At 36.5% G+C, this 139,465-nt stretch overlaps 16 protein-coding genes, 1 long non-coding RNA gene, 1 other non-coding gene and 3 pseudogenes across 25 annotated transcripts in view; 11 read left to right on the top strand and 10 right to left on the bottom strand.

Moving 5' to 3' along the window:
* Positions 1-699, top strand: part of LOC104711105 (U-box domain-containing protein 13) — a 3,223-nt gene extending 2,524 nt beyond the window's left edge. Inside the window, exon 4 of the mRNA XM_010427781.3 lies at positions 1-699. This exon is cut by the window's left edge and continues 775 nt beyond it. Within this exon, the coding sequence (XP_010426083.2) occupies positions 1-362 (362 nt within the window). The 3' untranslated portion in view covers positions 363-699.
* A 2,849-nt stretch (positions 700-3,548) lies between these two features.
* Positions 3,549-5,280, bottom strand: LOC104711103 (kihadalactone A synthase LFS). Of its 2 annotated transcripts, none has more exons than XM_010427777.3 (8): positions 5,079-5,280; positions 4,792-4,981; positions 4,582-4,680; positions 4,465-4,516; positions 4,146-4,267; positions 3,955-4,052; positions 3,815-3,873; positions 3,549-3,703 (listed from the first exon to the last, which is right to left on the bottom strand). In XM_010427777.3, exons 1-8 carry the CDS (start codon positions 5,193-5,195, stop codon positions 3,643-3,645), a joined length of 798 nt encoding a protein of 265 aa, XP_010426079.1. In that variant the 5' UTR covers positions 5,196-5,280; the 3' UTR covers positions 3,549-3,642. The 2 variants fall into 2 exon arrangements, with proteins under 2 accessions (XP_010426079.1, XP_010426080.1); XM_010427778.3 differs by having other exon boundaries at positions 4,465-4,504.
* A 967-nt stretch (positions 5,281-6,247) lies between these two features.
* On the bottom strand, positions 6,248-9,057 carry LOC104711104 (kihadalactone A synthase LFS). Of its 2 annotated transcripts, XM_010427779.2 has the most exons (11): positions 8,844-9,057; positions 8,541-8,736; positions 8,355-8,453; positions 8,227-8,278; positions 7,527-7,648; positions 7,332-7,429; positions 7,185-7,243; positions 6,972-7,028; positions 6,839-6,884; positions 6,608-6,687; positions 6,248-6,522 (listed from the first exon to the last, which is right to left on the bottom strand). In XM_010427779.2, the coding sequence occupies exons 1-11, from the start codon at positions 8,949-8,951 to the stop codon at positions 6,447-6,449; spliced, it is 993 nt and encodes a 330-aa protein (XP_010426081.1). In that variant the 5' UTR covers positions 8,952-9,057; the 3' UTR covers positions 6,248-6,446. The 2 variants fall into 2 exon arrangements, with proteins under 2 accessions (XP_010426081.1, XP_087323465.1); XM_087467339.1 differs by lacking the exon at positions 6,248-6,522 and having other exon boundaries at positions 6,604-6,687; positions 8,844-9,014.
* An 11,712-nt stretch (positions 9,058-20,769) lies between these two features.
* Positions 20,770-23,161, bottom strand: LOC104711102 (kihadalactone A synthase LFS). Of its 2 annotated transcripts, XM_010427776.3 has the most exons (11): positions 22,846-23,161; positions 22,546-22,741; positions 22,360-22,458; positions 22,232-22,283; positions 21,890-22,011; positions 21,702-21,799; positions 21,563-21,621; positions 21,405-21,461; positions 21,273-21,318; positions 21,094-21,173; positions 20,770-21,002 (listed from the first exon to the last, which is right to left on the bottom strand). In XM_010427776.3, exons 1-11 carry the CDS (start codon positions 22,951-22,953, stop codon positions 20,918-20,920), a joined length of 1,002 nt encoding a protein of 333 aa, XP_010426078.1. In that variant the 5' UTR covers positions 22,954-23,161; the 3' UTR covers positions 20,770-20,917. The 2 variants fall into 2 exon arrangements, with proteins under 2 accessions (XP_010426078.1, XP_087322136.1); XM_087466010.1 differs by lacking the exon at positions 20,770-21,002 and having other exon boundaries at positions 21,090-21,173.
* Positions 23,162-26,560: 3,399 nt separating this feature from the next.
* Positions 26,561-44,455, top strand: LOC104715331 (E3 ubiquitin-protein ligase RSL1-like; annotated as a pseudogene).
* Positions 44,456-50,669: 6,214 nt separating this feature from the next.
* Positions 50,670-50,741, bottom strand: TRNAD-GUC (transfer RNA aspartic acid (anticodon GUC)). The gene has a single exon. It is a non-coding gene; the product is annotated as a tRNA-Asp (tRNA).
* A 5,390-nt stretch (positions 50,742-56,131) lies between these two features.
* On the top strand, positions 56,132-57,678 carry LOC104711101 (ubiquitin-conjugating enzyme E2 13). Its single transcript, XM_010427775.3, has 6 exons — positions 56,132-56,374; positions 56,473-56,575; positions 56,742-56,839; positions 56,924-57,024; positions 57,150-57,227; positions 57,358-57,678. Exons 1-6 carry the CDS (start codon positions 56,332-56,334, stop codon positions 57,433-57,435), a joined length of 501 nt encoding a protein of 166 aa, XP_010426077.1. The 5' UTR covers positions 56,132-56,331; the 3' UTR covers positions 57,436-57,678.
* Positions 57,679-57,779: 101 nt separating this feature from the next.
* On the top strand, positions 57,780-61,004 carry LOC104715329 (uncharacterized). Its single transcript, XM_010432744.3, has 7 exons — positions 57,780-58,117; positions 58,229-58,674; positions 59,251-59,402; positions 59,540-59,635; positions 59,740-59,996; positions 60,084-60,304; positions 60,426-61,004. The coding sequence occupies exons 2-7, from the start codon at positions 58,327-58,329 to the stop codon at positions 60,804-60,806; spliced, it is 1,455 nt and encodes a 484-aa protein (XP_010431046.3). The 5' UTR covers positions 57,780-58,117; positions 58,229-58,326; the 3' UTR covers positions 60,807-61,004.
* A 2,240-nt stretch (positions 61,005-63,244) lies between these two features.
* On the top strand, positions 63,245-65,891 carry LOC104711100 (UDP-glucuronic acid decarboxylase 5). The gene is made up of 11 exons (XM_010427774.3): positions 63,245-63,477; positions 63,574-63,676; positions 64,050-64,136; positions 64,221-64,308; positions 64,406-64,562; positions 64,634-64,722; positions 64,807-64,884; positions 64,976-65,069; positions 65,172-65,302; positions 65,385-65,425; positions 65,510-65,891. Exons 2-11 carry the CDS (start codon positions 63,599-63,601, stop codon positions 65,690-65,692), a joined length of 1,026 nt encoding a protein of 341 aa, XP_010426076.1. The 5' UTR covers positions 63,245-63,477; positions 63,574-63,598; the 3' UTR covers positions 65,693-65,891.
* A 319-nt stretch (positions 65,892-66,210) lies between these two features.
* On the bottom strand, positions 66,211-67,231 carry LOC104711099 (ATP synthase small subunit 6-A, mitochondrial). Of its 2 annotated transcripts, XR_755204.3 has the most exons (3): positions 67,013-67,109; positions 66,797-66,839; positions 66,211-66,493 (listed from the first exon to the last, which is right to left on the bottom strand). It is a non-coding gene; the product is annotated as an ATP synthase small subunit 6-A, mitochondrial (long non-coding RNA). The 2 variants fall into 2 exon arrangements; XR_002033432.2 differs by lacking the exon at positions 66,211-66,493 and having other exon boundaries at positions 66,793-66,839; positions 67,013-67,231.
* Positions 67,232-68,299: 1,068 nt separating this feature from the next.
* LOC104711096 (putative receptor-like protein kinase At3g46340) lies at positions 68,300-71,549 on the bottom strand. The gene is made up of 7 exons (XM_087464199.1): positions 70,597-71,549; positions 70,237-70,374; positions 69,915-70,150; positions 69,673-69,799; positions 69,511-69,576; positions 69,057-69,246; positions 68,300-68,885 (listed from the first exon to the last, which is right to left on the bottom strand). Exons 1-7 carry the CDS (start codon positions 70,679-70,681, stop codon positions 68,474-68,476), a joined length of 1,254 nt encoding a protein of 417 aa, XP_087320325.1. The 5' UTR covers positions 70,682-71,549; the 3' UTR covers positions 68,300-68,473.
* A 918-nt stretch (positions 71,550-72,467) lies between these two features.
* LOC104711098 (putative receptor-like protein kinase At3g46340) lies at positions 72,468-76,533 on the bottom strand (annotated as a pseudogene). The gene is made up of 13 exons (XR_015565549.1): positions 76,393-76,533; positions 75,750-76,293; positions 75,178-75,656; positions 74,915-75,059; positions 74,738-74,809; positions 74,580-74,651; positions 74,421-74,498; positions 74,153-74,313; positions 73,814-74,045; positions 73,577-73,703; positions 73,425-73,490; positions 72,945-73,134; positions 72,468-72,837 (listed from the first exon to the last, which is right to left on the bottom strand). The product of XR_015565549.1 is annotated as a putative receptor-like protein kinase At3g46340 (transcript).
* Positions 76,534-76,960: 427 nt separating this feature from the next.
* LOC104715328 (putative receptor-like protein kinase At3g46340) lies at positions 76,961-86,696 on the bottom strand. The gene is made up of 14 exons (XM_087464887.1): positions 86,351-86,696; positions 84,811-85,029; positions 80,294-80,606; positions 79,719-80,194; positions 79,481-79,625; positions 79,280-79,351; positions 79,119-79,190; positions 78,924-79,001; positions 78,662-78,828; positions 78,331-78,581; positions 78,108-78,234; positions 77,949-78,014; positions 77,638-77,827; positions 76,961-77,547 (listed from the first exon to the last, which is right to left on the bottom strand). Exons 1-14 carry the CDS (start codon positions 86,427-86,429, stop codon positions 77,139-77,141), a joined length of 2,664 nt encoding a protein of 887 aa, XP_087321013.1. The 5' UTR covers positions 86,430-86,696; the 3' UTR covers positions 76,961-77,138.
* Positions 80,617-81,769, top strand: LOC147938400 (uncharacterized). Its single transcript, XM_087464888.1, has 3 exons — positions 80,617-80,719; positions 80,938-81,187; positions 81,478-81,769. Exons 1-3 carry the CDS (start codon positions 80,669-80,671, stop codon positions 81,513-81,515), a joined length of 339 nt encoding a protein of 112 aa, XP_087321014.1. The 5' UTR covers positions 80,617-80,668; the 3' UTR covers positions 81,516-81,769.
* A 2,063-nt stretch (positions 86,697-88,759) lies between the features above and the next one.
* Positions 88,760-93,202, top strand: LOC104711095 (putative LRR receptor-like serine/threonine-protein kinase MEE39). 2 transcript variants are annotated; one of them, XM_019230356.2, is made up of 12 exons: positions 88,760-89,011; positions 89,407-89,944; positions 90,065-90,543; positions 90,677-90,824; positions 90,921-90,992; positions 91,082-91,153; positions 91,247-91,324; positions 91,417-91,571; positions 91,673-91,878; positions 92,007-92,133; positions 92,501-92,575; positions 92,674-93,202. In XM_019230356.2, the coding sequence occupies exons 1-12, from the start codon at positions 88,927-88,929 to the stop codon at positions 92,682-92,684; spliced, it is 2,046 nt and encodes a 681-aa protein (XP_019085901.1). In that variant the 5' UTR covers positions 88,760-88,926; the 3' UTR covers positions 92,685-93,202. The 2 variants fall into 2 exon arrangements, with proteins under 2 accessions (XP_019085901.1, XP_010426071.1); XM_010427769.2 differs by having other exon boundaries at positions 92,317-92,575.
* A 365-nt stretch (positions 93,203-93,567) lies between these two features.
* Positions 93,568-94,108, top strand: LOC104711094 (histone H4). The gene has a single exon (XM_010427768.3). It carries the CDS (start codon positions 93,668-93,670, stop codon positions 93,977-93,979), a length of 312 nt encoding a protein of 103 aa, XP_010426070.1. The 5' UTR covers positions 93,568-93,667; the 3' UTR covers positions 93,980-94,108.
* A 9,965-nt stretch (positions 94,109-104,073) lies between these two features.
* Positions 104,074-104,494, top strand: LOC104715327 (uncharacterized). The gene has a single exon (XM_010432742.2). It carries the CDS (start codon positions 104,114-104,116, stop codon positions 104,492-104,494), a length of 381 nt encoding a protein of 126 aa, XP_010431044.1. The 5' UTR covers positions 104,074-104,113.
* A 6,592-nt stretch (positions 104,495-111,086) lies between these two features.
* On the bottom strand, positions 111,087-117,431 carry LOC104711092 (putative receptor-like protein kinase At3g46340; annotated as a pseudogene). The gene is made up of 13 exons (XR_015567120.1): positions 117,356-117,431; positions 116,637-117,180; positions 116,072-116,550; positions 115,840-115,981; positions 115,683-115,754; positions 115,520-115,591; positions 115,364-115,441; positions 115,040-115,260; positions 114,773-114,978; positions 113,060-113,186; positions 112,904-112,972; positions 112,508-112,693; positions 111,087-112,400 (listed from the first exon to the last, which is right to left on the bottom strand). The product of XR_015567120.1 is annotated as a putative receptor-like protein kinase At3g46340 (transcript).
* Positions 117,432-125,154: 7,723 nt separating this feature from the next.
* LOC104711091 (uncharacterized) lies at positions 125,155-125,713 on the top strand. The gene has a single exon (XM_010427767.2). The coding sequence runs from the start codon at positions 125,187-125,189 to the stop codon at positions 125,610-125,612; it is 426 nt and encodes a 141-aa protein (XP_010426069.1). The 5' UTR covers positions 125,155-125,186; the 3' UTR covers positions 125,613-125,713.
* Positions 125,714-126,135: 422 nt separating this feature from the next.
* LOC104711090 (receptor-like protein kinase HERK 1) lies at positions 126,136-129,719 on the bottom strand. The gene is made up of 2 exons (XM_087466585.1): positions 129,138-129,719; positions 126,136-128,983 (listed from the first exon to the last, which is right to left on the bottom strand). Exon 2 carries the CDS (start codon positions 128,957-128,959, stop codon positions 126,476-126,478), a length of 2,484 nt encoding a protein of 827 aa, XP_087322711.1. The 5' UTR covers positions 128,960-128,983; positions 129,138-129,719; the 3' UTR covers positions 126,136-126,475.
* A 5,382-nt stretch (positions 129,720-135,101) lies between these two features.
* Positions 135,102-138,549, top strand: LOC104711089 (uncharacterized protein At1g24485-like). The gene is made up of 6 exons (XM_010427763.2): positions 135,102-135,192; positions 135,331-135,841; positions 136,819-137,348; positions 137,569-137,616; positions 137,853-138,020; positions 138,111-138,549. Exons 1-6 carry the CDS (start codon positions 135,129-135,131, stop codon positions 138,278-138,280), a joined length of 1,491 nt encoding a protein of 496 aa, XP_010426065.1. The 5' UTR covers positions 135,102-135,128; the 3' UTR covers positions 138,281-138,549.
* The last annotated feature ends 916 nt before the right edge of the window (positions 138,550-139,465 follow it).

Raw genomic sequence — 139,465 nt, 5'->3', positions numbered from 1 at the left:
TTGCAATTTTGGCGATTCTCTCTAGCCATCCCGAAGGGAAAGCAATCATAGGATCCTCTGATGCAGTCCCGAGTCTAGTTCAGTTTATTAGAACTGGCTCGCCTAGAAACAAAGAGAACGCAGCTGCGGTTCTAGTCCACCTCTGTTCTGGAGACCCACAACATCTAGTCGAAGCACAGAAACTTGGCCTTATGGGTCCATTGATAGATTTAGCTGAAAATGGGACTGATAGAGGGAAACGAAAAGCAGCACAATTACTTGAACGCATCAGCCGTCTCGCTGAACAGCAGAAGGAAATGGCTCAGTCACAAACCGAAGAAGCTGCTGAACCAGCATCCACTACAGAAGCTACTGATACTTAAAAAAAGATTGTTCTTTGTTTTGGTCCTCTGGTCATCCCTTCTACGTACGTATGTTTATTATTCTCACTTTTCTTTTTTCCGCTACTCGATCCTCCCTCGAGGTATGCTTCACTGTAGATGCAGAAGAGGAAAGATGGCCTCCTCCTCCGATCTATTTTTTTTTTTTAACTTTGTGGTGATACCTTTGTGTGGACGGAGCAATCCGGTCCACAGGAGAGGAAGCAAATATGCATACATACACGTCAACTTGTATCATTGTAACATTTTATGTCTGTAATCATTTCCACGAGCTTTTTCGTTTTCAATACAAAATCTCTGTTGGAGTTTGTCGCCGAAAGGTGGATAAGGTTTATGGTTATTGTTCAAAATGTCCTCATTATGTCGTTCATTCAAGATGTGCAACGAGAGATGGTGTGGGACAAAATAGAGCTTGAAGGAATACCTGAAGCCAACGAAGGAATTGAGCCCTTTGAGGTAATTGATGATAACACAATTAAATATTTCAGCAATTCTCATAACATGATGCTATCAAGGATCGTATGGGTCGTGACGAAAGCATATGTTGTGAAGCATGTACGTATCCGGTGTATTATGATCCATTCTACAGCTGTGAGCCATGTGAGTTTTTTCTTCATAAATCATGTGCTAACTCTCTCCGAAAGAAGTGACATGCAGGCCCGGCCCGCCGCACATTCCTATGATACAAACGTATTAGGTCTCTAATTTTTCTGAAATTTTTAATAAAAAAGTTCGGCCCAACTAAATATTTATATTGCAAATATAGGCTTCATTTTTCAAAACATTTAAGATTTGGTCTCAAATTTTAATCTTGATCTATCTATTATTCTAAAAATAGGCCTCTATTTTATGAGCTCTTAAGATTTTGTTTTAACTTTTAAAATTTATCTTATAAAATCCATTAAAAAAAATGTTTACGTATTGTGCCTCATTTTTTGCTGGGCCGGCACTGGCGACATGTATGCCACAACCAATTGTTTAGTCTTCACACAACCAATGCTGATACGACGACGGGACGGCAAAGAAACGATATGGAAACGTCTCCGGGACGTCTCGCACGTGGCGGGGACGGCAACAGTTTATGGGGACGGCAACGATTCTAATCAAAAACGTTTCTGTTGTAAAATAGGGAATTTAACTTTTTTTTCTTCCATTGTCTATAAAAGAAAAGGAAAATTAACCTTTTAAATATTGTCTAATTAGGGTTTACAGATATCAGTGCTCTATATAGCTCATCTTTTTGCATTCTTACTTCACGTCGACATCGTTCATCGCAAACTCTGTTTAGCTCTGCAAAAGGTATGTCTCAACTCTCAAGCTTCTTAATAACTTAATATAATTCAATTCTTTGTTTAATCAGTGTTTATAGATCGAGACAACGAAACTTATAAACATAGTAACTGATAAACATAGTAGTTGATACGTTTACGTAACTTACGTTTATATATTTTACATTGTTTGCTTATATATTTATAAGCGTAGGTTGATTATACTTGTTTATAAACTTGTTTATCAACTTACGTAACTTGTTTATCAACTCGTCTACGTAACTTTTTTATCAACTCGTTTATACGTTACGTAACTTACGTTTATCAACTTGGTTTTCACAATATTTATATGTAGGTTGATTATTGATATATGCCTACTCAAGAAACAGTGATAATGTCGATATTGGTAGTGGATCTAATCGAACGGTGAAGCTCCATTATGGGGTGACTAAAATTCAGAACCAAGGAACAACTGGAGAAACTTGGAAGTGTAAGTCTAAGATATGTAATGAAATCAAGATGGGATCTTATTCGAGAGTGAGAGCACATCTGCTTGGATTAAAAAACGCTGGTATAACTTCTTGTCAGACAGTAGCTAAGAGTGATAGACAAAAGATGCAAGGGTTGGAAGGTGATTTTGAGAAGAAGAAAAGCGAGTGGAGCTAGAGAGATTCCTTTACCTTGTGAAACAAGTTTTAGCTCTAAAAGAAGAAAGTCTATCATCTTCCCTGTGGAGAAAGCATTTGGTATTGAAATCAAAGACCAGTTGGATCAGGAAATTGCAAGGATGTTTTGCACAGGAGGATTGCCATTTAATCTTGCAAGAAATCCGCATTATCACAGGTCCTACCAGTTTGCTGCTGCCAACAACATTGATGGTTATGTACTTCCTGGTTATAATAAGTTGAGGACAACTTTGCTACAGAAAGAGAGAACTCATGTTGAGAAGTTATTAGAATCACTAAAGCTAACATGGAAAGAAAAAAGGTTGACGATTGTGTCAGATGGTTGGAGTGATCCTACAAGAACATATCCCTGCTGGAGTGACGATTGTGTCAGATGTTTGGAGTGATCTATGGATATTTTTATATTTTATATACTATAAAACTAATATACCCCTGCAGTACCCGTATCCCTAATAATTTTTCAACATGAGTTCTCTCTTTCTGTAGCAAAGTTGTCCTCAACTTATTATAACCAGGAGGTACATAACCATCAATGTTGTTGGCAGCAGCAAACTGGTAGGACCTGTGATAATGCGGATTTCTTGCAAGATTAAATGGCAATCCTCATGTATAAAACATCCTTGCAATTTCCTAATCCAACTGGTCTCTGATTCAACTGATTTTATTCTACGTTATGGTGGAAACACTCAATCAAACTGATTTTGGACCAACTAACACAAACCACAACAAATTCTAACGCTTTAACCCTCTGTTCATGTGGTTCTTTTCCTCATAGGTATTCCATGCTGTACATTATCATATGATTAGCAGTACGAAATTGACTATGCTAATTCTTTAATTTGGTGAACCCGATGATTCTGAAGACCATTTGGTTTTGTCACCCTGTATACTACGTTGACTATCTAAAATATACATTTTATTTTTCTAAAGTTAGATATGATTATGTCACATCATATGCCAAGGGGCTAATCGATATACTTCTTATATAATATGAGAAGGTTTTTTTCTAACTTTTGCTAAGGAAATAATATTTGGTTTACTATTTATCTGACACCTGTATTTTATTGTTTGCATCTAATTAACTATAGTTTGAATCTAATTAACTGCAAGCCCATAAAACCAAAAAAAAAAACATCAACATTTCCTTCCTCTATTCTTTAATCAAAACATATGCAGCTTCCAAGAATCTAGATAAAGTTTTAACTGCAAGTCCATAAAACCAAACATATTATATCATTTAATACTACTAAATAAATGTCAGCTAGGGAACATATTAAGGATCAGAAAGTTAGCCCAAACAACAAGTATTTACTTAAAAATGCCGTTGCTCCAACGCTCCAGCAAGTCACCAATATTCACGATATATGCGCTGTAGAGGAAAACAAACCATATAAAATCAAAATTTGTTATGGGAGTTAGTATAGGAAACAAAAAAAAAGACAGAGCATGGATCCAAAAATACAAAATTCTTTGATATTACTCTTTAATCGGTGGTACATATTCCCACTTTCTAGGCTGCATTTCTTTATCCTTGCATATCTGCCATGAGAAATTAGCAATTTCTATAACCAAAACCTGGTCATATCAAAAGTTATATAACTAGTGAAACTCGTGTAATACCTGGAGGCCCATTACATTATCGGTTGCTAAGAGAGTCATCATTCCGAAATCAGAATGTGGCCCGCATCCATATATTCCTTTAGAGGGATCAGACACCCCTAAAAGGTAATAGAAGAAGGAAGAGAATTACTTGCGATGAGTATACATATAGAATTGGCATAAAGCTTAATGTAATGAACACAATACATCACCTTCATAGTGAATCAAACGCATAAATGCAAGCGGATTTCCCAACATTTCCGGTTTATCAAAGTAATCTTCTTCGACGTTGAGAGCCAATGCCAATACTCTAGCAATAACCTTACAAACCCTCCTGAAAATGCATAAGGTTTCATCATAGGTATACGGTTTGAAAAACTTAATTGTCCATTAATTTTCAAAAAAGTATCCATATATTTATTACGGACGGCTGTATTGCAGTCAAACTGAATCTACCCTCAAAGTTATTTGTTATTTATGTAAGGAAGCAAACATGAAACAATAATTTAGAAGACGAAAACAAAAACTTACAATGCTTCTTGATGATACTTCTCCATGGTAGCCCGCCATCCTGGCAAAACATCTGCAAGACACATCAAAGTTTATTCAAAGAAAAAAACATTAAATTTACAAAAAGTGTTCACTAACCAGAGTTAGGCCAAATATTGGGGCGACAAAATGGTATATGCGAATGCAGACCATCTATGGAGCCTTTGATTCCAATGAAAAAACTTTCTTTGTAATCCCCTAAAATCCATGAGGTTACCACAAGATTGATAAATATTAACAAACATATTTTTGATCAACCAATTAAGTGACAGGTTTTTGATCAAGAAAGTGAAAGCTGGTCACACGAACCGTGGATTTGGTTCTCGGCGATTTGACTAAGGACGGGTGAATAGCCTTGATGTTTTTCATTTCTCAAGACTTTCACCTTCTCCTCCAAAGGAAGAGCAAAGAACTTCTTGCTTTGCGCGAAAGCATTCTCCCTCAACTCCTCACTTATACCATGATTTGTGACATAGAAAAATCCACAATCTAGACATGCCTGGAACAAGAATAACTCACAACGAGCCACACATAAGTAATTATAAAGGTCACACCGTAGTTATCATGAGGGAAAACGAAAAGAAGAAGAGACAAGCCTGCTTAAGCGAAGCAGCTGATTGATGAAAGTTAGGGTTGGCGAGATCTATGCAAGTAAGGGATGAAACGTTGATGATGGAAGCTTCTTCGTGAGTTTTGTTCACCATCTTTCTCATTTCTCATGTGTTGACTCTTTCAGGATCGGATAAGAAGGAGAAATGGCCTTTTCCAAGATTCTACTACCATAAATTCATATAATATGTTTGCTCCATAATTTAAAATATCAAGAGGACAAATTATCAAAATTCATATATATATACTATTGAGTGCTCATCAATAATACTACCAATATAATAAGTGTTTTAATAATAGCTTTTGGTGTGAACAAGTGTTGAGTCTTTTTCTATTAATTTGGTAGAAGATCTTGAGTCGATCAAGTCTTTTTCTAATGCTATATTCAATGTCTTCCATCTAACTTTTTTTTAATCTATTGGTAAGTACAACAGTTTAATTAATTTTCATAAGTTGACTTTCATTTCTAGAGCTTTTTTTTTCTCTTAGATAGATATTATTTGTTTATTAATCGTGTATTTCTTACTGAGTGTTCATGACAATACTCATGCATCTCAATTTGTGTTTGTTGTGCAGGTAAATGCAAAGTGTGATCGTGAAATCAAGCCAATGAAGAAAAGGATGTTCTAGAGGCTCAATTGATTGTTGTTTGACTTCTGTAGGTTGCTAGAGTTGAGTCTTTATCACGTTGTCTAGGATTGTTAGTTCTTTGGTTTATGTTGGAATGTTCTATTGGTTTAGTTGTTATGGAATTAATACTTGTTAATTGATTATTTGTTAATTCTTGGTTATTTAATTCATATGTTTGCTGATGTTTGATTTGAATGTGGTTAGGGGGTTAGTGAGTATGAGATAACTTATTTGATTTGAAACGGGTCGGATCCTTTCAATTTGGTATCATAGCGAACTGAAGTGACAGTTTTGGGAGTGGGTGTCAATCAACATCAAAGAGGGTGTTGGTCGACAGCACCATTTTGTGGTTCGATCGGGTTGATTTAAATTGTCGATTTGGTTTAGGTGAAACCTTAAAACCGGGCTATTTTGTGGGTTTTAGTAGTAATAATTTACTCATTATTGTTACGTCGGGGTCACAGACTCTGAAATAAAACAGTAGGCCGAGTAAAACATGAACCAAATTAGCTAGAAAGCAAGAATATAAGCGTGAGTGTGATTTTTTATTCATGGTAACAAAGTGATTTATAAATTCAATAGGTCCCCAATAAATAGATATAAACCTTGGTGAAAAAAACAAACACAAAAGACTTTCGACAACGAACCCAACTCGAAAAACCAAAGCATTTACATATAAAGTGGGACTTCCGGGGCTGGTAGTCCGCATGGACCAAAAACTTCACCTAGGCTTTTTTTAGGTGCGCATGTGCTGCTTTGTAACGTTGGGAGATGTACGTTGAACATTTGATCGCTGGAAATCTGTTCATTAAATAAAACCATAAATATTTTTAAGAAAATGGTCGGAGGTCTTAATGGAACGAGGTGGAAGATGTTCAAGACTTACTTGGGATTGTTGTATTCGGACTGGCAGGTAGGAAGACACTCTATTATACAGTCGTGGCTCGGTTTCAAGAAGAATGGAATCTGTCAAAAGAAAACTTTAGCTAAATAAATATGTTATGTAATTTTCCGAATTCACTTGCGACCATGTTCTATGAAACTAGATTTATGAGAAATGATATCAATGGCATTTCGCATGTGCTTGACAAAATTTCCACTTTACTAAGAGACTTACAGAGTATCGATCTTGCCCATTTCCAAGTACCCGATGCAATGTAGATCTATATGGTATAAAAAAACATGCCTAAGAAAATAGCGGACGCCTTAGGAATTAAATTAAGCTCAAAGAAACAAAAACTCATATATACTTGAAATAGCCGTTACTCCAACGCTCAAGCAGATCACCAAGATTCACAATATAGGCTCTGTAGACGATCAAAACAAACCATATAACTCTATCAGATTATCAGAACAGAAAAATATAACGTACTAAACAGAAAATATGTTATGGGAGTAATTAGTGTATGTAGTACTTAAAAAGTTTCATCAACACAAAAACACCAAATATCTCATCATTATACCCTTTAATCGACGGTATATATTCCCACTTTTGCGACTTCGCGTCTTTATCTTTGCATATCTACATGTAGATATTACCAAGTTCCATAACTAATTAACCCGGTAGTATCAAAACGTTATATGGGACAATAACAAAAACAGTGAAATACCTGAAGTCCCATTACACCATCAGTTGCTAAGAGAGACATCATTCCGAAATCAGAATGTGCTCCACATGCATATATTCCTTTCGAGGGATCAGACATGCCTAAAAAAAGTAACAAAAGATTTAAGAAAATTATTGAGGATGATCAGTATATCATAATTGACATTCAAAAGCTAATGCCATTAAGTAAACACATCACCTTCATAATGAAACAAGACCATATCAGCAATTGGATTGCCCAGCATCTCAGGTGTATCAAAGTAATCCGCATCCAAGTCGAGCGCCAAAGCCATTATTTTCGCTATAGACTTACAAACCCTCCTGATCATTCAGAATCTTATTTAAAAAATTGGCTTAATGTTATATATTTTTTAATTATTTTCATGACTATGGTTTTAACCTTGCACACACAACGTGTATAGCCCCCCTAATACGCATATTTACAAGGAGGAATTATGCAGTTATTACTGAATTCACATGTTTACTTGATTAAAGACAACTAGACAAGGCGACCCAAAAACAACATTAGACTTAAAAGAGATCAGTGACAACTTAAGGTGGTAAACTAACGATATCGCCCACATGACAAGTTTCTTATAATCTAGTTAAGATTTGACCAAGAGTAACTGAAGTCACTTATAAAATTATATATACATGCATGGATTATTCTTTGTTTATACGTGGACGAGATCGAGATGTCACATTCGTTGGAAAAAGAAAAGAAAAAGAGTCTAGTTGTGTTTAGGTCTCTTGTTTTAAAATCAAACTTTCCACCTGGTTTCCAGCTCATCTAAATTTCTTAAAATTATTCAATTAACCCCATTGGGTATTAACAAATTTTCCCACCTAATTTCTCTATTTAAAAAATCTATAGAAAACAAACAGAACATGATACTTACAATGCTTCTTGATAATATTTCTCCATGGTCTCTCGCCATCCGGGCAAAACATCTACCAAAAAGTATCAGAAAGTTTTTCCAAAGAAGAAAGCATTAAATTAACAAACTCTGGTTATTCAAAAACTAACCAAGGTTAGGCCAATTGTTGGGGCCATAGAATGGCTTATCCCAATGCAGACCATCTTTGGGACCTTCCATTCCAATGGTAAAACCCTCTTTGTCATCACCTAAAACCGATAAAAGTTACACCAAGAGTTGAGATATATCAACAAGTCTAGACTAATAATATGCATGAGAAAGCTGATAAGACAAACCTCGAACTTGATTTTTAGGGTCTAAGAGAGAATCATGGAATGGTGCATAGCCTCGATACTTTTCATTTCTCAATACTTTCATTTTCTCTTCGAAAGGAAGTGCGAAGAACTTTTTGCTCTGCTCGAAAGCCTCTTCCTTTAACTCCTCACTTATACCGTGATTTACAACGTAGAAAAATCCACAATCTAGACATGCCTGGAACAAGAATAACTCGTGACCGAATCAGTGTTTTCCTTCATAGAAGCTACATTAATGTTTTCATACCTAATTATTTTTTAAGAACGATATAAATAGAAACATACCTTCTTGAGCAAAGCAGCTGATTGATGAAGGTCAGAGTTGTCGAGATCTATGCAACAAAGAGAAGAAACTTTGATGATCGAGAGCTCTTCCTCATTTTTATTCTCCATCTCTCTATTACTCTCTGTCTTACTTTGGATAGGAAAGACCGATCGAAAGAGAAATGCTTTTTTTTTTTTTCCCTACTACCATATATGTATTACTATCCTATTCCCTGATGATGTCTACTTGCATAATTAAATGTATGATCCACAGCCGCTTGTCACACTTCACGTTTTAAATTTCCTATTATACATTTTTAAAATGTTTTTAATTTTTATACATAAAATCTAAAGGGAGATGTTATTAACGTACGAACTACCTCATGTTGTTACCGCTCTATCCCATTTGTTAATTGTTATATACACCATAATGGGATCCTTGGACTAGTTTTCTATTTTTTTTCTTTCTGGACAAGGATCTGTAGAATGTATATATGTAAAAAATATAAGTGTAAATGATAGATTCCTAATCTCTATTGTATTCCTCTTATATAATGTAATATCTCCATCTAATAATATTCATTCAGCCTCCTATCTTATATGGTAGTAGAGCCTCGATCTCTCTTAACCTAAAAACTCTAAAAAAAAATTTATTTTTCACGCTGCTCACCATGTCAACCTCCTCCTGTGAGACCATTGCTGTGTCCGCGTCCAAAAATATCCTTTCCGTCAACATGATGAACATGACTAAGCTCACCAGCACTAACTTCTTGATGTGGAGTCGTCAAGTACGTGCGCTGCTCGATGGCTACGATCTCATCGGCTACGTTGATAGTATCGTTGTTGTCCCTCCTCTTACTGTCACTGCTGATGGTGTTACCTCTGAAAATCCGGACTATAAGATTTGGAAGCGACAAGATCGCCTGATTTACAGTGCTCTTTTTTGAGTTCTATCTCCTTGTCTGTCTAACCCTTGCTATCCACCACGACTACCTCTGCTGAAATCTGGAGTAAGCTAACTTCGATCTATGCCGCTCCAAGTCGTGCCCATGTTCAACAAGTACGACAACAGATCAAGATCTGGACTAAAGGTGACAAGTCTATTGAAACATATTTTCAAGGCCTTAACACTCGGTTCGATCAGCTGGCTCATCTTGGTAATCCCATGGAGCACGAGGATCAGATTGAGAAAATCCTTGGTGGTCTTCCTGATGAGTACAGTCGTGTTGTCGATAAGCTTGAAGGACGTGATCGGTCTCCCACTCTGGCTGAAGTTTACGAAAAGTTACTTCACCATGAAGTTAAGCTCAAGAGCATCACAATGTCTTCACCATCTCTACCGATCACCGTGAATGCAGTGAATGTCCATGGTCCGCAGTCTCGTGGACAATCTCGCTACAACCATCGTCAACAAAAAACTTCACAACAATTTCAACTCCGCCAACACAACTCAGGTCTGCGTGGCTATCAAGGCCGATGTCAGATTTGTGGCGTCTATGGCCATAGTGCACGCCGTTGTTCTCACTTCCAGGTCGCCGGTGGTCAAATCACCAACACCACACCGTTCTCTGTTCCATGGCATCCTCGCGCGAACATGGCTACTGCTACTCCTTGGATTCTCGACTCGGGAGCCACCCACCATCTCACCACCGACTTGAGCAATCTTTCTCTTCAACAACCATACAATGGTGGTGAAGAGGTCACCATTGCCGAAGGCACTGGTCTCCCTATCTCCCATATGGGTTCAACCCTTCTCCCTACACCCTCTAAACCTCTTACTATGAACGATGTTCTATATGTTCCGAATATTGCCAAGAATCTTATTTCAGTATACCGTTTGTGCAATGCTAATTGGGTTTCTATGGAATTTTTTCTGGCTTATTTTCAGGTGAAGGATCTCAAAACGGGGGTCCGGTTGCTTCAAGGGAGAACTAAGAATGAGCTCTACGAGTGGCCAGCCCAATGACCAACAATCCCATCTCCCTTTTCACAACCACCACCTCAAAAGCATCACTTTCATCTTGGCATTCCAGACTTAGCCACCCCTCACCTCCGATTTTACACAATATTATTTCAAAGTTTTTTTTACCATGTTCGGAATCTCCCATAAACATTATCCATGTTCTCATTGTCTTATCAATAAAAGCCATAAGCTTCCTTTCAATACAAACACCATTTCCTCCACAAAACTATTACAAATTCTTTATTCTGATGTCTGGATGTCTCCTTTACTCTCTAATGAAAACTTTAAATATTATTTGGTCGTTGTGGATCACTATACTAGATACACATGGTTGTATCCGTTGAAGCAAAAATCACAAGTGAAGGACACCTTTATTGCTTTCAAGGCTCTTGTCGAGACACGCTTCAAGGAGAAGATTGAAACACTATATTCGGATAATGGGGGAGAATTCCTTGCTTTGAGGCCATTCTTGGCAACCAATGGCATCTCGCATCTCACAACACCACCACATACACCAGAACACAATGGCATCTCTGAACGCAAGCATCATCATATCGTTGAGACAGGTCTCACCCTGTTACACCAAGCCTTGGTTCCTAAACACTACTGGCCATATGCATTTGCGACTGCCGTTTATCTCATTAATAGGATGCCAACTTCGGTGTTAAACAATGTCTCTCCCTATGTCAAGTTGTTTCAACAAGAATCCAATTATTTGAAGCTTCGTGTCTTTGGGAGTCTATGTTTCCCATGGCTCCGACCGTATACGGCACACAAGCTACAAGATAGTTTGGTACTATGTGTGTTCATGGGTTATTCCTTGACTCAAAGTGCCTATTTGTGTCTCGATGTTGCGACGGGTCATGTTTACGCATCGCGCCATGTTCAGTTTGTGGAATCCAGCTTCCCATTTGCTTCACCACCTAATACCACTACCAAGTCTTCACCGGAGGATGTACAACCTTCTCTCCCTTCTGTCATAAACATTCCAACGCCACCACTCGCTACAGCTCAGCTTCCTTCTCTTACGGCACCAGTTCCTCCTTCTCCTTCACCACAACCCTCCGCTGCATCTCCGTCAATTTCACCATCACGGACCAATCATACCGAGGATAATTCGTTGCTGGACCGAGAATTGTCACCAGGCCCATCAACAAATTATGTATCTTAGCCCAGTCCAACGACAAAAACAACTTTCCACTCCTCTCCGCAATTGTCTCCATTGTCGGTCTCTCCTTCTCCTTCGCCGGTCCCGTCTATCGTACCAGCTCCAGCGGCTCCACCGCCTGCTATGAATCTACCGGTGAACACACATCCAATGCAAACTCGGCGTAAGAACAACATTACAAAACCAAAGATGAATTTTAGTCTTTCTGCCATCACCACCAAGATAACCATTCCAACAACGGTGACCCAAGCAGTGCGTGATAAGAAATGGCGGAATGCAATGGGTGATGAAATGGGTGCTCAAACACAGATGCACACATTCGATTTGGTTCCTTTACATCCTGGTCAGAATGTTATACCTACTAAATGGATTTATACACTAAAGTATTTGCCAAATGGTTGATAGGTATAAGGCTCGTTTGGTCGCACGCGGTTTAATCAAGAGAATGGTCTGGACTATGATGAAACCTACAGTCCAGTGGTTAAGTCCAACACTATCCGCTTGGTACTCCAACTTGCCGTTAATCATGCTTGGCCGATAAAGCAACTCGATGTAAATAATGCTTTCTTACATGGGACTCTCACCGATGAAATCTATGTCTCTCAACCTCCGGGTTTTGTCGACAAAGATCGTCCTAATCATGTTTTCCGGCTAAACAAGGCCTTGTATGGTCTCAAGCAAGCTCCTCGTGCTTGGTATCGGGAATTGAAGACATACTTACTCCAAATGGGGTTCAGAAACTCTCTCGCTGATACTTCAGTCTTTGCCTACCTTAATGGTGACGACGTTGTTTACACTCTTGTTTACGTCGATGACATCAACGTGACGGGAAGCTCCAGTTCTCTTATCACCGGCTTCATTGATGATCTCTTCTCTAGGTTCTCGCTTAAGGAACCGACTGAACTTCGCTACTTCTTGGGTGTTGAGGCTACTAGGACACCACAAGGGTTACATCTTATGCAAAATCGGTATATTCTTGATCTTCTCATGAAGACTAACATGCTAGACGCAAAACCAGTCTCCACTCCAATGGCACCTAAACCAAAGCTATCTCTCTGTTCCGGTACTCTGCTCGATGATCCCAGCAAGTATCGAATGGTGTTAGGAAGTCTTCAATATCTGTCTTTTACTCGTCCGGATATAGCATATGCGGTTAACAAATAGTCTCAATTCATGCATCAGCCGACTGATATGCATTGGCAGGCTGCAAAGCGGATTCTCTGTTATCTTGCTGGAACCATCTCTCATGGTATCTATCTTTGGCCAAATGCTCCTCTTGCTCTTCATGCATATTCCTATGCGGACTGGGCGGGTGACACTGACGATATGGTGTCAACCAACGCCTATCTTATTTATCTTGGTTCTGCTCCTGTTGCTTGGTCTTCTAAGAATCAGAAGGGTGTCACTCGCTCCTCCATCGAAGCTGAATACAGAGCGGTGACGAATACATCAGCTGAAATCCGTTGGCTTACCTCGCTCCTTTCCGAACTTGGTGTCCAGCTTCCTACTTCTCCGGTAGTCTATTGCGATAATGTAGGCGCCACTTACCTGTGTGCTAACCCTGTCTTCCATTCCCGAATGAAACATATCGCCTTGGACTACCATTTCATTCGTGAGCAGGTTCAATCGGGTGACTTGCGTGTTGCACATGTCTCCACCAAAGATCAGCTAGCGGATGCACTCACAAAGCCTCTACCGAAGAACAGATTCACTGAGTTGTTTGACAAGATTGGAGTGACTTCAGCCCCTTCATCTTGAGGGGGCGTGTAGAATGTATATATGTAAAGGATATAAGTGTAAATGATAGATCCCTAATCTCTATTGTATTCCTCCTATATAATGTAATCTCTCCATCTAATAATATTCATTCAGCCTCCTATCTTATAGGATCCTCGTTAATTATCTGCATCGATGATCAGAGAGGTCAAATAACATTCTAACGAGTGGCTTTCTTCTTTTGACTTTTTTTTTTGATAAATCAGGAGTGATCCTAAAGGTTTCTAGGCCGGAAGAAACCATGTTAAATTTTGACGGAACTTTTCTCCCTTTACCACTGGACCAAGGTGACTTAGTTCTTTTGACTCTCTTTTGCCAAACATGATACTGAGTCTTTAATTGTCTTCACTAATGTCCAGAACCTCAACATCCACTTCCATCCTGTAAATATACTGACTCCATTCTAATCCACTGATATATAACATTGTTTGTGCTATTAACATGTTTTATTCTATTAACAAACGTAGTAGAATGCTATATGAGTAAATATTTTGATACAACTTGCATTATGTAAGTGTATTTAATATACTAACACGTTATCGGTATATATAGCGATTCTACGTCATTACAATAGTTGTCTTTAATATACTATCATGATAGTTGTCTTTTAAATGAACATAAATTACTCAAAAAATGGATATGCCTTTTTTTTTTTTTTTTGTCAAAAGGATATGCCTCTTTAAAATCCACTATTTTGCTATTTAATTTTCCATTAAGAGAATATTTATTTAATATACAACTTTATTAGTAAAATTACTGACATTATATTTTATAATTAGTTACGAGATGATGTGTATCCCTTCATATTTCATATTTATGAGTAAAAATGACTTATAATAGGAACAAACGACAATAAGTCTCAACAATTTATAATGGTTTAATAATCAAAAAGACAAAAACTAATATTTAGAAGTGAAATAGACTATTTGAATTTCGAAAAAGCTTTTACCAAAACCTGAAATCATTAAAAATATGTAAGTACAAGCAAATAGAATTTAATAACAACCATGATATTTAAGATTAAATAGATCCAACGATAGAAATTGTTTTTAAGAGGTTTACTAAATTAAGTTTTGGTCATTCATTAATGTTGAATTAGACACACCAACAGTTACAAAACAAATTAATTTTTTTTTTTTTCAACAAAAGATTAGTTCAGAGGAGCCAATGCGAAGGAAAATTGTTTACATACAAAACATTGTGCAGAAATGTGCGTGCATAGCGTGCCAAAAGATCCGCTTTTGCATTTGCATTTATGGGAATAAAAGATAAGGAAAAGGAAGAGAACTCCTCCCTATCCATCTTAATATCATCAAGGTACGTCGAGAACGCCGGCCAGTCGTGTGGCGAAGACACCATCTTCACCGAATCAGCGCAGTCTCATGTCCGATCATGCAACGCATCGCCCAAATGAAAGCTTCCACTTCAGCGTGTAAGGGGGAAAGACTTCGTCGAAAGTTAGTTGCTCCCCTGCTTGGCCTCGGGTCCTGAGACTGAGTACAAAACCACCCGGCTCCTGCAAAACGATCTTCCGACTTCCAAGAGCCATCAATGAAACAACGGTAACCTGAGAAGAACATGGGAAGGGAAACGTTTGGCCCCCGTAAACAAGAGTCCGCAACCGTTGTCTGGACAGTTGAAACCACATCTTCACCCTCCTCCTGAGCCTGGATCCAGGATAAAGCCTCACCTTCAGCTATCCGAACAACCTCCTCCGGCCACTCCGTAATATTTTCAAAAACCTTTGCATTACGCGCCTTCCATAAATACCACAAAATCCACGGGAAAGCTGACACATGGGATCCCGGGCTTTTGGGATCCAAGAAGTGATCCATATTAGCATAAACAGACTCCACCGGAAAACAATGTGATCCTACCGGTACCTGAGATAAAGCCCACACCTGACGCGCTGGTGGACAAAGGAACATAACATTATTACTGTTTCCTCCTCCGCACCACATCGTGAACAGCCCAAATCACATGCGATACCACGCCACCGCAAATTTCGTGAAACCGGAATACACCCAGACAAAGCTTGCCACATAAAGTGGTGGAGTTTTGGTGGGCAGCCAACCTTCCAAACACTAGCTAGGAGGGAGGTTATCTCTGGTCCATCCCCAAGCGCCTTAAAAGGCCCGGAAGTCGTCATACGTGCCACATGATAACCAGATTTAACCGTATACCTCCCAATTTTCGTAAAATGCCAACCAAGGGAATCATCCTTTTGGCAGCTACCTAAAGGTAAAGCTCCTATCAACGCAACATCAACTGGATCAAAGTGCTCCGAAAGCACATCCATCCGCCACGAATTTGTCTGACAATCCATTAACTGTGAAATTTTAAGAGAAGGGTCCTTAAACGAGCCCTTACTGAGAGCTGGTCTCGAGGATTAAGCTGGTATCCAAGGGTCAGTCCATATTGAAATGGACTCTCCCGAACCAACCCGTTTAATAAGTCCTTTTTGTACCAGAGATCGAGCTGAAACTATACTCCTCCACCCGTAAGAAGGAGAGTAAGAACGAATCGGTTCCATGGGATCCAAATTCCTATAATACCTACCTTTAAAAACCTTGGCAAACAACGAATTAGGATATTCAATTAGCCTCCTTAGTTGTTTAGCCAACAACGCTGAATTAAAATCATCGACATTCCGAAATCCTAAGCCGCCCAGTTGTTTACTACAGCATAGTTTCTCCCAAGCTAACCAATGCATACCACCCGTCCTACCATCCGTACTCGACCAAAAATTTGCCACAGTACTGGTGAGTTTGGATGTAATTGTCTTCGGTAGCCGAAAATAAGACATCACAAACGTCGGGACCGCAGTAGCGATAGATTTGATCATGACCTCCTTTCCTCCTTTAGAAAGCAATTTTGCCGACCAACCAGTCGTACGTCCCTGCAGTCTTTCCCGAACAAACGAAAAGACCTTTGTTTTAGACCCTCCTAAACTCTCAGGCAACCCCAGGTACGATCCCATGCCTCCCCGATTTGTTATGCCAAGAATCCCTTGGATCTCCAGTTTTGTATCTTCCGCAACCTTATGACCAAACTGAATAGAAGATTTCGCAAAATTTATTTGCTGACCCGAGGCAGCCTCATATTTTCGTAAAATACTCAAAATGACCTCACATTGTTCTTTGGCGACCTTACAAAAGAAAAAACTATCATCCGCAAATAAAAGATGTGTGATTGGCGGGCATTGATTTGCCACCTTAATCCCTGTAATTAATTTATCCTCCTCCGCTTTCCGAATATTTGCAATTAAAACTTCCGTGCATAATATAAACAAATAAGGAGATAGTGGATCCCCCTGTCGTAAACCCCTTTCCGGAATAATCAAACCATTTGGTTGACCATTCAAAAGAACTTTGTACTCAACCGAGCTAACACAAAACATAATCCATCCAATCCATCTTTCATCAAAACCCATTTTGTAAATTAAATTTTCAATAAACTCCCACTCCACCCGGTCATATGCCTTACTCATATCTGTTTTTATTGCCATAAACTTCCCTTTGCAAGACGGATTAGTCCGTAAACCGTGGAACATTTTCTGAGCAATCAGAATGTTATCCGAAATGAGACGGCCAGTAACGAAAGCCGATTGTGTTTTCGAAATAAGCCCTAGCAAAAACTGCTTAAGCTGTTGACACATGATCTTAGAAATAATTTTATACCCCACATTACACAAACTAATTGGACGCAGCTCCGTCATCCGGGTTGGCTTTGCCACCCTCTGTCAAACACTCCCTCCTCGAAAAAACCATTAACCAGCGAGACTAGGTCTCCTTTAACAACCTGCCACGCTTTTTGGTAAAACAAAGCGGTCATCCCGTCCGGGCCCGAAGCCTTATCCGGATGCATCATAAATAGAGCCGCGCGAACCTCTGACTCTGTACCCGGGGCCGTTAACTGGGCATTGGCCTCATCTGTAATGACTGGGCGTACCTCACATAAGACCTCATCAAAATTTGTTGGATGCAACGTTGTAAACAAATCAGCAAAGTACGACACTGCAATATTGCAGATATCAACATCCTCCGTAGACCAAACCTCGTTCTTATCAAAAAGACCTGTAATCCGATTGCGGGCTCGTCTCTGCTTAGTCAGGGCATGAAAATACTTAGAATTCTGATCCCCCATCTGCATCCATCTATTACGACTCTTCAAATACCAATATACCTCTTCATCCTTATAGGCTTCCCACAATCGGGCATTTAAATTGGAGATTACCAAAAGTGGAGTTGCATCATCGGCCTGAGCAACAGTCAGCTGGCTCTTTAAAGCCTCACTTGTGTCCCTACCAAAAGGAACTTGCTCCTTACGCCACCGAGAAATAGCCCGTCGACAATTAATAATTTTGTCTAAAAAAGTGGGTAAGCTCTGAGGATGTCCCCCATCCCAACCCGCCGGAATAATCAAACCATTTGGTTGACCATTCAGAAGAACTTTGTACTCAACCGAGCTAACACAAAACATAATCCATCCAATCCATCTTTCATCAAAACCTATTTTGTAAAGTAATTTTTCAATAAACTCCCACTCCACCCGGTCATATGCCTTACTCATATCTGTTTTTATTGCCATAAACTTCCCTTTGCAAGACGGATTAGTCCGTAAACCGTGGAACATTTTCTGAGCAATCAGAATGTTATCCAAAATGAGACGGCCAGTAACGAAAGCCGATTGTGTTTCCGAAATAAGCCCTGGCAAAAACTGCTTAAGCTGTTGACACATGATCTTAGAAATAATTTTATACCCTACATTACACAAACTAATTGGACGCAGCTCCGTCATCCGGGTTAGCTTTGCCACCTTCGGAATGAGACAAATGTCCATAGTATTTAAACCTCTGTCAAACACTTCCTCCTCGAAAAAACCATTAACCAGCGAGACTAGGTCTCCTTTAACAACCTGCCACGCTTTTTGGTAAAACAAAGCGGTCATCCCGTCCGGGCCCGGAACCTTATCCGGATGCATCATAAATAGAGCCGCACGAACCTCTGACTCTGTAACCGGGGCCGTTAACTGTGCATTGGCCTCATTTGTAATGACTGGGCGTACCTCACATAAGACCTCATCAAAATTTGTTGGATGCAACGTTGTAAACAAATCAGCAAAGTACGACACTGCAATATTGCAGATATCAACATCCTCCGTAGACCAAACCTCGTTCTTATCAAAAAGACCTGTAATCCGATTGCGGGCTCGTCTCTGCTTAGTCAGGGCATGAAAAATACTTAGAATTCTGATCCCCCATCTGCATCCATTTATTACGACTCTTCAAATACCAATATACCTATTCATCCTTATAGGCTTCCCACAATCGGGCATTTAAATTGGAGATTACCGAAAGTGGAGTTGCATCATCGGCCTGAGCAACAGTCAGCTGGCTCTTTAAAGCCTCAATTGTGTCCCTACCAAAAGGAACTTGCTCCTTACGCCACCGAGAAATAGCCCGTCGACAATTAACAATTTTGTCTAAAAAAGTGGGTGAGCTCTGAGGATGTCCCCCATCCCAACCCGCCGCGATCGCCTCCATCAATCCATCCTTCCCAATCCACCGGCGATCAAACATAAAACGTCGCTTTCCCCGCGGCCTTTTTTCCCCTATATTAATCACAATGGGCTTGTGATCAGAGGCAATCATAGGTAAATATTCTAGAACCGTATCTGCGTACAATTCATGCCAATCTTCATTACTAAGGGCTCTATCCAACCAACACTGAATAGGTTTTTTGTCCCGCCAATCTCGCCAAGATAAACAATCTCCTAGATAGGAAAATTCCAAAAAACCACAATCTTGAATCATCCCATTAAAAGGAAGAACGAATAGGCATGACGAAGCTTGCCTCCTCTTTTCTCATGATTACCCGTTAGCTCATTGAAATCACCTACAGCAAACCATGGTGATGACCGAGACACACCAATACGCAATAACCGCTCCCATACCATGTCACGGTTCTTGGGTACTGGGTCACCATAAACGAACGTTAAATAGATGACCCGTCCTTTATAAACCGCTTCAATATCAATTAACCGATTAGACTCAAATAAAATAGAGATATTAAAATCCTCTTGATTGTTAAAAAGTGCCAAACTTCCACTAGAACCAATAGGGTCAACTGTAGTTAAATTTTTGTAGCCAAAATGCCCTACATATTTTTCCAAAACAATACGAGGTTATTTTGTTTCCATCAAAAATAAAAAAATCAGGTCAATGTTTATGCCATAAATCCCACAGATTACCAATGGTTGCCTTATTACCTAGGTCTTGACATGTCCAACTAATAATATTCATTAATTAAAAATCAAAATTGTGTGGTTAAGACACATAAGGCTACCCGCCCAAACCACGGACGAGTAATCAGAGTAAAGGACTCAGAACAAAACCGAGAGTAACCAATAGAAACCGATGGGTGGAAAAAAGCCCAAAGCCCACAACACCAACTTGGTCCAAATGTAAATCCCCAATACCGAGCAGCAATCGATTGCCTAAAGACCTGCTGTATATATTTGCAAGAACATAGACACCACACATGGTGGATATACTCATCTAGTTTGGTTATAAATCTTGATTCCTGACTCATATGGAGCTATTTTTTAATACTATGATTGATGTTTAACATTTTTTATTTATCAGTACGTACTGACATATAGTTTAATTAGTTTTTGCAACATGCGTGTGTATATCTCGTTGACTTAATTATCCATAGCTGTATTTCTCTGGTACTACATATATGCAATTTGCACGTACGTACAAACGTAAACATAACTACACCAAACCTTAATGATATAGGAAGTGGGTGCAACTAGGACTTTTCTATCAGGTCATTACATATTGTTTTGTGGTTATGTACTGAAGACACTAGTTTTATTAATTCTCTTAGCATACGTGTTTGGTTTCATTATACTTTAGATGGTATATCTCAAATCATGAATTGAACCAGTTGTGTTCTCAATTAAAAGACGTTTTTTTTTGTCAACAAAGACGTTGTTTTTCTAATGAGGGTTGTAATTGTAATGAAAAGAAAAAATTGTAAATCAAATAGGTCCCATTTATAAAAAGGGTATAAACCTAGGTGAACAAGCCTTTAATTAAAATTTTAACAAAAAAAAGAGAAGCAAAGCGTTTATAATGGGAGGGGCGTTAAACCAAAATAGAAGAAACCCAAAGACTTTCACTTAAATCTGTTTGTAGATGCTCAAATCCACATGTGATTGCTGGTAACGTTGGGTGAGGTATGCTTTACATGTGATAGCTGGATATCTGTTCATTAAACACAATCGTTAACGTCTTTAAGAGACATTGATACATGTCCAAGGTCCCAATGTAACAAAATAAAGATATAAAGCCTTACTTAGGAGGCTTGTTTTCGGATTGGCAGGTAGGAAGGCACTCTACTAGACAGTCGTGACTCGGTTCTACAAAGAATGGAATCTATAACAAGATCACATTGAAAAGATGTCCAGTGTTATATAGTATCTCGAACTCATTTGTGAACATGTTCAACAATATGGGTATTAGTAAGAGACTTACGGAATATCTTTCCTGACCATTCCCAAGTACCCGATGCAATGTTGATCTGTATATATGTATGTGAGAAAAATGTCAGCTATATAGAAAACTTGCCAAAATCACAACGCAGAGGGTTAAACAAATCGATATTACTTAAAAATGCCGTTGCTCCAACGCTCAAGCAAGTCACCAAGATTCACAATATATGCTCTGAAGAGGTAAACATATATAAAAACAGAATTTTATCATAAGAGTTGATGTTTAATATTTTTTCATGGATCCAAAAACGTTAAATTATATTCTCACTATACCCTTTAATAGATGGTACATATTCCCACTTCCTAGGCTTCGCTTCCTTATCCTTGCATATCTGCGGTCATACATTAGTAATTTCTCATTACCAAACCTGGTCACATCTTAAGTTATAGGACTAGCGAAATTGTGTAATACCTGGAGCCCCATGACACTATCAGTTCCTAAGAGAGTCATCATTCCGAAATCAGAATGTGCCCCGCATCCAAATATTCCTTTGGAGGGATCCGACACCCCTAAAAGATAGCAGAAAGAAGGAATACAATTATACTACTTGGGATCAGCAGATCATGGACATGCAAAGCATAATCAAGAAAATACATCACCTTCGTAGTGCACTAATCGCATAACTGCGATGGGATTTCCCAGTATTTCCGGTTTATCAAAATAATCCGCTTCCAAGTCTAGCGCCAATGCCAATAATTTAGCAATAGTCTTACATACCCTCCTGACCATGTGGAAGGCTCATCATAAGTATACAATTTGGAAATTTTTCTCTGAATCTTTTCACAGAAAAAAAATGTACGGTCTTATATAGTAAAAAACATACTCACTAATGTTGTCTAGTAGAGTCAAGAATTTAATCTTGCCTAAAAAGTTATTTTGTGTCAAACTGGAATATTTTCACTAATTATTTTAAGAAATGAAACATGAGACTTCAGACTTACAATGCTTCTTGATGATATTTTTCCATGGTCGATCGCCATCCTGGCAAAACATCTGCCAAAAAAATAAAAGTGTATTAAAAAAAATTAAAAAAAGCTAACTAGAATATATGGAGAAAAAAATAACTAACCAGAGTCAGGCCATAGGTTGGGGCTATAGAATGGTGTATCCCCATGTGGATCATCTTTGAAATCCTCGATTCCAATGAAAAAACTTTCTTTGTAATCCCCTGAATACCATCATTAGGTACGTCAAGATTGAGATAACCATCAACAACAAATTTTTGATCAAGCAAGTAAAAGATGGCCATACAAACCATCGACTTGATTCTCAGGATCTAAGATTTGATCAAGGACAGGTGAATAGCCTCGATGTTTTTCGTTCCTCAAGACTTTCATCTTCTCCTCCAAAGGAAGAGCAAAGAACTTCTTGCTCTGCTCGAAAGCCTCGTCCCTTAACTCCTCACTTATACCATGATTTGTGACATAGAAAAATCCACAGTCTAGACATGCCTTCAATAAGTATAACCCACGGGTCAAAGTTTTTGACATATGTAAGGGTCATTGTAATCATCTTTAACTTTGAGCCTAAAAAAAAAAAAAAAATCTAGACAGACCTGTTTAAGCGAAGCCGCTGATTGATGAAGATTAGTGTTGGCGAGATCTATGCAAGTAAGGGATGAAACTTTGATGGTCGAAGCTTCCTCCTGAGTTTTATTCTCCATCTCTCTCACTCTCTATGTTAATTCTTTGAGGATAAGAAGAAGAATGGCCTTTTTCAAGATCCACTTCCATGTACTGAGAAATGTGGCCAAATATTACGCAAAGAGCCAAAAACGCTTGTCACCTCCACATTTAAAATTTCAACTTGACAATATATAAAATCTTGGGATAATCGCCACACCAACCACATCTTTTGAAAATAATAGTTATAGTTTGTTTTTTTTAAGGTTATCTATTATTACTCAAGAACTAAAGAGAAATAATAGAGAGGACTCCTTTTTTATCTCCACCTTCTCTCTAAAAACTTAAACCTAGTTTTGAGCCGTCACTTCTCCGGTTGCCCTCCCGGCACCGGAGAGGGCTTTTGTTCCCCTCTTTTCTTAGCTGCTTCTACTGTCATCGTCACCCTCTGTGAGGTGGTCCTTCGTCTCTGATTTGGTTCTCTTGTTGGTGGTTTCCGGCGATGTCTAGGCGCGTGAAGCGGAGTCTTCTTTGGGAGGTGTCTGCTAGTGAAGCCTCGACGGACTTGCTTGAGGACGGCAGCGTTTGTTCGTGGCTGGATTTGGCAGATCTGGGTGGAAGACTTTGTGTGTTGGGACTCGCCGAAGGGTTTGTTGGCTTTGGTGAGAAGTGAGAGCCGCGGCTTCTCTTCGGTGAACTCCGGTGGTCAGATCTGGTGTTTCTCTCACTGGATCTTGACTTCTCTCCGTCCAGTCGAGGCGTTACTTCTCAGTTGGGGTTGGCTTCTTTGACAGGTAAGTTTGGGCGGTTCTTCATTGTGGGTCTTGGATCTACAAGGGGAAGGCAGTGGTGGGTGGTTTGCATCTCCGGCAACAGAGGCGTGGTTTGTCTTCCTCTGATGCAACTGGGTTTGGATGGTCGGGAAGCTTCTAGATCAAGCCGCGTTTGGTCGCGGTGGAGCTTTTCCCTTGGTTCACCCATCCGCCAGAAGCTGCGGTTGCGGCGGAAGTCGGAGGAGGGCAGGAGGGTATTGTTGCATTGTTGCGGTGGTTAACCTAGATGTTTGACATCCTTAGGGGCTATCATGGGATCCGGTTTATGGAAGATGGATTGAGCCATCATCCTCTATAAATCGCCATGACTTTGTGTCCACCAGACCGGATTGAAGCAAACCTACCTGGAGGTTGCGGTGGTTGCCGGAGCTGGAAGAGGCGTGTTAGATCTGAGTGAGCGGGTTGCTAGGCACGGGACCTGTCTTCGCGGAGCCTGTCATTGGTGGTTTGAACTTGTTGGAGGATCTGTAGCGGGTCAAGCAGTACACCGGAGAAGAACCTGAGACAGAGTTTGGTTGCGGATGTCAAGGGTTTCGATTTGGTGTATCCGCCGCAAAGCCGTGGATCCTGCAACCACCGGCGTTCCTGTTCAAGCTTCTGTTTCAGGTCATTCAGCAGGATCCGATCGTTTTTCCGGCGAAGGCATCGACCGCCGTTTTCTCCTTTTTGTAACTGCTGGACCTTTGTAATTAGTTCCAAGGCCGAGCCCATTAGTGGTAGGCCCATTATCATTACTAATATTAATAGAAAAGTTTTTCCAAAAAAAAAAAAAAAAAAAGAGAAATAATACTTGAATACATCTATATACTTATCTAAGCAACCCTTTAAACAAATAACCTTACTCCAAGTAAATATTACACAAAATGCCACTGTATTTTTATACAAAATATAATAACAGAATCTTAATATTAATATTAATTTGTTGTAACCTGAAAATGATTATCCAAAAAATAGTAATTATTAATTTATTAGATTACAAAAAACCATTAATAAAATAATTTCAAAAATTATTAAATAAAATAATAATAAAATTATTTCGAAATTATGTAATAAAATAATTGAACAGATTCTATTTATTGTTTCAGAAATCTTACAAAACAATAACAAACTATTTAGAAAATTATAAAACTTAAATTTATTTATAAAACTAAGATTAAATATTTACATATCTAAATCATTTAATAATAACAAATATATATTAAAGTTAGGATACAACATTGTTTATATTTTTAAAATATATCTATATACTTATTTAAGTTATGTTGTTAAAAATTTAACCAGTTCTGATGTGACATATTACGAAAATGCTATTATATTTTAATTATTCTAATAACTAACAAAAGAAAAGTTTAGATTTGTTTACAAAATAATAAATTTCTATTTATTGTTTCATAAATCTTAGGAAATAATAACAAACTATTTAATTGGCTAAAACTTAATTGTTTATACACAATATTCACTATATAAACAATACTAAGTGTATAATATTGATAATATACATAAATTAATTGTAATTTTCACCTATAAAATTAATATACAACATATTATACCAATAACTTCAATTTGTAAATTTGGTATATTAAAATCTCTAAAAACGATCACATCAATTTGTAATACCAAATCACGGGTCAATACATGTTTTGTTGGATTTTTTTTGGCTTTACCGAATGTATAATTAACGAATTTGATATTGCACCAAATCAAAATAGTAGTACCAACTACGGGTCGAAATCAGAGTATGACCTTAAGTAAATTAAATATATGATTTTATAAAATGTATAGAATTAATAAATTTTCTACTATTATTTTGTAACAAACAAATCCAAATTTACATAAATATTTCCTCACGCTGGTAACATTATTCTACAAAATATTAACGTGTATTTATGAGTCGGGTAATGAGACGGGTAACGAGACGGTCAAAAATTAAATTAATATCCAATACTCGATCATTATTTATGGATAATATAATTATTATACCCTTCACTCGACCCTAAACCTGCGGATACCTTTTTTCGGGACGGATACAAACCGAAAAACGGGTCCAATACGGGTATCGGTAGTAGTTTCCATGCCTACCTATTAGTAGTTTAATATGAATCAAAATTCACAATATAATACTATATTATATAACATGTAAATAAATGATACAACATAAACATAATATTAACAAATAACAAAATAAAATAAAAATTCTCCGTGCTACCAACGCGGGTTATTGTCTAGTGATTGATTAAAACAGTTCAATTGTTTTGGTCATGAATCATGATCATAGTACAGTCACATACTCACATATAACATTGACTGAAAATATCTCATTTGCACTCCAAATTTTAAGTAGAATATGTACGCATTTAGTAAATCTTCGAATATGATTGAAACTCCAAATTTTTAATTGATGTAATTAAAATGTTACTGAATCTCATTTGCAACAACATTCGAAATCAGTATTTCTCGGATAGATTTATTCAAACACGATCCTTGGCTGTAAAAGTTGAAGTAGAAAAGCTTCTTGAAACAGATTGTAACTTCTTGGCAAAAAAAAGATCGTTAATTTCTGAACAAGAAACTAAAACTGTGAGTTGAAAATCCAAAAAAATAATTCACTAGATTCAAAAGGAATTTCTAACTGGTTGATAAAGATGCGTCCCCAAAATTTTGGGGATATTTAAAAAAATATATACTGTACAAAAGAATATATATAATCCTAATTAATAGAAAACTCATGAGGGGCTTAAACCCCTACAACCCTAAAATATTGGCCTCTATATATATGGGAAGAATCTTCATAGACATTTTGCAACATACTGTATCTATGGATGACCTAAAACCCTCACAGTTCCACATGCACAGGCTTTACTTCAAGGGTTTGGTGAGCGAGGAAACGACAAGATTCGGAGTTGCAATTTGCGGCCAAGAAGATAATCTCTTGTTTCATAACAAGGGTTCACGTCATCATGACTCCGCCGTAACAGTTTTGGAGGCTGAGCTTACTGCGTTGAAGCGAGGGCTAACCGAAGCTTTGGGTTTGGGGATCAATCATATATCATTCTACTGTGATCATGATCATATTTTCGAATTGGTAAGTTTTCCTTTGACTAATAAGGTTCAGATGCTTAATGAAATAGGTGATCTTTACTTTACTTGTCTTGGAAGCTAACGTGTACAGATCTTTGATCAAAGTTCTTTATTCTTAAGATTCGATTATATATTTTAAAGAGACAATAGACTGTGACTTATATTTTTTTTGTCATACTATATATTAATTTCAATAACACAACGTGTTATTGTTTCATTACATGTATATCGTTCCTTGAATGTATGTAGGTCTTGGGGATATCGAAGCCTGAGCAAGATAACATTGCCATTCTTTTGGATGATGTGAAATGTATCAGACAACAAATGACGTCTAGCATCCCTGTTCTAATGACTAGAAATCAAGCTAAGTTTGCTTATAAGCTTACAATGGAAACAGTAGTTTCTGAAATCAGCATACGTAATATGCCTCCTCTTCAGAAGAAGACTTGTTGTATCTGTTACAATGATTTTGAAGCTGAGCATATGTTTTCTGTTGCTTTATGCGGTCATGATGAATTCTGTGTGGAATGCATGAAACGACATATAGAAGTGAGGCTACTCGAGGGAAGTGTACCAAGGTGTCCAAATTATCAATGCAAGTCTAATCTAACTCTTACAAGCTGTGCAAATCTTTTGATGCCTAAACTAAGAGAGATGTGGGAACGAATGAACAAAGAGGAACAGGTTCCTGTGGCAGACAGAGTTTATTGACCAAACTTTAATGTCGAAAACGGGAGATGAAACTATAAGATGCTGTTTTGAATGCGGTGAACCCTTTTGCGTCAACTGCAAAGTCGCGTGGCATAGTAACTTGTCGTGCGACGATTACAAGAGATTGGGTCCAAATCCTACAGAAGATGATATAAAGCTCAAAGCTCTAGCAAATCAGAATATGTGGCGTCAATGTGGAAATTGCAACCACATGATTGAATTTTCTCATGGTTGCATTCTAGAAATCAAGAACAAAGCTAAACACAATCTCAAACAAATCACCTTTATTTATTTAGGAAAAATATCTCAAAAACCTAAAGTTCTCACAATCTCTCAATTCATCACAATAGGAAGTCACACCTTGACAACTCTATTTATAAGGAACTCTCAATACAATTTTCCTAATCTCTCTAGGAATATAGTTTCTTTATTTCTCATAACTTCCTAAACTCTTATTTCCAAATCTCTTTAGACTTGCTTGTGCTTCAAGCTTATCTCAACATTCTCCTCCTTAAGCTTGAAACACTTCTCTAAGTCTTTAACTCCAATGAACTCTCTCATCTCTTTGAACTTCATTTTTCCCAACGCCTTAGTGAGAATATCCGCCTTTTGTTCTATCCCCGGTACATGCTCAACTTCAACTAGTTCAGTCTCCACACACTCTCTAATGAAATGGAACCGCCTTTGAATGTGGTTGCTTCTCCCATGGAAGACAGGATTTTTTGTGAGAGCTATTGCAGACTTGTTATCAATACGAATAATGGCTCTCTCAGCTTCGACTCCTGTAATCTCACTAAGTAAATCTTGCAACCAAATTGCTTTTTTGGTCGCCTCAGTTCCGGCCATAATTTCAGCTTCACACGATGACATAGCCACAACATCTTGCTTTTGTGAGCACCATGAAATAGGACCTTCTCCTAGGTAGAAAATGTGACCTATTGTACTTCTCCCATCATCTGGATCAATGCTAAGGCTACTATCACTATATCCAATAAGCCTTGGTATTCTCGAGCTTCTTCTAAACACTAAGCCAAGGTTTGTTGTTCCTTTAAGATACCTTAAACACTGTCTTATTGCCGCACCATGTGAGACCCTGGGACTGTGTATATACCTGCTCAAGACACCCACACAGTAAGATAAATCTGGTCTTGTGTGAGTTAAATACCGAAGACAACCAATTTTTTTCCGAAAATCAGTGGTGTTAATCTCCTTTTCATCCTCTGCCTTTGACAACGTGAGTCCAAACTCCATAGGTATATACTCAAGATTGCAGTCCACCATTCTTGTTCTTCTAATATTTTTTGAGCATATCTCCGTTGGCTTAGAACAATTCCAGACTCATGTTGAATAACCTCTATTCCAAGATAGTAAGTCAACAAGCCTAGGTCACTCATTTCAAATTTTTCAGCCATCTCCTCCTTAAATTTGTAAATGATTTGCTTATCTGTCCCTGTGACAAATAAGTCATCTACATAAACAGCAATAACCAAGACTGGTCCTCTCTCTGTTTTGCGATAGACAGTTGGTTCCTTGGAGCACTTTTTAAACTGCAGCTCCTCAAGAATCCGATTCAATTTGTTGTTCCATGCCCTTGGAGCTTGTCGCAGACCGTACAATGCTTTATTCAACCTATAAACCTTGTCCTCACACCCTTTCTTCTCGAAGCCCTCTGGTTATGTGACAAAAACTATCTCATTTAGTTCTCCGTGTAGAAACGCTGTCTTAACATCTAAATGATGAATCTCCCACCCGTTTGATGCTGCGATGTTAATGAGAAGCCTTATGGTTTCAATGCGTGCAACAGGAGCAAAGACTTCTTCGAAATAAATTCCGTATTGTTGCACGTATCCCTTAGCAACAAGTCGGGCTTTGTACTTGTTAATGCTGCCATCGGAGTTTCTTTTCAGTTTAAAAACCCATTTAAGTCCAATTGGCTTCACACCAAGAGGTAGGTCAACTAGATCCCAAGTATTTAGCCTTTCGATTGAACTAATTTCTTCAGTGCAAGCACTAATCCACTTATCCGATCTTCTTGCTTCCATAAAACTTCTTGGCTCATTATTAAGACACAACAGAAGCGTTCTCCTTCTTCTTCAGCGAGTAGAACATAGTCCATGAGGTATTTAGGCGTATTACTCTGTCTTTGACTTCTACGAACTTCTACTCTGTTTTCTGCAGTCTCTCTGTTTTTTGCACTCTCACTGTTTTCTGCAATCTCGTGCTCAATGATTTCAGGTGTGTGTCCATTACTCTCTGTTTCTTCTCTTTCTCCACCGTCAGTGTTGTTGTTCAATTCTGGTTCATTACTCACACTTTCTTGCTGAAACGTTAAGCCATGATTCCCAAACTCACCAAGAGTAATATTAAAGCTTCCATCACCGTCTCTCGTTGTGTCATTTTGCCTCCAATTCCAGCCTTTACTCTCATCAAAAATCACATCACGGCTTACCACAACTCTTCTATTTTGTGGATCATATAGTCTATATGCCTTAGAACCTAGTTCTATCCCCAAGTGAACTAACAACCGAGATCGATCGTCTAGCTTCTTTAGCAAATGTTGATCAACTTTTGCATAACCTATACACCCAAATATTCGTAGATGATCGATACAGGGTTTCTGCTTCTTGTAGACTTCGTATGGTGTTTTATCTGTCAATGCCCTTGTAGTTATTCTATTAAGAAGATATGTGGTGTGTCTCACGGCTTCTCCCCACATATAATTTGGAACCTTCATATGTTTAAGAATACTTCTTGTCATCTCCATCATTGTTCTGTTCCTTCTTTCAACAACACCATTCTGTTGTGGTGTATATGGGGCAGTAAGATGTCTCTGAATCCCATAGCTTTCATAGTACTCATTAAATTCTTGTGAAACAAACTCACCTCCTCTGTCTGTCCTAAAAGTCTTGATCCGAGCTCCTGATACTTTCTCAACACGAAGTTTAAAGGTTTTAAACTTCTCCAATGCATAACTCTTTTCTTTCAACAATGTAGTCCACATATAACGCGAATGATCATCAATGAGAACGAAAATGAATCTATTTCCCGCAGCTGTACTTGGCGTTATAGGTCCACACAGATCTCCGTAGATCAGTTCTAGAGGTGAAGATGCTCTATATGTGGTGGCTTGTGGGAATATCTGTCTTGTCTGTTTTCCAAGTAGACAGGACCTGCAGATTTCTTTTTCGAACACTACGTGGGGAAGACCTTGAACAAGTTCTCTCTGCTTCATAGACTTGATGGTTTCGACATTTATATGACCAAAACGAGCGTGCCAGCGACTAGATTCACTTATGAAAGACAAGTTCAAATAAGCATTGTCGTGAAAATCTATACAAATCTTGTAAAGTCTGTTCTTCGATCTTGGAGCTTTAGCGAGTAGTTTTCCTTGAGCATATCTCATTGTTAAAAATCCTCCTCTTAACCTTATGTCACAACCTGCTTATGTCGCTTGTCCCAAACTAATAATGTTACTCTTTAAGTCTGGTATGTAATAAACATCTGTCATGACTCGTAGCTCTCCATTCATATCAACAAGTGAGATTGAACCTTTTCCCTTTATATCAACCCTTGAATCATCTCCAAACCTTACCTTCCCGGTAACAGACTCATCCATCTTCTCGAAGTATCTTTTATCACCAGTCATGTGGTTACTGGCACCATTGTCAAGATACCATATATTATCCTCTCTTGTGTTGGTTTCAAACTTACTTGGAATGCACCGTTTTTCATTAAGGAATACAACCTCATGCATCATAAGTTCATCAGCCTCCTGCGTATTAGTAGTATCTAGGACTTGAGCTTCTTGGAGTTTTAGTAAGCGGTCAGGAAAATCAAAGGCAAAGTGTCCTTGTTTGTCGCATCTGAAACAAGTGATGTGAGAAGCATCTCTTTGTCCATAACCACGTCCTCTTCCTCGGCCTCTAGGGAATCGACCTCCGCGTCCTCTTCCTCGATAATCGTTTGTAAACTCTCGGCTGTTCTGTGTCTCTGTATTAGTATACTTTGGTGTTTCCATGTTCGCATACATCAATTTAGATTGATCTTCTTGTGCTTCGACTGTACCAACAGAAATTCTCTCCTCATATGTTTTGAGTCGCCCTATAATGTCTTCAAAATAGGTGGTGTTTAGGTCTAACACCTGTTCTAAGGAAGCCACTATATGGATGAACTTCTTATGAGGAAGACAATTAAGAAACTTCTTAACCAACTTGGTTTCCTCAATAGATACTCCAAGAGAGGCGGATTTAGAAGCAATCTCCGACAACTTGCCTGCAAGCTAATCGATTCTCTCTGAATCTTTCATCTGAAGTCGTTCGAACTCGGCCATAAGTGTCTGAAGACGTGCTTCCTTCACACGTTCAGCTCCCACATGTCTTGATTTGATGGCATCCCAAATCTTTTTCGCTGTGTCTAAATCACCGATCTGCAGAACAAGACACTCAGGGATGGACTTGAACAAAAGAGCCATGGCCATATTATTCTTGTCTTTGTCTGCTGCTTCTGTTCCAGGTTCGATAGCTTTCCAAACCTTATGAACCTTTAGTGCAATCTTCATCTTTAACGCCCATACCGTGTAGTTTGCTGAATTGAGCATAGGACATTGAATGGACGTAGAACCGGTTCCTTCCTTTGGCTTAGAAGCAATGATAGCACCTTCGGACATCACTCCCAAGGATGTCGTAACGCTCTGATACCAAATCTAGAAATCAAGAACAAAGCTAAACACAATCTCAAACAAATCACCTTTATTTCTTTAGGAAAAATATCTCAAAAACCTAAAGTTCTCACAATCTCTCAATTCATCACAATAGGAAGTCACACCTTGACAACTCTATTTATAAGGAACTCTCAACACAATTTTCCTAATATCTCTAAGAATATAGTTTCCTTATTTCTCATAACTTCCTAAACTCTTATTTCCAAATCTCTTTAGACTTGCTTGTGCTTCAAGCTTATCTCAACATGCATCAGAATAACCTGCAGGTATCATCATGATGATCACATATTCTCTAGCTATTATTATTCATTTTAGAATCTGTTTATGTTTTCACCTAATTATATCATTATTGTACTGTTTATGGTTGATGGATACATAGATGTGGCTACAAATTTTGCTACATATGTGGAGCACAATGGAAGAAAGGAGGATGCCCCCATCGAGAAAGGATTGTTGCGGAGTCTGATCGTATATTTTTGGGCGTTTACCTAGGTGCAATTGTTTTTGTTTCCTTTTATTTTTATACCCAAGTATACAAGAGATAAAACATTACTAATTCTTTGATGTGGCTACAACAGTCGTTTTTTATTTTATGTGGAGGGTTTGTCAATTTTACGTTTCGTGGCTCATCTTCTCCATGTTGATTTGGATTATTAGTTTTATGTATGATATATTGATATTTTAATTACTAAAAGTTAGCGGATTAACACAAAAGAAAATTTCACAAACCACACCAATTTTTGTTTTTTCTTTCATGGTTTGACAAAGTTATTTTCACTTTTCACAGAATAGCCAAATAGTATTTTTTAGACAATAATGCCCTGTAACCAAACTATTTTAGTTTGGTTTCTCTTCCACCAAATGTAACAGATTTTTACTTAAACTAATTAATTTTACTAATATAGAAATAAATAAAAATAAAAAAAAATTGAAAAGAGAAGAAACGAAGAAGAAGTAGAGATGATTTGTGGTGAGAAAACTATTGTTCTTCTTTTTTATGGGAAAAAATAACTACATCTTATTTATGACGAGTAAGGTTATGATCAAAAGATTATAATTCATTCATGTTTAGAAATTTTCAATGTAATCAACTTAAATCAATCTTTTTTTTTTCAACCAAACATAAATTAAATTCAAATAAAACTCCAAGATTGGTTGCCCAAACCGAAAGGAAAGAGTTTACAAAGGAAATTTTTGAAAGTAAAGATCTTGAAGAACTCAAATCAATCTTTAAAAAAAAAACTTATGATTTTAAATTTTTTGAATTTAAAATATATTTATATATGTTAGATTTACAAAATTTATGTGTAAAAAATATTATAATGTACAAACACAAAAGATTATAAGAAAACTGTGAATGGTGGCTGCAAAATTTTAAGGTTGCAGAAGAGAAGATTCAGGTCGAAAATGATTGCAAAATTACAAAAAGTTCTTCATTAAATTTCTTCTATGTATGTGTATGCAATTTATGGTGTACGTAATATTGATGATATGTACGTCTATTAGATTATGTACTATTGTAGAAGTGGTGTACACAATATATAGTTGTACATTAGAAACATTTGGTTGATTTGACTAAAATTTCAAAGATATACCTTACAAAATTTATAAATATAAACCTGATATCAGAGGATAATGTTGTTGTACAATCTAAAGGTTGTCGGTTGGATTCTTCTTTAGACCATTATCTTCTACAAGAAGAAAACATTCTTCTTGTCTTGAATATATGTTGATATTTGTATAATTTATAAATGTATGTTTACAGGTCCTTGTAGTATTTACATGTTCACAACCAACATAAAACTTATATTTTAGTAATTATATACACATTACATATATTTTAGTTTTACAAGAGTTGTATATGATAACACGAGAATAACGTACATAAAGTATTAAATATTGGATAACCTTTATAACATTTCTAGTTTGTTTAAACATAAATTATTAAAGCAAAATATCTACGATTTTAAATATCTACTATTTTTAATTTTGAAAATGAAAGAGGATGTGATGGTGCATCTCTCACGTACATAATCACTCGTGCACGCACACGATTTGAATGTATATTGAACTCGTGTACGCACATGATCTCAATGTATATTGAACTCGTGTACGCACACGATCTCAATGTACATTGAACTCGTGTATGTATGTACGTAATTTATGGTATTATATGGCATTGTTTCCAGTTACGTAGATTATAAATAAGGTGCCAGAACGATAACAAACTCCAAGATGAACAAACCCGGTAAAAGAACCATCATATACAAAAAGTATGATTATGCAGAAGAAGATCATAACCATAGCAATAGAAAGTCATGAAGCGTCAGAATATGATTTCTACCTAGGCAAGTATTACGAATACTCCTATCACGATATTGAAACAAACCTACAACTGGGGTATGATTGTCGGTGAAAATGCAAGCATTTCTCTCATGCCAAATTGTATAAACCGTTGTTTGAGCCGCAATAAGCTTCAAGGGGGTTATTTTTGGTTCATTAGAAGGAGATGTCAGCCAAAGAAGGAACTGATCCTAAGTGTTGAAATCTATGTGAAAATGTAATTGTAATTTGTAATCGTAAGTGTAAGAATGAAAGAGAAAAAATGTATGTAAGATAGAAAAGTTTGACATAAAATCTGAATTTAGAATGTAAAATTGCACTTAGTGGCAGAGCCGGCGATGGACATTTATTGGCCGCAAGCCCAAGTAGACCTAAATTTTATAAAAACTTTTTTAAAATCGAATTTTTGAATTTAAAAAAAATGGAGGTGATGGGGTTCAAACCCTGGTCCAAGACATTAATAACCAACCACTTTTACCAACAGACCAAGAGAACTTCTCTGTAAAAGAGGCCGATTAATAAGTACATATTATCTGACGGCCGCAAGCACCAGCTTGCCCTGCTTGTAGTCCTGGCCGGCTCTGCTTAGTGGTATATGTTTAGTGTAAAATGTGGAGTATATCGTATACATGTATTTAGTATAGTGATGTAGGGTACATGTACAACCTTGTGTACTATTATATACACTTCCTCCTTATATATGTTTTTCTTTTTTGGTAGAAACACTCCATCCTTGTATTTTCATATATATATATATATATATATATATATAATCTTGTACACAAATTATTACCATGTACGTAAAAATTATTTCCATGTACGTACACATAAATATATAAATTATTTTAATATTTACGTACATAAAAGTATATAATTTATTACCATGTACGTACACATATCACATATAATTTATTACCATGTACGTACACATAACACATATGCACATGTTAATGTTAATCTCGAATCGTTTTTAACGGTACGATTTAAATTAAAAAAAAACAGTTAAGAAAATGGGTCTTAAAAGATAGAGAAAAATGAATTGTAATTAAAAGTATAAAAATAAAAAATAGCTATAACACTAGAAAGAAAAAAAATGTGAAAATAAAAGAGGATGAAGAAATAATAATAAATTTATAGTATCTAATATGTCATATTTTTTATTTATATTTTTTTGTAGCTGACTAAATAACCAACTACCCATATATATATATATATATATATATATAGATATATATATATTTTTTTGAAGTACATTTTGGTTTCTACCCTTTTATTTGTACTTATTTAAAAACTTATTTACAAAGTTAATCCCTAAAAAATTTCCAAAAATAGCATTACTTCAGATTTTGTTTCCTAAACATTTTACATTCCATTCCAACTAAAAAATATTACAGCAAAATCAATATTGAAACAGAAACTGTGATATATTTAACCACACCTTCTATTGAATTTTGAAGATATTCTATCTCTGACTCATTTGCAAACAAACAAAGCAACAATTTGATTCCCATTTAGTTTTCTAACACCTGTGAGCTTTGATTCTTAACATAAGAAGAACTTCGATTCACATTTATTTAAATATTATAACTAATATATATAAACTTAATAAAATTTTAAAATATGTAAAATATGTAAAATTAAAAAGTTTAAAATACTATATAATATGGTTATATAGTAGATGAGTTATAAAGAGGAGAAATTGAAATTAATAAAATATCATTAAATTTGTGCTAACACGGATTAAATCCTCATTTTATTAATTTTTAACACTATTAATATTAGAATATATAAAATTAAGTTAATTTAACTAAGATTGGGTAAAATAATTAAATCATTAGGAACAATGTGACTTAATTATAGTGTATAAATGACTTATTATGTATTTAGATCTTTTATTTTTTTGTTATAGTAATTAAAAATCAAAATAGAATCTTAAACACTAAACAATACAAACTAAATATACCAAACAATTGGTCATGAAATATATTACGAGTTAAAAAATTAATATAAACATTTAGCCGTACAAACTGCCGGAAAATTTAGTTATTTTTCTATTTACAAAACATCCAATATTAACAAATAAAATACAACATAAAATATATATAATAACAAAAATTATATTCACGCGGTGTACCGTGGGTTAAAATCTAGTAATTATTGTATAATCTAGTTTAGTTACATGGATATTTTGGTCTAAAATTACCTTGTGACTATTTTATGGAAGTTGTGTTTGACTTTGACCAAAGATGAATAAAAAACATGAACAGTTGTTATTTTATGAAATTTACCCTTAACACAATTGTAACATCCGCGAACCGAAATCCCGGTTTAGAGGATTACATTGGTCGATGCATATGGTGCATCGGTCGATGCAGGTTCAGTTTTCTGCTTTTTGACTTAAGTAACGCTACGTTTTGGGTTAGGAAACCTTTAAGTCGTGTTTTTGTCTCATTCGACGGATTTGGCCGTTTTTGAGAGGAAACAAAAGAGAGAAAAGTTCCCTAAGTGTTCTTGAGTGTTCTTGGTGATTTCTGGAGATTTGAGGCTGTTCCTGTAGAGATCTGTAGCTGGGATCGTTGTAGGAGCTTCCTAGGAACGTTTTTTTGCTTGTTTAAGGTTAAGAATCTTCTTGGCAAAGGTAGGTGCATGACCATGGCTTATCTAAGCTAGAGATCTCTCTGATTTGCTTGTTATCTGTTGTTAGGCTTGTTAGATTGTTACTTGGGATGTTAGGAAGCTTTCTTGTGGCTTGGGATCGAGTTTTGTGGATGTAGGAACGAAGATCCGGCGAAAAGCTTTGGGGAAAGCACGATGCTCGGCATTGCATCGGTCGATGCACTTTGTGTGTCGGTCGATGCAAGTGCGAGGACGGCGCGTAAAACCTAGGGTTTTCGTATTATGTCGAGAATGCATCGGTCGGTGCAGTGCGAGTGTCGATCGATGCAAGTGTTCGGTCGATGCAACCTTGTGTCGGTCGATGCATCCCCATCCGGTGTCGGTCGATGCATGTTGGTGTTGGTCGATGCAGAGTCCTAATTTGTTATTGTTGATTGTTGATTGTTGTTTGACGGTTAGAGATGTCTCTATTGCTTGTGTGTATAGCCCAGTAGATGGGAGGATTGCCTTACTAAGTGTTTATAAAATACTCATGCATTGCAATTTGTGTTTGTGGTGCAGGTAAAGGCAAAGTGTGATCGTGGAATCAAGGCAATGAAGAGGAGGATGTTCTAGGGACTCGCTTGGATGTTGTCTGGCATTGCTAAGTTGCTAGATTTGAGTCATTTGAAACATTGTTAGGTTGTTGGTTCTATGATTCTTGCTGTTTGGTATTTGGATATTGATTATGTTATAATATTGGTTATTTATTGATATTGGTATTGGTTATTTCTGCTGTTGAATGTGATTGTGGTTAGGAGTTTAGTGGGTATGGGACCACTAGTTGTAGTTTATTAATTATATTATATTTATTATTTATTAATTTTTTTTTAAAAAGTTGGGTCCTTTCAGTTTGGTATCAGAGCCCTTACGGTTCTAGGTTTGGGTTCACTAGGCTTTGTGCTGTAGATGTTTGGGATTTGCATGCGTTGATTGATTATGTGAGTTAGTCAATTGTGTGTGGCATGGAGTCCTAGAACATCCTCTTCGAGCCTACTTTGTGATTCCACGGTGAGTTTATGTTTCTGTGTTATAATAGAAATTGTTTGCTTAGTCTTCTGTTCATGGTAGTGCAGATGGCTAGAGATGGTGCTGATGATGGTCGTGGTCATGGACACGGACGTGGTTGTGGACGCGGACATGGTCGTGGTAGGGGCAAAAGCCCAGCAGTGAGTGAGACTGCGGACCAGAGTGTGACAGCTGAGGGTGTTGGCGAGTCGCAGGGTGTCCAGGAGGATTCCATGAGTGTGGCCGGAGGGGGCGGTGTTGATGCTCCAGTGGCCGGTGATGATAGGGTCCCGGGTGTAGGAGTCCCAGCGGGCGGAGTCCCTGGTGTTGAATTTTCAGCTATGCTAGCACAGTTGTTGGAGCGGTTGCCCGCAGTGGTACCGGCTCAGGCTCAGGTAGTGCCACAAGTGGTGGCGGAGGAGCGGCAGCCAGTGGCTGCGGATGCAGGAGCACATGGACGTTATTTGTCCATGCTCAAGGAGATGAAGAACATCGAGACTGCGCGGTTTTTGGGTGGTACAGATCCTACTACTGCAGATGCGTGGATGATGAGTGTGGAACGTAACTTCCATACTCTGAGATGTCCTGAGGAGTTTTGGGTGGACATAGGGCTTCATCATCTGGTTGGTGATGCTCAGGTGTGGTGGAGATGGCTGCTAGGAGAGTGCAGAGGGAGATGACTTGGGCTGACTTCGTCTTGGAGTTCAACCGCAAGTATTTTTCTAGAGAGGCATTGGACCGGTTGGAGGTGCAGTTCCTTCAGTTGTCTCAGGAGATGCGGTCAGTGCGGGAGCTGGACTTGGAGTTCAGTCAACTTCTGTGTTATGGGGGTCGGGCTATGAGGAGGCCCAGATCAGGAGGTTCATGAGGGCTCTTTGTGATAACTTGAGGGTCCATTGTAGAGGACGTAGTTATGTTACGCGTGCAGAGCTGGTTGAGCCTGCAGTAGAGATTGAGGAGGATATCCGGGCACAGTCAGTGACGGTTACCCCAGCAGCTCAGCCTAGTAAGGCTCAGCATCATGGAGGTTCTAGCAGGGGCGGCAAGCCTATGTATAGAACCAAGAGAAGGTGGGAGACTACGCAGACGTCGAGTGGTGCGAGTTACTTCAAATGTGGGAGCAAGGAGCACAAGTTTGCTAGCTGTCCCAAGAGGAGTGCTCTGACGGCAGGGGTTCGTGTATGCTATCATTGCAGGGAGGCAGGGCACATAAGGCCCTTGTGTCCCAAGTTGCAGCCGGCAGCAGTGGCAGCGTTGCAGCAGGTGCAGCCTGGAGGTCAGCAGGTGGCACGGATTGAGCAGGTGCCACGCCCTTACACGACTTTAGAGACTAGTGGAACCAGTGCCGGGGCGATCACAGGTATAATTTCTGGTACTTAAACTTTGTGAATTTCAGTAGGTTCAGATTTTATGTTTTCCTGTGATAAAGTGTCAGGTTCTCAACACATGAGGTTTGTGTAGGGACCTTGTTGGTGGGCGGGTTTAAGTCCCACGTTATGTTTGATTCTGGAGCTTCTCATAGCTTCATTACTCCGGAGTGTGCAGATAGCGCGAGAATCAGAGGGGATCCCGGGGAGCGTACAAGAGTTGTCAGAGTTGTGAGAGGCAAGTTCCTGAGAGTTATTGGACAAGTTAGAGGAGTTGATATTCAGATCACAGGAGAGTTGTGGCCAGCGGATTTGCTTATCAGTCCAGTAGAGTTGTATGATGTTATTCTCGGGATGGATTGGTTGCATCGGCATATGATGCATGTGGATCGACTTCAGGGAGTCTCGTGATCTCGGCCATTCAGGCTGGGAAGATGATCGAGAAGGGCCGTGAGGCTTATCTGGTTACTATATCTATGCCAGAGTCAGTGGGAAAGTCTACGGTTAGCGGTATTCCGGTAGTGGAGGAGTTTGAGGATGTGTTTCAGTCATTGCAGGGATTACCACCATCTCGGTCGGATCCTTTTACTATTGAACTGGAACGAGGGACGACGCCTTTATCAAAGCTCCTTACAGAATGGCTCCAGAAGAGATGGCAGACCTGAAGAAGCAGCTAGAGGATTTGTTGAGTAAGGGATTCATACGTCCTAGTGTATCACCGTGGGGAGCGCCGGTGTTGTTTGTGAAGAAGAAGGATGGGAGTTTTCGGTTATGTATTGATTATCGGGGTTTGAACCGGGTTACTGTGAAGAACAAGTACCCTCTTCCTAGGATCGATGAGTTGTTGGATCAGTTGAGAGGTGCTACTTGGTTCTCCAAGGTAGATTTGGCGTTGGGTTATCATCAGATACCGATAGATGAGGCAGATGTGAGGAAGACGGCTTTCAGGACGAGGTATGAGCATTATGAGTTTGTGGTGATGCCTTTCGGGTTGACTAACGCGCCAGCAGCATTTATGAGATTGATGAACAGCGTGTTTCAGGAATTTCAGGACGTGTCTGTCATCATTTTCATCAACGATATCCTGGTATATTCTAAGAGTCCTGAGGAACATGGAGTGCATTTGAGGGCAGTTCTGGAGAAACTACGGAAGCAGAAGTTGTTTGCTAAGTTGAGCAAGTGCAGTTTTTGGCAGCGTGAGATGGGTTTTCTAGGTCACATTGTTTCTGCAGAGGGGGTTTCTGTAGATACGGAGAAGATTCAAGCTATCAGGGATTGGCCTAGATCGCAGAATGCTACAGAGATCAGGAGTTTCCATGGGTTGACAGGTTACTACAAGAGGTTTGTGCAGGGTTTTGCATTTAGAGCACGTCCTATGACTAAGTTGACAGGGAAGGCTGTCCCTTTTGTGTGGTCACAGGAGTGTGAGGAGGGCATTGAAAGCCTTAAGGAGATGTTGACTACTACGCTAGTGTTGGCTTTGTCTAAGCAGGGAGAACCCTATGTGGTTTATACAGATGCATCTAGAGTTGGTTTGGGGTGTGTGTTGATGCAGCATGGGAAGTTGATTCCCTATGCTTCGTGGCAGTTGCGGAAGCATGAGGGCAACTATCCTACTCATGATTTAGAGATGGCTGTTGTAGTTTTTGCCCTGAAGATTTGGAGATCTTATCTTTATGGTGCAAAGGTACAAGTGTTTACAGATCAAAAGAGTCTGAAGTACATATTCACTCAGCCTGAGCTGCATTTGAGACAGAGGCGGTGGATAGAGCTTGTGGCAGATTATGATTTGGAGATAGCTTATCACCATGGTAAGGCTAACACGGTTGCAGATGCTCTGAGTCGGAAGAGGGTAGCTTCAGCTCAGGAACAAGAGATGGAGTCTCTGGTGGGAGAGATCAGTGCTTTGAGGTTGTGTGTTGTTTCACAGGAACCGTTGGGTTTTGAAGCAGTTGATAGAGCAGATCTTCTGAGTAGGGTGCGGTTGGCTCAGGAGAAGGATTTGGGCTGGTGAATGTTTCTAAGGATGTTGATTCAGAGTATCAGGTCTCATATAATGGTACTATCTTGGTGCACGGTCGGGTTTGTGTGCCCAAGGATGAGGAGCTGAGGCAGGAGATCCTGAGAGAGGCTCATGCGAGCAGGTTTTCTATTCATCCAGGAGCGACTAAGATGTACCGGGATCTCAAGAGGTACTATCACTAGGTCGGGATGAAGAAGGATATAGCTAGTTGGGTCGCAAGGCGCGATGTGTGTCAGCTAGTGAAGGTTGAGCATCAGGTTCCTGGTGGGTTACTGAAGAGTCTTTCCATTCTTGAGTGGAAGTGGGATATGATCACTATGGATTTTGTGGTAGGATTTCCAGTGTCTCGGACTTTTGGTGCTATATGGGTCATTGTGGACCGGTTGACTAAGTCAACACATTTTCTGGCCATTAAGAAGACTGATGGAGCAGCGGTCTTGGCTAAGCAGTATGTGAGGCAGATAGTCAGATTGCATGGGGTGCCAGCGAGCATTGTGTCTGACAGGGATTCTAAGTTCACTTCAGTGTTCTAGAAGGCATTTCAGGCAGAGATGGGCACAAAGGTGCATATGAGTAAAACTTATCATCCCCAGACCGATGGACAGTTAGAGAGGACGATCCAGGCGCTGGGGGATTTTCTGAGGATGTGTGTGTTGGATTGGGGTGGCCATTGGGCAAATCACCTGAACATGGTAGAGTTTGCTTACAACAACAGCTATCAGGCGAGTATTAAGATGGCTCCTTATGAGGCTTTGTATGGGAGCCATGCCGTACACCGTTATGCTGAACTCATGTGGGGGAGAGGAGCATGCTCGGAGCAGATTTTGTTCAGGAGACCTCAGAGAAGATTCGGGTTCTCAAGCTGAATATGAAGGAGGCTCAGGACAGGCAGAGGTGTTATGCTGATAAGAGGAAGATAGATCTGTAGTTTCAGGTAGGAGACGGAGTGTACCTCAAGATGGCCTTATTGTGGAGTCCGAACAGGTCACTGACAGAGACTAAGTTGAGTCCGAGGTTTATGGGTCCGTTCAGAGTGATTGAGCGGGTGGGACCGGTAGCATATAGGTTGGAGTTGTCTGAGGTTATGCGTGCGTTCCACAAGGTTTTCCATGTTTCTATGTTGCGGAAGTGTCTCCGTGAGCATGATCAGTTGTTGGCTAAAATTCCTGAAGATCTTCAGCCTAACATGACTGTGGAGGCGAGACCAGTGAGGGTTCTCGGGAGGAGGATCAAGGAACTTTGGAAGAAGAAAATTCCTTTGATGAGAGTCCTTTGGGACTGTGATGGTGTTGAGGAGCAGACTTGGGAGTCTAAGGCAAGGATGAAGGCAAGGTTTAAGAAGTGGTATGAGAAGCAAGCCGCGACTTAAGCTTGTCTAGCCTGGTCCCATCTGTAATCCATCGCTGGAGCGAGAATGGAGTATTCCAGCCCATCTCTCTTGTTTACTTGGTCGCTTGGGGTGATTTGTTGTGCGATTCAGTAACAAGATGAGGTGGTACTCGGGGTACAAAGGTTTTTGAGGAAAGTTTTCTGAATTAGAAGTTTCCAAAAGTGGAAATTTTCCAAAGGTGGAAGTGCTAAATATGGAAAGTTTTATGTGAGTTAGAGTTTGTCTATTTTAGTGGCGGAGGGGCTTGTGTGGCCTTAGTGGCGGACTTTTGAGTCATTGTGCCCATGAGTGGCAGTCTTTTGAGATATTGTGTGGCCCTTGTGGTGGGCTGTTTAGCCAGATGTGTGGCCTTTGTGGCGGGCTGTTTAGCCAGATGTGTGGCCTTTGTGGCGGGCTGTTTAGCCAGATGTGTGGCCTTTGTGGCAGGCTGTTTAGCCAGAGTGCCTGTTTAGGCGATCCTTCGGGACAGATGGTCTTTGTGACGGTCCTTCGGGACAGATGGTCTTTGTAATGGTCCTGTTTAGGACAGATTGTTTGGTCTTTGTGACGGTCCTGTTTAGGACAGATTGTTTGTCTTTGTGACTGTAACGCCCGTGTCCCAAAGAAAAGTGGAAGAACCGATCAATTTATGTGAAATCATAAAATTGCCCGGTTTGGTTTAAATTCATCCGGTTTGTAACCAGTTTTGAGAAACCCTAAGTGATGTATTTATAATGATATGGACGCCTTTTCTCTCTATTTGGTCGTGGCTGTTATTCAATTCTTGTGTTGAGAGGAAGAAAGAGATAGAGAAAGAGGAGAGAGCTTGTTGTGGTGTGAAGGAGATTAAAGGAGAAGGAGCAGAATCGTTAGGGTTTGGGAAGATACAGTTTTGATATATCAAATAGTTGTCAAAGGTAACGAAATTTGGTATATTTATTTTCAAGCCTTTCATCGTCATTCTCCTTTTTACAGAAGTGGATTTGGATTTAAACTCGATGAGTTATTGGCAGTTTCAAGAGATACGTTTTCTCAGACGCGAATTAGGACCATCGGGGATTGTAACTGAGATCGTGGTCTCTTCTAGTGTCTGATCGGCACGAGATTTTGTGGAAAGCTTTGCGATATCTCGGACTAGCTTTTCACCGGAGGGATTTGATAGTTAACGGTTGGTTCTTATTTTAGGGTTTCGTCTTTAAGATTGTTATTTTATGATATTTCTGTCCAGTTTGCTTCAAGGTTGTTTTTGGTTGTGTTACTTGTTGTAGGACGTTTCTGGACTGTTTCAGACTCAAGGAGAATTTCTCCTGGTTGTATTTGTTGTTAGAATCAGCTTGATAAGGTGAGTTCGTGACCATGAGCTTATCTGAGCGATTGGGTTGTATGACTTGTTTTGTGTGATGATATGTAGGTGTGGTGAATGTGTTATTGGGTGACTTGTGCAATGACTGGTTGTTATGTTTTATTTGTGGTTGTACTCTCAATTTGCTTGTGTGTATAGCTTGTAGATGGGAGGATCGCCTCACTGAGTATTTCTGGTAATACTCACGCATCTCAATTGTTGTGTGTGGTGCAGGTAATGAATGTGTAGCGTGGAATCATGGCAATGAGGAGGAGGATGATCTAGGGTCTCGGTTTTGTGATGTTGGTTTTTAGTGTTTGTATTAATGGAACCTTGGATAGAGTTATGTTAGTTTGTTGGATAGAATGGTTAGGAATGTTACTGCATTGATGTTATGTTGGTTCTGTATTGTTGGTATGTTTCCGTTGTGCATGTTGGTTGTTGTTGGTTTATTGTTGAATTGTGGTGTGGTTGGTTTAATGAAGTAGTATGGGATGCTTAATTATATATTGTATTTATTTTTAAAGAAACTGGTCGGTTTGTTTCAGTGACGGTCCTGTTTAGGACAGATTGTTTGGTCCTTGCGACGTTCCTGTTTAGGACAGATTGTTTGGCCTTGATGGCGGTCCTGTTTAGGACATTGGTTTAGCCCTTGTGGCATGTATATGATCCTTGTGTGGTCATGAGGTATTCCAGTGAGGAGATATGTGGTTGGTAGGACATTGAGATGTTTTACGCGAGCCAAGGGAAGGAAACTTGGATAGGGATAGGACTCAGACATGTTCAGAATTGTTTGCTCGGGACTCTTGGGGGACTTTGGTTCTCCTAGTACTGCCATATTCTGAGACTTTGTGGCTTGGGAGTATGGTTGGTATATCGACTTCGGATGACAATCCGGGGGCGCGCTGTAGGGTGGCAACCCAAGAAACGAGTATTAGATTTTCCTTATATATTATGGCCTGCGGGCTTACGCCCGATGAGGAGCCAACATTATGGCATGCAGAATTAGGTCTGATGAGGAGCCAATAAAACTCAAGGTTTAGGCCTATGAGTAAAGGAAAGTCCAAAAGTCGAGAGCAAATAAATAGACACAGCCTCCAATGGAAGCTTTATGAATAGAGATGTAGCTGGAGGTTTGGAATTAGTAGAGAATCTTGCTCAGTGCAATGGAAATCATAGTGAGGAGTATGATAGAAGCTTAAGGGGAGGTGTTGATTCTGAGGATTGGCATAGAAAGGAACTACAAGCCTTGAATGAGAAGCTTGAGAAGCTAGATAAGCTCTTTCTACACAAAGGAGAGGACTCCCAGCAAAAGAAGGTACATGTTGTTTGTGAAGATGAGCAGTCTATGGTCCCAGTTTATCCTTCACAACAACCCCATCAAGCTCCTGCTCAAGATCATGAGATAAAGAATATGCTTCAGCAACTCCTACAAAGTCAAGCTAATGGAACCATGGAAACAAGTAAGAAGCTTACCGAGATGAATAACAAGGTGGACTGCACATACAATGACCTTAATATCAAGATTGAAGCTTTAACTTGCAGAATGTTTCTCCTAGAGAGCAAGAGTGAATCTTCTTCTTCTTCTAGACAACTCCATGGGACAGCAATTAACAATCTAAAGGAGTTTGCCACAGCCCAAGCTATCTCTCTCAAAGAAATATCTTCAAAACTCCCTGAGGACAGTGACAGCCAAGATGGGGAGGATTTTCTCCAACCAGAGGTGCAGAATGAGAAGAAAACTGAGTTTGGGACACCACTCGACCATACACTCGACCATGCACACGGTCGAGTGCCTGGTCGAGTGCTTGATCGAGTCATTGCTCAAGAATCTAGCAAGCCGGTTCAGTTCATTCCTCCTCCCTATCAGCCACCTTTGCCATTTCCAGGAAGGTTTAAAGAGCAAATGCTGAAAAAGTACAAGGCTTCTATTGATAAGCAAGCATTGATGGTCTTGAGTCATGAACCTTTGTTACAAGATGTTGAAATGAATGAGAAGCCACAAGTTAAAGAGCTTGAGCAGATGAAGCCAACTATTGATGGGCAGACCTTCAGGATTGAAGAGAAAGGTCATGAAACTGAGTCTGGAATCTTTGAGGGTGCGAATGGGGTAGAAACAGAGATTTTAGGTCACTCGGCCTTCCACTCGACCTACCACTTGACCTACCACTCGACCGAGCACCTTAAGTCACTCGACCGAGTGGTACCAAGTCACCCAAAATGCCCAGACTTCATCCCCAAGCTTCACCAACAACAAGAGCCAAGAAACCCCTTCTCTGATGGTTTGTCTGAGCTTCAAACTATCAACATTCTACATGATTCAGTGAGGGAATTAACAACTAAGGATGAGGAGATAAGTGGGCAAATCAAGAAGATTCATGGTAAAGTTAGAAGTTCTTCTCCAAAGAAAGCAAGGCAAGGTCTAAGTATTATCAGCAGACACAGCTCTTTTAGCATTGACCCAGGAATAAGAGGAGCAATACAATCTTTGGGAAGAAAGGGGACTTCATCACCTCTATATCACCCTTCCAAAGCATAAGAAGTATGCAAAGTCAAGCTTAGAGACTATAAACAAGCTCACTTGGGAGGAAGTCCCAAAGGTATCCATGTACATATTGGTTTAAGTTTCTTGTTATTTTGATCTTGTTTTCTTTTGTGTTATGGTTGATCAGGTAGCATGAAGGTCCTTTAGGCACTTGGTGATATTCCAAAAATGAATCCCACCCTCAGCCCATCCCAAGTAATACTCCAACTCTATCTTTGTATATACCATTGCATTTCTTGATTTTGTGTTGCTTCTTGATTCTTGAATCCTCTTTCAAATTTCTCTTACACAGGGGACTGTGTAATTTAAGTTTGGGGGAGGGTTTGAGATAGCATTTGACATTGTGTTTTGTGTTCTTATTTCAAATTTCTAACATCATCATATTAGTATTTGCATAGCATCTAAGGCATAGAAAAACCCTAAAAATTTGAAAATTTTTTGCAAAAATCTTTATAAAAAAAAGAGAGTGTTCATGTAGTTTGCATTGCATATTAGGATCTTGTTTAGCATGTTTCATGTAGGATTGTATGATATTTGCATTAAGGATCTATGATGAGTATTTCCTTGTTAGCTTGCTTAATTCACTAGACTAGGATCAATGCCCAAGTTAATAGTACTTTGATGCTAGTTGAGTGGTTAGAAGCATAAGATTGAACCAAGCCTTGAATTCTTGCATTGCATTTGGTCTAAATTGAAGCATGTTGTGATTTGACACTATTTCCTATCTATAAGAACCTAATATTGAATTTTAATTATCAATGTGTGCATTGCTTTAAACTCATGGATACCATATACATATTTGGATCATCTTTCTCCTTTTTACCACTCTTGTTGATCCAAGTAGCTGATTAAACCTTTAAAATAAGTTCCCCTACCCCTTAACCAAACCTTTCTTTCAAGCCATGTTTATTCTTGAGTATGTGAGGCCTAATTTTGGGAATGAGCTTGGTAGAAAGTGTTAGGTTTGAACTGACAAGAGTAAGACCTTGTGTAGTTCTAGTTTGCATTTTTCAAACTAGATAGGACTAGGTGGTTCACTTGTTGGGTTTGGGACTTGGCTGTTTTGAAAAGAAAAGAGAAAAAAGAGAAAGAAAAAGGTAGAGTCTTTAAGAGGGGAATGTGTAAAATCAAAGTCTAGTGAAAGAATGGGAAGTATAAGATTGTTGAAGTTGGTTCTAGTTAAAGAAAAGAAAGAAAGAAAAAAAGAGTATAGCAAAATGCTTTTATGTCTTAAGAATAAGAAGAAAAGAGAACCATAGCAATAAGAAAGAATCTCATTCCACTAGAAAGATCAAATAAGAAACCTCTCCTAAGACTTTAAAATCAAAAGAGAAAAAGGTGAAAGAGAAGTGAAGAAGAAAAATGGTAGAACTAGGACAATTTGGGTTTACATTGATAGGATAAATACTTTGGGTGCCTTTGGGTAGACAAGGTTTTGTTCTTGTATGTGTCTAAGTGTTCTTACCTTTAGCATTCTTCTAAAGCTCAATCTATTTTTTATGAAAGAACCTTGATATTGATAAGCCCCACTCTAAAAAGAGACCATCATTGTCTCTAAAACCTTTTACTACCAAGCCAAATGAGTTTAAGCATTGCATAAATTGATTCATGTTCTTGATTAATGAATGTTAAAGGAAATGGTTGATTTGAATGAATGTGGACATCTAAGGCTCAAATCAGTAAAGGTTGTGATAGGCTTGTCTAAAATCTTTAAGTACAGCTCAATCACCTTGCATCATAGTACTAGTAACTTGGACATTGATTCTAGCTAGTTTATTAACAAGCTTTAGGCTTTGATATCCCATTTTCAAACCTCACTTTCCTCTCTTGTCTTGTTTGTTTGCTTGAGGGCAAGCAAAGACTAAGTTTGGGGGTGTTGATGTCACTGTATTTTACCATATTTATGGCCTTGTTTAGTTCATGTTTTGCATCATATAGAAGTCATTCCTTAGGTTTTATAGCCATTTATGTCCAAATATGCACTTAGGATGTTTAGAAGCATGCATTGCATACATTTGTGCATTTGGAGTATTATTAGGTGTTATGGAGCTCTAAAAGGGTAAGGAAGGACTTGCTGTTATTTCTGGAGCTAAAAAAAGAGGATTAGAAGTATCAGGAAGGGAAAAGAAGGCACTCGACCATACCACTCGAGCAGGCACACGGTCGAGTACATGGTCGGGTTCATAACGAGCTCCTCAAAGATCGATCCGAATGTAGATTTCACGTTGCGATTCAGCTTCAGAGTCCTTCATGAGAGTCTTAGGAAATCGAGCTATCTTTCCAATGCCGGTGGTTTCAAGGCAATCGGAGCTGTCTTGCAAGAGTTATACCTGTTTTACGGAACCGATATCATACCAGATCGAAGACTAGAGTTACTTGACGGACCAACCACTTGACCATGCACTCGACCGAGCATGGTCGAGCACTTGCAGCCAACTCTCTATTTTGTCCTCTAGCTAACTAGGGCTTCCCCCTCTTTACTATATATATGTGCTGACACTTGTGGCCGAAAAGGGGAGACACCTCATAACCTAGTTTTTGCCATTTTTAGCTATTTTACATTATTGCATCATCTCTTATCTTTTTTCTAGATTTTCATAGATTTGTAACCTTCATAATTTTGAATCTATTGAGTATTTTCTTTCACTTTTTTGTATTAAATTGTTCATCTCATCATTATCTATCCATCCATGTCTATATCATCATTTTCTGGGTTTGTGTTCTTCATGATGATTTTTAGATCTTAGTAGTGGCTTAGGATCTTAGGGATGGATTAGGCTGGGTGATAGTTATGGTTTCTTAAACTGATCAAGCTTGATTGTTTAAATATCTCTTCTAGATTAGATATGCTCTATGCTATTCTTATACTGAGAGGGTAAGAATAGATCTTAAGCTTCTTAGCATCACACCAATGTTTAAGTTGCTAGATAAGGCTAATGCTAGAGATTATCATGAAGCATGCTAAGAGATTAGATGTTTTGTTGATTTTTGACTATAATGATCTGTGTTTAATGCCTGCTTTTATATGATCTTTGCTAGTGAGAGCTAGATTGGGAGTATCTTAGCTTGATTGTTATTGCCAAGAGATTGGATTAACTTGTATTAGGAGATCATTGTCTAGAGATAGCTCATGTTTGATTGAGGTTTGTTGGCTAGTTTAGATAATCATAGCTTGAGTCCAGCCCATGAATCCATCCTTAGGACCCTCTTTATCTATTGATTTACCTGTTTGGATCTTGTTTAATCGCTTGCTGTTTGTTTACTTTCGTTCTGCTCTGTTTTGTTTGATGCTCTGTTTCAGTTCTGTTCATTCGCTTGTCAACTCGACCACCCACTCGACCATGCACTCGACCGAGTGCTAGGTCGAGCTCCAGTTTACTTTCTTGTTTATGCATTGTTCTGTTCTTGTTTTCTTCTACTTATTAGTCAATTCTGCTTAGTATTGTTTATTGCACTTGTTCTACAGTTTAATTCAGCATTACTATTTTCTTAATTAGTTGCCTTAGTTCATTGCATTTCATTATTGTCATTAGGTTGTTAGAAACAAATCAACTTGATATTTGGCTTAACTTGAATGCATTGATCACCTCTTGACTGCTTACATATCACACTCTTTATGGATTGACATCCTTTATGCTACAACATCATAAGGGTATTGAAACACCTTGTATACATTCTGATCATCACTACTTATGTCTCTGTTTGCATGACATCATACATTCATTGCATAAGTAGACCTAGAAAAAGACCTTGTTTCAATTGGCGCCGTTGCCGGGGATCGAACCCAGGTCACCCGCGTGACAGGCGGGAATACTTACCACTATACTACAACGACTATATGTACGACTATACTTACCACTATATGTACCATTCTTCTTTTTGGATAAATAAACCCGCCGCCGCTGTTAACTTTTTCAGTTTTTTCAATCCGTCAACCCAATATGATTAGTAAATAAATTTGGCAGTTTTTTCTATGAATCACATCAATAAGTAATGATGTGAATTAATTTTAGTTAATTTGTTTTTTATTTATTTTTATTATTAATAATAAATAATAAATATGCAATGAATGAATATTTAAAATAATATTTTTTACGCAAAAAAAAATGATTAGGTGGAAGATGATGTGGAGGAAGGAGAAGTGAGCAAAGTTAACTTTATATATGTAGATTACCCTATTATTTTCGCTGGGAACATTTTCGTCTTCTTTTTTTAGGTGCCTACAATTATTTACCGGTGTTCACAGTGAGTCCTCCGAAGTCAGTTCCTTCTTCCACCAAACCAAAAAAGCTTAAAGGTGGGGTCTAGTTATTACACATGTCATCATGCCATGCCAAAAACAAATCGTGCCATGCCAAAAACATGTCATCCTGTTTAGTTATTACACATTACACATATTATACATGTCATCATGCCATGCCAAAAACAAATCCGACACTGTTTGACTTTGAAGATTCCACTTTATTTAGTAGACGTAAAGCTGAAGCCTTTTTCTACACCAATAGTCAAGGCCCAAAAGTGACCCAAAAAAGACACCAAGTACAAATAAAAGTTTTTAAGCCTCTCTCAAACCCTAATATGTACCATTCTTCCTTTTGGATTGATAAACCCGCCGCCGCCATTAATTTTTTCAGTTTTTTTAATCCGTCAACCCTATATGATTAGTAAATAAATTTGGCATTTTTTTCTATGAATCACATCAATAAATAATGATGTGATTTAATTAATTTTAGTTAATTTTTTATTTATTTTTTACTATTATTAATTATAAATAATAAATATGCAATAAATGAATATTAAAAATAATATTTTTTATGAAGGTGGAAGCTGATGTGGAGGAAGGAGAAGTGAGCAAAGTTAACTTTATATATATAGATTACCCTATTATTTTTGCTGGGAACATTTTTGTGTCCTTCTTTTAGGTGCCTACAATTATTTACCTGTGTTTCCAGCGAGTCCTCCGAAGTCAGTTCCCTCTTCCACTAAGCCAAAAAAGCTTAATGATGGGGTCTAGTTATTACACATATCATCATGCCAAGCCAAAAACAAATCATGCCATGTCAAAAACATGTCATCCTCTTTAGTTATTACACATTACACATGTTATTATACATGTCATCATGTCATGCCAAAAACAAATCCGACACTGTTTGACTTTGAAAATTCCACTTTATTAGTAGACGTAAAGCTGAAACCTTTTTCTACACTAATAGTCAAGGCCAAAAAATGGCCCAAAAAGACACCAAGTACATATAAAAGTTTTTAAGCCTCTCTCAACCCTAATATGTACCATTCTTCTTTTTGGATAGATAAACCCGCCGCTGTCGTTAACTTTTTCAGTATTTTCAATCCGTCAACCCAATATGATTAGTAAATAAATTTGGCATTTTTTTCTATGAATCACATCAACAAGTAATATGTGATTTAATTAATTTTAGTTAATTTTTTTATTTTTATTTTATTATTATTATTTATAAATAATAAATATGCAATGAATGAATATTAAAAATAATATTTTTATGCAAAAAAAAATGATTAGCTGGAAGCTGATGTGGAGGAAGGAGAAGTGAGCAAAGTTAACTTTATATATATATATATTACCCTATTATTTTCGCTGGGAACATTTTCGTATCCTTTTTTTAGGTGCCTACAATTATTTACTGGTGTTCCCTACGAGTCCTCCAAAGTCAGTTCCCTCTTCCACCAAGCCAAAAAAGCTTAAAGGTGAGGTCTAGTTATTACACATGTCATCATGCCATGCCAAAAACAAATCATGCCATGCCAAAAACATGTCATTCTCTTTAGTTATTACACATTACACATGTTATTATTATACATGTCATCATGCCATGCCAAAAACAAATCCGACACTGTTTAACTTTGAAGATTCCACTTTATTTAGTAGACGTAAAGCTGAAGCCTTTTTCTACACCAATGGCCTAAAAGTGGTCCAAAAAAGACACCAAGTACAAATAAAAGTTAACATTTTTCTTTTGAGAATTTGTTAAATATGCGCCTTTTGATATACCCCTTTTCAAAAATACCATCTTTTCTGGCCATTTTTATTTTTGCCCTCTTTTTATTTTTAATGACCCTTTTACCCTTAGATGAAAATTATTTTATTCAATCAAAAGAAAAACAAAATTTTTCCGCCAAAAAATTTTCGAAAAAATTTTCCCGCCAAAAAATTTTTTGTCAAAAAAATTTTGATAAAAAATTTCGACAAAAAAATTTTCCCGCCAAAATTTTTCCCGCCAAAAAAAATTTACAAGGTTTTTAAAAGGTTTTATAAGGTTTCTACCTTATAAAAGCCTTATAAACACCTTGTAATGGCTTTTACAAGATTTTTTAAAGAGTTTTAAAAAGTTTTTTAAACAACTTGTAAAACGTTTACAAGATTTTTAAAAGGTTTTTAAAAGGTTCTCAAATAGTTTTTAAAAAGATTTTTAAAAGGTTTTTAAACACCTTGTAAACGCTTTTACAATGTTTTTAAAAACCTTGTAAAAAATTTTATAAGATTTTTAAAAGGGTTTTAAAAGGTTTTTAAACACCTTGTAAATGCTTTTAAAAAGTTTTTAAAAGCGTTTACAAAGTGTTTAAAAACCTTTTAAAAGCATTTACAAGCTTTTTAAAAGTATTTACAAGGTTTTTAAAAGCGTTTACAATGTGTTTAAAAACCTTTTAAAAACCTTGTAAACGCTTTTAAAAGTTTTTAAAAAGCTTTTACAATATTTTTAAAAGGTATAAATTTCAATATTTTTGACGAGAAAAATTTTCGATTTTGGCGGAAAACTTTTTTTTTTGGCGGGAAAAAATATTTTTCCGGGAAAATTTTTCTATTTTGGCGGGAAAAAAAATTTTGGCGGGAAATTTTTTGGCGGAAAAATATTTTCGATTTTGATGACTGTACATTCTTGCTGTCATTCAAAAAAGGGTAATTTGGTCATTTTGTATATAAAGAGGGGTAGTTTTAAAAATGGTCAACATGAAGGGATATTTTTAAAAAGGGATATGGAAAAAGGGGTATTTTTGAGAATGCCCCTTTTCTTTTTGGATAGATAAACCTGCCACCGTCGTTAACTTTTTCAGTTTTTTCAATTCGTCAATCCTATATGATTAGTAAATAAATTTGACATTTTTTCTATGAATCATATCAACAAGTAATGATGTGATTTAATTAATTTTAGTTAATTTGTTTTTTATTTATTTTTTACTATTATTAATTATAAATAATAAATATGCAATGGATGAATATTAAAAATAATATTTTTTATGTAAAAAAAATGATTAGGTGGAAGTTGACGTGGAGTAAGGAGAAGTGAGCAAAGTTAACTTTATATATATATACTAGGTTAGACCCGCGCGATGCCGCGGGATGTTATTTTATATATTTTGAAATACATTTGATATTCATAAGTATGATTTTTAATTTTCTAAAATTATATTAATCATGAAAATTATGGTTTACATAATGCTAAGATATTGAAATGAACCGAAGAAAACCTACATTAATGGTTTGTAACTCCATAGTATTTGTTATTACCATCATTTACTCGTATAATTGGCTTAACTCTACTATATGCTATGTTTTTTTCTCCTAATATTATTGGAGATATATTAGTGTAGTGTTATTTTGTAGTGTATTTTTTGTAGTTTACAAATTTAATCATCGAAGTTTATATAGTTTGTGTTATTGTTACGTTATTATTTGTTTGTTTCTTTTTGTAAATTACCTATTCTTTTTTATAACAGTCCACATATGTCAAAGTAAATAAACATATTTTTACTTTAGTTTGGGTCTTGTGTTATTATTTAAATATTATACTTATCTTAAACTGTATACAATATTTATAAGGATTATTTTAATTGTCAAAGTTATTTTAAAAGTTATAGATAATTTAGTTAATTAAATTAAAACATTTGGTTTTCGATCTTAAATATTGTTTAATTTGTTTCTGGTGTTACTATATGTAAATCTTAAGAGGCAAGAAACCTTTGTTATCATACGCCAAAATTCAAACACTGTCATCATCACTGTGAAAAGGAATCACATAGTAAATGCATAAGCAATAAGATAGACATATAAGAATTTTTGTTTCATAATACGTAACTAATTTACTCTAGTTTATGTATGCTTCAGAAAGAGAGTTTATCCTCCAATCACACTTGAGAGATTACTCTAGTTTGGTTCATATCCCTTATATGTATAAGTTTTCTCACAAAAACAAAACAAAACTGACATGTTGCGCTCACAAAGCTCGAGAAATGATTTCTTTATTTGTCTTTAGTTTAATAGTATTTCTATTTACATACCACTGTATTTTTTTTAAATGACACCCAAAATTTAATTCTTTTATTTTTTATAACTTAATTGTATCACTTACATACATTTTTCCATAAAATTTTAAGAACTTTTGATTCATATGGTGAGATAATATAAAATTCATATTATAATAATTTCCATAAGTTAAATCTTAATTATTATACAAGAATTTTACATCTTCAAATAAAAATAAAAATATATACTATAAAAATAAATTTTAGATCCCAAATAATAATTTTACCGATAAATATTATAGATTTTGTATATATAAATTACAGTAAAATTATTTATTAACTGTTTTATTAATTTAGAATAAAATAAACTGCCAAAATGATGTTAGATTACAAATAATACGTAACCAAATGTTTAAATAACCTTGTGTCCATTAATCTTCACCTTCTTCAGTTGTCATACATAGGTTAATTTGGATTCTTTTATTGTTTTTCTTAGACATTATTGTAATTGGGCTGAACCCATAACAGAAATCAGAAGAAATGATGTGAAATGGAGAAGGATTATTATTGGACAAAAATAGTGAGCTGTATTAATTCTTATAATTTGATTGGCTAACTGTTTTAACTGATGTGTCAACTTCTCCTTCAATTAAAAAGCTGAGGTGTCAACACTGGAGAGAAACACATTCAGTTTTTATTGTATTGATATATATATAGATTTGATTATAAGTGACAAAGCAAAGAATAAATAAAATAAAGGTGTAGTAGTAATTAAACTAATTCAAGCCAAACTGTTTTTTACCTCTAAAAAGATTTTAGTCGGCCACTTTGGTTTACCTTTGAACCAAAAAACATTACAATTTCTATTGGATAGAATCTTAAAAAGTAGACAATTCACGTCCGTAGCAGATCTCACCACTCGCATGTGTTCCCCTTGATGAACATCGATGCCAACCAAAAAAAGAAAAAGAAAAAGAAAAAGAAAATCTCATCTTTTTTTTTTTTTTTTTTTTAAACCTTTCTCTATCGATATAATAAAACTCTCAATTCAATTTTACCAATCTCTCTCTCTCTCTCTCTCTCTCTCTCTCTCTCTCTTTCTCAGATCACTGGGGAAGCTCCAAGTTCGATTTCTAAAATCATCCGCTATGACCTCACAAGCTTGTCTTCTTCTTCAGAAACAGCTCAAAGGTAACCCCTCCTCCGCGAATCTTTCTTTAACCAAATCTGTTTGTTGTTGTTGTTGTCGTTGTTGTTCTCTGTTATTGAATTCGATTTGTGTGTTTCAGATCTTTGTAAGCATCCTGTAGATGGGTTCTCTGCTGGTCTAGTTGATGAAAAGAATATATTCGAATGGAGCGTTACTATCATCGGTCCTCCTGATACTCTCTAGTACGTTTTCTCTATCTTCTTGATTCGATGATCCATTTGTGATTTTGAGCTTTTGAATGGATCGAATTAGGTGTGAATACATTGGAGTAGTGTTGTTGTTGTTGTTGTGGAATTGAAATTGAATTGCTTTATTTTATGAGTTAAAATGTAACTTTTATGAATGCAGTGAAGGAGGTTTTTTCAATGCCATTATGTCATTCCCACAAAACTATCCTAATAGCCCACCTACGGTGCGGTTTACTTCAGATATTTGGCATCCGAATGGTTAGTTCTTATCTCTTGGACATTGATCTTGTTTTGAGATAGTTAAGGTTTATTTGGAAAATGTTTCTGTTAATGGTTTTGTAGTTTATCCTGATGGGCGTGTTTGTATATCTATTCTACATCCTCCTGGTGATGATCCGAGCGGGTATGAGCTTGCTAGCGAGCGTTGGACACCTGTTCACACAGTACGTTTTAAAAAGATTCATCCAACATTACTCTCTTTGTTTGCATATGTTAGCAGCTTCGTCCAAAGAACAAGAATCATGTCATTTAGAATTTGATGAATGTTAAATACCAACGATGATTTCAGGTTGAGAGTATTATGTTGAGTATCATATCAATGCTCTCTGGTCCCAACGATGAATCTCCAGCAAACGTTGAAGCTGCTGTAAGTATCTTTCTATCGGTTAGCCTATGATCTCATGAGCTTCACACTGCGTCTCATTGAATTTGCATATGGTTTATGTACTAGAGGTTGCGCTCGTGTAACCATTCTCGCTGTGTTTTTCCTCTTGCAGAAAGAATGGAGAGAGAAGAGAAACGAGTTCAAGAAGAAAGTGAGCCGTTGTGTCAGAAAATCTCAAGAAATGTTGTGATCAACACAAAAACAACAATTTCACACTTTGAACTCCAATTTCTTCTGGAGTTCATAAAGTTCATTTAAAAACTGTCCAAACACTACTTGTAATAAACCCGTCTTTGCATCTTTTAATCGCGTTTCCTCAACGTGAAATGGAAGTGTTTGGTCGAGACAAAAAAAGTGTTGTTGTTCTTGAGGAAACTGACATTAAAATTTATACTATTCATACGTTTTCTTCTACTGAAGAAGCTTTGTTGCAGCTTTGTGTTTTACATTTTTTTTTGTTTTGTACGCTGAAAACTCCACCCCGTTCTTACGTTCCCGTATAAAACTTCGTCCAGTTTCGGTTTTTTTTTTTGTAGAGTAATAAAGAAACAGCATGATGTTAGCCTCTCAAGGGTCTACGTTATTAAATAGGTTTGTGACGTCGTCGATCCTGGACCGTTCATTTACTTATCAATCGTTATCAAAACAGTTGAGCAGTACACGTGTCCCACACCGTATTGCTCTTGTTTAATTTTTTATTTTTTTTCTATTTCGAAGCTTCGTTGAGCTTTGTGAAAACTTCGGAGAGAAAGACGAAATCTCTCTTTCGCCGGTGAGAATTTGATTCTCCGATCACTACATCGATTCCGCTTACCGATCTGATGCTCGTCTATAAATTCGATGGTTGATGAAGAAATCACAGAGATTTCATGGTTCGTTTTGTGTTTTTTTTAAAAAAAAAAAAAATAGAATTCTCATAATTGCGTCTTCAAATTAGTGATTTGGTTTCGTTTCATATGATCGGAATGTGTTTATTAATGCAGATTGATGTTTTATTGAAATGGAATTGGTGTGATCTGAGTTTTCGTGGCGTATTGATTCATCGTTGAAGTCAGTGTTGTGGGGTTTGATTTTTATTATAATGGGAGATAATTCTGGTAGAAGTAGGAGCTCTATGATGGCAACTGGGAAAGAGTTGTTGTTACCTAAGAGAAGCTTAGTAGCTGCTATTCCAAGAGCGGTTCAGCAGACGATTTGTAAGCATGTTTCGTTTGGGAATAATGATGGTAGAGGAGTAGGAAGTGGGGCTTTGGGTAATGCAGCTGTGTTTCTGCTTAAAGTCGCTGTTTTGGAAGTTGTTAGAAGGGTTTCCAAGGCTAAATGTCCTCATTTGTGGACTAGTATTCAGGCGTTGCAATGCCTTTGTTATCCTCCTCTTAAGTGGATTCAGAGATGGGCTCCTTTTAAGGAGTTGATCAAGGCAATGCAGGTTTGCTACTGTGCCCTTTTTCCATTTGTTGCTTTTTATGCCCAACTGTTTATAAAGCATGAAAATTTCGAAACACATAGCATTGTTACATGAATCTAAGATGAATGAAACAAAGTTTGAAAAAATGATTCTCTAGGTCCTAAGTTTGTTTTTTTTTTTTTTTCACTAGTCTCAACTTAATCATGTTATACATGCTGAGTATAGGTACGCTTTAACTACATGTGTCACTTGTAATATATTTATCTGGATGAAATTAACATATATTGTCCTCTTCTCTGTGCTTCAAAGGTCATTCATTCCGTCCTTCTCACATTTTACTTTGCAATTTGATCGAATCAGAAGTTATTCCTACATCATGCTTTGGTGGCAACACATTGATTGGTGTTATAATCTTGTTTGATGAATCCTGGTCACTTGTAGTTATGTGATCTTTTATACTCTTAAGCTTGCTTATGTGTCATGCCAGATATCATCTCATCTCACATGTGCAGGGTCCTTTGATGTGCTTATTTTGTATTTTTTTTCACCATAATGATCTGGGGTGAGTCTTACTAACTGTATGTATTCTTTGTGCAGATGCTGTCTCGGCCATTATTGGTCCTCACGATAGCTGAGGCTCTCACAGACCAGTCAGAGTTAAAGAAAGAAGCCCCAGGTGGCAACACTTCTCATGCATCTTCAGAATCACAATCTGACCCACAGACGTCACAGTCTCTATCAGATATAAGGTATGTGATGTAAAATTCGTACATGTTGTATTGTACTTTAATAGTCTGAGCCTGTACAACTTTAATCTGAAGCACTTGAAGCTTTGCAAATCCATTGAAACTACTAAACCCCCATCGACTTTTTATTGTAAATGTAGAATTGAAGATGAGGCTCCACTTCATGTAACTTCACAAGACTGGCTTAGACAACTCTATGAAGAACTGGAAAAACAGAGGCTTAGCTTACCCGAGAGGTACTCTCAAATGTAGTGTTATATGACGAAGAGCTACCTTCTTTGAGTTTTGACTTTAAATTTTCCGCATTAGATCATAACCATCCAGTCTCATTTTAATGTAGAGTCAATGAAGACGAGCTCCATAGATTCTATAGAGTGTCAAATGGAGACTTCACATCCTTACTATCTTCAATAAAAAAAACAATCCAGTGGAGGGAGACTTACAGAATCCTATCTGAAGAAGAACTTGAGACATGGTCAAGTTTAGTCTTTTGGCATGGATATGACAGGAACCAACGACCTTGCCTCATTGTCCGCTTGGGGCTTGCTTTCTTAAAGTTGCCAGCTCATGAAAGACCTCGTTTTGCTCAGGCAATCAGTACGTCCCTAGTGGCTCTACTACATTTTTCCAGTATTTTCTTTGATACGGCATCCTTTTAATTTTCCAGTATTGTCACTGTTTCAGTATCTCAGGTAGAGCACGGCGTTTTGCATCTTCTGACCCCCGAGAATTCAGAACTTGCAGTGTTAGTCGATTGTGAAGGATTATCTCCTCTGAGGATTCCAATGCAGATGATGAGATCTTGTTCATCCATTCTTCAAGATCACTTCCCTAACCGTCTTGGCTGTCTATTCATCATTCGCCTCCCTCCTGTTGTCCGAGTCATTTCCCAGACTTTCATCCAAGTAAAAGATCTACCTGAGCTAACTTCAGTTTTTCGGTTTTCTTAGTCTTCGTTCTTGGATCTATAAATGGATCTATGATAGTTGCATATCCCCTGCCTAAACTTATGTTCTTCTCTCATAGATTCTTAGACCAACCACACGCAAGAAGCTGAGAATTGAAGGGGAAACTTTCCATCGAGTTCTCTCTGAATATCTTCAGACGCTTCCTTCATACCTTGGCAGTGACTGCAATTGCAAAAGATGCTCGAATCTCAACGAAAAAGATCCACCACAAACACAAACACACCAAAGAAGCAAGAGTAGGAGCTCGAGGGAAACAGAGAAGCTAGACGACGGCCACTGGAGTTACAATGTCCAGACACCGGATTTAGCATATGAGGATGAATCGAGCCTGAACATATGTAACCAAGTTCTGCGAACATCAGTAGTGTTCTTGCTCATGATTTGGCTCCTCGGTGCACTTCTAGCTGGATTCGCCGATCCTGAGAGCAGACCTTTTTAAGCTTCCATAAGGTAAAAACCATCGTCGTATTACAGTCATTAGTGAATTTTAGGCAAATCCGTATGTTTTCTGTATACATCGTAACAGTATATGTGTGATATGCGTTGTTATATAATCATGAGTGAATAAACCATCTCTCATTCAGCATGTTCGTTGCAAACCGCGGATGGATAATAACAATCAATTAGTTCAACTTAATATTGTACGGTCCAGTATCGTGTTGATGGTTGTTGTGAGTACATTAAGATATACCAACTACGGTCCAAGATCATGTTGATGAGAATCTGGTGACCCTCTGTTCCGAACCAAAAGAAAAGTAAAAGACCAAACAAATAAAACAAAAGATGAAGAAGAGATAGTCAATGAAGATCTGTGTCGTGAGAGAGAAGAAGAGCCTTTTCCTTAATCCGATTATTTAGGGGTGTTATTGGTTTCTTGATTTGTAAATCTATATAGGATTTGAAAGTTTTAATTTATTCTGAAAATTAAAACACATGGATTTTGGATTTTGAAAAAACGTATCAAACTGGATTTGAATTTTCTATTTTTTATTTTTAAATCTTTTTGGAGTGTTATTGGATTCAAGTTAGAAAGAATTTTGATGACTTCAATAAAATAATAGAAAGTGAACAAATGAAAAATAAATAAATAGTTTTTCTATATCTTGTAGAATTGCTTAAACAAACTTTATATTTTGATGATACTTCATGATTTTAATTTGTGAACAAAAGTGTATAAAATCATAAACCAATAACATAATAATTATAGTCCTTTAAACTCTTTTCACCATTATTAATGATGATGACCAAAATAAAATAACTATTAGTAAAATAGATTTTAAAAGAAATGAAAAAATACAAATAAAATTAATTTATAAATAAAGTTTGGAAAAATAAAGTTGTAGAAAGAAGAAAAAAAAACAAAGTTGCTATAAATTTTTTTTAAAAAGGTAGAAAAAGGTATGATTGGCAAATAATTTGCTGTGAAAAGCTTTTAAATACTTCTAAAGTCTTAAAAGCAACATTCACTCCGCATCACAAATAAAACACAGTACAAGAAACGAACAAAACAATCATTTACAAGAAACTTATTTAGCGTTATTGACCTGTTTTTAATGGTTTTCAACGTGCTCTATATGATTTTGAGGGTCGGGGCAAACTCTTGCCAAATCATCCAGATACTTAAGTAAATATTTAAAATCAATCAGACCATAACGATATTGCATAGATACTTCTTAAACACCGAAAACAAGTATATATCTTTACCAAGTAAAAGACTGCACTTTCTCTTAAATTTTTTAATCATTATCAAACTGAAGTCAACAATAGCGATGTGTACGAGAGAACAAGCTCTTCTTAATTCTAAAAACAAACAAAACAAAAATAATTTTTTTTTTTATCTAAAGGATCATATGTCAAGATTTTTGTTTTTAGCCTGTGATTGTTAACATAAGATTTAGATAGTGCAACTGGTTTCTTTGATAGATCAACAAGTTTATTAAATGTCAAGTTAAATGGTACTAATTATAATAACAATAAATTATTGTATATTTAATAGTCAATAAATATATTTCGGGTATTAAAAAGAAATAATGAAAAAATGATAAATGAAAAGAAAAATGACAATGTTATTCGAATATTTTTTAAGAAGGTATAAAATATAAATTATGGATTTTTTTCAAACTTTTTTTTTATTCTTGACTTCTTTCTTTTTCAGACTTTTTACTAGTAATATGAACATAAATAGATTTCTAAATATATAAGAATTTACCTTAAAATAAAGAACAAACTTTTATAAATACTACTAAAATGAGTTTTTTTTAAAAAAATACCACTTTTATTTTTATTTTCCATGTATATCACTAAAATGTAGCTTTTCCAAAAATATCACAAAATTGAGCTAAAGTTTTAATACTAACACTAAACCCTACTTACTTAAAACTATGTATTAAATATTGCATTGTCAACCTAAACCTAAAAAAAATTATATTTTTAAAAATCAATTTTTTTTGTGTGTGTTTGTGGTATTTTTGAAAAATAAAACTAAAATTGGTATTTTTGAAAAAAAATTAAATTGTAGTATTTTGAAAAAAATTTCTAAAAGAAATATTCCCGCAAAATTCTAATTAACTTTGAACAAGTTTAGTTTTACAAAAATAAATATCCAAAGAGATAATGCGACTAATATATCCAGGCTGAGGCTTCCAGTCCCAGCCTATACGTAACTCCAATTCTTAAAAAAAAATGGATATAAGACAGAACATTTGGAAAGTGTACAAAGTAAATCAAATTGTTTTGCTAAAATTGGAAAATAAAATATAATTTGTTGACAAGTTTAGAAACTGCCACATCAGATAATACGTTTGGTCAAATGTTGAGTTGTCATTGTAATCGAGTAAGCTAAACCACTAATTAATATTACTATTTTTTATTTAATCCACTTTTCGTGTTTTTGAAGACTCTTTTAATCTTTATCTCACCCAACAAAAAATTTAATTAAACAAATTCTAAAAAAGGATTCATAAACAGAAAACAAATATCTTAATTACAAGATATATTCAAACTTTGACATAAGAAGAAGTTCCGACACTTGTGTGTGCGAGTATAATACGATCCTTCTCCCACTCTTCAGATCACAAAGTTTTCGTTTTTTTTTAGGGTTCATCGATACGGTACCGATCTCCTCAATTCCTCTCTTTCTCTAATCGAAAGATTTCATTTTTTCTATTGTTTGATGCGATTTTTTTTTTGTAATCTAAAAATTTCAGGGTTGTGTGGAGTGATCTCTCATCAATGGCGTCAAGTGATAAACAAACAAGCCCAAAGCCTCCACCTTCACCTTCACCTCTCCGCAATTCCAAGTTTTGTCCGGTAAAGTTATGATTTTTATTCGATTCTGGCCATACCCATTCTAATTTCATGCGTTGAATCATGTGAAGGTGTTACTACTTTTATATTGTTGGAGAATGAATCACGTGTTCAGTTTGGTTAATTGATCATTTGATCTCGTTGACATTGTATTGAATCAAACGGTTTAGGGATCTTTTTGATTAGTCACAAGGATCATTTGAGATTGAAATCCTTGGATAATTTGACTTAGATCTGAGGTTGTCACAATCTTGTACTCAGAACAGCAAGAGTCTGTGAGAGAGCTTTGTTAAGTTGTATTGTACTATGTTCTGATTCTTCTATCTTCTATCTTCTATAAGATGTGGTAACTGATTTAGTTTTCTCATTTGTGCAGTCCAATATGAGGATCTTGATCTCAGGAGGAGCTGGATTCATTGGCTCTCACCTTGTTGATAAGTTGATGGAAAATGAAAAGAATGAGGTTAGCATTGAAATGCATGTATCCTATATACATAATAGTTTTTGTGTGATTTGGGTTGATGTTTAAACCTTGTTTCCCCCACAGGTGATTGTTGCTGATAACTATTTCACTGGTTCAAAGGAAAACCTTAAGAAGTGGATCGGTCATCCGAGATTTGAGCTTATCCGTCATGGTATGGTCTTGAAACTCTCTGGCTTGTTACTTTAACTGAGACTGGAAAACGCCTGTCTTTTGTTCTCCGCATTTATATTTGGCTTTTGATTTAACAGATGTCACGGAGCCACTTTTGATTGAGGTTGATCGGATTTACCATCTCGCATGTCCTGCTTCTCCCATCTTCTACAAGTACAACCCTGTGAAGACAATCAAGACCAATGTGATTGGTACACTGAACATGCTAGGTCTTGCCAAGCGTGTTGGAGCAAGGTTTGCAAATTGATCCATTGTTTATACCTTGTTTCTGTTGATTGTGACTAACTAACTCCTCTTCCGAACAGGATTTTGCTTACATCAACCTCGGAAGTGTATGGAGATCCTCTGATCCATCCCCAGCCTGAGAGCTATTGGGGAAATGTCAACCCAATTGGTAGGCTCAAACACTTAACAGCTTTAAATTAATTTACCATCCGTGTCAATTCACTGTCTTATAACGTGATTGCTATGATAAAAGGGGTTAGAAGCTGTTATGATGAGGGCAAGCGTGTGGCTGAGACCTTGATGTTTGACTACCACAGGCAACATGGAATTGGTCAGTTGTATTTCCTAGTGGCTCTCGCGTCAACATTGTTCCTCAAGACTCTCTCTTTTATTGCTTACCTTGTCTTTGTTGTTCGTTGTAGAAATCCGCATTGCCAGAATCTTCAACACCTATGGTCCACGCATGAACATCGATGATGGCCGTGTTGTAAGCAACTTCATTGCTCAAGCACTACGGTGAGCCCACTTTGCCCAATCCATCTAACAAATTTTCCTTTGCGAGCTATAATCTGATTCATGAGTCATCTCCTTGGCCTTGTTGTTGCCATGAATATGTAGGGGTGAGGCATTGACTGTTCAGAAACCAGGGACACAGACTCGCAGTTTCTGTTATGTATCTGACATGGTTGATGGACTTATGCGCCTCATGGAAGGAGATGACACTGGTCCCATCAACATTGGTAACCCTGGTAAATCCCCTAACATTAGACAAAACACAACCCAACCTATCTCTTGAACTTATGCTTAGTGTCTGAATCTTTGGTTTCTCAGGTGAGTTTACCATGGTGGAACTAGCTGAGACAGTGAAGGAGGTGAGTGTCTGGTTTCTTGATTGATATGAGTACGTGCTTTGAAAATCTTGGGTGTCCGGTAATGACATGTTGCTTTGTTTTCAGCTGATTAACCCGAGCATAGAGATAAAGATGGTTGAGAACACACCAGATGATCCAAGACAGAGGAAGCCGGACATCACAAAGGCTAAAGAAGTGTTGGGATGGGAACCAAAGGTGAAACTCCGTGAAGGTCTTCCCCTTATGGAAGAAGACTTCAGGCTAAGGCTCGGAGTCCCCAAAGAATAAAACTTGGTCACGGATCAAAAGCAAACGTGGATGCACTACAAGTCAGTTCTACTTTTCAGATTCCATGGCGCAGGTGGCTGGTTTCGTATAATATGTTTTCCACTTTCCCCACAGTGGAAAACTCCGTAGAGAAAAATAAAGATTATGAACGAATGCTTTTTTTTTTATTTAAATGAAAAAAAAAATTTTTTTCTTGCCATAGTGTTCGCTGCTAAAGTGAAGCCATTTCTTCATATCTTGAAATTCAAAACTTGAATGAGGTAAACAACTTGGGTGAAGTCACTCATCTCTAGACATCAAAAATACTTTGGTCAGCAAACATGTCTATTGTCTATCTTGTGGTTTGTTTTTCATAGAATGTGTAACGGATATAACGCTGCTAACAAGAAACTATGTTACAAAAAACAATTTGCAATGTAATTGATCATCAAAGGCCAAAGCTAAACCTGAATCTAGTTTATGCCACAACCTAAAGTCTACCTAAAAGCAAAAAAGATTAGCATTTTGAAAGATAACGGTTAAGATTGGAACCACTGACAGGATTATTAGAACAAAAGGTTAATATTCATTGGGGAGACAAAGCCTTATTGAATCCATTTCCAACGAGAGTGAACAAAACCATAGCATTGCTAAGTTTCAGAAAGAAAAAAAAAAAGAATTGCAAAACTCAGAGAAAGAAAAGAGTATTATAGAATGCTCTTCCTTTGTTATTGAACAAGTTTCAAAGCTGAAGCATCCGACACAATATGTTCCAGAAATATGTCTCTTAGCTTCTACACTTTCGTGAATCATCATCATCACCTGAAAATACAAAAACAAGTTAGAGTTTTGCTACGAGTTTAAAGCATAGTCAACATGCGATATCACGCAAACTCGCAAGAACAAGAACAGAAAATCAAATGGGAGATTCATTCATGTATATAGAGCAACAAACCTAATAGACAAGACGTTTCTAGTGGTATGACTTTGCATTTCTCAATACGAAATAAATCATCAATTGATAACAAACACTCGAAACCTCAAAGGGACACTTGTTTACATCGATTCCAAAATGCTCTAAGATCAAATCATATACCAAAACGAGAATTTGAAATCTGGTGTTACCTCCGGTGTTGCTGGACGAACTTGGAGTTCTTGGCATCTTCCTCTGCATTTATAAATCAAACATTTTCGACTGGAATTAGGGTTTTTCCAAAAATCAAAAATCAAAAATAAAGACATGTTACACAGAAGTAATCGCATAAATCTCGATCTGAATCCGTAAACACAGCTGAAATGGGAGAAATTTAATTTAATGGATCCGAGGAAGACGACTTTTACCAGTGAATCCGGCGGTTAACTTGGTGATAAGGACGCCGGTGACGGCGAAACCGGTGAGGAACGGCCAGCAACGTTTCCATTCTCTCTTGAAGAACACTGGCCATGGATCGAACAACCTCATCTCTCTCTCTGCAGAAACGATTTCTTCTCAGGTTATTGTTGTGGTCTGATGACTGCTTCTCGCGTCAGGAAGAGAGAGATCAAATCTGAATCAGTTTGTGTGTAAAAGGACTCGTTTCTTTAGTGGGCTTTGTATGTAGCCTTAAACTTGGCCCATGATAAATTTTCAATACCAAGACAATAGTATACTATTATAGCTATGGGCTTTTCAACGGAGTGCTATCTTAGTGCTTCCGGTCTTCCGGCGCTAACAGGTTCTATGGGAAAGTTTAGTGGAATTTGCTCAGTTTCAGTTGGGCAGTTTTAGAGCTTTGATCCTTCTCTCATTCCCTCTGTAAACTTTTACTTTAGGTTTTGGCTTTTGTTTTTCTGTTCTTAAGTCCTAGTTTCCGGAGGTGTGTTACCTGCCGGCTTAAGCTTCCAGGGATGGTCCTTTATTCGTTGGCTTTAGTTTCCGGGGTTATGTTGTTAACCGCTGGCTTTAGCTTCCCTTGTTTAGGCTTAGTGCTTCCCTTGTTTGGGATTAGTCTTAGGTGATTTCTATGTTTTTCACCTTTTTGTTTTCAACAGATGTAATCTGTTAATGATAATATAAACCTAGATGACAAACAAAAAAAAACTATGGGATTTCCGGTTATTCCAGTTTCGATTTTTTCGGTTCTTTGGTTATTTTTATTTTATTTTAAAAATGTTGTCAAAATTAATCGAAATAATATTTGGTTCATTTATTTTGGTTCTCGGTTAATGTAGGTTTTGAATTTTACAATCACAATTAACCAAATTTTTGTTTTTTTTTTTTTTTTTTTTTTTTTCACTCCCGCTTTTCCGATTATTTTGGATAATTCCGGGTTATTCGGTTATTGACGAAAGCTGGTTTATTTTTATTTGTAAATCGATGTAACAGTAGTAGTTATTCAAAAAAAAAAAAAAAGTTTCGGTTGACTGAGAACCGGGCCGAACTAAATTTCTCGGTTAACCAAAATGTTTTAAACATATTACCGATCGGTTGAACACCTATAACTAAAACCGAACCGAATAGCCAAAAGTTGGGTTCGGTTAGTTAGGTTCATTATCTATCCCACCCCAACTTTGTTGCATCAGTTTCTTTAGCAGCTACTCATTGTTGGCGATAAGTTTTGTTTTGACGAAGAAATAGCTTACTAATGTGGAAGATAACTATGCAAATTTCAATACAGCACAGAACACGAGATCAAAAGAGTGTTTTGTTTTTTCGTTTTAATTTTAGTTATGATGTCTCAAAACAAAAACATTGACGAAAGATTATACCAACAACAATTTATCAACGTGAGTTACCTGATAAATGAGGCTTCTTTACAATAACTACCTTGCCCTAGGGATAACCTCAGTATCAAAGTTCATGGTCATCTCAAGGGAACTATCAGTGTACTCCATGTCTTGATTCTTATTTCTCATCAAGTTTTCTGAAGTTAGACACTCTTTAAGTATGCTAATAACTTGGGACATGCTTGGTCGTTTTTCTGAAGAAGGGTTTGCGCATGACATAGCCAATTCAAGAGCTTTCCATACAGAGTTTGAGTTGTAATCTCCGTAAAGATTAGGATCCATGATCCGGGTGATATCTCCTCTGTTAAGCACAAGCGCAACCCATTCTGTTATGTGTCGCTTTTCGCGGTTTTGGTCAATCACACGTTGGTTTGTCATTATCTCCAATAACACTATCCCAAAACTGTAGACATCGCTCATCTCGGCCAACCGACCTGTCCTGTAATACCTGGCAGGCAAGAGAATATGCATTATGATTCATATGTGATCAGTATACCAACTATAATATGAATATGGACTTAAAACTCAACATGGTATGGTGAGTTTCACATCTAGGATGGTTAAGCATCATCTAAAAGATTCCACTTATAAAGAAAAATATGTAATCTAAAATACTTACTCAGGATCTAGATATCCAGGAGTACCAGCAACAACTGTTGAGATATGAGATTCATCTCCAAGTTGGAAGGATCTTGAAAGCCCAAAATCCGCAATTTTGGCAGTGTATCGCTTGTCCAACAATATATTCGTACTTTTGACATCTCTATGTACCATTGATGGCCGACAACCAATATGTAAGTATTCCAGTCCTAAAAATATTAGCAAACGCACATATAACTAAGTTTCTACACAATGTAAATATTTTGAAACTCAACACTATCACCACTATAACAAAAATTTCAAAATGTGACTAACATTTGATTTAATAAGAGTTTAGAAATATTTCATTAGAAATGTTTTATATGGCTTGTTTAGGTTAGGTTAAGATGTATTAGTTGAATGTTCAATGTTTACAATAAAATTTTGGTTTAAACAAGGTAAGTGACTAAGAGCTATTTTGAGTTAGTAGAAACCTAGTGCGGCATCAATGGCTATTCTTAATCGAGTACTCCACTTCAAAATAGAGACATCATGTTTTCCTACAATATATCATCAAAATAAGATATTGTATATGATTTTTGTAGTAACGAAGGAATAATAATGTTATATATATATATATATATTATATCTTTCACCTGACAAATGATGTTTTAAGTCCACGTTGGACATATATTCGTAGATGAGAGCCAAGTGACCTCGTTCATCGCAATACCCAACAAGGCCAACTAAGTTAATGTGGTGAACTCTCAGCAGAAGTTCAACCTGCATACCAACAATTTAACAAATATATAAAACACATTAAATTAGCATGCATGATGCATAAAAATATACATATTTTTTGTTACAACTTTTGCAGAATGTTTAAAGGATTACATGCCTCTGCCTTGAAATGTTTATACCCTTGTGATGATGTTTGAGAGAGTATTTTAACAGCTACTTCCTCTGAACCATTCAAATAACCATGGTAGACAATGCCAAAGCCTCCTTCACCAAGAGCTCTTTCAAAGTTTTTTGTCATTTCTGTAACCTCTGAATAAGTAAACTTTTTCCTTTTTGTCTTGATCGAGTCGTCTGATTTACTACTAGTAGATGGAATTGGTGAAAGGGGTATGTCTGTAGAAAGAAATATTTATTATAAAAACAATACATGTAATAACCTTGTAACATACAATTTGTTGATGAGTCTCTTCAAATTATACCTTTCACATGACTTGGTGCTTTTTTCTTTCTGCACACACAAATGAGAACTAGTAGAACTAGAATGATCACAACAGCAGAAGCAAGTACAATGAATTTCACTGGAATTTGGAGAACCGGAATTTCGAGACTTACTAATCCTGTTTAAGTTAAAAGATGTCAATGGTTATTGAAAATAACTATAGCTTGAATTTGGAGAAGCTAGTAATTAAAGTAAGCACACAATGTGTTAGATGATCTTAGCAAACATAAGTTTTGACTACGACCATCCAGAAGTCTCATAATCAGGGGGCGCCAAAGCGATATAATTATCTTTTTATAAGAAAAAAAGTTTGTCAAATTGAATATAGAAGTTTCGGTACCTTCGGGATCTAGAGCTTGAACAATGTGAATAAGAGAGAAAGCTGATATAAGTGCAAGCAGCAAAATTTCTTGGGGACTCTCCATATTCTCGTAGTTCCGAAGCAAAATACTTGCACTTGCCTAAGTTTTGAACAATCTATGATGTTTACATATAAGCAGTGGGGAGCACAAAAATATTTTTCTGACATATCAAAAAAAGACTTGCACTGGCCTGAAAACGTGAGAACATGATTAAAATGCAAAAATAAATTTAAGGATTAAATACGTTCTAGTGGTCAATAAGCCGTTTTTGGTTAGTTTATACTTTATACAAGTGGTCTAGTTTATCACAAAGATACTATCATACTACTAATAACAGAAAAGTATATGCTATAATAGTACGGAACCACTAACTAACTAATAACTAACATGAGAGGTGAAGAAATGTTAATATATAAAGAGTTGACTTGAATTGTTCTTTTCTTTTGGTAATTTACTTTGTTGTTGTATATGGTTGGTGACTCTTATAGTCTTATGCAACATCTTATGCAACATCCTGATTTAATGGATTATGCATGTATAATGGATTATTCGCTTTTAAAGCCAGCTTCTTTTTTCTTTTTTTTTGTCATTTTTTGAAAATCATTTAGAATTTGGATCAATTTTCTTCTTTTTGAGTTTGTAAATAAATTTGAAAATCATGCATGCATGGATGTTTATTTACAAATATTTTTGAGTTTGTAAATAAAAATATATGGTGTTCAAGCAAACCATGCATGGCTTTGATTACGTACAGACAACAAATTCAAAATACAAGATCAAAATACTCGTAAATTAATTTATCGTCTCTTGTGTTGTGTAGTTATGAGCTTGCGATGTCACCAAATAAAATTTTAAACTTGCTTTTGCCAAAGAAAAATACGCACAAGAAGAAATACATCAACGCAAGGAAAGCGTCTATGCAAATAACTACCTTGCACTAGGAACCACCTCAGTATCAAAGCTCGAGCGCAGTTCGAGAGAATCATCAGTGTCCGTGTCATTTTTCCTTATTTTCATCGACTTTTCAGTAGTTAAACACTCTTTTAGATCAATGACAACCTGAGACATGTTTGGTCGTTTTTCTGAAGAAGGGTTAGCACATGACATAGCTGTAAATGTAGATACTGGAACAACTCGCTGTGAGGAACAAGTCGTTGTGCCGAACAGAGCGTTGTGCCAGTCAGGAAGCTGCATCAGATCACAGACGCCCAAGTTGCTGACATGGATGTGTGAGCTGACGTGGAAAGACGTGAGTGGATGTGATGATGCGTCAAGGAAGGTTGTTGACGTGGTCTTGAAGATAGAGACAAGATTGTACTTGGAGATATGGAAAATATTCTCTGCGATAAATAAGGAAAGGATAAGCTTGAGGAGCAAACAGTTTCCGTTTGTCTGGAGATATAAAGAATATTCTCCGCAACAGTTAAGGAAAGGATAAGGCTGAGAAACAAGCAGTTTCCTTATCCTGTGATACTTGGAGATTCGCCTTCTAGGGCTTCTCAAATCATGTATATATATTCTAGGAGTAGGTCACGAGCCAAGTTGAGCACTCTAGAATATTGATACAGTTGTAAACTTCGAAGCCACAAAAATAAGGCTTAGAAGGGGTGTTCCCAGTTCTCTGCGACGTTAATCAGGGTGGTGATTAAGTGCGCAGAGAATTGTTTTTTCTTTCTCTTAGATCTACTCTGGTGAGAGTTTAGATAGAAAAGAGAGAGGGTGAGTTTTAATCTCTCAGCTAAAAAGAGAGAGGGTGAGTTTATTCTCTTAGATCTACACAGGTGTGTGTTTAGATAGAAAAGAGAAGAGGGGTCAGATTCATTCTTAGTCGGGTGCAATCCTATTGGGTAGAATAGGTTGAGTAAGGGCCGAGACAAAATTGTATCCTTGTAAAAGATAAATTTTGTTAATAAGATTGAATAGAAAAGCGTTGGCTTGGCGCGTTCCAAGTGTGAATCAGTGTGTTGTGCTTCTCTATACCCTTACAATAGCCAATTCAACAGCTCTCCAAACTGAACGAGAGTTGTATTCACCGTGAAGGTTAGGATCAACAATCCTAGTGATATCTCCTCTATTAAGCACAAATGCCACCCATTCTGTAATGTGAAGTTTTTCCGCGGGATTGGTCAAACACACGTTGGTTTGTGATAATCTCTAGTAATACAATCCCAAAACTGTATACATCGCTCAGCTCAGCCAACCGACTTGTTCGATAATATCTGGGAAATGTGAAGATGGAGCGTGGTATACGTATATATTTTGGGATGAAGATGAATGTATGCATAACTTACATAATGTATCAAGAGAGTGAAGTAGTAGTACTTACTCGGGATCAAGATATCCGGGAGTACCAGCAACAACGGTTGAAATCTGAGTTTCATCTCCGACTTGAAACGATCTTGAAAGTCCAAAATCGGCAATTTTGGCCATGAACTGATCATCCAACAATATATTAGTACTTTTGACATCTCTATGTACCATTGGTGGTCGGCATCCATAGTGCAAGTATTCCAATCCTTTGAAATAAATTTATTCATGTTAGTTTAAGCCAGAAATTCTGGTGAGTGAAAGCGTGATTGGATATAGTATATTATCATTATAAGTTTAAAACATATTTTTGTCGAAGTTTGGATACAATTTTTTTACTTAAAATGTGTTTAGATGGTGTTCTACTTGTATTAAGAGGTACTTACATATGTGCACATGTTCATATGTTTGAATCATTTATATCCACTAGTGAATCATGCATGACATGACCCCTATGGTAGTGAACATGTGACTGAAACTATATTGAGTAAGTACGAACCTAGGGCAACATCGATGGCTATTCTTAGTCTGGTAGTCCATTCCAAAACAGAGTCACCCTATTTTCCTGTATTAGATTGTCAAAATTAGTTGTCCTATGAATTATATATCTCTAATAATCAAAATAGTGATATAGATATATTCATCTTTCACCTGACAAATGATCTTTTAAATCTCCATTGGGCATGTATTCGTAGATGAGGGCCAAATGATCTTTTTCATCGCAATATCCAACAAGGCTCACCAAATTTATGTGGTGAACTCTTAGAAGGAGCTCGACCTAAATACCAACAATAATAAAACACATTTTTTTAACACAACACATTTTTCTTATCACTGGTTTTTTTTTTTTTGTTGTAATTTTGTAAGAAGATATATGGCATATCATACCTCTGCCTTGAAGTGTTTATAGCCCTGTGATGATGATTGCGAGAGTACTTTAACAGCTACTTGATCTGAATGTTTCAGATAACCATGATAGACTATGCCAAACCCTCCTTCCCTTAGAGCTTTTTGGAAAATTTTGTCATTTCTACAACTTCTGAATAAATAAATCTTCTCCTTTTTGTCTTGATCAGCTGTTCCGATATATTCTTTGACGTGATATCCATTGTTGGCATAGCTAGCGATAGGGATAAAGATGTGTAGAGACTAATCCAGTGAGACAACGATAACCATGACACCTTCTACTATATAAATTGTTTTTTAGTAATTCATCTATGCAAATACCTTCCATATGGACTGATCGCCTTTTCTTTTTGAACACGTAAGTGAAGATCATTACCACTATGATGACCACGACTGCAGAAGCAACTAATGCAACTATCATCATTGGAAATTTCTTTTTTGGGACACATGAATTGGATAAACACGTATTATCGCCATCAACACTACAAAATACAAAAAAAAAAAAAAAACATGTCGATTTTTTAGTAATCTGAATGCACACGGGAGATCTTGACCGAAAAATGTGTGTAAATATGGATTTCTTTCTTACAATAATTTTAGTCCTTTCTTTTCTCTATCACGAAGAGTCTTTGGAATTGGCCCACTCAGTTTGTTCTTGCTCAAGTCTCTGTTAAAACCAAATAAATTTTTGTACTTAGGTGAACATGATCCATGAAAAATACCCTTACTAACATGTCAGAAAACTTACATGAACATCAATGTTTTCATGTTAGCTAGAAATTCGGGCACCATTCCTGTCAAATTGTTATTTGACAAGTCCCTATAATGTTTGTATGAAATCAATTAAGAAAAAATTACTGACATGTAGAAACTATTTTCCTTTCAATTAATAATGATGATACTTACAACTTTTCGAGATGAGTAAGATTTTGAATTCCAGTTGATATGGTTCCCATTAGTCCACTTGAAGACAAGTTTCTATTTATAAGTTCAAAACAAAACCAGAAAAAAATATACAAGTCTAATGTCGTTAGAAATTATTTTCTAACATGTTTAACGAGGGTTAAGTAATAGATATCTCACAAAGAAGTTATTCTTGGTGGTGTAGACACATTCATTTCGTTGCAACTTAGACCATCCCACAAAAACTGTCGTGGTACGCATGGGTCTCCTTGCCATGAGATTCTACTCAATCTGTGGGTGTCTTTGATGTTATTGATAGTAATCACTGTCAGAAAGTTTCCCGATGTACGTGTTAGAGATTAAGCATATAAGTTTTTTTTTTAATATTTCATCAAAAGAGCATATTACTCCCCAAAATTTACTATCCATCCAAAAAAACTTACCATCATCTTCGTTTGTTGTAGACTGTGGAAAGTCAATAACTGTGAAAACTTCAATGGCGGTAAGTAGAGGCGGGAGAGTTGAGTTTTAAGTTCTTTTCAGCTCTAATAAGCATTTCCCTACTTCACAAACAAATGGTGACACACTGTAAAGAGTGCTGGCCTTCAGATATTTAGAGCTCAGAGTTGGAATAATAACTTCTCCGTTCCACAAAAGGCTAAACTCTCTAGTCTGGTTAGCCTGTAAGGCTTGGATCTCAGAGAAGTGGAAGTAGAAGTAAAGTTCATCTTTAGGGAACTCAAGATCCTTGGTAAAAGTCAACGGTGCAGTAGCATTGGCAGGTACTGCGGCGGTCATGAGCACATCTTGCGGCGCAAGAAAACCATTAATGGTGTTGTTCACTTTGAGAGTGGTGGAGATTTGCTTCCACTCCGACTCAAAGTATGGAACCCATTTTCGATCATAGAAATCATCTGGGTACCTGCGCTAACCATAATCTTGTATCATTAGCCGCTGACAAGAGAATAAGTAAAAAGTGTAAAATAACTTTAATATAAATTTAAAGCTGATTTACCTTATAACTTTTGTTGATTCACTTAGGTATGATCTTAGTATCGACTTCAAAGAACCTGATTCTGTGATGTAAGTATTATTTGGTAGAGACCTTAATTCCAATACCGATATGATAGGCGTTGCTGTGCCTGTCTTTATAAGACAAACATCCAAAGAGTTTGACTTTGGGATGTGAATGATCTCCTCCCATGTATCACCATTTACATGCTTTTCCAAATCTATTGTTACCCAAAAATTAGGGCCTATATACAAATCAAATCTAGGAGAAATGTTAAGACCATCATAATTTCCATAGTTACTTGTAGCCCTGATCAAATAATTTGTTCCCTGATGAACGCTAAGATTGTAACAGTTTCTTACTCCATCTGGAAAGTACCTCAACGTTATTTGTGATCTTGGGTACTTCGACTCAAGACTTGCATCAATTTTACCAATTTTTCCACTTTGGATGAAGCTTGAATCTGATGAAAACTGTAATCCAGTTTCCAGCTCAATGTAAGGAGATTGCTCATTCGGGGATAATCCACAATCCAAACTGATGAACCCTGTTTTACAAGCAATGTCAATTAATAAGATAGACATTTCACTCGTTTCAAAATGAATACAAAAAAAAATACTAAACGTTTGAGTTGAAATGTGGTTACCTGCTTGGGCTTGAACAAGATCAATAATAGAAGAAGCTACTATTAGTGCCACCAACAAAAACCTATGGGAACTCTCCATATTCTCTTGAATTCCCAAAGAAAATCTGAAAACTAGCTAACAGAAGACCTTATAATACTCATTTGGACATTCTAAGTGGCAGAGCGTACCAAGTCATGTCTCAGCTTTTATTAGAAAAAAGGGAAAAAAAAAAAAAAGTCAAGCCTCATGGTAACGTGTAAAACAGGTCACACCTCTGAGATTGTGAAATAATGGCTTAATTGTTCTACAAAGGAAATTCAATTAACATATGAATAATTACGTTTGCTAATTTTTTTTTTTTTTATCCAACTTGTTTTGTTTACTTCAAATAACTTATTAGCACAGAAACGCTTATGATCAGGACATTAAACTAGAGATTCAAAGCTACTGGTTCGTTGGTATAAACTGATACGTAGTTATGGTTAGATATGTTTTGGTTTTATTGGTTTAATGGTTTTGGTTTTGGTTTTTGTTTAAGCCAAAGCTTTCCTTTTTGTTATAAAGAAGTAGCCTATACACGGCTACACATGTGGAAGGTATTATGCAAATTGCGAACAATAAATTCATTACATGAGATCCAAAAAATTCTATATTTGTCGTCCTCTCATTTTCTTAATCACAAATTGAAGCACTTCTTTGACAAAAAAAAAAACCATACCAAAAGCACAAGTACATCACTGACACAAACAAGGCTTCTTTGCAAATACTACCTTGCACTAGGCACAGCTTTTGTGTCAAAGCTCATGCTCATTTCGAATGAACCATGAGATTCTGTGTCTTGATTCTTACCTTTCATCGAGTTTTCAGAAGAAAGACACTCTTTTAGTTCGATAACAACTTGGGACATGGTTGGTCGTTTCTCTGAAGAAGGGTTTGCACACAACATAGCCAATTCAACAGCTCTCCAAACAGAACGAGAGTTGTAATCACCGTGAAGTTTAGGATCCATGATTCTGGTTATATCTCCTCTATTGAGCATAAACGCAGTCCATTCTGTTATGTGGGGCTTTTCACGGCTTTGATCAATGACACGTTGATTTGTGATTATCTCCAATAATACAATCCCAAAACTATAGACATCACTCATTTCTGCCAACCGACCTGTTCTGTAATATCTAGCATGGCAAAAAACATGGATATTAGATACATTGAAGATGAATGTGACAACAAATCTCATGATCGGAAGTTGGACTAATAATACTTACTCAGGGTCAAGATATCCAGGAGTACCAGCAACAACCGTCGAAACATGGGATTCATCTCCAAGTTGAAAAGATCTTGAAAGGCCAAAATCTGCAATTTTGGCTGAGAACTGCTCGCCCAGCAATATGTTTGTACTTTTGACATCTCTGTGCACCATTGATGGTTGGCATCCAATATGTAAGTATTCCAATCCTATAAATATTTTAAACATACATTTGTTACGTATTTGAATCATATATGGCTAATTGTATCAGCAAATGTGTTTTGTAATGAGAAAAACAAGTTACTCGCATGAGTCAAAGATTTTACGAACCTAGTGCAGCATCGGCAGCTATTCGTAATCGAGTGGTCCAATTCAAAACAGAGCCACCTCGTTTTCCTATATTTTAAATCCTTTAAATCAGTCATCATATGGATCTTTTTCATATATATGATTAAGAAATTGATATGTTGATGTTATGATATGTTCCACCTGATAAATGTTCTTTTAAGTCTCCACTGGGCATGTATTCATAGATGAGAGCCAAGTGATCTCGTTCATCGCAATACCCAACAAGGTTTACCAAATTTATGTGGTGAACCCTCAGAAGAAGTTCAACCTGCATAGTAATTAGAATCTAACATGTTAGTTTCTAAAAAAAATATATAACATTTCTTTGTTTTATGATTTTTCAGAAGATTTAATCATTCCATACCTCTGCTTTGAAGTGTTTATAGCCTTGTGATGATGATTCAGAAAGTACTTTAACAGCTACTTGCTGAGAACCGTTCAGATAACTATGATAAACAACACCAAACCCTCCTTCACCTAGAGCTCTTTCCAAGTTGTTTGTCATTTGCATTACCTCTGCATAACTGAACCTTCTCTTTTTCGTCTCGATGGATGTCTCAGATGTATTCGTGGACGTGAAATTCGCCCGTGTAGTAACTGCTGACCGGGGTATTGCTGTAGAGTGCAAAGGTTAATAAAAGCCTGATACATATTAAAGTTTGTTGATTCAAACATGAGTTTATATGTTTTGGTACCTTCCACATGATCTGATGTCTTTTTCTTTCTGAACACAAAAATGAAAACCAGTACCATTACTATGACCACAACCACCACTGAAGCAACTAGTGCAACAATCAACACCGGAAATTTCTTCTTTGAGACACATGAACCAGGTAGACATGATATAGCATGTCCATCAACACTACAAGAAGGGATAAAGATTGTATAGGTTTTCTGAATGCATAAGGCAAGGGAATTTTGAATGAACTGTGTAGGTGGGTAGAGTTCTTTTCTTACGATAACTTCAGTCCTTCCTTTTCTCTATCGCGGAGAGCTTGTGGAATTGAATCATTCAGCTGGTTCTTGCTCAAATTTCTATAGGAAAAAAAAAAGTTGAAATGCTCATACATGAATTACCGCGGCCAAAAAAATTCCTTAAAAAAAAAAAAAAATTGAAGGATTATCGCGGCCAAAAAATGTGAAGAAACTTACATGATCATCAAGGATTTCATGTTAGCTAGAAATTCGGGAATTAATCCAGTCAAACTATTATTTGACAAGTCCCTAAAATTTTGAAAATAACAAAAATTCATTGACATTGTTAAGTAAGAGATTTTTGCCTTAGCTTGGAGGCAAAACATATTCATACTTACAACTTTTCTAGATGGGTTAGATTTTGAATTCCAGCGTCTATAGTTCCCGTCAACCCATTTGAAGACAAGTTTCTATTTTAAAAGTCAGAGATACAAAATTAAAACAAGTGAAGTATGAATTTAGAAAAAGTATGTTGTAAAAAAAATAAAAGCTGATGTCTTATAATTTATTAAAAAAAAAAAAAAAAAAAAAAAACTCACAAGGAAGTGATTCTTGGTGGTGTAGATGCATCCGTGTTACTACAGTTTAGACCGTCCCACATAAACTGCCTAGGAACACATGGATCACCTTGCCATGAGATTCTACTCACTCCATAAACAGCTTTGATGTTTTTGATAGCAATCACTGCCAACAATTTTTATGATACATTAATTAGGTTTAGCATATTGTAATTTGTAATATACAAAAACATTCACTATAGCGTTTTTACGTACGTACCATCATTTTCATCAGTTTCAGACTGTAGAAAATCGGCAACCGCAAAACCTTCAATGGCGTTAAGCAGAGGTGGGTGTGTAGACTTCCCCGATTTCGTCAGCTTTACGATGCATTTTTGGCCTGTACAGATAACGGGCGACGGGTTGCTTAACGTTTCGGACTGAAGATATAAAGGCTTGTACGATTCTTTTATGGATTCTCCGTTTAAAGAAATGTCGAACTCTCTAGTCTCATTGGCTTTTAAGGCTTCGACCTCAGCAAAGTGGAGGTAAATGTAAACTTTATCATTAGCAGATTCCGGAAACTCGATATCTATCAATGGCTCGCTGGCATTCGCAGATGTTGCAGCGGTTTTGATAGCATTTTGAGGAAGACGGAAACTATCTGAAGTGTTCACCGTAAGACTTGTGGATATCTGCTTCCAGTCTGTTTGATTGTAATAATTCCACATTCTGTCATAGACATCCTCGGAGTACCTATTCTTTGCCACAATTTTAAATCTTTAAGCAAACATAAAATGAACAATGATAAAAAGATATCAAAGACTTATATTATCTTAGTCAAAGCAAACTCACCGTAGTATGTCCTCTAAATTGCTAAAATAATACCGCGAAAACAATTTCAACGAACCGGATGTGGTGATATAACTGTTATTTGGTAGCGGTCTCATTTCGATGGCCGATATAAATGGCGTGGACGTGTCCGTCTTGACAAGGCACAGGTCCAACATGTTTGATCTTGGGATGTGAACGATCTCCTTCCGGACATACTCTTTAGTGTCTAGTGTTATCCAGAAATTAGGGCCTATGTACAAGTCAAATCTAGGATAAGTATTAAGACCGTCGTAATTCCCATATATTGCTCTTACTCTGATCATATACTTGGTTCCTTGTGTTGGAGATTGGTTTCAGGTTAGCTATCGGTTTACTCTAATTGCAGTTGGTTTCGTCATGGTTATAGGTGACTTGGCCGTGAAGCTGTTTGGTCAATATGTCAATCCCGTAAGATCAGCAAAGTTAATATAGCTTTCCTTGTATGTATAGATATGATTCGTATGGATCTGCTCTCTCGAGTATATATGTTTTTGTAAATCAAGTCATAAGGGACACACAGAAAACTTTGGAATCTCTGTTTCTTCATGGTATCAGAGCTTGAATCATTTTTGTGAAATTAAAGGTTTTTCTTATCGTTTTTTTTCACGACAATGACGGACGGACAGACTCAGACGAACCTGAATGGGAATTTTCCCACGAACCCGAATGGCACTCCTGCCACGAACCCGACGAATCTAACCGTGTCTGCAGCATATGCTAACCGTGTTTGTGTTCCGAACCTTGACGTAACAGAACACGCCAACCATGTGGTGACTGATCGTGATCGTGAGGGTCTCACTTTAACTGAGGATCAATGGCGTACCATCAAAAGGGTCCTCAATGCTGGCAAGGACGAGCCCACCGAAAAGTTAACCGGTAAGTCCAACGTTCCCTCTTGGATTATGGATACAGGCGCCTCTCATCATTTGACAGGAAAGTTTGATATTCTTACAAATGTAAGAGATATGCCTCCGGTTTTAATTATTTTGGCTGATGGTAGAGAAAGGGTTTCTGTGAAAGAAGGGACAGTTAGACTTAGTTCAGATTTGGTTATGAATTCAGTCTTCTATGTTGAGGAGTTTCAATCTGATTTGATTTCCATTGGACAATTGCTGGATGAAAACCGTTGTGTTTTGCAAATGACTGATCACTTTCTTGTGGTTCAGGACCGCACTTTGAAGACTGTGATTGGGACGGGTATTAGAGCAGGAGGAACTTTTTACTTTCGTAGTATGGAGATCGCAGCATCAGTCACTACGAAAGAGGAGAAGGCGTATGAGCTGTGGCATAAAAGGATGGGTCATCCTTCTGCGAGAGTAGTCGGTTTACTTCCTGCAATTTCTGTTTCTGTTTCTTCTTCAAGTTTAAATCAAGCATGTGATATATGTCTCCGCGCAAAGCAAACTCGAACTTCATTTCCATTGAGTATGAATAAGACATCTCGTATTTTTGAGTTAATCCACTGTGATTTATGGGGACCTTACCGCACAACTTCTCATTCTGGGGCCAAATATTTTCTGACAATAGTGGATGATTATTCTAGAGGAGTTTGGTTATATTTGTTGGCTGAAAAACGTGAGGCTTCTGGTCATTTAAAAAATTTCTTAGCTTTAACAGAGCGTCAATTTGGGGTGCAAGTTCAAACAATACGCAGTGATAACGGTTCAGAGTTCATGTGTTTAACAAAGTTTTTCCAAGAACACGGTATTCTTCATGAACGTTCGTGTGTTTCTACGCCTGAGCAGAATGGCAGGGTTGAAAGAAAACACAGACACATTCTCAATATTGCGAGGGCTTTACGGTTTCAAGCGCAACTGCCTTTAAAGTTTTGGGGCGAATGTGTTTTAACAGCGGCTTACTTGATTAATCGAACTCCCAGCTCTATTTTGAACAACAAAACTCCGTATGAACGTCTTCATAAGAAGCCTCCTCAGTATGGACATTTAAAAGTTTTTGGGAGCTTGTGTTATGCTCACAATCAAAAACGTCACGGCGACAAATTCGAGTCACGAAGTCGACGGTGTTTGTTCGTTGGTTATCCAAATGGTCAAAAAGGTTGGAGATTGTTTGATTTAGAATCACAAGAATTTTTTGTCTCACGAGATGTGGTCTTCTCCGAATCTGAATTTCCATTTTCTCCAAGCTCGACAATGGAGGTCTCTCACGTTGATGAAGAAGATACACCAAAGTTGTGGGCTTCAATTTCTAGTGGCCCATTACAAGAAGAACATCTTAATGTCCCTCAAGGCCCGTTACAATATTCAGGCCCAAATGAAGAAAGTCAAGGTCCACGTGAATTTGAGACCACGTCTTCATCTTCCAATGCCTCTCCTGCGGCTACGACGGAAGCAGAAACCTCGCCGGTGCTCACTCCCTCTGGATCAGCCTCGCCACCGGAATTAAGACTAGATTCCGATTTGACAGCTTCAACCTCTACAGTTGCAGCTCCAGTTAACCGGCCAAGTTCTCGTCGGAATAAACGTTCGAAAGCGACGGTTGGTGGTCCGATAGCACAACCTCCTCCCCGTCAAAGTAAGCGAAAGAGAGAAGCTCCTGTCCACTTAAAAGATTATGTTGTTAATTCTGCTGCTTGTGAATCACCGAATTCTTTCTCCACCAAGGTACGGTACCCAATTTTGAAACAGGATTCTAAAAAGCGTTTTTCTAAATCTCATGTTGCGTATATGGCTGCGGTTGCAAAAGCCGTTGAACCAAGATCGTATAAAGAGGCTGTTGCTGATGACCGTTGGAATAACGCAATGACAACCGAAATTGATGCTCAAGAGGAAAATGGTACATGGACGATAGAAGATTTACCTCCAGGAAAACGAGCAATCGGCTGTCAATGGGTCTACAAAGTTAAATATCACTCTGATGGATCCGTTGAGAGGTATAAGGCACGACTTGTTGCACTTGGCAACAAACAAAAAGAGGGTGAAGACTATGGTGAAACCTTTGCCCCTGTGGCTAAGATGGGAACGGTGCGAATGTTTCTCGACGTTGCATCAAAACGAAACTGGGAAATCCATCAGATGGATGTCCACAATGCATTTTTACATGGAGATCTTCGCGAAGAAGTCTACATGAAGCTACCTCCTGGCTTTGCTGCTTCTCATCCCAACAAGGTATGTCGTCTACGCAAAGCCTTGTATGGTTTAAAACAGGCTCCACGATGCTGGTTTGAGAAGTTGACAACATCATTGAAGAATTATGGATTTAAACAATCCTTGTCCGACTATTCTTTGTTCACTTTGACCAGGGGAGCTGTTCGGATCAATATACTGATTTATGTTGATGATCTGATAATTTCGGGGAGTTCACCAAAGGCAAACCAAGATTTTAAAGATTATTTGGCATCATGTTTTCACATGAAGGATTTGGGACCTCTAAAATATTTTTTGGGGATAGAGGTTGCAAGGAACTCGGCAGGCATATACATATGTCAGCGCAAATATGCGTTAGATATCATCTCTGAAACTGGTATGATGGGAGCAAAACCAGCGACTTTTCCACTAGAACAAACTCATGAGCTCATGTTGTCTGAATCACCTCTTCTTCCTCAGCCCCAACAGTATCGACGGTTGATTGGGCGTTTGATCTACTTGGCAGTAACACGGCCAGACCTCGCATTCTCTGTTCATATGCTGGCCAGGTTTATGCAACAGCCACGTGAAGATCATTGGGAGGCTGCGCTTCGAATCGTTCGTTATTTAAAGTCTGATCCCGGCCAAGGTATTTTGCTGCGTCGAACAGGTGATTTTCAGATCACTGGGTGGTGTGACTCTGACTATGCGACTTGTCCCATATCTCGAAGGTCTGTTACTGGTTATATAGTTCAGCTTGGTGATTCACCAATTTCATGGAAAACTCGAAAGCAAGAAACCGTGAGCAAGTCCTCTGCAGAAGCGGAGTATCGGGCAATGTCATTTCTTACATCAGAACTTTTATGGCTCAAACAGTTGTTGCTTACTCTGGGAGTTCGACATGATCAGCCAATGGTGGTGTGTTGTGACAGTAAACCGGCCATACACATCGCAACAAATCCCGTATTCCATGAACGCACTAAACATATAGAGATTGACTGCCATTTTGTTCGTGATGAGCTTGTTCGTCGTAATCTTGTTCTTCGTCACGTTGGCACTGAATTTCAGCTTGCGGATATTTTTACAAAACCCCTTGGTCGAGACAGCTTCGCATCGTTTCGGATCAAGTTAGGCATACGAAACTTGTATGCTCCAACTTGAGGGGGAGTGTTGGAGATTGGTTTCAGGTTAGCTATCGGTTTACTCTAATTGCAGTTGGTTTCGTCATGGTTATAGGTGACTTGGCCGTGAAGCTGTTTGGTCAATATGTCAATCCCGTAAGATCAGCAAAGTTAATATAGCTTTCCTTGTATGTATAGATATGATTCGTATGGATCTGCTCTCTCGAGTATATATGTTTTTGTAAATCAAGTCATAAGGGACACACAGAAAACTTTGGAATCTCTGTTTCTTCACCTTGCTTCACCGTAATATTGTAACAGTTGCGTATTCCGTCTGGAAAGTATCTAACCGTTGTTTGAGGCTTTAAGTGAGGTCCCTCAAGATCTCTCTGAATCCTAGCAATTTTTCCAGTTTGGATATAACTTGAATCTGATGAGTACTGTAATCCAGTTGCAGACTCAGTATAAGGAGACTGTTCACTCCGGGATAACCCGCAATCCAAACTGATAAATCCTGTTTCAATACAAAACCACATTCATGAAAAGAAAGAATTATGGAAAATTTTAAAAAAATTGTTAGAAATTACCTTTTGATATCTTTTACATAATTACAATATATTAAATTAATTTAAAAAGAAAAATTAGGTTAGGTTCTCTATTTTATATTTAGAGTATAGTTTTGATGGGGTAGAGTTTAATATTTAGGATTAGGGTTTAAAATTTAGTTATTTTGTATATTAAAAATAGTATTTTTGAAAATGAATAACATGAGGGGATATTTTTGAAAAATGACATAAAATAATGAGTATTTTTGAAAATGTCTCACAATTTTACACAATCCCAAATATATCAAAGAATCTAACTAAGAAAAAAAGCTGAGTGGTAGTTATATCAAAGTTTAATGTTATCAGTTTTAAATAAGAGTTTTAATGAGATAAAACTATAAATCAAAATCATACGGTAAAACTACAAACAAAACATGCAATCTTAAAATTCTCTAAGTCGCGGCCTTAAATCACTTGTAATATTCCAATCTCAAAACTTTATCAAGAAATCAAATTTTCAAGGTACATGTCTTAAAATCTGAAAGATTGATTGATACTTGTTGCGATAATCTTAATTACTAAATTAGAACATAATAATTTGCATGGTAAAATTATATACTTTAAGAACATTTTTTTGTATTATTGTCCTTAAATAGATTTTTTTAAAAATAGTAATTATAATTATTTTCTAATTGGAATTAGTAATCTACTATATTATTTTTGTTTTCTATACTATTCTAATTTAGTAATTATAATCTTTTTAGTTTTAGAATTTGTAATTTATTATATAATTTTTTCTTGCACTTGTGAAAATCTTATTGATAGACTTGACATGTGTTAACAATATGCAGGTAGATCGAACGGACAAAATTGTCGAAACGTAATAGTAAATATGTATCTAAAAAGGATTTGCAAAAAGTGTCGACAAAGTTATGCTAATAGATAAACCACAATATCAAACTTCTCTAATTTTTAAGGTATTAGGCCCGCGGGACAACACACCTAGCTAGTTCTTGGTAATTTGAAAACGTAATTTCTTTACTTGCAAAAGAAAAAAAGAAAAAAAAACAGAATAATCTTGGGTCAAGATACATTGATTACTTTCAAAGGGTGGTTTATCCATCGTCTATATGATACTAGAAACGTGTTCAAACTATCCTAAATCCATAGAACTCAAAATTCCTTCTCTTTTTTTTTTCTATTAAGATGATCATATATAGGAATGCCACAAGAGACAAGTTTAATCTACTAGAAAAGAATGCTACCAATAACATAAAAATGTTGACATACCTTCGTCCTGAGCTTGAACAAAGTGAATTGTAGCGAAAGTTACAAGGAAAACCAACAAAAGCCTATATGAACTCTCCATATTCTCTAACTTTCCAATGAAAATTCTGAAAGTCACGGCCTCCAAGTTATGAACTATAAATCAAGTTTATAAGCGAAGAGGGGAACAAAACTACTCTAGACATTTCAAGCAAAAGACCATATATACCAAGTACCAAGTCAATCCTCTGAAAACGTAAATACATGTCATCGTTCAAACCCAAAAATTTAACTGGCGAAATGAAATTTAGTAATTGGACAATCTCAATCTAAATATACACAGTACTATAATACGTTTTGTAGTGGGAATAGTTTTTGTTAGTTGTTACTAGTTTCTTGGTCAGAAAAGATTCAAATTGTCATAATTAATTATATAAATCTACTTAATTAATGGATGGCTTTCAAGTGGTCATTGACTTTGATTGTTCAGCCTCGTTTATATTTGTCTAAAGGAAACCAGCTTTTGCATGTCAACGAACACTTTGATTCCACCTTCTTCTTCGGTACATATTCAACTTATAAGTATAACCATAACTAGTCTATCTGTTAATGTCTGTTTTCAGACTGGACTATATAGTAATAATATGCATGTATACGATACATTTAAAAGTTGATCGAGTATCGTTTCTATCTCTATGGTTTGGTCACTTCTATTTATTTCCAACCCTCTTGATTTTGAGCTTAAATTGTTGAATTCATGTATTTCGTTCATTTACTCTCCTTCTACTCTTAGATACTTCAAAGTATATTGTACTGCAAATGGTATCCATGTAAGAGAAAACAAAAGAGAAATATATATATATATATATATATATATATATGAACAATATCTCAATTCCCTTGTTAATAAAAAATACTAAGAAAAAGGTTGAAACACAAAAATGCCGTTTCGGCTATGACATGTTCCCTTGGCCCGAACGAAAATTTAAATGCAGAGACTGAAATAAGCCAACATCTTTATGTTTTCTCTAATGAATTCTCTGTACACAAGTACACAACTACAATCCAAGTATTGTATGATATTAGATACATGGCCAGTTGGCAGTCGTAAAGAACACTTGCCAATTCTGCCTCTATAATAAATGTTTTCTAACTAGGATGTACCCCGTGGTACATGGTCCATTTCTTTTATGTTTTGTTTGTTTTATAAATCAATAACCTTGTGCATTCTGAAGAAATTAACAGTCAAATATTTATAACAAATAGATCAAAATTTAAGTTATATTTATGTGTTAGTTTTGTTTAGTGTAAGATTATATAATTGTATTTGACTGTTAATTATAGGATTTAACCCACAGTTTACAGCAAAATAATTTGTTCTCTACATTTTCATAAATTACTCAGTTAAATATATCTAATATTATAATATTGATAATGTTAGCAAAATAATAAAATGATAAATTATCTGTGTAACACCAAATTAATGATAATTAAATTTATATTCATATTGATCCAAATCATTCACACAACATAATTTCATTGCGTGTTATTTTAACTTTTAATTGTAAATATTCATTATATATTTAAATAACTCAAATGTAAAATAATATATATCTGGAAATACTTGTTTGGTTACAAAAATCCTAAAACAATTTTTAAAATATATATCAGTTTATAATAATTCATATCACAACATATTCTGAAAAAAAAAACTAAAATTTTATTAACTTTATGTATTAAATAAAATTCAAATAATTAAATATGAGATTAAATAAAAGTGAAAGGAGAATTGTATTTTAATATAACATATTACTTTAAATTAGGTAGATAGATTTTAGGAAATTAATATTATTAAATAAGGAAATGATTGTGTTTGGTTGTAAGGATTGTAGAAAATTTAGTTGAAACTTGTTTGGATACAAAGATAAGAGAGGACTGCACAAAAATGTACTTAAAAAATGTTAAGATAGATGGGATGAGTAGACTGTTTGATCGACATATAGATTATATAAGTTATTTTTTTGCATCTAATCTAATCTAATCATAATGCTCTTGATATTTTTAAATATGGTATATATCCAAGTCTTGACAACCCTAATTAAAATCAACTCGCTCTTAACGTTTCTTCATGCGTAATGGTGGTGAATATTAAAGCCCAAAATTTTTTTCAAAGATTGACAAGGTCTTTGGTAAAAAGTCTATCTGAGCAAGTTACATTTTGTATAGTCAAGAATTAAGAAATAAATTTAATTGCACCAATGAAAATTCTCTACTCAAGGTTATGATAGGACCTGGTCGTATACGCACGTACGACATGTATGAAAACTTTCCGCGTGCTTTGATTCAAAATATATTAATCTTGCGAAAGTGATGTTATAACTAGAAGACATCATTGCTCACTCCTTCACTTGGTTTTTCTTGAATCAAGAATTCATTCGATCGTCACTCAATTTCTCATATGGTTGACTTTAGCTTGGTTTAACTTAGTGTCCATATAACAGAAGCTTAATTCGTGTACCCTTACATATAGTATACAAGTGAAACGTGAGTACATAAGTGTGCGTTGATCTTAATTTTTTGCGTGTAGTGTGATCGGAATCATGAAGAGGCTTCGTTTGCTTCTAGTGGCGTATTGGTTTGGTGTTTTTCTCATCCTTCATCTTGCTGAAGCACAAAGTCAAGAAGGTATGCAAGTATCCTGCCCCGTCCGACCATAAGGCATAATAAACACTTTTCCGTCACCTATTAATACAAATTTTGAGGCCACAAATATAATCTGATTTAAGTGTGGTATTTTTAACCAATTTTCATCTTTAGTTTTCCCTATTTTTGTTAGTTAGTATTTTTTTTTCTACTAACACAACACATGAAGTGTGGGACGATTTTATTTTATTTTTGTCATATAAGTCCCTCAGAGGAGACGGATAGTCGAACATATGGATTTATGAGATGGCAATAGAGGTGTGACGTACTGAGCACAACTAACATAGCTAGTACCCTTTTCCCTATGTGGCTATATACCCATGCATATACTCAACACCTTCTTTTTTTCATCATTCATATGTTTCATTTCTTAACAGGGTTTATCAGTTTAGATTGTGGTTTACCTTTAAATGAGCCCCCTTATATAGAATCCGAAACCGGAATACAGTTCTCATCGGACGAGAATTTCATCCAAAGTGGAAAGACCGGTAGAATCCCGACAAATCTTGAACCGGAAAATTTAAAACAATACGCAACCCTACGATACTTTCCCGATGGAATACGAAACTGCTATGATCTAAGGGTGGAAGAAGGGAAGAACTATCTTATAAGAGCAACGTTTTTCTATGGAAATTTTGACGGGCTTAATGTTAGCCCTGAATTCGATTTGCATATCGGTCCTAATAAGTGGACAACAATAGATTTGCAAATAGTGCCAGCTGGTACAGTGAAGGAGATCATTCACATCCCAAAATCAAACTCTTTGCAAATTTGTCTTGTTAAGACAGGGGCAACTACACCAATGATATCAGCTTTGGAACTACGACCTTTGGCGAGTGATACTTACATCGCTAGATCTGGTTCCCTGAAACATTACTTTCGCATGTATCTTACCAATGCCTCAGTTCTTCTTCGGTATGTATTCAACTTTAAATCATAACTAGTCTATATCTTAAATTACTATATGTAAATGAAAAGGATACTCATTTTACTTTTTGACAACCATGCTAAGAGAAAGATTGTGAGTTGTAATAGGTACCCGAAAGATGTTTATGATCGTTCATGGATTCCATATTTTCAACCCGAATGGACACTAATTTCAACAACTGCAAATGTATCCAATAAAAACCACTATGATCCACCGCAAGCTGCACTTAAGCAGGCCGCCGCACCTACAAATCTTGATGCTCCTCTAATGATGATTTGGAGTTTGGAGAATCCTGATGATCAAATTTACTTGTACATGCACTTCTCCGAGATCCAAGTCCTAAAGGCCAATGATACTAGAGAATTCGACTTTGTATTGAATGGAGAAACAATTAACACCGGAGTTATTAGTCCTAAAAGTCTTGAAATAACGACCAGGCTTACAACAAATCCTAGGCAATGCAAAGGAGGTATCTGCCGCATGCAGTTAATAAAAACCCAAAGATCGACACTTCCACCTCTACTTAATGCTTTTGAAGTTTACTCAGTTCTCCAGCTTCCGCAATCTCAAACAACTGAAAGTGAAGGTATCAAAAATAGATAGTTTTTTTTTTTTTTCTTTGCTAGCTTGTATAAGGAAATGATCATTTAACTAAACATTTCCATGTAATCTAATTTATTAAATATTTTTCGCGCTTTAATGAAATTATATTATGCTAGTGGTTGCTATCAAGAACATCAAATCTACTTATCGACTGAGTAGAATCACTTGGCAAGGAGATCCATGTGCCCCGAAGCAATTCATGTGGGATGGATTGAATTGTAGCATCACAGATGACATATCTTCACCACCAGGAATAATTTCTTTGTAAGATATAATTTTGTCTCTCACACATGTTTTACACTTATTCAAAGATCTTGTTTCTATATAATCTAAACTTTTAGTATGGTTTACAATAATCAGAAATTTATCTGCGAGTGGCTTGAGTGGCACCATAGTATCTGACTTTCAGAATCTGACTCATCTAGAAAGTTTGTAAGTATGATCATTATCTGATGTTTAATATATTTATGAATATATACCATCACACAAAGCAAATAATGGTTCATTTTTTCTCGTCTCAGGGATTTGTCAAATAACACTTTGAGTGGAATGGTACCGGAGTTTCTAGCCTCTATAAAATCATTGTTGGTCATGTAATAAAGTTTCTAAAATTTATCTACTAATTGCTTTCACACGAATCATTTTTGTGTACGTACATATAAAAATTTCTTCTTCTACTTTGACAGAAACTTGAGCAGGAACAATCTTAGTGGTTCAATTCCTCAAGCTCTTCGAGATAGAGAAAGGAAAGGACTAAAGTTATAGTAAGATTATCACATGGTTTTATACTCGATCATTATCTGAGCTTTAAACATTGATTCAATTTATCTTATGAATTCTAACTTCTCCTTTTTAGTGTCCTTGGAAACAAATATCTTTGTCTATCCAATACATGCATAGATAAGCCAAAGAAGAAATTTCCAGTGACGATTGTTGCACCGGTTGTTTCCGTTGCTACCATCGTTGTTGTAATGATCCTCCTTTTTGTGTTCAAAAAGAAAATGTCATCAAGTATGGAATGTTTGTAACCTCTTTAAATCAAGAAACAAATATATATATATATATATATATATATTAGCTTATATATATACTTGAATTTGCTTTGCCTGCAGGAAATAAGTCTGAACCGTGGATCAAAACAAAAAAGAAAAGGTTCACTTATTCTGAGGTTATGGAAATGACTAATAACTTACAAAGACCTCTTGGTGAAGGAGGGTTTGGCATTGTCTATCATGGTGATCTAAATGGCTCAGAGCAAGTAGCTGTCAAACTACTTTCCCAAACATCAGCACAAGGCTACAAAGAATTTAAGGCAGAGGTATGAAATGTTTAAATTGTTCCGCATATAGGTGGAATGCAAAAAAAAAAAAAAAAAAATGTATCTTTAAATGTTATATGTTAAACCAATGTTTGTATGTGTGTATGTTTGCTTTACATTGCCGCCAGGTTGAACTTCTTCTACGGGTTCACCACATAAATTTGGTAAGCCTTGTTGGATACTGTGATGAGCAAGATCATTTTGCTCTCATCTATGAATACATGTCTAATGGAGACTTACATCAGCATTTATCAGGTGAACACAGATATAACTCATAAGAATCTTTTATAGATCACCAAAATGAAGATTATATCAATTAAAAAACGGTTGAATTAGTATTCCATTTTTTTTTAAGATTATATTTCATTTTAAAAAATATGTGATTTCGCATAATGCTTAGTGTAGCTTTACGATATAAATAAAAATCATTTGATGAAGGAAAACATGGTGGCTCTGTTTTAAATTGGGGTACTAGACTGCAAATAGCTATAGAAGCTGCATTAGGATTAGAATACTTGCATACTGGATGCAAACCAGCAATGGTGCATAGAGATGTCAAAAGTACAAATATACTACTGGACGAAGAGTTTAAGGCCAAAATTGCGGATTTTGGACTTTCTAGATCGTTTCAAGTTGGAGGCGATCAGTCTCAAGTTTCAACAGTTGTTGCTGGTACTTTGGGGTACCTTGATCCCGAGTAAGTATATCCGTCATCCTACACCATGGTTTACATACAGTTTCAAGTGGTTAAAGAATATTATATATGAATCACACTTCATTTTCTTGCTTTTACAGATATTACTTAACAAGTGAGTTGTCTGAGAAGAGTGATGTTTATAGCTTCGGGATCTTACTACTAGAGATTATCACAAACCAAAGAGTGATTGATCAAACTCGTGAAAACCCTAACATAGCAGAATGGGTTTCATTTGTGATCACTAAAGGAGATACTAGCCAGATCGTGGATCCGAAACTTAACGGGAATTATGATACCCGCTCTGTCTGGAAAGCTCTTGAAGTAGCAATGTCATGCGCAAATCCTTCTTCATCCAAACGACCAACCATGTCTCAAGTTATCATCAATCTCAAAGAGTGTCTTGCTTCTGAAAACGCGAGGATAAATAGGAACCAAAACATGGAGTCTAGTCAAAGCTCGGTTGACCTGAATGTGACTGTAACGTTTGATACCGACAACGTGAAGGTGAAGCCTATAGCAAGATAGCATATACGAATTCTTCTCTAATGTGACATAAACCAAACGGTCGAAACCTATCAATGTATAACTCTGTTATAATTTTTTTTATTTTTATTTGTTTCTTCCAAAGTTCCAATGTAAAAAAAATATATATATATATATATATATATATATATATATATATATATGAATATTACCCGTTCGTAAAATATATACGTGAAATGTTATATAAGGGAAAAAGTTTCATATTATGATTTGTTCGTTAATAGAGTTTTAAGAAATTGCCGTGAAAAAATGTAGGCGCTATTTTCCTCAATCCGTGGCGCTTAATTGAAAACTCATAAATTTTCACTTACAAGCATCACGCGGATCGATAATATTAACCGTCGATAAAAATAAATCAACGGCTCATATGTAGTCTCACCTTTCACGCGGATCGATATTTATAACCGTCAGATCTAAAAAGACATCGAACGGCTCAGATTAATTAGATCTGTCTTGTATATAAAACCACATCTCCCTCTCACTCAATATCACAATCTCATCTCACAATCTCAAACACTGTAAAATCAAACCCAAAACTTCTCGAGAAAAATGTCGGGTCGTGGAAAGGGAGGCAAAGGTTTGGGCAAAGGAGGAGCCAAGCGTCACAGGAAGGTTCTGAGAGACAACATCCAAGGAATCACTAAACCGGCGATTCGGAGATTGGCTCGTCGAGGTGGCGTCAAGCGTATCAGTGGTCTGATCTACGAGGAGACTCGCGGCGTTCTCAAGATCTTTTTGGAGAACGTTATCCGTGATGCGGTTACTTACACTGAGCACGCCAGGAGGAAGACGGTGACTGCTATGGATGTGGTTTATGCTCTCAAGAGACAAGGAAGGACTCTTTACGGATTCGGTGGTTAAGGATTTTAGCGTTTTGTTTTGTGTTTTTTTCTAGGAACGATTTAGCTGATATCATTTGGAAATTGCGTTTGCGTTTTGCTTTGTAATGTTGTTTGGGATAAATATATGCGTTTGCGTTTGTTACCTCTCTTTCAGTGGACTTGAGAATTTTTTTAGATTTAGCTCTCGCTTCTTCCAGTTGGAGAGAAACGCTTCGAAATCCATTGTTTAAAGAGAAACGACATGAAGTTTGCTTAAACAATTAAAGGATTTTAGTTAATCAATTTGTGTTCAGACGGCACGCATGTAGTAGCTTCTACAAAAGAGACTGAGGGCCTGACTGGTTCAAACGCTGCGGTTGCGGTTGCGGTTGCGGAAAATTGCGGAAGCGGGCGATTGCGGTTTCAAGCGTTATTAAGCGTTTTGAACGACTGGTTTAGCGGTTTAAAATTGGTGCGTTTGCGGGAGGTTTACGACTGGTTGATCAGCGGGTGCAATAGCGGTTGAAACATAATACATGTGATATATAATATATAAATTTTAAAAACACCCATTTTTTTATTAAACTTGATTTATAATTAAAATTTATTAAAAAAGTACTAAAATAATTATTCAAAAAACAAATAAATTTCATATTGAAATACTTATTCCTTTATGCATTTGGCTTTTCACTAAAAATTTAATCAAATAATTTGATAAATGACAAAACATATGCTTTAGATCGTAGATCTTTTCTCTTTTCTCTTAGATCTTGGCTCAGTAGTTTCATCGGTAGGAATAGTCATGTGAGAGTTGAGATGAGTCACTGGTGATTTGTTTTAATATTTTTTACAAATAATCTTATTTTCTTAAATTTCTGATAAAATATTATATTTATTTAGATTTTTTTTGAACTTATGTACGATGTGCCATTAAATTTACATCAAGTTTTTTGGGTTATTGTTAATTAGAATATTATTTAATTCTAATTGTTTATTTTATAATCTCTGCAATCATATTCGTATTTCATTTTTTCCCATCCTTAATGAGTAAAATGGATAGATTGAAGATATAACAAAAAAAAAATCATTATCATTGATTTCTTTTAAGTTTTTTTACAAAAAAAAAAAAAAAAAAAAAAAATTCAATCGCAATCGCCCGCAACCGCAAACGCTTGCGGGAGACAGCTTTTGAAATTTAGTGGTTTGAAGCGATTGGAAGCGATTTGGAGCGACTGGGAGCGATTTGTGTGATTGATTCCAATCGCTAGCAACCGCTACCACCCGCAAACGCAGCGTTTGCGGGAGGTAGCGGGAGAACCAGTCACCACCTGAGTGAAGATAAATTATCTAACTTACTAACAACGGCACGCATTTTTCCGATTTTTGAAAACGAGCTCGATTAATGGGCCACTATAAGGCCCAATAATGACATAGAGCCTGATTCGTTTAAAGGTCGAACATTTTATGTCCATTGATAAAGAACGCGCAAAGGGATATCAATGGCTAAAAGTTACACCAAATAATTTGAATACGAAATTGATGAAGATACATTTTAGGCTTTGACATAACTTTTAGCATATTTACATCAATATTGTTCGGTTGCAAACTTAGGATGCTCCATTATTATTCTACTTAACATAACAATTGATGCACAGAATAGGTATTTCCTAAATAGAAGGGCGAAGGTTCAGCCCCCTCGTTTTACCGCCAAACTGTTTGGGGATTTTTTCGCTGCCGGTTATTGGTCACCCGTGACAATAAACTTTTAGGTAACGATGATTTTTGTTAGCGATGATGATCCTTTTTAAGTAACAAATAATGATGATCTCGTCGATATTCTTTGAAAGTGGGGAGGGTTATCGCTCTTAGCGTATTCTTAGGTTGTTGTCTTGTCCTTTTTCTCTGTCTAAAGGACTCTTTTTATGTAATAATCGGTTGATTGAGAGATTGTCGAATAAGGAATTATGTAACAACTAGGTTAGACCCGCGCGATGCCGCGGGATGTTTTTAATATATTTGATGTTAAATATATTTAATTTTTTGAAATTATATTAATCATAAAAATTATGATTTACACAATGATAAAATATAGAAATATACCGAAAAAATTGCAATGGTTTGTAACTTCGTAGTATTTGTTATGCGTTTTCATTTTAAGTCGGATAAAATTAATTTTATAATTGGCGTCACCGTATAAGAAATCACATCTATATTCGTATTAAATGCATGCAATAAGATAGACATATAATAATTTTTGTTTGATAATACGTAAAGTTTCTGTATGCTGCTCCAAGAATCCAATAACTGATGTTTATCCTCTATCAAGCTTGAGAGATTAACATAGCTCATTCTTAGAATGAAGTGTAAATTAAGCAATTGTATGGTTTTTTTTTTATTTTTGGTCGAAAAGCAATTGTATGGTTTGTTCTCAAATTTAGAATACCAAAACGTTGACAAACATAAACAAAAGAAATGAATAACTTAACTAATCATAACTTGTTAATATCACAAATCAATACTATTGACTAATGATAAATGTGATGTGGAACATAGAAGGATTTTTTTTACTGGACATGAAATGTTTAACTGTATTATTTAAATTTAATTGGCTATCTATATTAAGATTTTATAAGTTATAAATGAAATGATAAATGTTATCTGGTTAATGAATCATTAGCATGCAGGTTTTCATAACATTAACTTTGTTTACATTTTTTTATTGAATAAGTGACTTCTTGTGAGTTATATGTTTTTAAAAAACCTATTTTAGCAACTTCGATGCATTCTAGTGATTGTGCTACATACTATTGGGTAGATGAGCTAAAACAAATTGTGTAGGTAATGTAATAATGTAAAGAAAAAATACATAATTGCGATTAAGAAAAAATTTATTTGTTTTCTATGTATATTTTTTGCGATTAAGAATACTTTAATCGAAACAGAGGTTTTGATGTCAATCAAAACCGTTAATGGACCAAAGTATAAGAGAGCCCAATCGAAGAATATTGAAAATGAAACACAGCCATTACGAAGACCAATCTTGTACCACTTACAAACCTGCAACAATAAGACTTTAAGCATACACAGGGCCAATAGGTCATGTCCAACGGTGGTGCTAAAAGAAATTGTTAAGGATTGTATTGATTAAAACACATTAATTTTAATTAAATCAGCTAAAGTGTTGTTGTGATCGTAGCTTAATTTAGCTAACGATCAATCTAAGGATCGAGTGTTTGTCAAGCTGTGATTGGCTTTTTGTTCCTTCCTTCTTCGCTTTCTTCTGTTCTCTCTCTCCCAACTTCTCCAAGCCGATCAATCTTTGTCCGTCGTCATCACCAACTCCTGCTCCGATGATCGCTCAAATAACTCCGGTGACGGCTTTCGTAGATTATCCGAGGAAGACCATAGCGACGCCTTATGCTGTGGTGGCTGGAATTGCTCTGTCCAAATCCTCCGTGGCACCACCACCTCCTCCTCTTGCTGCAGCGGCGGAGGGAAAAGCTACCACGACCACCAATTTGCCTTCTCTATTGCCTGATTTAATCTTTAATATTGAAGAATATGATTGAGAGTCTCTGTTCATATCTTCCGTGTTGGTTACCCTGTGAACACTGATGCTCTTGATGCACTATACGAGAAGGTGGGATTAAATTGAATGAATCATAGACGCACATTGTTCTATATGTTGTATTGTATGAAGCGAATGCTTAAATCATTGCTTTTGTTTACAGGGGTGGCTCTGGCTCAACATCTTGTGGTGAATGCAAGCTGCAAAGATGGTAAGAGTTTTAGTTACAATAGTTACATTAACATTGTTGTGTTTGTTGCTGTTAATGGCGACTTGATTACGCCTGTTCTACAAGATGTAGATAAGGTAACCAAATGTAATGTAGTTCTTGGAAGAAAGTAGCTAGGTTGTGATTGAACAGAGGTACAATCTTAGGCTGGTTTGTTTGAAATGTGCGAGATTCATGTTGGTTTTTTTTTTTGTTGAGGTACAATCTCTACATATGACAATGATGAGAATATGTTTGTGTGTGATATTTGCAGTGTTCTTCGCCATCCTGTGGTCAAAAATCAAAGTATCAATAAAAATAGAGGTACAATATGTGTTAGTGAGACTTTGGATTTATACAATCTCTCTTTGCATCTGCATAAGATACACAAATATCATGTGTTGGTGATTATTTTCTTGTGTATGGATCAGTTTTCTGAGTATTTGGTCTGTATTTTGTAATTTATGCAGAGACATTGAAGTTGCAGGTTTTTGAACAGGTGTTAAAAGGTTCTTAAGTGCTTCTCTTATTCAGATTCTCAAAAAGGGAATCAAGTTTGGTTTGTACGTTCAAACCAAGGTGGAGTTTTGTGTCCTCTTTATGGTGAAACAAGAACCGTTTGTGCTATGTTTCCTTTGATCTGTCTCCTTTGGCTTATTTCTCTTCCTTATTCATTTTTTTCCTTCTCTCCTCCCATTCTGCTATGTTCTATTCTCTGTTTAGCAATTTTACAAACAAATGGAAAAAGGTTCCAACAACAGCAACAAGTCCACAAAGTTTCCGAAGATGCTTCAAAGAGCTTTATCAATCGGTCACAGTGTGGCACCTTTTTGTCTAGGAAGAGGTTTCCATCAGCACCGTACGACCGAAGGTGAACAGATAAATTTTCTTCGACGGAGAATAGGCGAGTTTGATTCCCATGGCGGCTAGAGTTAGGATTAAAGGAAGAACCTAAAACGAATCCGTTTTAGTGATGCGCGGTAGAGAAAGGTGAGATCAATGGAATGATGATGACATGTAAGCAAAATTAGTACTGATCTGTATTAATGTTATAATCTGATTGGTTACACATTTTAACTGATGTGTCAGCTCTTCCTTCAACTAAAAAGCTGAGGTGTCAACATTGGAGAGAAACACATCCTACTTTTATTGTATTGATAAGGGCTAAAAGTTAAAATAGAGGACTTTTTATTAAGACTATCGGCAAGATTATAGCAATGTCAATTAAAGTCGATCGGCTAATTACAAAATCGTATTCGCTAATCCAACTTAATCACTTAGAATTAGAATCGGATTATATCCTGACTCCTACTCCAGTTAAATTCATGTCCTTGCTGGTTTGGGGCCTTCCTGTATTTATAGATGATGGGACATATCAGTCCCTTGCCTTGGGATTGATGTGGCACCGTTTCCCATTCTAAACGTCTTGGCGGCGGTCATTTGTAGTGGAGCCGATGGCTTAATGGGCCGCTAGAGCATATTTTTCGGCCAGTGTGACTTTATTCGGCTAGTCAACTCTTCCACAAGCTTCGTTGACTGTTTTTTATATGGGCCGAATGGAGGCCTGATAAGATTGGATGAAACCCATATCCAACATAATCGCTTACAAAATCTAAAGTCCAAATCCTAGTTTCCTTAGGATAGGGACACGACTTCTTTAGATATTCAATGTTCTAGATAGCTTTGTATGTCATATATTTCTGTTCTTTTGGGACTTGCGGACATTAGGAAATGTTATCTCCTATTAGATTGTTACTTTGTATCAACGCTATAATTACAAATACATCAGTCTAAGCATGTTAAATTGACAATACTGCAATATTATCAACACTGGGCTACTGTAAATAAGAAAATGGTTTACCAAGCATCGATACTCAACTGGTAAAGACTCTCTAGCAAAGTCTAGAGGTCGCCGGTTCGAGGTTCGAGGGACGGCGCTTGGGAGGGGACCATATAAAATGCTCTGGTCCCTGGCCTGAAGAGATGTCTGGACCTAGGCCTAGAACCTCTTAGTAATCTATATATACATTTTTGGAGACATTTAGCAAATAAATCCTGGAGTTGCAACCTATTTACAAGCATGCCATTAGCATTAATTATTAATTTATTTTTAATTAATTAATAATTTTGATTTTTGGAAACAAGATTTCATGTCCTAATAAATTTTCCAAAAGAATTGGAACTACTCTCTTTAACATTAAGTATTAAGTTTATAATTAATTTAATTAATATTAAGTTTCCAATTTTACAAAATAATATTTTCTTCATACAGACATTTCCTAGACAATCGGCCTAATCAATAAACGACAATGTTTTTAAAACCGGACCGGAAGGTGACCAGAAGTCTTTCGGGTTGCTGGGTCAATTAGTCGGACCGGTTGAACTACGGGTCAATTAGTTTATTGGTTTGTTTATATTTTATGAATATAACATCTATTTTTCTATAAATATATGAACAAAACATACATAGTTAAGTAATAGTGGTCGATATAACATTCCTACTTTTAGTACACCTAGAAATTATATACTACTAACAAAATACTTTCTAATTTCTATATTATATATCTATATTTGTAAAGTTGTACATTTAAAAAAATATATAAATTAAACATTAGTTATATATATATATAACAAATTACATTTTTTAATTAAAAAATAGCTCCGCGGTGTACCGCGGGTGAATATCTAGTTAAATAAAAAAAATGATCGATTTCTTACGGCAAATATCGTTAAAATGTAGGAAACAATTTGTTTCAAGGAAATAACTTACATTAATAGTATCGAGATACCCTCATAAATAACGACTTACCACCATTTATTTTATTGACTTGCCGTAATTAAATAAGGGAAAATGACACCCACACCCACTTTGGGTGTGAGTTGTGTCACCCACACCCACTTTCCACTCTCCCTATACTTTTCCAAGTTTTTTGCTTATGTGTCCACACATTATGGACGATTTTGCCCCTCTCCTCTTTCTCTCCTTCTTTTCTCTCTTTTTCTCTTCTTTTTTTGTTGTTAACACTTTAACAAAGTAAAATATATTTATTTGTTATAATAAAACAAATTTTCTATTTATTTATATAAAAGATATTATGATTATATATTTTCTACATTTTAAGATACATATTGCTATATTTTTTATGAATTTTTAGATTATACAGTATCCATCGGTCGTTGAACATTTGTTCAATTATAAGTGGATAATCAATTGCAGTATTGTTAATAGATAGTTACTTGTGTTTATTCATACAAAATATACATACATAAATTCGGTTAGATCTTTATCCATAGCATATTATCCATAACACAACATAGATCAAATAAGTACAAAACCCTTTAATTCTAAATTTTAAATCCTAGAACATAAACCCTTGAACCTAAAACCAAAACTATTCACTTTAAAAAACAAAGTTTAGTGGATAGAAAAACTATGGATAGGTCTCCATGAATTTACAAAGCATATCTAGACATTAAGCTGAAGAATAGCAGTTGAATGGTGGCTATGGATGTGATCATGTGGATATTTTTTTTGTGGATACCAATGTAGACAGACCAAAGAATCATCATACAACATCCACACAATTAAATCCATAGGCACCATGAGCTCCTTGCTTCATATTTTGTGTTGGTCCAGAAACATATACACTCATAAGAGGTTAATAAACAAAATAAAAATTAACAACATTGATTTATTTAGAACATTAAATATCAATCATGTGGATTAGTAGTTATGGATATTTATCATAATATCTTGCTCATTCTTTACATGAGCAGAAATTTGTCCAAAATAAATTAGTCACATAGATTTCTTTTAGCTAAATATTTTTGTACTATTTTTCAGCTAGAAGTAGGTATATTAGAACTTAGAAGTGTCACTAGAAGCATACTACACAATAAACATGGTCATTATTAATCTCAAAGCCTATCCACCAAATTCTGACCACGTGGACAAGCAATCCAGATGAAATTTATTGACAAGTTTGTTGCATGTTCAAACATCACTATAGTTTAGCCACTTAGATGTCTTTTAGCCAAATATTTTTGTACTATTTTTAAGCTAGAATTAGAGATATTAGAACTTACAAGTGTCACTAGAAGCATACTACACAACAAACATGGTCATTATTAATCTCTAAGCCTATCCACCAAACTCTGACCACGTGGACAAGTAATCCAGATGAAATTTATTGACAAGTTTGTTGCATGTTCAAACATCACCATAGTTTAGGGTGGTTTAGGATTTAAGATTTAGGGTATAAGGTTGACGTTTTTGGGCTTATATGGATTTAGTGTCTATGTGGTGTTAGGATTTAAGACACTAAATCCATGTTGCATGTTGCATGTTTATCATTTTCATCTGTCTAAACCCTAAACCCTAAACCCTAAACCCTAAACCCTAAACCCTAAACCCTAAACCCTAAACCCTAAACCCTAAACACCAAACTCTGACCATGTGGACAAGCAATCCAGATGAAATTTATTGACAAGTTTGTTGCATGTTCAAACATCACTATAGTTTAGCCACTTAGATGTCTTTTAGCCAAATGTTTTTGTACTATTTTTAAGCTAGAATTAGAGATATTAGAACTTAGAAGTGTCACTAGAAGCATACTACACAACAAACATGGTCATTATTAATCTCTAAGCCTATCCACCAAACTCTGACCACGTGGACAAGCAATCCAGATGAAATTTATTGACAAGTTTGTTGCATGTTCAAACATCACCATAGTTTAGGGTGGTTTAGGATTTAAGATTTAGGGTATAAGGTTGACGTTTTTGGGCTTATATGGATTTAGTGTCTATGTGGTGTTAGGATTTAAGATTTAGGGTATAAGGTTAACTTTTTTTGTTTGTCAACAACTAAAGTTACTAAACTTAAAATTTAGTATGTTTATCACCAACTAAAGTTACTAAACTTAAAATTTAGTAATGAAAATAAAAAATAAATATTAAAGAAAAAAAATATTAGAAAAGAAAGAGAAAAGTTAGAGAGAGAGATGAGAAGGAAAACAAAAAGTAGAAAGAGAAGGTTAGTTTAGTTAGAGGGTGTAAGTTGTAATTTGACATAAGAAAAGTATAGGGATAGTAGAAAGTGGGTGTAAGTGTCAATACTTTAGGAGAAAGTGGGTGTGGATGTCATTTTCCCATTAAATAATACTCTCTCTATTTCAAAAAATATCATGGTTTAAGTTAAATGCACAACTTGTTACAAAAAAGACAGTAAAATCAAAATAGCCATAAAATATCAAATCATTTATAATTTGTATAAAAATTTGTAAAGCATCTTTTATAATGAAATAAAATAAAATCTCTAAACCATCATATAGTTTAAAACATAGGAGTATCAGTTTACCATCAGAAATAACAATCTACCGTTTATTTACAAAGACACCCGTTGGTTATCGATTAAGACGAGTATTTATTGATTATGTATGTATTGTATATGGTTTCTCTGTAACTTTGTAAACTCAGGCTCGAAGTGATAACAATAAATAGACGTTGAAGAAAACTGATAAACCGTTATTATCTAACGGTTACAAGTGACAAATGTATTTTGTCCCAACAGCTTTCATTTCATTTTTCACTTTTCAGTATACATATTACACAACATACATCAGATTTAGATACACGGTTAAGAATCTAAAATCTTATCTATCCACTATGTTTTCAAATCAGTGTAATCATGCAGAATGAATATGTCATAAAAGTATTGTGTATGATGCTAGTCCAATTCTGACGAAACTAAGATAATTAACAGTCATAGGATGCCTTATATATGAGTTTTAGTCTGATATCATCACTGATGCTTATTTCAATTAGTGCTAAATACTAATCACGGTCATTGTGTAATTATGTTTCGCATGGACTGATAAGGTTAGGTTGTATCATAACTAGGTCTTCGGGTTGACCGAGCAACTTCAGTAATCTGGTTGGGTAATAAGAATGCCTCTTATTGTGAGTCAGTGTACAGCACATATAGTATGGTTGTTGGATACTTTGTATTCAACAAAATATTAGCAGGACATAAATTTGTTGTCACATCTTTCCGTTTCTGTTCGGAGTCAGTCAAATGTTTCCAATCTTTCCTTTATTATACCCAAATATCTGATTATAATTAACAATTTTGAAAAAAATTATCCTTGACTATGGATGACATGTAAAATAAATGTATATACACACAATTCTTGATTAAGGAGGATTGATTATGGAAGTCACTCTAATTGAGTCTTACTTTTCAGTCAACTCTAATTTTATTACCACAAATATCTCGCCATCATTATATATATATATATATATATATCCATATGTCCCATTATACCAAAACATTACATCTTAATTATACAAAGCCAAACCTAACGTTAACAAAGAGAAAAAAAAAAGATTCGGCGGCCATGGCTTCCAAATGCATAAGTGACTGTGTAAACGTCGAAAATGATGCCACTGGGGGCCGGCCGGGTACAACTTTAGCCAAAATTCACAAGTGGCCAGCTGCAGAGGTGGAGTTCATACAGTCAATCAGCCACGGAGGTAGCCAGGGTCGTACCACAGCGATTGAGAGCATATCTTGTAGACAAATGTACCTTAGGAGCTATACGTTCTCAAGAAAAGAGGAAAACGAGGACAGTGATCGAAGATGTTTTAGAGGATGTAGGAAGAAGGTTGCGAAAAAATGTACGAGGAGTAAAACCACATCACGTAGGGCGTTGGTGGTCAGATTTTTAAAGAAATATTTGCTTTGTAGTAACCCTAATAAGATTAATGCTAATGAGTGAAGTAATTTTATCAATAAACAGATGAATAAAAACTAAGTTTTTGAAAAATTTATCAGTGATGGGGTTCAATATAAATGAAATATTTATACATGTATCATGAAGATTGTTCCAATACAATACATCTTTCATTTCTCTTCACAATATTCTGGTTTACTAATTATTATCGTACACAACACACGTATATAAGATATTAACCAATTTTCAACAGCAGCTTGCTTATGTATTACAAGAGCATGTGCAATGGGGCTCTCTTATCATAACCTCTCATCTATAAAAAAAAAAAAATGTTGTTTAATTATGAGAATCTTTCAGAAAAGTGGTTTTAGGGGGCTTTTAAAACAAAAATCTAATAGCAAAATCTAAAACGAAGTTCTAAAATCTCAAAACTAAAAACACAAATCTAAAAACTGATATTGAAAATGTTGAGGTTTTACAAGTGTAATAGACCTAAATATGATCCCTTGCCAAGAAAGAAATTAAGAAAAAAAAACAAGGGGAACAAGTGTAGTGTTTAAGCAGTCACTTTTATCGAATCCTAAGAGCCATCAAGTTAGGAAAAGATTTTAGGTTCCTTCTAGCTGTCATAGTATTCATATTTCCTTAATCCTCAAGATGGAAGGAGAAGACTCTGTTTTTTAGTTTTTCCAGGCCAACAAAGCTTCCCAAGTGAGGAAGATAACCAGAGAGAAGCGAAGTTGATATGCTCAAATTAACCCTAGAGCTACTCTCTCAAATTAAGAGATCAATGCAGTACTTAGGGGTCAAATTCCACAAGGACTCAAGACTACACAATAAATTATAGAGTTTTATAATTATGCTAAACAAATTGATTTAAATAAAGATAAGCAATGCAAAAATATTAAATAAAACTGTTGTAAATTCAATGGATCAAAAAGCTAAGCCTAGGGAATTTCTCAGGAAATTATGAAATATTAAATCAATCAATAAATTAGGATTCAAACAATTAAGAACAGATCTAGAACTCTAAACACTTTTGTAAATTAAATCAGTTCTCACTGCAAATAATATCTAAATTTAAAACCAGAAAATCCAAATCTTTTTGTAAAATTCTAGGTAATAAATCAGCAATAAAATCAGGTTTAGATTGCTCACAAAATTATTAAATCAAATCTCTTTGCAAGAAATAATTTTGCTCATCAAAAGGTTTTATCAGGAAAATTAATTATATTCTCATATCAATTTATTTTCCTAGGATATTAATTCTAGATGGCCAATCAAGGATTAATATGAAGAACAACCTAAGATGAAGATCTAGCAAGATAAAGAATCCTAAATAATCAAATCTAATAATTCATAAAATCCCTGTGAAAAACCCTAAACCTAACAAGCAAACTACTCAGACATAATCAAAGAAGAACAAGACATGATTCTGAATAATAAGCAATTGAAATTAAAAGAGTAAAGGGAGTTCAAGAAATTCTTCTCTCAAAGCAGATCTCTTTCTCTCCAAAGCTCTCAAAATCTCACAGGGTTGCAGGAAAAATAAAACTTGATAGAATACAACTTAAGGGTTTGGAAAACCTAAAAACACTATTTATATGTCCTAAAACACGTCATGGACTTATGTTGCAAATATGGAAAACTTTGGGGCAGATTTGTAAATTTTCCAAAACTTGGGTCTTGAGTCGGCAGAGATGAGTGTCGATCGATGCCTCCTATCTTGGTGTCGGTCGATGCTCCTGCTTTCATCCGAGACCAAATTGATTCTTCAAGATTTATGCTCCAAAACATCCGAATTGCTCCATTTTGCTCCTTCCATGCTAAAAACCTGTAAAGACTCAAAAACAATCTAGAAACAAATGAAAAGACACTAAAAGACTCTTTATATCATGGTTAAAAACCACAAAAACCATGATATATCAACTCCCCCAGACTTAGCCTTTGCTTGCCCTCAAGCAAAACATAAGCTTAGATCTGTGAAAGAGGTTTGAAAACTGGGAACTCACTCAACTGCATAATGATTCTTATTCACACTCTTCATTTACCTGACTCAAGAATTTACTTCTTATACTCAACCATGATTAGCATCAACATTCCTTACTCAAATCCCACAATCCTTTGGAATCTCTGAAATCTCCATTGTCATCTCATTAGTCAATATTAAAGCATAAATAAGGTGAATTCTTACCTTAGGTGTATTGATCAGTGACATATGGACTCTCTTCAGGCCAAGACATTCTTCTTACATCTCCTTTCCTCTCCCTTTTCTCACTTCCATAATTTTTTTTTCTTCTTTTTTTTTTTCTAAATCAAAGGTGTAAGCGAATACCGGGGTCATCGGTAATTTACCTACCCCTCACTTCCAAGCTTTGTGTGATCATTTGACTCAAGAGTAGAATAATGAGGTCACATGTAATTTACCTACCTCTCTAAACTGATCAAAATCATCTCATCTTTTATTCTCTTTTTTTTTCTGATCTTTTTTCTTTTGTTTAAAGCACTGAAGGGAAGAGAGAGGGGAGACATACTTTGAAAAATTGCATTGTCTTGTATGGCCTGAAGAAGAAGTCTAGTCCACTGATTTCCAACCCCAAAGTAAGAGATTAAGTCCGGTTAAAATCCTGATAAAGGTTGAGACAACATTAGATCAATCAGATATCCATTGAATAAGGGCTTTCAGGATTGTTGATAAGGCTCATAGTCTTTCTAAGCTTCAGTTCTGAGATCAAGCATAAACAAATAATCATTAGAGTGTTAGCCAAATAAGAGAAATCATTAGTCAAGATCATAATTCCCAAAGATAAAAAGAAAAATTTTGAAAAATTTGACTCAAACTTTATGGTTTTGACTGACACAACTGAAACTCAGAAACAGAAAACATAGTTAGTAACTAACCTCCCCCAGACTTAAACAACACTGTCCCCAGAGTTATCAAGTAAGAGGAAAGCAAAAATAAAAATAAAATAAATAAAAATCAAAGCAAAAGAAAAAGAAAAACCTACCAGTGGGTTGCCTCCCATTAAGCGCTTGTTTTCAGTCATTAGCTTGACTGTATTGGAGCTCAGGCATCCGTAGGAGCAAAACATGGCATTGAAGTCCTCTTCATCCAAGGTGGTGTATAAGCTTTAGGTGAATGAAGTCTGCCAAGGATTTGAGGAACGGGACCAGGGCGGGATTTAGGGATTGTTGTGCTTCTCTTATGTCCTGCAAAATCATCAACAGAAGAAACAAGCGCTCTACGATAATCTCGTGGCTTGGTTAACTGCAAAACAGTTTTTCTCTCTTTAAAATTCTTGTTGATGATAGGAGGAAGTTTAGGAGAAGGAGAGGTGTACCTTTGCCTTACCTGAGGGCTTTGGAGTGTGGATTGATGACTCTTCTGTTTGGAAACAGGTTTCTGACTTGGAGCATCAGTCTTGGACAAGCTTTGTCGCGGTCGTGGAGGGGTGTCGATCGATACTCTCTTGGTGGTGTCGATCGACACTGAGCCTGATACCCGTGTTGCAGAAACTTTTTCAACAGAAAAAGTCTGTCCATCAATAGTAGGAGCCCTCCTCAGCTTATCCATCTCAAAATTCATACTCAAACCATCCACATTCAGTGCTATGTGTCCCTTCTGCACATCGATGATTGCACCAGCTGTAGCCAAGAAAGATCTTCCTAAGATGAGAGGATCTTTAGGCTCTTGATCATACTTCAGAACCACAAAGTCAGTGGGAATCATGAAGTTTCCAACCTTAACTGGAATGTCCTCTAAAACACATTCAGGAATTCTTCGGGAGCGATCAGCCAAGATAAGAGAAATCTGAGTTGGCTTGAATTCTGTCATCCCAAGTCTCACAGCAACAGAATGTGGCATCAAGTTGATGCTAGAACCAAGGTCACAAAGTGAGTGTGCAAACCTTCCTGCTGAGATTGAGCAATCAAGGACAAAGCTTCCAGGATCTGGTAACTTCTCTGCAGTCCTACATTGAATGATTGCACTCACTTCCTTAGAGACAACCACCTCCTGCTTCTTCTCCTTCTTCCTCTGAACAGGCTGGTTCAACAGAATTGCACTGACATCTTTAGTAAGCAGTGCTCCTTCTTCAAGACTCAAACCATTTGATACCATTCTCTTAACATAGCGTTTTAGTGGTGGTGAAAGCTTCACTGCATCAATCAATGGCATCTCAATCATCACCTTGTCCATCATTGCCTTGCATCTAGCTTCCTCCATCTCTTGCTTAGACTTTCTTGGCTTGGGAAAAGGAATCTTAGGCTTGTAGATCCTCTCAACTGTTGGAACCTGAGATTTTGCGGTTTCTGGGCTCGTCTGGGATGAGTGTTGACCGACACCCAGGTGGTGTCGATCGACACCATCATCTGAAACCGAGAGATTGGTCGATTTCTCTTCTTTTTCTGAAGAAGCAAGTTCACCATCATCTTCATCCCTCACAGATATGGCATTACAAGCATGTTTGGGGTTTGACTCAGTTCTTCCAGGAAGAAAACCCTCTTGTCGTTTGACAGACCCAGCAGTCTGAATAACCTGATTCTCCAACTTCTTGACATGAATGTTCAATGCTTCAATCTTTCCATTCAGCTCAGTGTAGACATTGTCAATCTTTCCATTGAATGTCACTGTCAAATTCTCTTGACCTTGTAGAAGCTGCTCAAGTATGGCCTCCATTCTACTCTCAGAAGAAGTCTTAGGAGGTGGAGACTGATAAGATGAGTTCCCATATGTCCTTGTATAGCCATTATTCTGTTGTTACTGCTGATACTCTGGCTTGGAAGTGTAGCCTGAAGAGTTCCCACTGTAAGGCCTATTGCCTTGCTGATTTCCAAACCGCTGTCCCTGATTCCCATACACATAGTTCACATCTTCCTCTTGGTGTCCTTGATCAGGTTCTGGCTCATATGTCTCAACCTCAACAGCAAAATGAACAGATTTCTTACCCATAAGGAGATTATGCACTGAATCAAGCTTAGCACTAACAGAAGCTAGCTGGTTTGAATCAAATCCTCCATGCAATCTCTTTCTTTCAGCATCTGCTCCCTTAGTGCTATTGCTAGAAGCCAAATTCTCAATCAAAACTTCAGCATCTTCTGGCATTCTTGTCTTAAAATTCCCATGACTTGCAGCATCCAAAGCTAACTGATACTTCCAGTCACACCCTCTGAAGAAGATACTCAACAGTTGTACCCTTGAAAAACCATGGTGTGGACAGTCCCTCTGATAAGCTTTGAATCTCACCCAAGCTGCCTTGAAAGCTTCATCTGGTCTTTGCTTGAAAGTGGATAGCTTGACTCTCAACTCATCTGACATTGCATCATCATAGAAATGGTTGAGGAAAGCCACTTTGACTTGTTGCCAAGATGTCAAAGATCCAGCTGGCAACTGCTTCAACCACTGAGATGCCTCTCATGCAAGTGAGTATGGGAAGAGCTTGCAGAATATGAAGTCCTCAGTCACTCCATTAGCCTTGATACTGGTCACAAGATCCTCAAAATGCTCAATGTGATCCAAAGGCTTCTCATTGGGCAAAGCAGAGAAAGGACTTTGCCCAACTAGTTGAAAGTACGCAGGTTTCAACTCAAAATCATTCCTCTGAAAAGGGGGAGGAACAATAGCAGACCGGTTCTCATACACCAGATCAGCCCTATTGTAGTCAGCAATTGTCCTGATCAAGTCCCGGTTGTTCTCCTGTCGTCGAACTGGGTTCTATACGTGGTTGGCAGCTCCACGCACGTCTGCAGGTGGGTGTCGATCGATGCCACCTGGTTGGTGTCGACCGACACCAAGATCCGGATCATCAACAACACCAGCTTGTTGATTCACAACAGCCTGTTCGATGACAACAGGTTCAGGAATCACATTTCCTTGTGCATCAAGCTTTTGGCCCTGCTCATTGCGCAAGTGGCCCTCTTGATCCCTCAAAACACCAGCCTCATCACGCATCAGAATGATCGTATTAACCATCTTTAGAGATTTAGCTGCTTTTCTGTTCTCACGCTCAAGTTTTCCCAACTCTTGGTTTGACAAATTCACAGTAGGACCAGACTTGTTGCTCCTTGTGTGAGGTCTAGGAGGCATGCACCTGAAACACCAAAGAGAAGAAAAACAAAAACGTGTAAGTTTAAAATAAAAAGAAAAATTTAGACAAAATCTAAAACTCAAATCTAATGGTAGATCAGAGAGTCCCCGGCAACGGCGCCAAAATTTGATATGCTCAAATTAACCCTAGAGCTACTCTCTCAAATTAAGAGATCAATGCAGTACTTAGGGGTCGAATTCCACAAGGACTCAAGACTACACAATAAATTATAGAGTTTTATAATTATGCTAAACAAATTGATTTAAATAAAGATAAGCAATGCAAAAATATTAAATAAAACTGTTGTAAATTCAATGGATCAAAAAGCTAAGCCTAGGGAATTTCTCAGGAAATTATGAAATATTAAATCAATCAATAAATTAGGATTCAAACAATTAAGAACAGATCTAGAACTCTAAACACTTTTGTAAATTAAATCAGTTCTCACTGCAAATAATATCTAAATTTAAAACCAGAAAATCCAAATCTTTTTGTAAAATTCTAGGTAATAAATCAGCAATAAAATCAGGTTTAGATTGCTCACAAAATTATTAAATCAAATCTCTTTGCAAGAAATAATTTTGCTCATCAAAAGGTTTTATCAGGAAAATTAATTATATTCTCATATCAATTTATTTTCCTAGGATATTAATTCTAGATGGCCAATCAAGGATTAATATGAAGAACAACCTAAGATGAAGATCTAGCAAGATAAAGAATCCTAAATAATCAAATCTAATAATTCATAAAATCCCTGTGAAAAACCCTAAACCTAACAAGCAAACTACTCAGACATAATCAAAGAAGAACAAGACATGATTCTGAATAATAAGCAATTGAAATTAAAAGAGTAAAGGGAGTTCAAGAAATTCTTCTCTCAAAGCAGATCTCTTTCTCTCCAAAGCTCTCAAAATCTCACAGGGTTGCAGGAAAAATAAAACTTGATAGAATACAACTTAAGGGTTTGGAAAACCTAAAAACACTATTTATATGTCCTAAAACACGTCATGGACTTATGTTGCAAATATGGAAAACTTTGGGGCAGATTTGTAAATTTTCCAAAACTTGGGTCTTGAGTCGGCAGAGATGAGTGTCGATCGATGCCTCCTATCTTGGTGTCGGTCGATGCTCCTGCTTTCATCCGAGACCAAATTGATTCTTCAAGATTTATGCTCCAAAACATCCGAATTGCTCCATTTTGCTCCTTCCATGCTAAAAACCTGTAAAGACTCAAAAACAATCTAGAAACAAATGAAAAGACACTAAAAGACTCTTTATATCATGGTTAAAAACCACAAAAACCATGATATATCAGAAGTCTCTCCAAACATTTGGTATGCAGTATGTTTTTTACTTGTGAATTTGTGATGTCTAAAAGAATCAAGCACTCCTCTCACTAAAGAAAAAATACCACCAGCAGAAGTACATGGATGCGAGCAAGGCGCCTATACAGATACTACCTTGCACTAGGGGCCACATTAGTATCAAAGCTCGAGTTGAGTTCCAGGGAACCATGGGAGTCTGAGTCATTGTTCTTACTTTTCATTGAATTTTCAGAAGTTATACATTCTTTTAAGTCGATAACAACCTGGGACATGTTTGGCCGTTTTTCTGAGGAAGGGTTTGCGCATGACATACCCAATTCAAGAGCTCTCCAAACTGAACGAGAGTTGTATTCACCGTGAAGGTTAGGATCAACAATCCTAGTAATATCTCCTTCACTAAGCACAAATGCCACCTATTCTGTAATGTGAGGCTTTTCGCGGGCTTGGTCAATCACATGTTGGTTTGTGATCATCTCTAGTAATACAATCCCAAAACTGTATACATCGCTCATTTCAGCCAACCGGCTTGTTCTATAATATCTGGAAACAAGAAGATGAAGTAGAATTTATATATAAAAGCAGTAAAGATGAATGTCAACTTAAATGTCAACATGTATATATCAATGGAGTGAACTAATAGTACTTACTCTGGATCAAGATATCCAGGAGTACCAGCAAGGACCGTTGAAACCTCAAATTCATCTTCAACTTGAAACGACTTTGAAAGCCCAAAATCTGCGATTTTGGCCCTGAAGTGATCGTCCAACAATATATTCTTTTGACATCTCTATGCACCATTGACGGTCGGCATCCATAATGCAAATACTCCAATCCTATGCAAGACTCATTCATGTTAATTGATGTCATAAATTCAGGTGAATGAAGACTTGGTAGGAAATTGTTAATCATCATTATACATTCTCATGCTTTTTTTGTAATATTAAGATGTATAATCATATATGTGAATCATTGATATCCACTAATGACATGAACGCTTTTGTAATGAAAACAAGTTAGTGAAACTGTTTTGAGTTAGCCCGAACCTAGTGCAGCATCCACACCTATTTGTAGTCTCGTCGTCCATTTCAATACAAAGTCACCATTTTTTTTTCCTGTATTAGAGTCAGAATTAGCCATCGTATGAATCGTTTATTTTGATTCAAATGATTATTAAATATATGTGTGTGTGCATATTTCACCTGACAAATGATCTCTTAAGTCTCCATTGGGCATGTATTCGTAAATGAGGGCCAAGTGATCTCTTTCATCGCAATATCCGACAAGGTTCACCAAATTTATGTGGTGAACTCTTAGAAGAAGTTCGACCTAATGACCAACAATGAAAAAACACATTGGTTAAGCATGATGCTAAAATTAAACATATACAAAAAAATCTCTATAAATTACTAAATTCTAAGTTAGTTTAGTCCCAAACTGGCCACGGTAAAAGTTAACAAATTTCAATAAAATAATAAGATAAGTTTTCTTTTGAAAATCATATGTAAATATATGGTCTTATTATTAACATGAATTAATTATTATATAAATTATTCAGATATTTGTCCCAAAAAATATATATGTATTCAAAATATAACTAGGGGTGTCAAAATTGTTAACCCAACCCAACTCAACTCATTATCCAATGAGTTAAAAGTTAAATGAGTTTATGAGTTGACTCAACTCAATTAACAATTGGGTTGGATCAGCCCATAAATCCATTTAGTTAAATGAGTTTGCTTTTGCATTTGGCAGAAAATTTATCAGTTTGCATTTTAGGCAAGAGATTTACGGGTTTACATTTTTGACAAAATATTTACAGGTTTGCGTTTTGGCGGGAAAATTGCGGGTTTGCGTTTTTGACGAGAAATTTACGGGTTTGCGTTTTTGTCGGGAAAATTGCAGAATTATATTTTGGCAGGAAAATTACGGATTTTCGTTTTGGCAAGAAAATTGCGGATTTACGTTTTTGGCGGAAAAATTATAAGTACAAAATTTTGGTGGGAAAATTATGGGTTTGAGATTTCGGCGAGAAAATTATAAAATGATGATGATGACATCATGCTGTTTACTATGATATATATGTTGATATGATGATAGTGATGTTAATATGATTATGAAGGTATGATGATGATAGTATGACAACATTGATAATGATGATAGTTACATGATGATAGTATGATGATGATGATGATGATAGTTACATGATTGTAGTATGATGATGATGATAGTATGATAATGTTGATATGATGATGATGATAGGATGATGATGTTGGTATTATGATGATGTTGACGATATTTGGTTGATAATAAAAAATTGATAGGTTAGTGATTAACTCATGAATCTATTATAACCAAACTCATTTGACTCATGAACTTATTTAATCATCAACTTATTTAACTCATCAACTCATTAGGATCAAAATTTTCAACTTATTAGGGTTCATGAGTTGAGTTGAATTGGGTTGACTCATTAATCTTGACCCATTTTGACAACCTAGATATAACTAAGACAATTAAGTAAACATGACTCTAGTGTTGTTTTAATTTATTTTTAAATTTGTATTTTTGTTGTAACTCATATTTAATCTTTTTTTACTTCATCATAAACTTTTGTTGTTTTTTATTTCCAATTACATCCAAAAATTGAGAAATTTTAGAAAAATCCAAATTTATCAAAGTTTCTTATTTTGATTAGATTTTTTTAAAAAGATATATATACAGAAATTAGGTTAATCTTTTAAAATTAATAATTATTAGTTTATTGATACATTCCTATTTCCATAAAATAATAAAAATATTGTGTTCTCGATATTATTAATTTATGAGGTTTTACGGTATAGAGATCATACTTCATATTTTGTGTTTTTTTTTTTTTTTGGCTATTTTGTTAGAAGATCTGTGGCATATCATACCTCGGCCTTGAAGTGTTTATAGCCTTGTGATGATGATTGCGAGAGTACTTTAACCGCTACTTGATCTGAATCATTCAGATAACCATGATAGACGACGCCAAACCCTCCTTCCCCTAGAGCTATTTGGAAGTTTTTTGTCATTTCCACAACTTCTGAATACCTAAACCTTCTCCTTTTTGTCTCAATCAACTGTTCCGATATAGCAACTAGCAAAGGGAACAAAGATATGTATAGAGAAAACTTTAGTAAAACAACCATATCATTGACACCTTATAGTTTATAGTTGTTGATTGATTGATGAGTCTCTGCAAAAACCTGGACTTGATTGCTTCTTCTTTCTGAACACGAAAATGAGAATCAGTACCACTCCGATGACCACAACTGCGGAAACAGCCAATGCAACCATCATCACTGGAAATTTCTTTTTTGGGACACATGAATTGGATAAACATTTATTGCCATCGCCCTTATTGTCATCTTCATCAACACTGCAAAAATAATATACTGATCTTTAAGTATTCTATATGCACAAGCCTTGTGCCACAAGTCAAGGGATCTTGAATGAAAATGTATGGACGGATTTGCTTTTACAATAGCTGTAGTCCTTTCTTTTCTCTATCACGTAGGGTCTTTGGTATTGAACTATTCAGTTTGTTCTTCCTTAAGTCTCTGTTTTAAAAGGAAAAACCTCGTACTTAGGTGAAAATGATCCATGAGAATACCCACTATAACATACTACAAACTTACATGAACAACAAAGATTTCATGTCAGCTAGAAACTCTGGCACCAATCCGGTCAAATTGTTATTTGACAAGTCCCTGAAGTTTGTAATAAATCGAAAAAAAAAAAAAAAAATGTCACTGGCATGTCTAAATAGGCTTCCTTTCGGTAACTAATAAACATACTTACAGCTTTTGCAGATGGGTAAGATTTTGAATTCCAGTTGCTATATTTCCCGTTAAACCACTTGAAGACAAGTTTCTGTTTAAAAGTCCAAGTAAAAAATAAAAAAATAAACAAATGTTCTCTAACCAGTCTAAAATGGACTGTGTTATAGAGGTCTCACAAGGAAGTAATTCTTGGTGGCGTAACATTCGTGTCGTTGCAACTTAGACCCTCCCATAGAAACTGCCGTGGTACGCATGGGTCTCCTTGCCATGAGATTCTACTCAACCTGTTGGCGTTTTTTATGTTTTTTATAGCAATCACTGTCATAAAGTTTTCCGACGCACATGTTAGATTTAGCATACACGATGTTTTTGAGTAATTTCATTAAAAACAAATGTACCAATTAATACCATCATCTACGTTTGTTTCAGACTGTGGTAACTTCATAACTGTCAAAACTTCAATGGCGTTAAGCAGAGGAGGGAGAGTTGAATTATGATTTCTTTTAAGCTGTAACAAGCATTTTCCTACTTCACAAAGAGATGGTACCCGGGTGTAAACAGTGGTGACCCCTAGATATTGAGGCCTCATAGTGGGATAAATTTCTTCTCCATTCCACACAATGCTGAACTCTCTAGTCTGGTTGGCCTGTAAAGATTGTACCTCAGTGAAGTGGAAATATATGATCAATTTATCATTAGGGAACTCAAGATCCTTAGTAACACTCAACGGTGCACTGGCATTAGCAGGTATTGCGGCGGTCATGAGCAATTCTTTCGGCACAAAATAGCTATTAAGGGAGTTATCGACGTTGAGAGCTGTGGAAATCTGCTTCCATTCTGACTCAAAGTGTGGAACCCATATTCGATCGTGTATATCATCTGGGAACCTGCGGTTCATATAATGTTGCATTAGTAACCATCAACAACCGAATGAGTAAAAAAATCTTAATATCAATATTTAAAGCTGATTTACCTTACAACTTTTGTTGATTCACTTAGGTAGGACCTCAGTATTGACTTCAAAGAACTTGATCCTGTGTTGTAAGTATCATTTGGTAGAGCCCTTAGTTCCAAGGCCGACATGATTGGCGTTGATGTGCCTGTCTTAATGAGACACACATCCAAAGAGTTTGACTTAGGGATGTGAATGATCTCCTCCCATGTATCACCATTTACATGCTTCTCCAAATCTATTGTTACCCAGAAATTAGGGCCTATGTACAAATCAAATCTAGGAGAAACGTTTTGACCATCGTAATTTCCGTAGTTACTTGTAGCTCTGATCAAATAATTTCTTCCCCGGTGCACGCTCAGATTGTAGCAGTTTCGTAGACCGTCTGGAAAGTATCTCAACGTTGTCTGTGATTTTGGGTACTTCCACTCTAAGCTTGCATCAATTCTACCAATTTTTCCACTTTGGATGAAGCTTGAATCTGATGAGAAATGTAATCCAGTTTCCACCTCAATATAAGGAGACTGTTCACTTGGGGATAATCCGCAATCCAAACTGATGAACTCTGTTGAAAGAGATAGAAGAGAGTAATTGTAAAAATGTTCAAACCCATTGCATTAGTTGAAGACCTATCAGATTCTTTGCTTAGATTACAAGCATTGCAAATTAATACGACAGACCATGCTCATCCAAATAATTTTACGGGTCTAATACACATTTCTTCATTACAAATAGTATACGAAAATCCTAAACGTTTGAATTAAAAAAGGAGGCTACTATTAGTGCCATCAACAAAAACCTATGGGAACCCTCCATATTCGCTTCGAAGAGAAAACCTTAACAGAAAAGGTTATAAACAACAGAACTGGCCCAAAGGTCAAGCTCATGAAGCATGAGCTTGTGGCTTTATTTTATGCTGTGTATTTTATATACAACTTTCAGCCTTGTTTTCCAAAAAATGTGTTTAGTCTAGTGGCATTTGTTTATGTTAGTTGGAATGAGTACATGGGTTTGAGTCTTACTATTAGCAAAACAGCCCTTTTATTTTAATTTGATTGTGGTATTTATTAACTTAGAGACGGCTCTGATAAACAATGGGAGGACATTTCAAGAGAGCTTACCAAGTAACGCTTCGGAAAACGTGAAAACATGTCTTTGTTCAGTTGACGAATGAGTCAATACGTTATACGTCTCCTCTAGTGGGCAACACTTTTTATTTGTCAGAAAAATATTCAACTTGGCTTGTTTATTTTGAAGAATAAATTATGAGAAAGAGAGATGGAATCATGGAAGTAGCCTTTCTAGTGGGAATCCAACGAATGAAGAGTTTAGCATAGTTACTCTTCTGAACCCGAGTATCAAGGAGAACGCCAAACTTTTGATGGTACACAGTAAGGTGTTATTTGTAGTGGATAAAGATCTCATGGAATAAGCTGAATGATATATCATGGTTTTTATGGTTTTTAACCATGATATAAAGAGTCTTTTAGTGTTTTTTCATTTGTTTCTAGATTATTTTTGAGTCTTTACAGGTTTTTAACATGGAAGGAGCAAAGTGGAGCAATTTGGATCAGTTTGGAGCAATAATCCGCAAGAAATCAACTTGGAATCGATCAGAGGAGATGGTGTCGATCGACACTGCCTTAGCATCGATCGACACCCAGTCCAAACCGACGAGAGAGCCAAATTTGGAAGTTTTACAAAGTTGCCCGAAGTTTTCCATATTTGCAAGACTAGTCCCTGACGTGTTTTAGGACATATATATATAGTTTTTAGGTTTTCCAAACCCTTAAGTTTTATTCTATCAAATTTTGGGAGAGATTTTGAGAGCTTTTGGGAGAGAGATCTGAATTCTTTGTAGAGAAGAATTCTTGAACTCCTTCTTATTCTTTTAATCTCTATTGCTTATTATTCAGAATCATGTCTTGTTCTTCATTGATCATGTCTAAGTAGTTTGCTTGTTAGGTTTAGGGTTTTTCACAGGGATTTTATGAATTATTAGATCTGATTATTTAGGATTCATTATCTATCTAGATCTTCATCTTAGGTTGTTCTTCATATTAATCCTTGATTGGTCATCTAGAATTAATACTTTAGGAAAATAAATTGATATGAGAATATAATTGATTTTTCTGATAAAACCTTTTGATGAGCAAAATTATTTCTTACAAAGAGATTTGATTTAATAATTTTGTGAACAATCTAAACCTGATTTTATTGCTGATTTTTAACCTAGAATTTTACAAAGAGATTTGGATTTTCTGGTTTTAAATTTAGATATTATTTGCAGTGAGAACTGATTTAATTTACAAAAGTGTTTAGAGTTCTAGATATGTTCTTAATTGTTTGAATCATAATTTATTGATTGATTTAATATTTTATAATTTCCTGAGAAATTCCCTAGGCCTAGCTTTTTGATCTTCTGAATTTACAACAGCTTTTATTTAATATTTTGTATTGTTTATTTTAATTCAATTTAATTTGTTTAGCATAATTGAAAAACTCTATAATTTATTGTGTAGTCTTGAGTCCTTGTGGAATTCGACCCCTAAGTACTGCAGTGATCTCTTAATTTGAGAGAGTAGCTCTAGGGTTAATTTGAGCATATCAAATTTTGGCGCCGTTGCCGGGGACTCTCTGATCTACCATTAGATTTAAGTTTTTAATTTCGTCTAAACTTTTCTTTTTATTTTCTACTTACACGTTTTGGTTTTTTTTCTCTTTGGTGTTTCAGGTGCATGCCTCCTAGACCTCACACAAGGAGCAACAAATATGGTCCTACTGTGAATTTGTCAAACAAAGAGTTGGGAAAACTTGAACGTGAGAACAGAAAAGCAGCTAAATCTCTGAAGATGGTTAATACGATCATTCTGATGCGTGATGCAGCTGGTGTTTTGAGGGATCAAGAGGACCACTTGCGCAATGAGCAGGGCCAAAAGCTTGATGCAGAAGGAAACGTGATTCCTGAACCTGTTGTCAACGAGCAGGCTGTCGTGAACCAGCAAGCAGGTGTCGTTGATGATCCGGATCTTGGTGTCGATCGACACCAACAGGGTATCGATCGACACCCCCTTCCTGCGGACGGACGTGGAGCTGCCAACCACGTCCAGAACCCAGTTCGAAGACAGGAGCACAACCGGGACTTGATCAGGACCATTGCTGACTACAACCGGGCTGATCTTGTGTATGAGAACCGGTCTGCTATTGTTCCTCCCCCTTTTCAGAGGAATGATTTTGAGTTGAAACCTGCGTACTTTCAACTAGTTGGGCAGAGACCTTTCTCTGCTTTGCCCAATGAGAAGCCTCTGGACCATATTGAGCATTTTGAGGATCTTGTGACCAGTATCAAGGCTAATGGAGTGACTGAAGACTTCATATTCTGCAAGCTCTTCCCATACTCACTTGCAGGAGAGGCATCTCAGTGGTTGAAGTAGTTGCCAGCTGGATCTTTGACATCTTGGCAACAAGTCAAAGTGGCTTTCCTAAACCATTTCTATGATGATGCAATGTCAGATGAGTTGAGAGTCAAGCTATCCACTTTCAAGCAAAGACCAGATGAAGCTTTCAAGGCAGCTTGGGTGAGGTTCAAAGCTTATCAAAGAGACTGTCCACACCATGGTTTTTCAAGGGTACAACTGTTGAGTATCTGCTTTAGAGGGTGTGGCTGGAAGTATCAGTTAGCTTTAGATGCTGCAAGTCATGGGAACTTCAAGACAAGATTTCCAGAAGATGCAGAAGTTTTGATTGAGAATTTGGCTTCTAGCAATAGCACTAAAAGAGCTGATGCTGAAAGAAAGAGACTGCATGGAGAGTTTGATGCAAATCAGCTAGCTTCTGTTAGTGCTAAGCTTGATTCAGTGCACAATCTTCTTGTGGGAAAGAAGTCAGTCCAATTTGCTGCTGAAGTTGAGACGTTTGAGCCAGAGCCAGAGAATTCAGAGGAGAATGTCAACTATGTGTATGGAGCTGGGTATCAGGGACAGAGATTCGGTAATCAGCAAGGAAACAGACCTTACAATGGTGACCAGAAGCAGCAACAGAACAATGGCTATACAAGAACCTATGGGAATTCATCTTATCAGTCTCCACCTCCTAAGACTTCTTCTGAGAGTAGAATGGAAGCCATGCTTGAGCAGCTTTTGCAAGGACAAGAGAATTTGACAGTGACATTCAATGGAAAGATTGACAATGTCTACACTGAGCTGAATGGGAAGATAGAAGCATTGAATGTTCATGTTAAGAAGCTGGAGATTCAAGTTGCACAGACTGCTGGGTCTGTCAAACGACAAGAGGGTTTTCTTCCAGGAAGAAGTGAGTCAAACCCTAAACATGCTTGCAATGCCATATCTGTGAGGGATGAAGATGCTGTTGAAATTGCTTCTACCGAACTGGGTGAAAAATCGACAAAATTCTCGGTTTCAGATGATGGTGTCGATCGACACCACCTGGGTGTCGGTCGACACCCATCTCAGTCAGATGCGGAAAACACAAAATCTCAGGTTCCAGCTGTTGTTGAGAGGGTCTATAAGCCTAAGGTTCCTTTTCCCAAGCCAAGAAGGTCTAAGCAGGAGCTTGAGGAAGCTAGATGCAAGACTATGATGGATAAGGTGATGATTGAGATGCCTTTAATTGATGCAGTGAAGCTTTCACCACCACTTAAGCGCTATGTCAAGAGAATGGTATCCAATGGTTTGAGCCCTGAAGAAGGAGCATTGCTAACTAAGGATGTTAGTGCAATTCTGTTGAACCAGCCTGTTCAGAGGAATAAGGAGAGAAAGCAGGAGGTGGTTGTCTCTAAGGAAGTGAGTGAAATCATTCAATGTAGGACTGCTAAGAAGTTACCAGATCCTGGAAGCTTTGTACTTGATTGCTTAATCTCAGCAGGAAGGTTTTCTCACTCACTTTGTGACCTTGGCTCTAGTATCAACTTGATGCCACATTCTGTTGCTGTGAGACTTGGGATGATAGAATTCAAGCCAACTCAGATTTCTCTAATCCTAGCTGATCGCTCCCGAAGAACTCCTGAAGGTGTTTTAGAGGATATTCCAGTTAAGGTTGGCAACTTCATGATTCCTACTGACTTTTTGGTGCTGAAGTATGATCAAGAGCCTAAAGATCCTCTCATCTTAGAAAGATCTTTCTTGGCTACAGCTGGTGCCATCATTGATGTGCAGAAGGGACACATAGCACTGAATGTGGATGGTTTGAGTTTGAATTTTGAGATGGATAAGCTGAGGAGGGCTCCTACTATTGATGGACAGACTTTGTCTGTTGAAAAAGTTTCTGCAACACGGGCATCAGGCTCAGTGTCGATCGACACCAACAAGGAGGCATCGATCGACACCCCTCCACGACCGCGACAAAACTTGTCCAAAACTGATGCTCCAAGTCAGAAACCTGTTCCCAAACAGAAGAGTCATCAGTCCACACTCCAGAGCCCTCAGGTAAGGCAAAGGTACACCTCTTCTGCACCTAATCTTCCTCCTATCATCAACAAGAATTTCAAAGAGATAAAAACTGTTTTGCAGTTAACCAAGCCACGAGATTATCGTAGAGCGCTTGTTTCTTCTGTTGATGATTTTGCAGGACAGAAGAGATACCCTCCCATACCTAAGTTCCGCCCTGGTCCTGTTCCTCACATCTTTGGCAAGCCTCATGCACCTAAAGCTTATACACCACCTTGGATGAAGAGGACTTCAATGCCATGTTTTGCTCCTACCGATGCCTGAGCTCCAACACAGTCAAGCTAATGACTGAAAACAAGCGCTTAGTGGGAGGCACCCCACTGGTAGGTTTTTCTTTTTCTTTTGATTTTGATTTTGATTTATTTTATTTTTATTTTTGCTTTCCTCTTACTTGATAACACTGGGGACAGTGTTGTTTAAGTCTGGGGGAGGTTAGTTACTAACTATATTTTCTGTTTTTGAGTTTCAGTTGTGTCAGTCAAAACCATAAAGTTTGAGTCAAATTTTTCAAAATTTTTCTTTTTATCTTTGGGAATTATGATCTTGACTAATGATTTCTCTTATTTGGCTAACACTCTAATGATTATTTGTTTATGCTTGATCTCAGAACTGAAGCTTAGAAAGACTAGAGCCTTATCAACAATCCTGAAAACCATTATTCAATGGATATCTGATTGATCTAACGTTGTCTCAACCTTTATCAGGATTTTAATCGGACTTAATCTCTTACTTTGGGGTTGGAAATCAGTGGACTAGACTTCTTCTTCGGGCCATACAAGACAGTGCAATTTTTCAAAGTATGTCTCTCCTCTCTCTTCCCTTCAGTGCTTTAAAAAAAAAATAAGAAAAAGAGAGAATAAAAGATGATATGATTTTGATCAGTTTAGAGAGGTAGGTAAATTGCCTGTGACCTCATTATTCTACTCTTGAGTCAAATGATCACACAAAGCTTGGAAGCGAGGGGTAGGTAAATTACCGATGACCCCGGTATTCGCTTATACCTTTGAAAAAAGAAAAAGATAAAAAGAAAAAAAATTTTGAAGTGAGAAAAGGGAGAGGAAAGGAGATGTAAGAAGAATGTCTTGGCCTGAAGAGAGTCCATATGCCACTGATCAATACACCCAAGGTAAGAACTCACCTGTACTTGCTTAAATTTATATAATGAGATGATAATGGAGATTTCAGAGATTCCAAGGGATTGTGGGATTTGAGTAAGGAATGTTGATGCTAATCATGGTTAAGTATAAGTAGTAAGTTCTTGAGTCAGGTAAATGAAGAGTGCAAATAAAGACTCATCATGCAGTTGAGTGAGTTCCCTGTTTTCAAACCTCTTTCACAGGTCTAAGTTTATGTTTTGCTTGAGGGCAAGTAAAGGCTAAGTCTGGGGGAGTTGGTATATCATGGTTTTTGTGGTTTTTAACCATGATATAAAGAGTCTTTTAGTGTCTTTTCATTTGTTTCTAGATTGTTTTTGAGTCTTTACAGGTTTTTAGCATGGAAGGAGCAAAGTGGAGCAATTTGGATCAGTTTGGAGCAATAATCCGCAAGAAATCAACTTGGAATCGATCAGAGGAGATGGTGTCGATCGACACTGCCTTAGCATCGATCGACACCCAGTCCAAACCGACGAGAGAGCCAAATTTGGAAGTTTTACAAAGTTGCCCGAAGTTTTCCATATTTGCAAGACTAGTCCCTGACGTGTTTTAGGACATATATATATATATATAGTTTTTAGGTTTTTCAAACCCTTAAGTTTTATTCTATCAAATTTTGGGAGAGATTTTGAGAGCTTTTGGGAGAGAGATCTGAATTCTTTGTAGAGAAGAATTCTTGAACTCCTTCTTATTCTTTTAATCTCTATTGCTTATTATTCAGAATCATGTCTTGTTCTTCATTGATCATGTCTGAGTAGTTTGCTTGTTAGGTTTAGGGTTTTTCACAGGGATTTTATGAATTATTAGATCTGATTATTTAGGATTCATTATCTATCTAGATCTTCATCTTAAGTTGTTCTTCATATTAATCCTTGATTGGCCATCTAGAATTAATACTTTAGGAAAATTAATTGATATGAGAATATAATTGATTTTCCTGATAAAACCTTTTGATGAGCAAAATTATTTCTTACAAAGAGATTTGATTTAATAATTTTGTGAACAATCTAAACCTGATTTTATTGCTGATTTTTAACCTATAATTTTACAAAGAGATTTGGATTTTCTGGTTTTAAATTTAGATATTATTTGCAGTGAGAACTGATTTAATTTACAAAAGTGTTTAGAGTTCTAGATCTGTTCTTAATTGTTTGAATCCTAATTTATTGATTGATTTAATATTTCATAATTTCCTGAGAAATTCCCTAGGCCTAGCTTTTTGATCTTCTGAATTTACAACAGCTTTTATTTAATATTTTGCATTGTTTATTTTAATTCAATTTAATTTGTTTAGCATAATTGAAAAACTCTATAATTTATTGTGTAGTCTTGAGTCCTTGTGGTATTCGACCCCTAAGTACTGCAGTGATCTCTTAATTTGAGAGAGTAGCTCTAGGGTTAATTTGAGCATATCACTGAAAGTTTTGGTCATCTCAACATATCTCAATTTTTTCCCCAATAATAGTCCTTTTTATCGTTTGGTTTTAATGTTTTCCCCATTTTAAAGTACTATTGAAAGATGCTTCTGAAGTGATTCAAAAATACAATTTGTAGTCTACTATTGATGCTTGTGAAGTGACTCATAAATACAATACTTGATATTGAAAGATTGAGAGAGAGAGAGATAGAGATTTTAAGTCGGAAGAGTGAACGGATTTGAGAATGCAAGAGGGATATGGGGAGATATTTTGGGGATGTTAGAGACCTTCTCTTTTGTGGGTAATGCTATCTTCTTCTTATAGAGTTGACAAGTATACAAGAATCAAGTTGAGAAAACTTCTCAAGTTTTTTCTCTGACTTGGTATTTTCTACAATAAAATAAAAGTAATAGTATATTAGATAAAGATAAGGATTTATGAATATATATAAAAGCTACATAAACCCAACGTTCACAACCAAAATAAAGAGTGCACACTAGAAGTTAGAAGTAACCTCCAAAAAAGCAAGCAACCATGGCCTCCAAATGCATAGATGATTGTGTAACTATCACAAGCGACACCGTTGGCGCCCGGCCGCTTATGACTTACAGAAATGTTTACAAGTGGCCAATGGCGGAGGCAGAGTTCCTACGGTCAATCACACACGGCGGTAGCAAGCGTCGCTCCACGGTGGTTGACAGCATATCTTGTAGGCAAATGTACCTTAGAAGCTACACTTTTTCCACAAAAGAGACCGAAAAGGACGGTGGTGATCAATGTGGTGGCGAAGCCGTCGACAAGAGAAACAATCAGAGTTGTATAGGAGGATGGAGAAAGAAAGTGGCCAAGAAAGCTATGAAGAAGAACCAAAGGTCGTCGTCTAGGGCGTTTGTTTTCAGACTAGTATGGAAATATTTGTCTTGTGCGTCCACTACTAAGGTTACCAATATCGACGATTAATGCAAAATAAATTATCTGTTGGAGATGAGAATAAAATAGTAAATTAGTCCGGTCTGGTTAAATCATAAGGACCGGGATTTTTCTACCCGCTTAAGCCAAGTAAACCCAAGAAAACCAAATAATCATTATCATGTTTTCTAAATGTTATTGTGAGGGTTGGAATTCAAAACATCTAGGATATATTTTGTAGTATTTCATAATTTTGTTGTAGTGAATTGTTTTCTAATGTATACGGAAACTATCTTTGGTTTTATAATTTTGATAAACTTATTAAATTTAGAATTCATTGACCCGTGGTTGAACCAAGTCGGTTTGATAACCCATTTGATTTCCCGGATGAACAGAGTTTGTTACTAGCTGAACTCTAAAACTGGAGAAGAAACCGTGGTTCAAGACTTCAAGACGTGGTCGTGGTGAATGAAACAAACAAACCAATGGAACCGGACCTATAACAGTTCCAAGAGAAAACCCGATATATAGATAAAAGATGAAAGAACCAGTTTTCTTTCTCAAACCAAACCAGAACAAGAAAGAACTAGATTTTGACTTCTCTAAAATTACAGTACAATTGAAACAACAAAGAGTGTTAAAAACATCCATATAATAAAAAGAACAAACAAATCTCAGACAATTTCAAATGAACATTAATAAAATACAAACTCAGGATAAAGGGAGAGAGAGAGGAATAAAAATGAAACAGAGGAAACTTTTTTCACTGATGAAGAACAGAACAGAACAGGTCGAGCAGAGAACAAAGATCCTATCTGAGAAAAAACCTGATGCCTTTTCCTGGTTTACATAAATTTGCTTACTTCTGCTTCCGTATGTAAGAATCACACACTACATTCGCCAAAATCCCCTCACTATCTTCCCTCAGATTTCACCAGTTGAGAGAAGACTTTACTCATGGAAACACCAGAGAGATCATCAATGCTCGATTCTTCGAACTGCCCCGTTGTCCCTGGAACGTTAACACTCGTGTCTCCACGACTGAAGTTGTTGATCTGTGGAGGTAACTCACCAATCATATTCGTGCTGTTATCTTCTGGTTCGCCATCTATGACTGCTTCTTGAAGCTGCAACGCATATTCAAGATTCCACAACACATCTCCCATGGATGGTCTATCTACTCCGTAATCCGCCAAACATTTCTCACCTGTTTCCGCAAATTTCCTTAACGAATCAGGTCTGATGTTACCACGAAGGGACTGGTCAATGATCTGATCCAGTTGCCCTTTCTTCTGCCACTTCATTGCCCATTCAGCAAGATTCACCATCTCTCTTGGAAGTGTTGGGTCTATAACAGGTCTAGCACAGAGAACCTCAAAGAGAACAACACCGAATGAGTAAACATCGGATTTCTCAGTGAGCTGTTGCCTTCTGAAGTACTCAGGGTCAAGATACCCGAAACTTCCTTTCACAGCAGTACTTACATGAGTCTGATCAAGCTCAGGTCCAGTCTTGGACAGTCCAAAGTCTGCAACTTTAGCCATGAAGTTCTCGTCTAGCAATATATTTGCAGATTTCACATCTCTGTGAATGACGGGTTTCGAGTCACCAGTGTGAAGGTAATGCAACCCTCTAGCCGCGCCAATGCAGATCTCAAGCCGTTGCTTCCACGTTAAGCTAGGGTTACCTGACCCGTAAAGATGACCCTTTACTGTTCCATTCTCCATATACTCATATATCAGTATCATCTCATTGTTCTCATCACAATAACCAATCAGAGAAACCAAATGACGATGACGAAACTGTGATAACATCTCGATCTCTGTCCTGAACTCCGCAAGCCCTTGCTGAGATTTAGGGTTTCCTCTTTTGACAGCTACCTTTGTGCCATCATTAAGCTCTCCTTTGTAGACTTTACCAAAACCTCCCACACCAATGTTACGACTCTCGTCGAAGTTGTTTGTAGCGTCTTTAACAGCAGCAAAGGGAATACGGTAGTTGGCATTAGTAGTTATACTTGTAAGTGTAGTCCCATTCGAGTATTTGCTTCCCATTGTAGCTGAAGTTCCATTTATTGAAAACGGCATCCAAGTCTTCGAATGACCGTCTTGGCCACGTTTCCTCTTCTTATACAACACAAAGCAACTTCCCAAGAAGACTAACGCAATCAACGAACCAATGGTTGAACCTATAATCATCCCAACATGATTCTGCTTAGTGCTTGAACTACTACTACCGGGCACAAACGCCCCTGTACTTAGCTGACCTTTGGAGTTATTCATCTTCATGATCTCCAAACCATTCACAATCGCGTTTGGATAATCTGTGTGAACAGTCGATGGACCGATGCTCACACGGATTTTATCAGAACTCTTAGGCGACTGCGTGACAAAGTCCATCGAGTATGCACCAGCCAATGTGTTGTCAACAAGAGTGCTAAGATCAATATCAGTAGCAGCAGTCATTGAGTCAACATAAAGATTGAAGTATAGCTGGTTTAGAGACAAACTAACGATATCGCAGAAATGGAAGCGGAAGTAGTACTGAAAGCCTGGCTCAACATCGAACTCCCATGTGACATTGAAGTTGCTATTGGGGTTATCCGCAGAGTTCATCTCAGTGCAACTACCGTAAACAACTCTTGGAGCAGAGTCCTCTGTAGCGTAACCGTTAACGTAGTTAACAGTTGCAACTTTAGAGACAGTCTTAGCTAAGTTCTTCTCAAGGAGAAAGCTCGAGTCAGGCACCCAAGTTCTTGTAAGAGTATCGTTGTTAGCCGATACAAGCGGACCTCCCATGTTCACTCTATGAATCGTTTCAAGAGCTTGTAAAGATATGTCCTGACTCTGCGCAGGGTTGCCTATAAACTTTGGTGTACCAGTGATCAATGTATCAGGAACTGAGATAACTTCAATAGCATTCACAAACGCAAACGAACCACCGGAGGGAGTAAACGTGAGGACTAAATCACCCTTATCAACATTCAAAGAGTACTCTTTCACAAGTCTAGTACTACTAACGCTGAAATCACTCAAAAGCACATGAGACTGAGACGAAACTGCGAATTTAGCTGAACTCATTTTGAAGCTTTGGTAATCGAAAGGATTGAAATGGAGACGAACCCAATGACGACCAGGAGAAACAGAGAATTTGTAAGTAGAGACTCCGGTGAAGACTCTTGCCGTCTGGTAAACGTCTGAGCCTTGGCCAGCGAGGATCTCTTTGGGAGAAGTAAGCAAGTTGGAAGAGAGCTTATCAGACATGAAGACTCGGCTCATTAAGGTTCCATTGCTTGGTGAGCCACAGTTGATTAGGTAATTGTCTTGAGGTTTGAATCCATGGCAGATGCAAATCAAGATCGAAATCAAGATGAAAGTTCCAAACTTTTCAATGCCCATTTTGATTAAACAGAGAAATTAAACCTGAGAATGGAACAGATCCGGAAGAAAGAAATCACGAAATTAGGGTTTTGTATTTGTTATATGAAGTTGGAAACAAAGTAAAGATGGAAACTTTCTAAGATCAAGAAAAGACCAAACTACAGAAAAAGTGAGAGAAACAATAAATTTTATTTACCTTTAAGACAAGAAATCTAGTAGAAGTAACGGTCCCATGAAAGACTGATCAAGGTAATGAATAGATCAAGAAACTGAAAATAAAAATTCAGATTTTGAGTGTTGGGGTTTAGGTTTGGGTTTGGGTTTGGTTTGAATAAAATATAGCAAAAACTCTACTCATAAAAAGAGAATAGTTTACAGCAAAGACCAGACTGGTTACAGGATGTTTTTGATTCTTTGTGTACTCTGCAAAATATGAACTCAGGACTATGAGAAGAACAGAGAGAAGGAGAAGAAAGAAGATGAAAGAAAAAAAATCGAATTTTTCTTTTTTTTCTTTTTTTGACTTTTTTTTTCTCTTTCTAATGGCTAAGGAAGGAAGAGAAAATAAGGAATTTTGAGAAAATGATTAGAAACGTAAATTATTCGTCGCATTTATTATGTCAAATGCATAAAGCTGTTTTTTATTTGTGGTCGAAAATAGTAAAATACAAATTTTTTATTAATTGAAAATGGTTAGATATTTGTTTTTTATTTTATTTCAGGTGCTTTGGCTATGGTGGTGGTTTACAACAAAGTCTTGTTTGTTATTTTTTTTTTTGTGTGAAGATATTTTTAAAACTTCCGACAATATCGATGAAGAGATCACTTGAATTCATGGAAACCTTTTTTGGGTTGTGTTCACTTTTGCATAGTGAATTAAATTCTTGTCGATCTATATTTTTATAGTATTTGTTTTACCTTATTAGTAGAATATAACAATATTACTAATTAGGTCTTTAATCTTTAGAAATCTTGGTCTTTTTGTATTTATGCATATCTTTTTGGGTTTGTAAGATTTTAAGAGAATGACAACATTTTAGTTTAACCACTCCATTATATATAAACCATATGGGACATGACACATGTTATCAATTAATTAATAGGAAAATAACAAGATCCCACTAATGCACCTTGTGACATTATTCTTAAATAGAATTATTACTCAACAAGACACCGCAACCAAATATATTAATATTGTTTTTAGTGGCTGGCAAAAATTGATAGATGCAATAGTGAAGTTTGAGAAATGATTTTCGTTTTTTTTTGGATTAAATAAGTAAACCAAGATTGGTGGAAGCCCATAGCATAGTAGTTGTTAGACCACGTCTATGTACATGGTTTTATCTTAGTCTTCCTCACATCTAACTAAAGCATGAATGTTAAAAATGAAAGGTTTCTACTTTATAGCTTTTTTATAGGTTGGGTTTGTCGGCAGATTTGACTGTTTTCTCCTTTTTTAACTGAAGATAGAGTAAAGGTGATTATACTTTGGGCTTTCCATTTTATCGGTTTCAATAGACTGCGACCAATTTGGTATACAATTATATAGTATTCATCTAAGGGTCAAAAGACTCCAAACCACATGTTTGGTGGCCTATTTGATCTTCCACCCTGTTACAAGCTCGTCAATGAAACTTGGAATTATAACTAAAGTTATTGAGATGAAGAGCAGTTCTGTTCAGGAAAGACTAACACTTTTTATATTAAGCATATATATATAGAAAAAAATCAATCTATTGTTATTACTCAGATATAATATAATGTTATTATATATGTCATATAGTGTATATGTTTCTATCTTATGGTTGTATAGCGTGTGTAACGCTCCCGAACCGTCCTATGCCCCGGACAAGAACACGGACAGCCCGTGGAACGTCACGTATGGGAGATCGCATCCTGGTGGTCCGGCTGAGGGACGGAAGCTGCAGCTTCCCGACCAGTCCTCATGGACGCGACTCCGCCTGTGGCCGAGGTTCACTTAGGTTTTGCAATCCTCGCGGTTCTGGCGCGTTGTGTTGGCCCGGACAAGGCCAATGTATCGGATGCAACTTGCCATATTCCCCCCCCCCCCAAAAAAAAACGATTATATTACTTTAATAAATTATTACATTGAAAAATAAGTTATCAAAGCAATATACATAGATAGTCGTATAATTCATAGAATACATCTTGGAAAATATAGGATTTTGCAAAAACAACACATGAAAATCAACCATATCCGGTACCCTAACGTTTGCTCCGGCTCTACACTCAAACTAAGCTCCCTGCACACAACAAGAATCTACATAATGAGTAATCAAAGATTACTCAGTCAGCCTGGGTACCCTTTTCCTAAACATGCATTCTACTTTTCCCCACCCCGACTACCCCAACAAGGAAGGATACAATCAAGACAAGCAATCAAAGCTACGCAACAGAAACGTTAGCGGAAGCAATAACAAACAACAAGCAAGAAGGTTAGATCAGACAAGACTTGACTTGATCAACCTAAACTTATCCCTCAACAGTAAGACGACTAAAGTAAGACAAGGGTTACTTGGATACTCTAGACTCTTTACTCCTACACAACAACAAAGACGACTAGAATATTACAAGGGTTACTTGAATACTCTAGACTCTTTTCACTTACAACAACAAAGACGACTAGAATACTACAGACTAGAATACTACAAGGGTTACTTGAATACTCTAGACTCTTTTCACCTAAGGGCCCTCGAAATCTGTTCCGTTCCACAACACTTCCCATGCTGAAACCACCCAGGTAACCAGCATGAGCCCCTTCAAGCTACTACGTCTAGTAGCGGTCATTCTAGTGGCCAACTAGACATGACTTTGCCCCGCGCGAGTGGTCATCGGGAACTCCACGCGAGACAACCAACTTTTCTTGGAACAGAAGATCGACTACTCTATCCTAGCTACGACTCGAGAAAAATAACCAATATAATTCAAGAGACTAGCTAAGACAAATACTACAACTCAAAGGTTAGTAAAACGCTAAGAGATTAGTACTACCACCCAAACAATTCAAGCAAGAAATCAAGCAAACAAGCAAGAAGCTCAAGCAAGAATTCAAGCAACAATCTACAAGCAGCGAGAAATAAAATTCAAGCAACCTAGATTGTTCTACATGCATGCAACTAATTTACCCGATTTTTAAGCAAGAATTTATTGCAATTAAAAATCCATTAGTTCTAACCAACATGCAAGTCCTTGGTCCAATTTTTAAGCAAGCCATATTGCTAAAAATGCATCAAGTTCATAATTTCATCATGAAAAATGTGCGGTTCACCTCCCTTCAATTCTCAACATGCATGGTGATCCCTAGCATAAATTCTATGTGCTTTTAAACAAGAATCTATCATGAATCCTACCATATTACGCATGCACATGTTAAACTAGTTCTAACATGAACCTAGTCTAAATGCATCAAGCAATAGATCCTAAGAACCATGCAGCACCCCACACAACTACCACAGAACTCACCACATGACTCACAGCGTTTTAGCAGATCGATTTCCGGACTTCACAGCACAGCGGATCAGACAACTCTCCTCCTTTGCGCCAACAGCGTCTCACCTCGACAACTTCTCACTTTTCTTCGACAGCACCTCCCTTTGCTTCGAGAGCGTCTCACTCTACTTTGAGAGAGAGCAAGACTTAGAGAATTTTAGTGTTTTCTTTTGAGCTAAGTGGTGAAAATAAGAAGGGTGGCCTTCCTTTTATAGGCGAAATGGACGGTGCAACTCGCCAATGTATGGCGTGCACTTGCTCGATCTCCCTTTTCTCTCCTTTGGCTAACACTTGACGCCCAAGCCTCCAAGAATCTTCTTCTTCTTTCTCCCACGATTTGGCAAAAAAAAGAGAAGATCTCTCTTGTCTCCCACCTTGTTCAATTTCATTGGCCAACACCTAGGAAAATAATGATTATGTCCTTCATTTGTGTTTTCAAAAACACAATGATTATCCTTTAGCTTTGCATGAGTTCCCATTGGCTGATTTGCTAAATAGGAATCTTCTTTGCGCCAGCCGACAACCTCCTTAAAATCTGGGTTGATGTCGGGTTCGTCCGTTGATCGTCCGGCTCGTCCGCAAAATATCGGTCCTCGACCGCAAACGCCTCGGTCCTTCCGTACACTCTCGGTACTTCGGCGTCTCATCCGCATTTCCTCGATCCGTACCATCCTTCTCGTCACGTCTTCTCTTTCTCGGTACTTCTCCGTTTCTCTCGGTATTTGTCCGACACTTCTCGGTACGTGTCTGACACTCTTCGGCACTTGTCCGACATTTCTCGGTACTTGTCCAACACTTCTTGGTACGTCCCGGCCTGTACTGCTCCCGACCCGCATACACAGTTCTCACATAGGTCGCCGATACCCGATCGGACACAGGGTCCCAATCATGCCTCCAGTCACTTCGGTCTTGGTTCGGCTATCCTTCGACTCGACGATTTTTCCTCGGACTTCCTCCGGTCGTTCTTCCTTATTTTCTCTCCTTCTTCTTTCTGAGTCTTTTCCGGGTTGTTTCTTCGGACTTTTTATGCCAGGATTTCTGCCCATAGTGAGGGTCATTACAGTGTGTTTAATACTTATCTTGGTTAAGCTGTAACGGCCTAACAGGTAAAGTTGAATACTCATAACCTTGTTATGGCATTAGAATTAGATCACCTACACAAAGACTAAACATGAGTTTAGCTGGGAACATGACATAAACGACAGTAGTGATAATAAAAATCTGGCAATTTCACCGTTTCTCGGTTATACGCATGCATTTGATGGAATATGAAGCATCATAATGATGGTGCATGCAACTAAACGGCGAGTTATGAAAACTTGACGAAGTATGTGTGAAATGCCTTGTGGTTGAGATTGAACAGTGGGAGGTTCGTAAACTCCATCATTGTGGCATGAATCATGAATAGTATGCGTATATATCATTACTCAATGCCCATCGACCACCATATGTTTTGTTGAAGAGACGACCATGTCGTGTGGGATCATTTGAAAGTTTTTTTATGGACCACATTTGGAGCATTACGTAAAGCCATTTCGTTAATTTATAGACTTTTATGACCACTAAATACTAGTTCTCCGTAACTATTATGTATACATTCCCATATATTTTTTGTTTATTAAAATTTTTTGAGGTTTGTTTAATTTATATACCTTTATGAGCACTAATTAAACTAGTTATCGGCTTATCGCTTACTACTATTATGCATGTTACTCACTAAAGAAATTTTTAATTTTTAATTCTAAGTAACTGAACCATTATACCGATAGATCAGGATAGGCAGGGAAAATTAAAGTCTCGATCGAGTTCTATGTTCAGAGTCTCTCGAGACATTCTCCTAATATAACTATTTATATCTTAGTCGACGTTCGAAGCCCTACACCAATTTCAGCCTATGATTACGACTAATATTGATATTGTACAGACGTATTTACGTATATATCAATTATAAATCGAATGAACCTGATATAAAAAAACAACAACAAGAACAAAATATTGGATGAATGTGAGCTGTTTACTTTCAAAGTTTCTGTTAATGGGCCCATAACAATACAAACTCTTTTTTACCAAAAAAAAAAAACAATACAAACTCACAAAATATCCACTCTACACGGAGTCAACCCCAAAATATTAGACTAAATTCACTCAATCAGATAAGTTGGACCAAACTGATCAAGTGTGAAATTATTTCTTCACAAACTCAAGTTTGAATTCATTTGATACTCTCGTTTTTTTTCTCTTTGCCATTTATTGCTGTTTAAAAAAAACAAAATCAATTCTCCGACAAATTAGTAATCACTTGTACCTTTCCGAAAATGTATGAATTTAAATAGCTAAACAGTATAATTAAAGAGAAATACCCTAAAAATCAAAATGTTTTTCAACTGAAAGCGACTAAAGTGAATTTTAATTAGAGCACCCGTAAATCAATAATTGTAAAGGTCAATGACCTTCTTCGTTTCCTGACCTCATAATCATAGGATGATAAAACCAAAATTTCAGAAATCATATTGTCCATTTAGTCGTAGTCAACTATAAACACATTATGCGAATAAACGCGTATAATAATATCACAATACGTCAATACGTTAAGTCAACCATATATATAAATATGCAATTATAAATGATATATATAGATGCATTCGTGTATTAATCTAAGTAGCTCACATTTCATATCATGGCTGCGCTTCTTCTTCTCACTCTCCTCTCTCTGACCACCATAACATTTTCTCTCGCAGAGAGTACGTAACAACACTCATCTCTCCATGCATTAATCTTCGTTGTTATCTTAATTCTTAAACTAAAGATCTTATTTGATTGTTTTTGGTCTCTAATCGTTTTTTCTTTTCTTTTCTTATCTCTGCATTAATTATCATTAGATATAAGCATCGACTGTGGAGCTTCAGTTTCCTACGTAGACGCTGACAATGTAACATGGCTCGGAGACAAAGGCTTCGTCACCACGGGTGAGTCGTTCCAGATTCCGGGTAACCTTACAGAGCCGATCAACAACCTCAGATACTTCTCTTCCGGTCAAACCAATTGCTACACCAACATTCCAGCGACGAAAGGCGGGAAAACCCTCGTGAGAACGCTGTTTTACTACGGGAACTACGACAAGAAGTCGTCCCCACCGTCGTTTAACGTTGTTTACGATGGGAAACACCTTGACAATGTTTTTACTGATTCACTGTTTGTCTCGGAGGTGATATATGCTCCGGCGAGTGAGAATATCAGGGTTTGCCTAATCCGTACGTCGCCTTCGGATGATCCTTTTATATCATCTATTGAAGTTTATAGTTTGGACGTTGGGATGTATGACGATCTTGGTCCTGAAGAAGGTCTCATTCTCCGACAAAGATATGCGTATGGTGCCAAAGAGCTTATAGGGTAATCCAGTTAACACTTAACACTAACTAATTCATACTAAGTTAAATCTGTTTATTGACATTTTAAAAAAATTTAAAACGAAAATTTAATTTTGTTTGTTTTATTTAAAGTGGTCTAACATTTTTTGTGTGATACTTTTGAGGATTTTTTGAATTTAATTTATGTTTATTTATATATTAAGTTTTTAACTGCAGTATATGAATTATATTAAAAAAAAAATCATTCACATTCTCATTTGACTTATAAGCCCTGCAAATCTTTTATACTAAACTAGGTAATAACCCGTGCTGTTGCACGGAATTAAATTTTTGTTTGAGTTATTATATTTGTAAATATATTTAGTTACTATAACATTTAAACTTATATTTGTTTGAATTCATCAAGTTTATGAAAGTTTAAAATAGTAAACGTTTCACCATAAACTTTAGATTGACATGATGGTGGATCTGGATAGAATGTGAACCGAATTAGTGATTGTTAGATTTTATCAAAATCTTGAACTATCAAATCAGACAAAAATCGCAAAAAAACTAAAATTACGTGAACAGGATAACTTAAATTAAATTCTTAACCCGGTCAAACCCGTCCGCTAAGCCATCCCACAACATGTTTAAATATTTAAAGCCGCAAAATGTCTTTGCATCCGTCCCGCTTGAATTTGTGAGATCCACGTGGATTACACATGTATTTCAATAAATTATTTTTCTAATATATAAAATATATTTAAAGTTTAAACTTAATTAATATTAATAAAGTGATGTGATAAATTTTTTAAGAATAACACATTTTTTTTAAATTTTAAAAACACAATAACATATAGCTGTAAATAATAAATATAAATGAGGTTAAATAGCTAAATGTGTCTCGAGCTCTCTAGCAGCGACACATCAGCTTTTTTAAAAGTGTGCTTCTCTATTAATATATAGGAGATTGAGTTTTCTTCCTTTTGTTGGTTTCTTGCAAATATATTATTGTAGCTACCCTTTTGACCCGTACGGTAGGCTATGGTTCCAGTCAAGGTCCAACGACCCAACTATCAGCGAATTAACGACCTCAGCCCCATCCATCGACAATTCTGGTGCGTCAAACAAGCCGCCCGAGATTGTAATGTCAAAGGCTCTGTCAGCAGCCAGCTTAATTCTATCAGACGACACCCTACCCTTAGCGGGCTTACCGGTTTACTTGGCTCTATACTTCTCGGAGCCTCAGAATCTAGGTCGGACTCAAACACGGTCGTTCAACATTTTCTTAGATACCAAGGAAGTGGAGTCAGGTCCCATCGTGCCGGTGTTCGGGAAAGTGACTCAAGTTGTTGTAAGAGATGTGGTGGCCACGTCAGTTTCCCAAGTGGTCCTTCAGTCTACGGATGACTCTACTTTGCCTCCTATTATCAATGCTTTGGAGCTATATTCGATAAGTTATGGCCAAGACGGTGGCGATAATGGAGGAGGAGAAAGCGGCAGTGGTGGTGGAGGAGAAAGCGGCGATAGCAGTGATAATTCGGAAGGTAAGTTTACTTTCTGACTTATAGATTATAGATATATCTAGCCATTGAAGCCTACCAGATATTATAAACTTTTGAAATAAATAACTAAACTTTGAACATGAAGATCTTGGCATTATCAATGTATATGTTTGGACTATGGTTTTATGGAATGAAACGAGACATGAAAATTTACTGTATATTTTTTTTAATTAAATACTACAATGTTGTTATTTGATTACAGTTATAGGTTCTGGAGGAACGGAAACACGAACAAACAATGCAGTGGGAGGTTTGTACTTGCGAACTATATCCATTTTTATTTGATGGTTATTTTTAATTGATTGGTTCAATATATTTCGATGAAAGATTATACTAACTACCTAGATGATTAAATTGACACTATCACTATTAATCAGACATTTAAATAGATATTATCCCTTTTGTTTCGTTTGCAGTGATTTTGAATATAAAATAATTGTTCGTTAGTAAAAACCATTTTGACTCCTTTGCATGACGACGTTTTAGGTGGGACATACAAAGTTAGACGCAAGAAGAAAAACAAATTACCACTCATTCTTGGCCTTACGTTCGCCTCCGTGTTTGTGGCTCTCTCGTCAGCGTTTGCGGCTATTTTCTTAAGAAAACGTACACACGCTAAGCCACAGTCCAACACGCTACCAACCACGTCCCGAGGTACATAATCTTGATGCAAAAAATTTATGCATATTTATCTATTGTATTTGACCACGTAAGTATATTTTTGGGGTTGTCTTATTTCTTAAGGGCCTGGGAAAGTGAAAGGGATATCACCTTTAGTTGGACAGGAATTGGCGAGCGATGCAAGCCACCCAGGATATGATGATCCGGGTATGTATGATATCGATGAGCTAATTGGCGTAAACGATTCATATGTCGTTCATCAAGATGATCATCATCGACATGGACCAGCTTAGTCGCTGACGACCTGGAATGATACTTAAAATTTTAAATCTGTCGATGCTAAATTGTCACGTGAATATCTCAATTCCAAAAAAAAAAAAAAAACTGTAGTCAAAAATATATAGCTACTTAAATATTTTTTTTAGCGTTTTCAATTTAAATGTTGAATTTGAAATCTTGCATCCCCTCCTCGTCAATCTTTTGATCATTATATGACAAGTACATGTATACAAGTACATATGTACATCCCCTATATATTAATAGAGAAGCATTCTCAATAAAATGCTGATGTGTCGTTGTTAGAGATCTCAAGACACCAATGAAATTATTGCTCTCATTTTTATGGATATTTACACATAATTGCTATTGAATGATCAAGAAATATTCCTTTACAATTAATTAAAAAATCAAACATTTCAATTTTAAAATTTATTTTAATCATTTTTATAATATAATTAATTATTAAAATATAAAATCATTAGATCTAAAACATTTTCAAAACCGGAACTTATTCACCTATTAAAATAAAATTGATTACTATTCAGATATTTAAAATTTCCAAAATAAAATTATCACAATAATCATTATTATAGGGAATTGACTTATTTAATACCATTGGTATAATATTTCCTGGGTGGAACATATTCTTACACAAAATAAAAGAAACTTTTTAAAAAATAAAAAATCTTGCATAGATTGAAGAAAGAGCGGGTTATACATATATTTAGTTGATACATAATAGTTTGATCTAAACATATTCTCACGGGTTATATATATATATATATATATATATATATATATATATATATATATATTTTACACAAACAAATTTTAGATCTTAGAAAATAACTTTACACATAACTCTAATTTTATCTGTATATATTTATTCCGCACATAGTGCGGGTTGTTACCTAGTGTATCCTTATTTAAAAAATTTATTCAACATATGTACAATATTACTATTTGAAAGGGGTACACTAATTAAAAAGAATATCAAAACGGAAAACAAAATTAACAAATCAAAGAGGAGAAAAAACAAATTAACAAAGAAAATTTGAAAAAAAAAGCAAGAAATTTTTTTAAAGAAAGAGAACTAAAGTGTTAATTTACGGGAACTTAAATAAGTATATAGAAATTATTGATCGACAGTTAGAGCACAGATTGAAATTCATTTTATTTATATTGTAATTTTTATATAA

This window comes from Camelina sativa, chromosome 9, assembly GCF_030686135.1.
Source record: "Camelina sativa cultivar CO46 ecotype springtype chromosome 9, ASM3068613v1".
Lineage (NCBI taxonomy): Eukaryota > Viridiplantae > Streptophyta > Magnoliopsida > Brassicales > Brassicaceae > Camelina > Camelina sativa.
The sequence above is the reverse complement of the archived record's forward strand: the minus strand, read 5'-3'. Positions and strand labels throughout refer to the sequence as shown.

Coding starts and splice junctions, on each gene's coding strand:
- LOC104715329 (XM_010432744.3), top strand. CDS start 58,327: ATGGGAGATAATTCTGGTAGAAGTAGGAGCTCTATGATGGCAACTGGG. Junction 58,675..59,250: donor AGTTGATCAAGGCAATGCAG/GTTTGCTACTGT, acceptor TTCTTTGTGCAG/ATGCTGTCTCGGCCATTATT. Junction 60,305..60,425: donor TTTCCCAGACTTTCATCCAA/GTAAAAGATCTA, acceptor CTTCTCTCATAG/ATTCTTAGACCAACCACACG.
- LOC104711096 (XM_087464199.1), bottom strand. CDS start 70,681: ATGGAGAGTCCCCAAGAAATTTTGCTGCTTGCACTTATATCAGCTTTC. Junction 69,247..69,510: donor AGCCATTGATGCCGCACTAG/GTTTCTACTAAC, acceptor TAATATTTTTAG/GACTGGAATACTTACATATT. Junction 68,886..69,056: donor CCTGGATATCTAGATCCTGA/GTAAGTATTTTA, acceptor CTTGCCTGCCAG/GTATTACAGGACAGGTCGGT.
- LOC147938400 (XM_087464888.1), top strand. CDS start 80,669: ATGGTTATAGGTGACTTGGCCGTGAAGCTGTTTGGTCAATATGTCAAT. Junction 80,720..80,937: donor TTGGTCAATATGTCAATCCC/GTAAGATCAGCA, acceptor ACGGACGGACAG/ACTCAGACGAACCTGAATGG. Junction 81,188..81,477: donor GCCCACCGAAAAGTTAACCG/GTAAGTCCAACG, acceptor CTTGTGGTTCAG/GACCGCACTTTGAAGACTGT.
- LOC104711102 (XM_010427776.3), bottom strand. CDS start 22,953: ATGGAGAATAAAACTCAGGAGGAAGCTTCGACCATCAAAGTTTCATCC. Junction 22,012..22,231: donor AAATATCATCAAGAAGCATT/GTAAGTCTGAAG, acceptor CCACATGGTCAG/GAGGGTATGTAAGACTATTG. Junction 21,319..21,404: donor TGGAGCAACGGCATTTTTAA/GTAATATCGATT, acceptor ACATATATACAG/ATCAACATTGCATCGGGTAC.
- LOC104711103 (XM_010427777.3), bottom strand. CDS start 5,195: ATGAGAAAGATGGTGAACAAAACTCACGAAGAAGCTTCCATCATCAAC. Junction 4,681..4,791: donor CGCCGAGAACCAAATCCACG/GTTCGTGTGACC, acceptor CATGGATTTTAG/GGGATTACAAAGAAAGTTTT. Junction 4,517..4,581: donor CAATATTTGGCCTAACTCTG/GTTAGTGAACAC, acceptor TGTGTCTTGCAG/ATGTTTTGCCAGGATGGCGG.
- LOC104715327 (XM_010432742.2), top strand. CDS start 104,114: ATGGCTTCCAAATGCATAAGTGACTGTGTAAACGTCGAAAATGATGCC.
- LOC104711089 (XM_010427763.2), top strand. CDS start 135,129: ATGGCTGCGCTTCTTCTTCTCACTCTCCTCTCTCTGACCACCATAACA. Junction 135,193..135,330: donor AACATTTTCTCTCGCAGAGA/GTACGTAACAAC, acceptor AATTATCATTAG/ATATAAGCATCGACTGTGGA. Junction 137,617..137,852: donor AACAAACAATGCAGTGGGAG/GTTTGTACTTGC, acceptor ACGACGTTTTAG/GTGGGACATACAAAGTTAGA.
- LOC104711090 (XM_087466585.1), bottom strand. CDS start 128,959: ATGGGCATTGAAAAGTTTGGAACTTTCATCTTGATTTCGATCTTGATT.
- LOC104711094 (XM_010427768.3), top strand. CDS start 93,668: ATGTCGGGTCGTGGAAAGGGAGGCAAAGGTTTGGGCAAAGGAGGAGCC.
- LOC104715328 (XM_087464887.1), bottom strand. CDS start 86,429: ATGGAGAGTTCATATAGGCTTTTGTTGGTTTTCCTTGTAACTTTCGCT. Junction 80,195..80,293: donor AATTTAGAGGACATACTACG/GTGAGTTTGCTT, acceptor GGCAAAGAATAG/GTACTCCGAGGATGTCTATG. Junction 78,235..78,330: donor ATAAACACTTCAAAGCAGAG/GTATGGAATGAT, acceptor ATTACTATGCAG/GTTGAACTTCTTCTGAGGGT.
- LOC104711101 (XM_010427775.3), top strand. CDS start 56,332: ATGACCTCACAAGCTTGTCTTCTTCTTCAGAAACAGCTCAAAG. Junction 56,840..56,923: donor AGATATTTGGCATCCGAATG/GTTAGTTCTTAT, acceptor ATGGTTTTGTAG/TTTATCCTGATGGGCGTGTT. Junction 57,228..57,357: donor CAGCAAACGTTGAAGCTGCT/GTAAGTATCTTT, acceptor TTCCTCTTGCAG/AAAGAATGGAGAGAGAAGAG.
- LOC104711100 (XM_010427774.3), top strand. CDS start 63,599: ATGGCGTCAAGTGATAAACAAACAAGCCCAAAGCCTCCACCTTCACCT. Junction 64,885..64,975: donor CCACAGGCAACATGGAATTG/GTCAGTTGTATT, acceptor TGTTCGTTGTAG/AAATCCGCATTGCCAGAATC. Junction 65,070..65,171: donor TTCATTGCTCAAGCACTACG/GTGAGCCCACTT, acceptor ATGAATATGTAG/GGGTGAGGCATTGACTGTTC.
- LOC104711095 (XM_010427769.2), top strand. CDS start 88,927: ATGAAGAGGCTTCGTTTGCTTCTAGTGGCGTATTGGTTTGGTGTTTTT. Junction 91,879..92,006: donor ACAAAGAATTTAAGGCAGAG/GTATGAAATGTT, acceptor CATTGCCGCCAG/GTTGAACTTCTTCTACGGGT. Junction 92,576..92,673: donor TTGGGGTACCTTGATCCCGA/GTAAGTATATCC, acceptor TTGCTTTTACAG/ATATTACTTAACAAGTGAGT.
- LOC104711091 (XM_010427767.2), top strand. CDS start 125,187: ATGGCCTCCAAATGCATAGATGATTGTGTAACTATCACAAGCGACACC.
- LOC104711104 (XM_010427779.2), bottom strand. CDS start 8,951: ATGGAGAATAAAAATGAGGAAGAGCTCTCGATCATCAAAGTTTCTTCT. Junction 6,885..6,971: donor TGGAGTAACGGCTATTTCAA/GTATATATGAGT, acceptor TATACCATATAG/ATCTACATTGCATCGGGTAC. Junction 6,523..6,607: donor TCCGAATACAACAATCCCAA/GTAAGTCTTGAA, acceptor TTTAATGAACAG/ATTTCCAGCGATCAAATGTT.